The 138,891-nt window shown below is 43.2% G+C and overlaps 5 protein-coding genes and 1 long non-coding RNA gene across 10 annotated transcripts in view; 2 read left to right on the forward strand and 4 right to left on the reverse strand.

The window, feature by feature from the left end:
- The window catches only part of LOC110489040 (LRRN4 C-terminal-like protein), a 3,976-nt gene extending 777 nt beyond the window's left edge, over positions 1–3,199 (reverse strand). The window contains exons 1-2 of the mRNA XM_021561590.3: positions 2,846–3,199; positions 1–2,229 (exon numbers count right to left, since the gene is read on the reverse strand). The exon at positions 1–2,229 is cut by the window's left edge and continues 777 nt beyond it. Of these exons, the coding sequence (XP_021417265.2) occupies positions 1,424–2,227 (804 nt within the window). The 5' untranslated portion in view covers positions 2,228–2,229; positions 2,846–3,199 and the 3' untranslated portion in view covers positions 1–1,423. The remainder of the gene's footprint in view (positions 2,230–2,845) is intronic.
- A 9,192-nt stretch (positions 3,200–12,391) lies between these two features.
- On the forward strand, positions 12,392–41,945 carry LOC110489039 (monocarboxylate transporter 8). Of its 2 annotated transcripts, none has more exons than XM_021561589.3 (8): positions 12,392–13,512; positions 31,413–31,557; positions 33,521–33,758; positions 33,899–34,153; positions 37,285–37,428; positions 37,914–38,142; positions 40,268–40,534; positions 40,710–41,945. In XM_021561589.3, exons 1-7 carry the CDS (start codon positions 13,005–13,007, stop codon positions 40,516–40,518), a joined length of 1,770 nt encoding a protein of 589 aa, XP_021417264.3. In that variant the 5' UTR covers positions 12,392–13,004; the 3' UTR covers positions 40,519–40,534; positions 40,710–41,945. The 2 variants fall into 2 exon arrangements, with proteins under 2 accessions (XP_021417264.3, XP_036799130.2); XM_036943235.2 differs by having other exon boundaries at positions 12,448–13,512; positions 40,319–40,534.
- Positions 41,946–45,675: 3,730 nt separating this feature from the next.
- LOC149978338 (uncharacterized) lies at positions 45,676–49,467 on the reverse strand. Its single transcript, XR_016486360.1, has 2 exons — positions 46,390–49,467; positions 45,676–46,265 (listed from the first exon to the last, which is right to left on the reverse strand). It is a non-coding gene; the product is annotated as an uncharacterized LOC149978338 (long non-coding RNA).
- Positions 49,468–54,795: 5,328 nt separating this feature from the next.
- LOC110489038 (coagulation factor V) lies at positions 54,796–80,366 on the reverse strand. The gene is made up of 26 exons (XM_036943236.2): positions 79,959–80,366; positions 79,671–79,771; positions 79,435–79,557; positions 78,251–78,463; positions 75,806–75,982; positions 75,579–75,682; positions 75,045–75,165; positions 74,567–74,828; positions 73,755–73,920; positions 71,935–72,022; positions 70,852–71,069; positions 70,455–70,605; positions 70,104–70,313; positions 68,372–69,881; positions 67,671–67,836; positions 67,106–67,354; positions 66,685–66,913; positions 66,336–66,518; positions 66,004–66,120; positions 65,448–65,519; positions 64,989–65,074; positions 64,621–64,782; positions 60,681–60,825; positions 60,240–60,388; positions 55,677–55,859; positions 54,796–55,421 (listed from the first exon to the last, which is right to left on the reverse strand). Exons 1-26 carry the CDS (start codon positions 80,108–80,110, stop codon positions 55,266–55,268), a joined length of 5,493 nt encoding a protein of 1,830 aa, XP_036799131.2. The 5' UTR covers positions 80,111–80,366; the 3' UTR covers positions 54,796–55,265.
- Positions 80,367–82,169: 1,803 nt separating this feature from the next.
- LOC110489034 (MORC family CW-type zinc finger protein 3) lies at positions 82,170–107,952 on the reverse strand. 3 transcript variants are annotated; one of them, XM_090198675.1, is made up of 16 exons: positions 107,593–107,952; positions 107,369–107,441; positions 100,447–100,579; positions 99,887–100,108; positions 99,521–99,667; positions 98,800–98,962; positions 98,216–98,344; positions 97,888–98,007; positions 97,545–97,648; positions 97,269–97,412; positions 97,003–97,119; positions 93,750–93,827; positions 91,186–91,497; positions 85,032–85,554; positions 84,643–84,812; positions 82,170–84,527 (listed from the first exon to the last, which is right to left on the reverse strand). In XM_090198675.1, the coding sequence occupies exons 1-16, from the start codon at positions 107,668–107,670 to the stop codon at positions 84,368–84,370; spliced, it is 2,673 nt and encodes an 890-aa protein (XP_090054801.1). In that variant the 5' UTR covers positions 107,671–107,952; the 3' UTR covers positions 82,170–84,367. The 3 variants fall into 3 exon arrangements, with proteins under 3 accessions (XP_090054801.1, XP_090054800.1, XP_090054802.1); XM_090198674.1 differs by having other exon boundaries at positions 85,032–85,557; XM_090198676.1 differs by lacking the exons at positions 82,170–84,527; positions 84,643–84,812; positions 85,032–85,554; positions 91,186–91,497; positions 93,750–93,827 and adding an exon at positions 95,549–96,413.
- syce3 (synaptonemal complex central element protein 3) lies at positions 106,085–119,242 on the forward strand. Of its 2 annotated transcripts, none has more exons than XM_021561585.3 (3): positions 106,085–107,275; positions 117,866–117,974; positions 118,196–119,242. In XM_021561585.3, the coding sequence occupies exons 1-3, from the start codon at positions 107,180–107,182 to the stop codon at positions 118,366–118,368; spliced, it is 378 nt and encodes a 125-aa protein (XP_021417260.1). In that variant the 5' UTR covers positions 106,085–107,179; the 3' UTR covers positions 118,369–119,242. The 2 variants fall into 2 exon arrangements, with proteins under 2 accessions (XP_021417260.1, XP_021417261.1); XM_021561586.3 differs by lacking the exon at positions 106,085–107,275 and adding an exon at positions 117,021–117,349.
- The last annotated feature ends 19,649 nt before the right edge of the window (positions 119,243–138,891 follow it).

Here is a 138,891-nt window from a genome sequence, read left to right on the forward strand (position 1 = left end):
ATTCAACATTGGCCATGCTGTCAATGAAATCTGGGATTAAGGAGCTCTTTTCCAAGTTTAAAATGATAAACATTCAACATTGGCTATGCTGTCAATGAAGAATAATTTGTGCCGCGTTCAAAATGTCTGTTAACTTGGAACTGCGAAAACTTGACTTCAGTAAAATCAAGACAACTGGGAAGTCGGGAATAAACAAGCTCTGACTGGGAAAATACATTTTGAACGGTCATCCAACTCGGAATTGTAAATCCGTCATCTTTCATGGTGATGATGATTTTTTTCAGTGTTCCCAGTTGTTTTGAAAGCACCATAAATCCAGAGAATGCCAGACTTTGATAGCCAAATTTGCCCACGAAGGACCGCCGCGCCACCTTCCTGTTCAGTTGAGCACAGCATACAAAAATGTATTGTATGCTGCTGCATAAATTATGTAATATGCCAAGGAGATATGTATACTGTAGCTAAGAAAGTAATACTAAGTGTATGTTGTGTAGTAAGATGTTAGTAGCCCATGTGCCTCATCCTAATAATTTGGTCTATTTACACCTCTTAATTTCGCCTACTGCTCTGGTGATGCACATGTAGCCTATAACCTATTTTAGAGAAATGTAATCATTGAATATTGTAAGAGCTTTCACTGTCTGCTTATATGCCCCCTTTATTTATCCTATGGTTCTGACTTGGTGTACAGGGAGAACACTGTAAGAATGGCCAATGTTCTGAATTCTGTAACTGTACATTTCAAAAGTGCTAAACAAAGAGTTATATTAACTATGTCCGTCCTAGCTTGCTCATTAATGTCTTAATCGAAATTACGGATAGCCTCTTATCCTCTTGTCATCCCCTTGTGCCATAGTTTGCACATCTCAATTGTCATTAGAAACCGCATTTGTTTAAGCAAGTCAGCTATATCAGCTATGTTTTTTTTAAAGTCAGTAAATGAGGCTGAATTAACTGTTTCACTGCCAGACAAGGCTCTGCTGATAGCCAGGTGTAGCAGTGGTGAGACGTTGGGACTGCTGTTGGGACAGCTTTATGTAGGCCCTAACAGATTATGGGCACAGTTTGTCACCGTTATAGTGCAATTAATGTATTGTTTATTGTTGTGTAGTGTAATGGCTTTGCTGGCATGCACATCCCATTTTTTTGCCCCACCAAGATTGACATGTTAAAATCACCACTGTACACAAGTTAATTTGCCAGCAAACAACCTGCAGTCTCTTTAGTCACAAAGCTTCTTAAGCTTTTGTTAGGGTTATTTAGTCCACAAAAGTCAAAAGTTATTATTAATTTCCATATTCCTAAGTGCAGGATTCTGAACAACCTGAGCACTGTGCTGGTGAGTCACTGGTGAGGGAAGCCATTTTGTCTCTGTCCCATCCCAGTTACTTTACTCTTACATTCTCTGCTACACAGAATTGTATCACAGCGTTCCCTCCGTGCTGTAGGAGGGGTTCCCCAGCCCCTCGGCAGAGTTTTCCCCTGTTTTACACGTCTGTCGCCTCCAGAGGACCAGGGCGACCAAGGAGAGGAGCAGGAGAAATCCCAGCCCCCCTCCGATGACCCCCACCCTTAGGGCCAGGTTGGTGGCCTCAGGGGGGTCGTAGCGCAGGCAGGAGAGCTCAGAGGGGGCGCTGGTTCCCGCTATGTTCACTGCCTCCACGCACACCTTGACACCTGCCTCTAGTTCCCCCAGCACCCCGCTCCGAGAATCACCCCTGAACTGGAGAGGCGCTCCCTTTCGATCTTCGATCAGGACCCTGTATCCAGATACCACAGAGGCTGGAGCGCACCACCGTATCTCTGCCCCTCCATCAGTGCCTGGCACTAGCTTCTGGAGGTGTGGCGCGTGAGGGGGCTCGTCTACCCCACTTAGCCCAGGGCAGAGGCACCCGGTCTGGGCAGAGAGCTGGGAGCAGGGCATCTGGTTGTCCTGGCAGGGGTGGTAGTCACAGGGCTTGGGCTGCATCGGAATCAGAGTAGAAGCTGATGAGGTTTTGCTGTAATTGGGAGGGGAATGGGAAGCGTTCTCTTCAGTGTAGTCATCTTCATCGTAGTCAAAGCCCACACCGGTAACATATTGGATCTTGGGGTGTGTGACAGTCGGGGAGGTGGGGATGGCGTGTGTGAGGAGGGGTCGGGTGTTGATGAGGTGGGTGGGAAGCAGGTCAGGGGTCAGTACTAGTAGAAGGAGCAGAGGTGCCCAATTCCAGCAGAATGACATCATCTCTGTGGGACAGAAATGGAAAGATTATAACCACAAGTAGGAATTAACTACCACATTATTACCGTGTGAACCCGTACAGGAGCAGACACAGGATACAACAGACAGAAAGATACAGAACAATAATTTACTGTAGGACAATTGGTTCACAGAGAGATAATGTACTGTAGGACAATCGGTCCACAGAGAGATAATGATAATGTACTGTAGGACAACCGGTTCACAGAGACATAATGTACTGTAGGACAACCGGTTCACAGAGAGATAAACTAATAAGGCTGATTCTCAAGGAGTAAAAAAAAAGTATCCACCAGCTAGTGCTTTCTTCTCAGTTGGCAGGGTGCCAGAAAAATCTGTGGGAACCCAAATTGTACTCAACATATGCTAGTCCTCCTTTTAGCTTCCCACATACTTTCATCCATAGAATAACACATCATCAATCTAAATGATTAAAGTTGTTGGATGGCTTTATCTGAGTTGATGTTGACTATGTTAATCAATTGTTATGTTAATCAATTGTTGTGAGAAAGATTAGAACAGTCATGCTCTCAAATGTATCACCATAGCAACCAATTGAAAGAACTAAAACAAACCAATGCCAGTAGTGATCTTTTACTATACCTGAATTGAAGAATAATAAGATATCGAATGTCTCTTTCTGCTCTTCACTCTTCTTTGTGCTTTTCTCTCACATTCTCGCTCTCTTTCTCTCCACATCAGCGTCTTCTTTTATTCTCACCAAACTTTCCCCTCCTTTTTAACACACCCTAATTTTCTCCCCTCTGTGCCCCTTTCTCTCTCTCTCTCTCTCTCTCTCTCTCTCTCTCTCTCTCTCTCTCTCTCTCTCTCGCTTTCTCTCTCTTTCGCTCTCTCTCTCTAGGTCTCCTTAACTCTTTCAGGAGGGGGGAGGGTGTACTGTTTGTTTGTGTCACTCCTTGCATACCAATTTACTCTTCAGTAGCAGTAGGTAAGCTTGAAGGGGCTTGTTAGTGTGTGTGTTTTTGTAGGCATATTGTGTGTTGGCTGTTCATGACATCATTGTATGACAAAGTGCCCATGTATTTCTATGTGTAATGTATGTGAATAGAACATGAGTTTGGCATCAGATCATATTAAAGCATGTGACCCACATACTCACATTCAGGTGTGTACGAGAGTGTGTCAGCGTGTGTGAGGGTGAATGCTTGCGTGCGTGAGTGAGAGAGAGACAGGGAGTGAATGTTTGAGCATGCATGTTTATTGTCACAATCCCCATGGTGTGCATTGTTGTGGACCTGAAGGAGAGGAGGAGGAGGACAGAGATTTGACTCCAGTCCTTATATGGAGGAGAGCTGGCAAGGTGGACAAGCTGGGACATGATAGAAGTAATAGCATCTGATTGAGAAAGACAGAGAGCGAGACAGGAAACCAGAATCAGAGCAGGAATCACCTAGCTTCCCCTTTGTCTTGTCCTACACGCCAAAACACAATACTTCCCCTTTGTCTTGTCCTACACCCCAAAACACAATACTTCCCCTTTGTCTTGTCCTACACGCCAAAACACAATACCTGCCGTTTGTCTTGTCCTACACGCCAAAACACAATACCTGCCGTTTGTCTTGTCCTACACGCCAAAACACAATACCGGCCCTTTGTCTTGTCCTACACGCCAAAACACAATACCTGCCCTTTGTCTTGTCCTACACCCCAAAACACAATACTTCCCCTTTGTCTTGTCCTACACGCCAAAACACAATACCTGCCCTTTGTCTTGTCCTACACGCCAAAACACAATACCTCCCCTTTGTCTTGTCCTACACCCCAAAACACAATACCTGCCGTTTGTCTTGTCCTACACCCCAAAACACAATACTTCCCCTTTGTCTTGTACTACACCCCAAATACTACTGCTACACAACACCTCCCATACCCTGAAGTGCTATTGTTATCTAGTACTACTACAATCCACAACATGACACTTCATCTTGACTATAAGTTGTAGTTACCTAATACTACCCCAACATGTTACCTTAAGCCCAAAATATTACAAGTTGTAACTTTATTAGTGGGCGTTATGCAGGGGCTTATCTGAAGTTCAAGTAAATAATTGATGTATGAAGAAATGGAATGTATCAGTGGACGCTCCTCCTCAGAGGAAAGGGAGGAACACCCTCCTCAGTTCATTTCATAAAAATGTAAATCTTAAAACATTAAAAAAGTTATACTTTTTAGATAATAAACGATACTAAATATAATCACGTCACCAAAGAAGGTCTACAGTAGCCTGTACAGCACTCTGTAGGGTAGCACCATGGTGTAGCTGAAGGACTGCTAGCTTCAGTCCTCCTCTGGGTACATTGACTTCAATACAAAACCTAGGAGGCTCATGGTTCTCACCCCCTTCCAAAGACATACAAAGTAATTATGACAACTTCCGGAGGACGTCCTCCATCATAGCTCTTGCAGCATGAACTGACATGTTGTCCACCCAATCAAAGGATCAGAGAAGGAATTTAGTACTGAAAGCAAAAGCTACAGCTAGCTAGCACTGCAGTGTATAAAATGTGGTGAGTAGGTGACTCAAAGAGAGAGAAAGACAATAGTTGAACAGTTTTGAACAAATTAATTTCTTCCAAAATGAAGGAGAAGCAAGAAAGAAAGAGAGAAAGAGAGAAATGTTGTCTTTTTTTTCCACTTTCAGTTTCACTTGCTTAGCTAGCAAATGCAGCTATCTAGTTTAGCCTACTGAAACACCCCGCTCAAACAGAGGGATGCTATGTTAGCTAGCTGGCTTTGATTTTCCAAAACAGCACTGGAACTCTTCCAAGTCAAGGTAAGCTTTTGGTATTTCTCACTTATTGCCACCGGGGCCCGCTGGTGTAACTGCTTACTGACTGTACACTAATGTTACTGCATGATTATAGCGAGTTTAACTAACGCGTTAGTTCTATTAGCTATGCTGACTATGACGTTAAGCTAATATGGTGACAACGATGTAGGCTGTGTGTAGCGGTTTGGCTTGGTCACATACAGCTGATGTGTTGTGCATTGAAGTCCACAAGTGAAGGGAAGAGAAGGAATACAGCGTGGCTGTTATGAGAGTGAACTGTTTTTACGAGTGATCAGGGCTGTATTCATTCTCTGATTCTGTTGAAAAACGTTTCTTAAACGAAAGCAAATGGAACAAAATGGGGATAAACATACCTGAATTTGTCCAATAGAAACTCTTGTTTGCAACTATTGGACTGATGATTACACCCCTTATCAGCTAGATGCAGGCAAGAGTGGCGGTATTGAATGTCATTGTCTGTCACCTCAAATTTGTCTCTCAACCTGTATGCACCTATTTTGTAAACTTTCATTCATAGGCTAGGTTATAGCAATCTCACGATGGGTATAGGGAAAATTGGAGTATCATGTAGTAGTTTAAACCTATCAATGTTACATTGAACTGGGATAATGGAATATGAATGAGTCATCCAATATGCTGTAATAGAAATAAGGTCATACTTATGAAAAAAAAATCTTAAACAGCACTGATCGCCACTGGAATGTATGTATCATGAAGTGAGACTATAGGTACTAACATGACATCACATAAATCATGCTAACATGGCATCACATAAATCATGCTAACATGACATCACATAAATGATGCTAACATGACATCACATAAATGATGCTAACATGACATCTCTCACTGACAAGAATGGAAGAACACTGACAACATACACAAACATACTTTACCTTCAGCATTTCCTCATGTTTGTTTTGTTGTTAACTTCTACCTGAGTCTGGTTCTAACCAGAAGAAACAGGGGGTCAGATGGAAACAGGGACCCAGATGGAAACAGAGAACCAGATGGAAACAGGAGAGCAGATGGAAACATGGGACCAGATGGAAACAGGGTCAAAGATGGAAACAGGCGAACAGATGGAAACAGAGGACCAGATGGAAACAGGAGCAGATGGAAACATGGGACCAGATGGAAACAGAGAGCAGATGGAAACAGAGAGCAGATGGAAACATGGGACTAGATGGAAACAGGAGAGCAGATGGACATGGGACCAGATGGAAACGGGCCCAGATGGAAACAGGGACCCAGATGGAAACAGGAGGCAGATGTAAACACGGGTCGCAGACAGAAACGTGGCACATGTCAGACAATATCTACCAGCAGGGATCACTGGATATGTGCGTGTTGGTACTGCTAATGTAGCAGGCCTTGAACACTTCCTTAAAAATATAAACACCTATTCAGTCCATTTGTTTTCACATTGATGAATAGCCAACAAGTACTTTTAAGTTGATAATTTATTATGTACATTTCCATGAGTCTAGACTGTCAGGGACAGTCATTGCTAGATGCTGTCTGGTCACGTACCCTGAGATAAAACCATGCATGTCCCTTCAGGAGACTGTCTAGCACAGTGTGTCACACAAAATATTGTTTTGTCTGAAAGTATTTTCCCCACTGCGTCACCGTGTGCCAATGACTACAGGTATGAGGGTGAGGGTGTCACCTTTCGATAGAAGAAGTTTGCTTCCAATGCAAACCACACCAGGATCACAAACATCAGCTATGGAATACAGACAGGGACTCTTGATTTGTTTTTGTTCCACTGACAGGCACAAACCAGTGAATTGAATTACATAGAACAAACTGTAACTTTCAGAACCCTGAGGGAAAAGAATGTGATGTGAGTCACAGCAGTGTGATAATGGGTCTGCCAGCACCACCTCACCCCCCGCTGGCTGCTGCATGTTCAGGCATGCTGAACACTACTTACATTACCTCTCTCATCCTCTCTCTCTCTCTCTCTCTCTCTCTCACACACTCACTCAACCTCTCTTTCTTACCCTCCCTCTCTCCCACTCACCCTCTCTCTCTTTCCCACTCACCCACCCTCTCACCCTCTATCTCCTACTCACCCCCTCTCTCTGCCAGTTACCCCCTCTGTCACCCACTCACCCTCCCCCACCCTTTCTCAATCAGTTCCAGTCTGAACCAGACAGCATGCATCATTCAGCGCTGCTGACGTCTCCGTCTTTTCTTTGCTGGGAGACCACCCGACCCCAGCCTCCACCTCTCAGGGAAATTAAAGACCTTTGATCCATTACATGTGTGAACTGCCGGAAAGTTCTAGAAACAGAACTCCTCAATCATCTATTTATAGGCCTCATTAAGGAGTGGGATGATGCTACCACAGAGACAAATCCTATAATATAGGCATCTATGATTATAAAACAAAGCCATCAGTGCATCGAGCCAGAGGGACTGTAAGATCAGGAGAGACAAAGGACACTTATCTATAGCCATACACTGAAATAGGTCAACTGTTGCATGTTGGCCCCATCCAATGGTGAAAGTTAGCTATTGCGTCACAGCTGTGGCCTATGATTATGGCCAGTTGTTTTTTTGTTTTTTTACTGTTATTTTCAGCATTGTCCACTAGGTTTGCTGCAGGTAGAAAATCCTAGGAAATTATTTGTAATTGACACAAGCTGTCTTCAATCAATCAATCAATCAATGTCTGGTTGTGTGAGCATTTGGTGGGGAGATGTAGCTCTAATAATGTTAATTGCACAAAGCCTATTATTTGGTAGGGAATACCATTTGTAGATCACTGATTCTACACCTCTCTTTGCTCAAGCTGATCTTCTCCAATGCACTTGGAAGTTGTAGTTAAAAATGTGTCAAATAGGGGAAGTTTAGAGCCGCAATGAGCAGTAGAAACAATAACAAAGCGCACTCCCCTCACCTGTTTCAGTAAAAAGCTGAGGGATGGGGCTGGAGAAATGTAACCACTCTCAAATTCATAGATAGCTATGGACGCAAGGACGGACCATCCATGATTTCAAAATTATAGTTTACTTTTAACCATGTTTTGAGGCTGTATAATGTTTGTTTACATTTACTTTGAAAAAACAAGCTTATTTTGGATTCTGATGGTGTATGACGTTTGAACTAAGCTCATGAGACATTTCTAAATTATATTCTTGAAGAATTTTGGGTACTTATCATTCATTTATTAGTCCAAAAATGGATATAGCAACTGCTAATTGCCCACTTAAAGGGAAGAGTCAATGAAACCAACAATGGAAGTAGACAGGGGCTACCTCTTTAAATGCAGTCATAGAAGAAGCCTGCTTTACAAGCCTCCATTTCCGTCACTAGACGTAAATCGCACGTTTTAACAGCATTTTATTCTGGTCAAAAATGCAAATGTATGGGATGTGATGGATGCTGTGCTTATTTTCCCTTAACACAGAGGCTGCATAGGGTTGTGTGCTTAATCCCCTCCTGTACTCCCTGTTCACCACGACTGTGTGACCACGCACGACTCCAACACCATTATCAAGTTCGCTGACAACACAATGGTGATAGGCCTGATCACCGCCTGATCATCACTCATCGCCAACGATGAGTCAGTCTACAGGGAGGAGGTCAGTGACCTGACAGTGTGGTGCCGGAGCATCAACCTCTCCCTCAACGTCAGTAAGACCAAGGAGCTGATCATGAACTACAGGAAACAGGAGGGCGAGCACGCCTCCATCTACATCGACGGGGCGGCAGTGGAGCAGGTAGACAGCTTCAAGTTCCTCAGTGTCCAAATCCCTAAAGACTTAAAATGATTAAAACACACACGCACAGTCGTGAAGAAGGCGCGGCTGTGCCTCTTCCCCCTCGGGAGATTGAAAAACTCAGTCATGGGCCCGTAAATTTTGTTGTGATGGCGCCGGAGGGGAAGGCTGCCGTCTTATCGGCTCTTAACCAACCATGCTATTTTGTTAGTTTTTTCACTTTGTTCGTAACTTGTTTTGTACATAATGTTGCTGCTACCATCTCTTTTGACTGAAAAGAGCTTCTGGACATCAGGTCTGCGATTTCTCTCCTCAAACTGGACGAAGAGTTCTTCTTCAATGAGTCGGACGGGAGGGATATAATACAGACACCCGACCAGGCACTCAGTGAGCTGTATACCGCCATAAGCCATCCTAGTGTCTGGGAACTTTAATGCAGGGAAGCTTACATAATTTCTATCAGCATGTCAGGGGAAAAAAATTCTAGAACACCATTACTCCACACGCAGAAACGGGTACAAAGCTTTCCTTCGCCCTCCATTTGGAAAATCTGATCATAATTATATCCTCCTGATTCCTGCTTACAAGCTAAAAATTAAAGCAGGAAGCACCAGTGACTCGGTCTATAAAATCGTGGTCAGATGAAGCAGATGCTGAACTACAGGACTGTTTGGTTAGCACAGACTGGAATATGTTCCGGGATTCTTCTGCCGATGTCACTGAAACATGCATGAGAGCAGCAGCTGTTCCGGGCGACTGTGTGATCACACTCTCCGCAGCCGATGTAAGACCTTTAAACAGGCCAACATTCACAAGGCCGCAGAGCCAGACGGATTACCAGGACGTGTACTCCGAGCATGCGCTGACCAACTGGCAAGTGTCTTCAGTGACATTTTCAACCTGTCCCTGAGTCTGAAATACCAACATGTATCAAGCAGACCACCACAGTCCCTGTGCCCAAGAACACTAAGGTAATCTGTGTAAATGACTACCGACCCGCAGCACTCATGTCTGTAGCCATGAAATGCTTTGAAAGGCAGGTCATGGCTCACATTAACATCATTATTCCAGAAACCCTAGACCCACTCCAATTTGCATACCGCACCAACAGATCCACAGGTGATGCAATCTCTATTGCACTCCACACTGCTGTTTCACACCTGGACAAAAGGAACACCTATGTGAGAATGCTATTCATTGACTACAGCTCAGCGTTCAACACCAATAGTACCCTCAAAGCTCATCACTAAGCTAAGGACACGGGGACTAAACTCCTCCCTCTGCACCTTGATCCTGGACTACCTTATGGGCTGCCACCCAGGTGGTAAGAGTAGGTAACAACACATCCACTACGCTGATCCTCAACACAGGGGCCCCTAAGCGTTGCGTGCTCAGTCCCCTCCTGTACTCCCTGTTCACTCATGACTGCACGGCCAGGCACGACTCCAACACCATCATTAAGTTTGCTGATGACACAACAATGGTAGGCCTGATCACCGACAACTATGAGACAGCCTATAGGGAGGAGGCCTGACCATGTGGTGCAAGGACTACAACCTCTCCCTCAACGTGATCAAGACAAAGGAAATTATTGTGGACTATAGGAAAAGGAGGACCAAGCACACCCCCATTCTCATCGACTGGGCTGTAGTGGAGCAGGCTGAGAGCTTCAAATTCCTTGGCGTCCACATCACCAACAAACTAACATGGTCCAAGAACACCTAGATGGTCGTGAAGAGGGCACAACAAAACCTATTCCCCCTCAGGAGACTGAAAAGATGTGGCATGAGTCCGCAGATCCTCAAAAGGTTTTACAGCTGCACCATCGAGAGCATCCTGACGGGTTGCATTGCTGCCTGGTATGGCAACTGCTCAGCCTCCAACTGCAAGACACTACAGAGGGTAGTGCGTACGGCCCAGTACATCACCGGGGCCAAGCTTCCTGCCATCCAGGACCTCTATACCAGGTGGTGTCAGAGGAAGGCCCTAAAAATAGTCAAAGACTCCAGCCACCCTAGTCATTGACTGTTCTCTCTGCTACCTCAAGGCAAGCGGTACCGGAGCACCAAGTCTAGTTCCAAGAGGCTCCTAAATAGCTTCTACCCCCAAGCCATAAGACTCCTGAACAGCCAATCAAATGGCTACCCAGACTATTTGCATTGCCCCCCCCCCCCCCCCCCCCCGAACGCTGCTACTCCTCTCTGTTATTATCTATGCATAGTCACTTTAATGGCTCTACCTACCTGTACATATTGCCTCAACTACCTCAACACCGGCACATTGACTCTGTACCGGTACCCCCTGTATATGGCCCCGCTATTGTTATTTACTGCTGCTCTTTAACCATTTGTTATTCTTATCTCTTACTCTTTTTTTAGGTGTTTTCTTAAAACTGCATTGTTGGTTAAGGTCTTGTAAGTAAGCATTTGACTTGTATGTGGCCAATAAAATTTGATTAGATTAGATTTGAAATCCTGAAAAGGTCACACAGCTGTAACATTGAGAGCATTTAGACTATTTGCATCACTGCTTGGTATGGCAATAGCACCGCCCTCGACTGCATGGTGCTACAGAGGAATTGTGCCAACAGCGCAGTACATTACTGGGGCCGAGCTCCCTGCATCCAGGACCTCTATATCAGGCTGTGTGAAAAGAAGAGCCGGAAAATCGTCAAAGACCCCAACCACCCAAGCCATAGACTATTTTCTCTGATGCGGCATGGCAAGAAGTACTGGTGCATCAAGTCTGACACCAACAGGCTCTTGTACAGTTTCTATCCTCAAGCAATACGACTGATAAATAGCTAACAAAATAGCTACATGGACCGAGTTACCTTGTATCTTTATTGACCTTTTATTTCAGTATTTGCACTGTCTCTATGTGTAGGCCCTATGCACACTCATAGGGGCCTACACACTCACACACATTGTCACTCCAACACACACACACACACACACACACACACAAACACTCACTCCATCATTTGCTCACTCACACATAATATGCACATACATTTATACTGACTCTACACACCTGCGCACTTGCACACCCACTCACTTATATCCTATGGCCTAGTCTCCTTACCCCTCCCTATACATATCTACCTCCGTCACCCCAGTATCCCTGCACATGTAAATATGGTATTGGAACTGACTTATTAAATATTTTATGTATATAGAATGCTTGCTTACTTACTTACTATTGTGTATTTCATATTTCTTATTCTTATTTCTCGTTTTTTTCTAGTAATACAATGCTATTGTTTTGCATTTTGGGGCTTTGAGTTTGCAAGAAAAGCATTTCATTGTACTTGTGCGTGTGACATTAAAACTTGAAACTTGATAAAATAGGCTGTATCATGGCTGAGTGAAGTTAATTCAGTTGCGATACACCCGATACAAAATTGCGCCGAGAAATTGTTACATTGACACTTTTTTCGCGAGAAACTGTATCCTTCGACAATTGCAACATTGTATCAATAGACCAACGTTGCTATATTTTGATGGAGAATGCTGGCCCATTCCATCAACATCATTCATTCAGTTGCGGCTGCGCCTTCCAATGTAGTTCATGTAGTGTATGGCAGAGACAGCAGAAGGGGTGGGGCGACATTCGAGTCTTTCCGTAATCTCGTACTGCAGGAATTTTTAATCCATCCCTGAGCTCGGTCATTGGTGACGGAGGTAGTGGAGGCGGGGGCAATTGTTGAATGAAGGTTATTTTCTGTGTTTGCACAGAAAACCCCGGTTCGAGAGATTCACATATTCCAATGTAACATTAAATCCACGAAAGAGGAGGAGCCGACACTCATTTGTTTACAGATTAGGCTACAAGATGTGGACAGCGGTGACTCTGCAGCGCGAGGACGAGATTGAGTTGAGGTTGGCGAGCAGCAGACGTTTTCACAGGTTGATTTACATTTTTCACGGAGCAGGAAAGCAAAAGTAAAATATTTTCCGGCGTCATCATATCCCCTGTAAATAGGCTTCGTGGACACCTGCTTTAAATCATGATAAATAAATAAGACGTGCCTGTCCTTTCACTATACAACCGATTTTATAGCAGCACTTCAGCACTTCGGATACTGAACTTGGTGCTGTGACTTGACTTTGCCTACAATTACTGGAAGAACAGAGCAGAAAGAATCCTACTTTTTATTTTCTATAGACCGACCTTGTCAATCAATAGGCTACTGTCGCTGTCTGATGCATGAGCGATGCACCCAGAACACAACAGTAACCCCTCTACTGGACAGGATAAAATGGGGGTCAACGGGAAAGGAGAAAATCGGACGGAGGAGGAAATATCGAGCGGCGAGCCGCCGACAGAAAACTGTGATGAGGCTACTGCTGACTCTGAAATTGAGCAGAACGGTGGTTCTCCCCAAGACCGAGAGAACCAGCAAGCACAGAATAACCAGGGACAGGACCTGGGAGATAGCGAATGCAAGATTCCACATGAGGACAGTACTATCCAGCTCATCGAGGCTGGATGTCTCGATTGTAAACCCGGTGTGTCCCCGGATTCTCAGTCCCCTGCACCGATGCCAGGGCAGTGCCCCGGGTTCGTCCCACCCGAGGGCGGGTTCGGCTGGTTAGTTGTTTTCGCTGCTACCTGGTGTAATGGATCCATCTTCGGGATACAGAACTCCTTCGGTATCCTCCACATGATGCTGGTGAAAGACCACGCAGACCCCAATGACAATACGTCGCAGTTTAAAGTAGGTGAGTCTGTCCTGTAACTGTTGCACCTGTTAATAAAGTTAGCCTACTGATGGTGACTTACTGTTGAAGGTAAGCGAGAAGGGTCAAATGAACCCAGAACTATACTGAACAAAAATATAAATGCAACAATTTCAGCAATTTTACTGAGTTACAGTTCCAATAAGGAAATCAGTCGGTTGAAATAAATGTATTAGGCCCTAATCTTTGGATTTCGCATGACTGGGCCGGGCGCAGCCAAGGGTGGGCCAGGGAGGGCATAGGCTCACCCACTTGGAAGCCAGGCCCACCCACTGGGGAGCCAGGCCCAGCTAATCAGAATGAGTTTTTCCACACTAAAGGGCTTTATTACAGACACATACTCCTCAGTTTCATCAGCTGTCTGGTCTCAGATGATCCCACTGGTGAAGAAGCCGAATGTGGAGGTCCTGTGCTGGTGTGGTTTCGGGGCTGGTTGGACATACTGCCAAATTCTCAGAAATTACTTTGCAGGCGGCTTATGGTAGAGAAATTAACATTAAATTATCTGGCAACAGCTCTGGTGGACATTCCTGCCATCAGCATGCCAATTGCATGCTCGCTCAAAATTTGAGACATCTGTGGCATTGTGTTGTGTGACAAAACTGCACATTTTAGAGTGGCGTTTTATTGTCCCTAGCACAGCACAGCTTCTTGATATGCTACACCTGTCAGGTGGATGGATTATTTTAGCGAAGGAGAAATGCTTACTAACAGGGATGTAAACAAATTTGTGCTCAATTAGAGATACATTTTGTGCATATGGAACATTTCTTGGATCTTTTATTTCAGCTCATGGAACATGGGGCCAACACTGTACATGTTGTGTTTATATTTTTGCTCAGTATAGAAGAATGCCCAGCATTGTCTCAAGAAGATATTAAAGTTAAACATGAATGAGATTTTTGATTATTGATCATATCCGTCTTTGCTCTTCAGATGTGTCAGAGAATTTAGGCTACTACTTCAGTCTCAGCATCATGTGTCTGAAGACTCTTCAGGCTACTTCAAGTTAATGTATAGACTATACCCAGGCCATATAGCACCAGAGTTGCCTTACATTAACTTTCTGGTCACGGCTCTAATTCATTCATACTGCTGGATAACATGCGTCCTTATGTTCTCCGCTCATGTTGTTAATTTATTTTCCATGTGACAAAGGCACTAGTGTGTGCCACTATATTGTGGCCTCAATCTTCACCCCCAATCTGTTTAGGATTACTATCAGGCTTTTCTTTTATAACACACACACACACACACACACACACACACACACCGCTCTTTTGCCTCACTACATCAAGGCCGTCACAAAGCGTGTCAGAGTAGGAGTGCTGATCTAGGATCAGGTCCCATCCTGTTCATGTGATCTAATTCATGATGATCTTTAAGGGAAAACTGAGGTTGTTAGTGTATACAGGCCCTGATGTAGGCCATTTACGTGCGGTTAGTTTGCACTACTATAAATGTTTCACAATGGGTGAGGAGGGATGAGGGACAGGCATTGTGAGGCTATAGTCTGTCCACGGCTCAGTTATCATTGAGCTGCAGCTCATCGTGAGACCTTGAGTTTAGAGGTCGACTGATTTTGATTTTTCAACGCCGATACCGATTATTGGGGGACCAAAAAAGCCGATACCGATTAATCGGCCGATTAAAAAAAAAATAAAAAAAAAATAAATAAAAAAATGTATTTTACTTTTATTTGTAATAATGACAATTACAACGATACTGAATGAACACTTATTTTAACTTAATATAATACATCAATAAAATAAATTTAGCCTCAGATAAATAATGAAACATGTTCAATTTGGTTTAAATAATGCAAAAACAAAGTGTTGGAGAAGAAAGTAAAAGTGCAATTTGTGCCATGTAAGAAAGCTAACGTTTAAGTTCCTTGCTCAGAACATGAGAACATATGAAAGCTGCTGGTTCCTTTTAACATGAGTCTTCAATATTCCCAGGTAAGAAGTTTTAGGTTGTAGTTATTATAGGACTATTTCCCTCTTTACCATTTGTATTTCATGAACCTTTGACTATTGGATGTTCTTATAGGCACTTTAGTATTACCAGTGTAACAGTATAGCTTCCGTCCCTCTCCTCGCTACTCCCTGGGCTCGAACCAGCAACACAACGACAACAGCCACCCTCGAAGCAGCGTTACCCATGCAGAGCAAGGGAAACAACCACTCCAAGGCTCAGAGCGAGTGACGTTTGAAACGCTATTAGCGCGTGCTAACTAGCTAGCCATTTCACTTCGGTTACACCAGCCTCATCCCGGGAGTTGATAGGCTTGAAGTCATAAACAGTGCAATGCTTGAAGCACAACGAAGAGCTGCTGGCAAAACGCAAAGAAAGTGCTGTTTGAATGAATGTTTATGCGCCTGCTTCTGCCTACCACCACTCGCTTAGATACTTGTATGCTTTTATGCTCAGTCAGATTATATGCAACGCAGGACACGCTAGATAATATCTAGTAATATCATCAACCATGTGTAGTTAACTAGTGATTATGATTGATTGATTGTTTTTATAAGATAAGTTTAATGCTAGCTAGCAACTTACCTTGGCTTACTGCATTCGCGTAACAGGCAGTCTCCTTGTGGAGTGCAACGAGAGAGATGCAGTTGGACTAGTTAACTGTAAAGTTGCAAGATTGGATCCCCCGAGCTTACAAGGTGAAAATCTGTCGTTAACCCACCATTCCTAGGCCGTCATTGAAAATAAGAATGTGTTCTTAACTGACTTGCCTATTTAAATAAAGATTAAATAAAGGTGTAAAAAAAAAAATGCCCAAAAATACCGATTTCCGATTATGAAAACTTGATATTGGTCCTAATTAATAGGCAATTCCGATTTAATCGGTCAAACTCTACTTGAGTTGTCTCAACCACTTATATTGTTATGATTTAACGTTTGTGGCTTTAGGGTGGAACATGTTTGTGGTTTTAGGGTGGAACATGTTTGTGGCTTTAGGGTGGAACATGTTTGTGGCTTTAGGGTGGAACATGTTTGTGGCTTTAGGGTGGAACGTGTTTGTGGCTTTAGGGTGGAACATGTTTGTGGCTTTAGGGTGAAACATGTTTGTGGCTTTAGGGTGAAACATGTTTGTGGCTTTAGGGTGAAACATGTTTGTGGCTTTAGGGTGGAACACGTTTGTGGCTTTAGGGTGGAACATGTTTGTGGCTTTAGGGTGAAACACGTTTGTGGCTTTAGGGTGGAACATGTTTGTGGCTAAAAATAAATCCAATTGTCTTTTCTCTAACGCTCTCTCAATTCTCAGAAAGGGTCTGACGATGGCCTAGGTTCATTTTTAGGACGAGATATGTTTACCTCTGTGTACATTCTTGCTATGGAAGTGTACACGTTCTCTGGTTTTCAACTGAAACTTTTAGGCCATCATCCAGGGGAGAGGTCTTTCCTCCCTCCCAAAACAACGACCCCAGTTTAATTGGATGACGAGTGTCAAGACATCTCCCTCTCTTATTTTCCATTCGTTAAGACTTTTTAAATGATTGGGTCCAGTCAGTAACCTGATTTCTAATCTTGAAAAAGGCGTCCACTGTTCTCATATCAAAAGGAATTAGACTAGTGAGCTGTAGTCAGATCCCCCAGCTCCACTAGCTCGCCCCGGGAAAGAGTACGGTGCAGAAGGGGCTTCTGAGGGGAGGACGGCTCATAATAATGTCTGGAACGGAGCAAATGGAATGGCATCAAACACAAAGAAACCATGTGTTTGATGTTGTTGATACCATTCCACCTATTTTACTCCAGCCATTAACACATGCCCGTCCTCCCCAATTAAGGTGCCACCAACCTCCTGTGGGGCTTATTGACTGCCTGGCACAGAATCACATCTCTCAGCTGAGCCCACCCTGAGTGCAGTGCCCAGTACCCACTCCAAATACTTCTCTAGAGTGAGACATGAAGGAGAATTTGCATTGATGTGAACTCTGTGAAATCCGTGCCCATTGCCCTGTTAGATCCCAGGCCCAGTTAAAAAATATATCTACAAAACAGGCGTCATGTTTAGATTATTACTATATAATTACACAGGTACAAATAATGGCCTGAGATTATCTGGGGGTATCAACAACAGTAGGTTAAGTGTGTAGAAGGATCCACATGTCATGATGGAAATGATGGAAGAAATCCTTTCAACAAAACAATAGTTTCATGATCTGAACCAGGTGGGTGAGAGGGGAATCAACAAAGGAGTGCCTGAGGCGGCGAGTTATGGAGGTACCACGGTGAAGCGAAGGAAGGAAGGGAGTGAGAGAGGGACATGTAAGAAAAGAGAACGAGGGGTGGAAGGAGTGAGGGAACATCCAGTTCCTTGAAGTTAACACCGTTTGCGTCCCAAATGCAGGTTAGCATTTATTGTCATGAATCTTACCCTGGAGGCAGCTCTGAAGAGTGTTCACTAGCTGGCACAGCCACAAAGTCATAAAATCTGATTTTAAACCAAACCCTACCCACATAGCTAACCCTAACCTCAAATTAAGACCAAAAAGCACATTTTTGGTTTAATTAATTTTTACCATATATCACATTTTGAATTTGCAGCTGGACCATCTAGCAGAAATGGCAAAAATCTGCCTCCAGGGCAAGATTAATGCCAATTTATATCAATATGCATCCCAAATGGCACCATATTACCTTTGTGATACACTACTTTAGACCAGGGCTAATAGGGCTCAAGTCAAATGTAGGGCACTGAATAGGGAATAGTGTTTCATTTGGGACGTACCCACTGTAAATCTGAGAGCGTTGTCTTGGTGAATGCAGAATGGTGTAAACTTTGCTTTCACTTATCAAATCGCAAACTGACCAGTGATTAATTACCTGAAGGGGAGAAGGAAGGGTTAGGAGAGAAGCAAGGAAAGGGGAGTGAGGGGAGGAAAGAGATTGAGAGGGTGATGGACATACAGTATGGGGTATGTGATCCCAGGTCAGGGAGTTGCTAAAAGAGATACAGACTTGTGACTCACAAGGCTTGGAATGGCTATGGGTTCCAGTAGAGAGTCAGGGATTTATTGAGGGGTTGTGTGTCCTGTTATTGTAGCTTTCTGGATTCTATAAGTACTGTTATGGCCATGCTCATAAGGGTTGTTTACTGTTAGCAAGTTATGTCTTTATTCAACCACCGGAAATGCATTTTATGTTGGCTGTATTTGGGGAGTTGATGCCCTCGAGATGTCCTACGGCCTGAAACATGAATAGAGCGCAAACATGACAGTCTGGCGCCATTCATTTACAGAAAAACAAACAAGAATCCTCTTACTCCATCTGTCCGGACCTGCTGGCTCAGCGCATTTTACTACAATTTATTTGCCATGAAAAAGAAATAGCACATCTGGCTTACAGACTGAGGGAAACTTTTAAAATGCCTCAGATATCTTGCGCATGTTGACCAAGATTTAAACACTTAATGCTTAAAATATCGACACTAGTTTGTACATAACATTCCTGCGTACAGTACACTACAGCAGTGGTTCCCAACCAGGGGTATTAGGACCCCTGGGGGTACTTGGCCTACCCACAGGGGGTACTTGAAAAGACTCCTGAGTCCATAGGGTTAGTGGTAAAATGCACATAAGGGGTTACTTCAGGGGTACTCAGGGAGCTTCAGGGAGCAAAATTCAGTTGATGGTTCAGTAACCAAAAAAGGTTGTGAACCACTGCACTACAGTACAGTATTATGGTCAGTTAAATAGGACTAGAATACAGTTGTATCCAGTAGTGGAACTATCCCTAAAATTGGCAGTTGGTCCATAATGTCAAAACTATATCTATTCAACGGCCATCTGAATGCGGTCTCTCTCTAATCCTTCTAGGCCGTAGAAATGTTCCACTCGAGGCCCCTTTTGAACCCGTTTGAAGGTTCTGTTTATGATTTTTTGTTCATTGGGACCTGACAAACATGTTCCACTTAAAGGAAATTCGATTTCAGATTTAATCTCCATTTTTCATGTATAGTTATCATTTGTTTCCATTATTGAACAAGATACTGTTATTACAGTACTGTTCAATAGACTAGCAGGACGCTAGGGGGTTTAGCTATACATCAAGCTGCCTCATGCTAGCAAAATAAAATAAAAAAATAAAAAGGCCTTGAGGCCCGTTCTGGCTCGGTCAAGACTACTCACTTTGTAAGACAATACATTATCATTACCATGCCTGATCATTTACCCATGAGTAATTAGCGTGTTCCAATACTTTACCCTCTCTGTAGTCTCTCTAGACTAGAGCAGCGACCAGCTACATTATAAATCCTAACCTGCAGCTTAAGGAATAATGTAGTGTGTTTGGCATTCCAGAAGGCTGTGGAATAGAATAGATCTCAATCGGATCAGGGCCCTTTGTCCAGTCCAATCCCTCCACTTCCTACACATTTTAGACCCAATCAAATACTTGTTGTGTCTGTGCTTTAGGCCTCTTAATTGTGCACAGAAGCTGCAAGGTAGTTTCACTCCTCATAGTGTATTTAGGCCCATTGAACAACGTGTTTCTGTGTTCACTATACTGTAACTGTCCTTATACTCCTGTTTTTTTTGTGTTGAAGCTAAGCTAAGCAACAGATTAGACCCATTGAGCAATTTGTTTAAAACGCACACTTCAGTGTGCAGCTGTGCATATAGCCTACTCATGCACACAGAAAATAGTGTATACCCAGCAAACCAAAATTGGTTCTGTGAACATTCCCAGAACATTCATTAGGTTGTCCAAAAAGTTATAAAACACAAAAGCTGTCCAGTTATGCTGAAGATTATACCATTTTTGTATAAAGCATTTGTCTGATGTTGCAAGAATATTCCCAGAAAACATTCTGTTATTACATTACCTGGAAATCTAATAAGAACCTTAGGAGAATGTTCTGTGGTGGTTGTGCACAACATTTTAGTAAATGTTAGGAGAACATTCCAATGATATTTCATTAAAAAACTAAAATGTTTTTGGGATGTTATCCAGGGGTTAGAACCGGTTCAGGGAACAGAACTAGTTCCAGAAACAGAACTGAAAACTGGAAAATAACGTCAATTTTCAAGGAACAGAATTGGAACCGGGACCGAAAGTGATCCATACTGTTCCAGAACAGAACCATTATTTTAAAAGCATGGCAACAGGTTAATAACATAATTTTATATTCCAGGCATATTTTTCTAGTCCCACAAAATAACACAACAAAGCACCTATGCAAAGCCCTCACTCCGTCATTCAGAAACGTATTCCAGTGTCTGCCTGCAAGCTGAAAATCTTTGCCTGTGTGTTTAGGCTCCTCCCCCTTCCGAAGATACAGTAGGCTACTGTACTGACGTTACAAGCTTGATTCAGAAAATGGGGAGAGAGATTTTTAATTAGCTAGAGAAGAATGGATAAACTTTTTCAATGCTAGTTAAGGGTACTATAGGCCTAGTGATCACGTTTCACGTTGGATTTATTAACTACAAAAAGGTTTGACGTTTTTAATTCTCTGCCTGCTCTATCCACACTGATTGGTGAAGTAATTTTAATGAGCTTAATGTAAAAAATTTAAATAAAAACTTGATTTCAAAGGTTAAAAAAGGAACAGAAGTTAACAACAATATAAACATATGTTTTTTTGTTTCCAACTGGCTCAGACCTTTCTTTAGCTGGTCAGAACAGTGGGATGGAATGTAAAAAATAGGGGTTCTGTTAAGAACAAACGATTGGAAAATACACTACATGACCAAAAGTATGTGGACACATGCTCATTGAACATTTCATTCCAAAATCATGGGCATTAATATGGAGTTGGTCCCCCTTTTGCTGCTATAACAGCCTCCACTCTTCTGGGATGGCTTTCCACTAGATGTTGGTTCATTGCTGCTGGGACTTGCTTCCATTGAGCCACAAGAGCATTAGTGAGGTTGGGCACTGATGTTGGGCGCTTAGGGCTGGCTCGCAGTCGTTGTTTCAATTCATCCCAAAGGTGTTTGATGGTGTTGAGGTCAGGGCTCTGTGCAAGCCAGTCAAGTTCTTCCACACCGATCTCTACAGACCTTTTCTATATGGACCTCACTTTGTGCATGTGGGCATTGTCATGCTGGAACAGGAATGGGCCTTCCCCAAACTGTTGCCACAGTTGGAAGCACAGAATCGTCTACAATGACAATGTTTTTGATTTAGAGTTAAGATTTCCCTTCATTGGAACTAAGGGACCGAGTTCGAATCATGAAAAACAGCAACAGACCATTATTCCTCCTCCACAAAACTTTACAGTTGGCACTATGCATTGGGGCAGGTAGCGTTCTCCTGGCATCCGCCAAATCCAGATTTAGTCCGTCGGACTGGCAGATGGTGAAGTGTGATTCACCACTCCAGAGAACGCTTTTCCACTGCTCCAGAGTCCAATGGTGGCAAGCATTACACTACTCCAGCCGATGCTTGGCATTGCGCATGGTGATCTTAGGCTTGTGTGTGGCTGCTCGGCCATGGAAACCCATTTCATAAAGCTCCCGACTAACAGTTATTGTGCTGATGTTGTGTCCAGAGGCAGTTTGGAACTCGATAGTGAGTGTTGCAACCGAGGACAGATTTTTACGTGCTACGTGCTTCAGCACTCGGCAGTCCTGTTCTGTGAGCTTGTGTGGCCTACCACTTTGTGGCTGAGCCGTTGTTGCTCCTAGACGTTTCCACTTCACAATAAAACCACATACAGTTGACCGGGTCAGCTCTAGCAGGGCAGAAATTTGACAAACTGACTTGTTGGAAAGGTGGCATCCTATGACGGTGCCACGCTGAAAGCCACGGAGCACTTCAGTAAGGCCATTCTACTGACAATGTTTGTCTATGGAGATTGCGTGGCTGTGTGCTTGATCATATACACCTGTCAGCAACGGGTGTGGCTGAAAGCCGAATCCACTAAATTGAAGGGGTATCCACATGCTTTTGATGATGTAGTGTAATTTTGGTTCCAACTCTTGATGTTATCATCCTAATGTTGGATAAAACCCTTAACTATAACTTATTGGGAATGTTAGCTAATGTCCTGGGAATGTTCCCGGTTTGCTGGGACCAGTTAATGCCTTGAGCAGAAGCTGTAAGGTAGCTTACATCCTCACATTGCATTAAGGCCAATTGAACAACACATTGAACAACCTGTTTACACTATATTGCAACTGTGCTAAGCCTAGTAGGACTGCTTTTTCAGCGAGGGGGAGAGAACAGTGTTGCACAAAGGATAAGAAGAAAGTGGACTCTTTGTTTTCAGTTTAGCCGAGCAGCAATACTCTGATCATTTAAATTCAACAATTGCGAATGGTATTATTTACATCACAGTTGTAATAATGGATATGATATCATGAGATGTTCATTATTTAGTAGTTAGTTATAGGATTCTAATAGAATAACAATGTATTGCTGTTTGCTGCTCCACTTTCATTCCTTTCATCATTGTTTTCTCTTGTCTTTTGTGTGTCCAGATACCCATGATGCATACCAAAAGTAGTGCACTAAATGGGGAATACGGTGTCATTTGGAGCACATGCGTTGTGATTCTCTTAATGAGGCCTCATAAACAATGTTGTCATCACCGACTTATCTCACACAATTAGTGTCTTCCGTGGGGTCACTGTCTCTTTAAATAGCTAACAGCCTCCCCCCTGGCATCTGAGGAACAATCATGCAGTCAGGGGCCTGAGAGGAGGGAAGAGAGAGAGAAGGAGAGAAAGAGAGCCTGTCACTATGTGTCTGTCACTGCTACTGGATCATGCTACTAGAAAGTGTTTCTCTCTCCCTCTGTGTATTTCCTCTCCCTCTGTGTGTTTCTCTCTCATCTGTGTGTTTCTCTCTCCCTCTGTGTGTTTCCTCTCCCTCTGTGTGTTTCTCTCTCCCTCTGTGTGTTTCTCTCTCCTCTGTGTGTTTCCTCTCCCTCTGTGTGTTTCCCTCTCCCTCTGTGTGTTTCCTCTCCCTCTGTGTGTTTCCTCTCCCCCTCTCTCACTCTCTTTCGTTCTTGTTTTGAAGCGTTCATACCTAATTCTTTATGAGTGCACTCTGGCTGTTTTATTATTAAGACCCTGAGCTGCTGTGAGAGAGGGAGAGAAGTGGGGGATGAGGGGAGAGAGGTGGAGGGATGGGGTGATGAGATGGAGGGGTGGAAGGTGGGCGAGTGAAGATGTTGAGAAGATTATAGGGCTCAGGGGCTGGATGGAATGAAGGGCTGTGGAGTTGGTCAAGCAACAAGGGTTTCTACTATATGCTTTCTGTGCCTGCCTCTGAAATGGCACCCTATTCCCTTGGCACCCTATTCCCAGGGCCTTGGTCAAAAGTAGTACACTATATAGTGATTAGGGTGCATCTTCAGATGCAGTCTGTCTTTATTCCTCCACTGGTCCGTTCTGCATGGTTGGCTTCCTTTTGGCTGATGTGAGTTACAGTTAGCCCTTTGTCTTAAAACAAACACTAACTAACTGGAAGTTTTATTGTAAAACAGCATGTAGTATGGAAAACATGTTGGATGAATAACAGTCTCTTTCTTCTCATGTTCTATCATCAGTAACCCCAGAGAGGTCTAACCTTATATTTTTATCAACTGTACATTCTCCAAGTCTCCTACATTGTAAAAAGTTAAATGATCTATATTTTACTTTAACCTGGGTCGCGGTCCAGTGTCACCTGTCATATCGGCAAATATCCAGCTGTCATGTTTGCTTACTGCTTTGGCCGGGGAAGAAGAAACATTGAATGGCTGCCAAGGGCAATATGTAGTCTGCTCAGATTTCACATCATCCCGACTGTCCGTTCTAATGTGTAACCAGTGGGCATGTTCAGTGACCCAGGACACGTCCCAAGTAGCACCCTATTCCTTATATGGTGGACTACTTCTGACCAGAGTCCAATGGGCCCTGGTCAAAAGTAGTGTACTATATAGGGAATAGGGTGCCTTTTGGGATGCAGTCCCTTTCTGTTGGACCCAGAACAGACTGGAGATATTAAATCTACCTTTGGCCCTTAAGACCCAGGGATGGTTTGCCCTGGAGGGTAAAGCATGTCTCTGCACAGTAGTCTGAACACATTAACCCCACTGGGCACAGTAGTACATACTCATCTCATTTGTACATACTGTACCCGATACCATCTACTGTATCTTGCCTATGCTGCTCTGTACCATCACTCATTCATATATCCTTATGTACATATTCTTTATCCCCTTACACTGTGTACAAGACAGTAGTTTTGGAATTGTTAGTTAGATTACTTGTTATTACTGCATTGTCGGAACTAGAAGCACAAGCATTTCGCTACACTCGCATTAACATCTGCTAACCATGTGTATGTGACAAATAAAATTTGATTTGATTTGATTTTGATTTTAGTCAATTATCATTGACCAATTGTTATTTTCTAAGTGAAATAAGGAGGGTGGAGTACAACATGTTTGTATTCAGGTCAGGTTAACCCTACTGGGTACAGTAGTACAGCATGGACCTGGATCTCTATCCATGGCTGAGTTTGCTGTCTTAGCTAATAATAATAATGGATTTTATTTTATGTAGTGCTTTTCATTACAAACAGAATCTCAAAGTTGCTTTATAAAACATGGTTATTATTAGAGCTGGGACAATAAACCGAAAATTATCCACACCGATCACTTATTGCAGGCATTTTGCTGATATTGTTCATTAAGATAAGTAGCCTATACAAGACAAATATCTAGTTTCAATTGAAATAAGTTTGCTAATATGGGAGATTGTCAGTGGTGGAAAAAGTATCCTATTGTCATACTTGAGTAAAAGTAAAGATACGTTAATAAAAAATGACTCAAGTAAAAGTCACCCAGTAAAATACTACTTGAGTAAAAGACAAAAGGTATTTCATTTGAAATATACTCAAGTATCAAAAGTAAATGTAATTGCTCAAATATACTTAGGTATCAAAAGAAAGTATAAATCATAAAAAAAATCCTTACATAAAGCAAACCAGACGGCACCATTTTCTTGTTTGTTTATTTATTTACTGATAGCCGAGGGCACACTCCAACACTCCGATATCATTTACGAATGAAGCATGTTATTTTCTTAAGGAATGTAGTGAAGTAAAATTTGTACAAAATATAAATAGTAAAGTAAACTACAGATACACAAAAAACTACTTAAGTAATATTTTAAAGTCATTTTACACAAGTACTTTACACCACTGGTGATTTTTAATAGGACAATTGATGGCCACAACACTTTAATATAATAGTAGTTGTTTAAAGGAGAATTTAAAAAAACTGGTGCACTTCATTCTATTTATCTTTATTGCATCAATTCAGGCAATTTATCACGATATGGCTCAGCTCTAGTTGGTATACAGTACAGGCTACATAAGGTGGGATACAACATGTTTCTATTCAGGTCAGGTTAACCATACTGGCAAAGTTAGAGTTTTATATATTTTTACAGGGACAGTACACATTAATCAACGTTTCAGTAAAAGTGCTGGTTTTAGCCAGCCAGCTAATTTTCAACCGCAGTCCCTGGGCAGGTTATTAAAAACAATTACAATACAGACAATCAATGAGCAATGAGCATACGCAGAGCAACATAGGACAAGCAAGACGTAGCATACAGACGGAGCAACATAGGACAAGCAAGACGTAGCATACAGACGGAGCAACATAGGACAAGCAAGACGTAGCATACAGACGGAGCAACATAGGACAAGCAAGACGTAGCATACAGACGGAGCAACATAGGACAAGCAAGACGTAGCATACAGACGGAGCAACATAGGACAAGCAAGACGTAGCATACAGACGGAGCAACATAGGACAAGCAAGACGTAGCATACAGACGGAGCAACATAGGACAAGCAAGACGTAGCATACAGACGGAGCAACATAGGACAAGCAAGACGTAGCATACAGACGGAGCAACATGGCACAAAAAGCAACAAGAAAAAATCCATAAAAGCGACAGTGTTTCCACACCTCACAAGCTACAGACAACATGGAAAGCGGCAATACACAGCTAGGGATTATGTTCACAAATCTGATTGACCTTTAGCCATGTCTTCATGTTTTTTGTGAAAGTGTGATAGGTGGTGCAGTTATGTGTGTCTGATGGCAGTGTATTCCAGACATGGGAAACTCTCACAGAGAAAACAGATTTACTAAAGGTGCTTTTCCTTAAGGGAACTATACAGTCACCTCTCATGGCAGACCTTGTGGATCTGCTGCCATATGTTTGGGTTTTCTGTTTAACAAAAATACTGAGTGGAGGGGGAGCCAGGCCATTTAGGATCTTGAATACAAGACATGCGTCGGTATATTGCACAAGACTTTCCCAACTCAGGAGCTCATGCTTTCTGAGGATGTAACAGTGATGATGGCTATTGGGCTTCCTATCAAGCACTTTGAGAGCCTGTTTGTAGACAGACTGAATAGGTCTTAATGTTGTACAGCAAGCTTGGGCCCAACTAGTCAAGCAGTATGTTAAGTGGGGGAGTATCATAGATTTGAAGTACTGTTTTGCTACCTCTGTAGTCAAACAATTTCGTATAAATCAGAAATTAGCTAGGTTGAATTTGGTTATTTGAATGACCTTTTTCACATGCTTTTTAAAAGAGAGGTTGGAATCATGTATGATGCCAAGGTACTTAAAATCAGATACCACCTGGAGCTTCTCCCCTGACATATAGACATCTGGCTCAGTAGCATCAGTTGTCCTCTTTGTGAAGAACATGCAGACAGTTTTTTTCACATTGAGATGCAAACATGAGTCACTGAGCCACTTTGTAACCTGGACCATTACAGTAGTGAGTTATTGTGCAGCTTGTTGTTTGACCTTTCCATGCACATATATCACTGTATCATCTGCATACATTTGAACTTCAGACCCAGTACAGACAGAAGGCAGATCATGAATGTACAGGCTGAACAGGAGGGGCACCCAGTATTGACCCTTGGGGCACGCCCACATCATAGCTAAGAGTGGGCGACAGCTCACTGTTCACTCTGACACACTGAGTTCTGCCTTCAAGGTATGATTTCATCCATCTCAAGGCATCGGGGGAAAAGTTGAACTTGGACAATTTTGTGATGAGAATCTCATGGTTAACAGTATCAAAAGCCTTCCTTAGGTCCAGAAACACTGCCCCAACAACGCCCCCTTTGTCCATCTTGGACTTCACATTTTCCAGAAGACAGCAGTTGGCTGTTTCTGTGGAGTGTTTCGCTCTGAAGCCAAACTGCATGGAGTGTAATGTGAAGGGGCTGTTGCTGAGTTGCTCTGCTACACACTTTTCAACAACCTTCGACACCACAGGTAGTATACTAATGGGCCTGTAGTTATTCACGTCAGCAGGGTCACCCGATTTAAAGATGGCCGTTATTATGTCGGACTTCCATACCCTTGGAAACACCCCCAGACCAATAAGATGTGTTGGTAGTACAGCATGTTATTTTATTATTATCCCAGATCAGTGGTTATTAAACAGGTTACATAAGGTGGGTACAGCATGGTATTTTATTATTATCCCAGATCAGTGGTTATTAAACAGGTTACATAAGGTGGGTACAGCATGGTATTTTATTATTATCCCAGATCAGTGGTTATTAAACAGGTTACATAAGGTGGGTACAGCATGTTATTTTATATTATCCCAGATCAGTGGTTATTAAACAGGTTACATAAGGTGGGTACAGCATGTTTCTACATGCAGAGTCAAGTCATATTGAGAAGCCTACTGCATGTTTTATACAGGTCAACTAAGGATTCTGCATGTTTCTATGCAGTGCAGGTTAACCCTACTCTGCACAAATGTACAGCAGGATATTATTATAGATCAATTGTTATTCTATAGGTTGTATAATGAGGGTACAGCATGATATTATTATAGATCAATGATTATTCTATAGGTTGTATAATGAGGGTACAGCATGATATTATTATAGATCAATGGTTATTCTATAGGTTGTATAATGAGGGTACAGCATTTTTCTACATGCAGATGAGCCCTATTGAGAAGCCTACTGCATGTTTTATACATGATATCAGTTACAGCATGTGTATAAATAGGTGAACCTTACTGCTGTGGTTATGAGCACCATTTAGAAATGAACAGGTTAGATCGTGCCAACGTGTTCTTCTGCAGGACACGTGGGCTTCTGGAGGTTGTCAACGGGTTCCTTGTGAAAGTTTGAGGTTGTACACAGGTTGTAAATATGTCGCGGACAGGGCATAGACGGGTAACAGACATGTTGTACTTTAGATAGGTTGTCCAGACATCACAGACCTTCAGAAAGTATTCAGACCCCTTGACCTTTCCCACATTTTGTTATGTTACAGCCTTATTCTAAAATAGATTAGATGTGTCTTCCCCTCATCAATCTACACACAATACCCCATAATGACAAAGCAAAAAACATTTTTTATTAATTTTTGAAAATGAATTAAAAAAAACTGTATTCAGACCCTTTACTGAGTACTTTGTTGAAGAACCTTGGCAGGGATTACAGCATTGAGACTTCTTGGGTATGACGCTACAAGCTGGGGAGTTTCTCCCATTCTTCTCTGCAGATCCTCTCAAGCTCTGTCAGGTTGGATGGGGATCGTTGCTGCACAGCTATTTTCAGGTCTCTCCAGAGATGTTCGATCAGATTCTGGCTCAGCCACTCAAGGACATTCAGAGACTTGTCCCGAAGCCTTCTCCTGCGTTGTCTTGGCTGTGTGCTTAGGGTTGTTGTCCTATTGGAAGCTGAACCTTCACCCCAGTCTGAGGTCCTGAGCACTCTGGAGCAGGTTTCATCAAGGATCTCTCTGTACTTTGCTTTGTTAATCTTTCGCTTGATCCCGACTAGTCTCCCAGTCCCTGCTGCTGAAAAACATCTCCACAGCATGATGCTACCACCACCATTAATTTTTTTATTTCACCTTTATTTAGCCAGGAAGGCCAGCTGAGAACAAGTTCTCCTTTACAACTGCGACCTGGCCAAGATAAAGCAAAGCAGTGCGACAAAAAACAACAACACAGTGTTACACATGGGATAAACAAAAGTACAGTCAATAACACAATAGAAAAATCTATATACAGTGTGTGCAAATGGAGTAAGGAGGTAAGGCAATAAATAGGCCATAGTAGCAAAGTATTTACAATTTAGCAAATTAACACTGGAGTGATAGATGTGCAGATGATGTGCAAGTAGAAATACTGGTGTGCAAAAAAGTAAATAAAAATAATATGGGGATGAGGTAGGTAGATGGGCTATTTACAGATGGGCTGTGTACAGCTGCAGCGATCGGTAAGCTGCTCAGATAGCTGATGCTTAAAGTTACCGAGGCAGATGTAAGTCTCCAACTTCAGCGATTTTTGCAATTCGTCCCAGTCATTGGCAGCAAAGAACTTGAAGGAAAGGCGGCCAAAGGAAGTGTTCACTTTGGGGATGACCAGTGAGATATACCTGCTGGAGCACATGCTACGGGTGGATGTTATTATGGTGACCAGTGAGCTTAGATAAGGCGGAGCTTTACCTAGCATAGACTTATAGATGACCTGGAGCCAGTGAGGGCCAGCCGACGAGGGCCAGCCGACGAGAACATACAGGTCGCAGTGGTGGGTAGTATATGTGGCTTTGGTGACAAAACGGATGGCACTGTGATAGACTGCATCCAGTTTGCTGAGTAGAGTGTTGGAGGCTATTTTGTAGATGACATCGCCGAAGTCTAGGATTGGTTGGATAGTCAGTTTTACGAGGGCATGTTTGGCAGCGTGAGTGAAGGAGGCTTTGTTGCGAAATAGGAAGCCGATTCTAGATTTAATTTTGGATTGGAGATGCTTAATATGAGTCTGGAAGGAGAGTTTACAGTCTAACCAGACACCTAGGTATTTATAGTTGTCCACATATCCTAAGTCAGAACCGTCCAGAGTAGTGATGCTAGACGGGTGGTCAGGTGCGGGCAGCGATCGGTTGAAGAGCATGCATTTAGTTTTACTCACATTTAAGAGCAGATGGAGGCCACGGAAGGAGTGTTGTATGGCATTGAATCTCGTTTGGAGGTTAGTTAACAGTGTCCAAAGAAGGGCCAGAAGTATACAAAATGGTGTCGTCTGCGTAGAGGTGGATCAAGGAATAACCCTCAGCAAGAGCGACATCATTGATGTATACAGAGAAAAGAGTCGGACCAAGAATTGAACCCTGTGGCACCCCCATCGAGACTGCCAGAGGTCCGGACAAGAGGCCCTCAGATTTGACACACCGTACTCTGTCTGAGAAGTAGTTGGTGAACCAGGCGAGGCAGTCATTTGAGAAACCAAGGCTGTTGAGTCTGCCGATAAGAATGCGGGGATTGACAGAGTCGAAAGCCTTGGGCAGGTCGATGAAGACGGCTGCACGGTACTGTCTTTTATCGATGGTGGTTATGATATCTTTTAGTACCTTTAGCGTGGCTGAGGTGCACCCGTGACCAGCTCGGAAGCCAGATTGTACAGCGGAGAAGGTACTTTTGGGATTCGAAATGGTCAGTGATCTGTTTATTAACTTGGCTTTGAAGACTTTAGATAGGCAGGGCAGGATGGATATAGGTCTGTAACAGTTTGGGTCTAGGGTGTCACCCCCTTTGAAGAGGGGGATGAACACGGCAGCTTTCCAATCTTTAGAAATAATTGGAAAAAGTCAAGGGGTCTGAATACTTTCCGAATGCACCTTTTGAGCGTGTCAATATTGAAAATTACCATGTATTCATGTGTGGATTATATTAACCATTTTCTCTGTCCCCATCCCCTCTCCACCTGCCCTCATTTTTTTCTTACCTGTCCCATCTCACACAACCTTCAATCTCCCTCCCTCCCTCCTTCCCTCCCTCCCTGCCACCCTACCTCCACCCCTACCTCTTCCCGACCTGTCTCTACCTCCCTCAACCTCTCCTACCTCCCTCCAGCCTGGGTGGGGGCCCTGGCGATGGGCATGATCTTTTTCTGTTCCCCGGTGGTCTCCATGTTCACCGATCACTTTGGCTGCAGGAAGACAGCTGTGGGCGGGGCCACCGTGGCCTTCATCGGACTCCTCAGCACTTCCTTCGCAAAGTAAGAGAACCTTCTGTTCTAGAGCCCTTCTGGAACCCTCCAAACTTTCTAGAATCATTAGAACACTCCACACCTTCTATAACTATTATAACCCATCTCCTCTAGAGCCCTTCTAGAACCCTTCAATCTTTAGAACTCTCATTGAATGTTTTGCCAATCCTTTTGCCTCTCATATCATTTACATGTCCTGCCCTCAGTGACCTGAGAATTACACATTCATGTTAAGGTGTCACAGGCTCTGTTCCATATTGACACTAACTTACTGCTTATAAGAAAGGGATTTATTTGATATATATTCTAGGTGCTATGTTATGCTAGTGTGGGTAGTGTGGAACATCGCACAGTACTGAGAATGCTACCTCTTCACCCATTTATAATTAAAACCAGTTTTGCATTGTTTACTTACAGTTCAAGTCGGAAGTTTACATACACTTAGGTTGGAGTCATTAAAACTTGTTTTTCAACCACTCCACAAATTTCTTGTTAACAAACTATAGTTTTGACAAGTTGGTTAGGACATATACTTTGTGCATGACACAAGTCATTTTTCCAACAATTGTTTACAGACAGATTATTTCACTTATAATTCACTGTATCACAATTCCAGTGGGTCAGAAGTTTACATACACTAAGTTGACTGTGCCTTTAAACAGCTTGGAAAATTCCAGAAAATGATGTCATGGCTTTAGAACTTCTAATAGGCTAATTGACATCATTTGAGTCAATTGGAGGTGTACCTGTGGATGGATTTCAAGGCCTACCTTCAAACGCAGTGCCTCTTTGCTTGACATCATGGGAAAATCAAAAGAAATCAGCCAAGACCTCAGAAAACAAATTGTAGACCTCCACAAGTCTGGTTCATCCTTGGGAGCAATTTCCAAATGCCTGAAGGTACCACGTCCATCTGTACAAACAATAGTGCACAAGTATAAACACCATGGGACCACACAGCCATCATACCGCTCAGGAAGGTGACGAGTTCTGTCTCCTAGAGATAATCATACTTTGGTGCGAAAAGTGCAAATAATTCCCAGAACAACAGCAAAGGACCCTGTGAAGATGCTGGAGGAAACAGGTACAAAAGTATCTATATCCACAGTAAAAAAAAGCCAGACTACGCTTTGCAACTGCACATGGGGACAAAGATCATACTTTTTGGAGAAATGTGGTCTGGTCTGGTCTGATGAAACAAAAATAGAACTGTTTGGCCATAATGACCATTTGTTATGTTTGGTGGATAAAGGGGGATGTTTGCAAGCCGAAGAACACCATCCCAACTGTGAAGCACGGGGGTGGCAACATCATGTTGTGGTGGTGCTTTGCTGCAGGAGGGACTGGTGCATTTCACAAAATAGATGGCATCATGAGGAAGGAAAACTATGTGGATATATTGAAGCAACATTTCAAGATTTGAGTCAGGAAGTTAAAGCTTGGTCAGGTGTTGGGTGGATGGACAATGGGCAATGATGGACATTCTTCCAAAGTTGTGGCAAAATGGCTTAAGGACAACAATGTCAAGGTATTGGAGTGGCCGTCACAAAATTTGTGGGCCAAAAAAGTTTGTGCGAGCAAGGAGGCCTACAAACCTGACTCAGTTACACCAGCTCTGTCAGGAGGAATGGGACAAAATTTACCCAACTTATTGTGGGAAGCTTGTGGAAGGCTACCTAAAACGTTTGACCCAAGTTAAACAATTTAAAGGCAATGCTACCAAATACTAATTGAGTGTATGTAAACTTCTGACCCACTGGGAATGTGATGAAAGAAATTAAAGCTGAAATAAATCATTCTCTCTACTATTTTTCACATTCTCAAAATAAAGTGGTGATCCTAACTGACCTAAGACAGGGATTTTTTACTAGGAATAAATGTCAGGAATTGTGAAAACCTGAGTTCAAATGTATTTGGCTAAGGTGTATGTAAACTTCCGACTTCAACTGTACCTCTACCCCTGCCCGCCCAGGTCCCTCAGCTTGCGGTATTTCACCTATGGGATCCTGTTTGGATGTGGCTCGTCCTTTGCCTTCCAGCCCTCCCTGGTGATCCTGGGCCACTACTTCCGGCGGCGGCTTGGCCTGGCCAACGGCGTGGTGACGGCTGGCAGCAGCCTGTTCTCCATGGGCCTCCCAGTGCTGCTCACCAAGGTGGCAGAGCCACTGGGCCTCAGAAGAACCTTCCAGATCCTCAGCCTCTTCATGCTGGTACTGTTGTGATGTGATCATCCATGACACTGCCTTTTTGTTTACATCTTACAGATTTTTTTGAATGATGTGACTCGTTGAAGTAAAGGTTAAATTCGACTTTGAACAAGTGTTCATTTTCAATCTCATCAACAAAACAGGTCCAGGCCCTGCTGGCCCTGACCTTCAGACCCCTGCTGCCCCAGAGAGCTCCAATGGGACCACCAGGACCAGGGGGCCCTGTCGGGTCAACGCCTCAGCAAGCAGCCACTGCCCGGGGCAGCCGCTGGAGCAGGGCGCTGATCCAGGTCAGGAAGGCCTTTAACCTGAAGGTGTTCCACATCGTCACCTACCGGGTGTGGGCGTTCGGGGTTGCTACGGCTGTGCTGGGTTACTTTGTGCCCTACATCCACTTGGTAAGGGCTCAGGGGCCATCAATATAATTTCTTGAAGATTTTACCATGTTCTTTACCATGTTCACATCTCATTGTGTTGTATTTAGGGCACCGTTTTCAGAGACGCCTGTGCTGTGAGTGACATTATAATGATAGAATTATAGTAGCTAGTGACATTGTTGCATGGTGATGTGAGGAGTATCAAGGAGACACCTTGTCACAGCAGTATGTTTATGAAAACTCCTGGAGGGATGAGGAAGGAGGACAGAAGGAAAAAAGGAGGGAGGGAAGGAGTAGAAAAAAGGGAGAGAGATGGGGGGGGGAGGGAGGGAGAGAAGAGAAGGGGGCGGTAGATGTCTTGTGTGACGTTCCGCTACATCTTAGATGTTTAGGCAGCCTCCCCACTGCCTGTCCTGTTTTCTCAGGCCCCAGAGCCAGTCCCAGATGTAAACAAAGCCACCGGCTTTTGTTGTGTGAGCGCCCATGCTGCTAAACTGACTCAGGAAGCTCTTTGCTGTAGGTCAGCCCTAAACATGGGTATCCTATGGCCCTTGATGTTATTCTGGTGCCATGTAGTGCAGTATCAAAGCAGAGGAAACATTTCACATGAACTTGATAGGGGAGAGAAGCTTCTGGTCAGGAAAGGACTTCAGAGGGTTTTGTGTTTTGGATCAGATTCAGGTGTTGGGTGGAGAGGAGAGGAGAGAAGGGAAATTATTCACCTATAGCTCCGCCCCTTCCTGCTTCACTGTTTACGGGTCTTCTGAGAGGAGGACGTGGATGAAAACATTTGTTATTCCAAAGAATGGTTATGGAAGTTTGGAATGTTATAAGGAGAACAAATTCCAGTTTCTAACACGACTCGGGATGAGACCCAAATGCAGACACAGGAGGCAGACCGTTTGAATCTCAGATGTTTATTACAAAACAGGGGGCAGACAAACGGAAGGTCCAGGGCAGGCAGAGGTCATTAATCCAAGGCAGCATCAATCGGGGACAGAACGGCAGGCAGGCTCAGGGTCAGGGCAGGCAGAATGGTCAGAAACGGGAGGACTAGAAAACAGACACTAGAGATACGGGAAAGCACGCTGGTAAGATTTGACAAGACCAGATGAACTGGCAACAGACCAACAGAAAAAGGTATAAGTACACAGGATAATGGGGGTAAATGGGAGACATCTGGTGGGGGGTGGAGACGAGCACACTACGGATCAAACAGTTAAGGGTGTAACAGTTTCTCCATTGAAATCCCTTCACCAAGATTGAAATCAATGTCCTCGATGTAAGGATATTTCAACATGGGAATAACACACATGAAAGAATCCATGATCACATGCAAGAAATGACTACGCCTTTGAGGCGTAATTCAGTGTTTTTTTTTTTTTGCTGTTTTGTTTGGCTGCTTCCAACCCCTCAGTGTTTGCATGTTTCCAGGGGGCTTGGTTTGAAAGCAACAAGACACCTTTCCGTCATCTTGAATTTAAGCCTACTAGAAAGTGTGTGCCCTCTGGCCTGGAGGGAAGCAAAAGTAATTAATCTACCTCAGAATAGTAAAGCCCCTTTAACTGGCTCAAATAGCCAACCAATCAGTTACCAACCCTTAGTAAACTTTTGTTGAAAAAAATGTGTTTAACCAGATACATTACTTTTTATCAGTAAACAAATTTCTAACAGACTTTCAGCACGCTTATTGGGAAGGACATTCAACAAGCACAGCACTTACACAAATGACTGATTGGCTGAGATAAATTGATGGTAAAAAGATTGTGGGGGCTGTTTTGTTAGACTTCAGTGTGGGTTTTGACATCATCGATCATAGTCTATTGCTATAAAAACATATGTGTTATGGCTTTACACACCCTTCTATATTGTGGATAAAGAGTTACTTGTCTAACAGAACACAGATGGTGTTCTTTAATGGAAGCCTCTCCAACAAAATCCAGGTAGAATCAGGAATTCCCCAAGGTAGCTGTCTAGGCCCCTTACTTTTTTCAATCTTTACTAATGACATGCCACTGGCTTTGAGTAAAGCCAGTGTGTCTATGTATGCGGATGACTCAACACTATATACTCAGCTACCACAGTGACTGAAATGACAGCAACACTTAACAAAGAGCTGCAGTTAGTTTCAGAATGGGTGGCAAGGAATAAGTTAGTCCTAAATATTTAAAAATCTTAAAGTATTGTATTTGGGACAAATCATTCACTAAACCTTAAACCTCAGCTTAATCTTGTAATGAATAATGTGGAAATTGAGCAAGTTGAGGAGATTTAATTACCTGTAACCCTGGATTGTAAACTGTCATGATCAGAACATATTGATACAACAGTAGCTAAGATCGGGAGAGGTCTGTCGATAATAAAGTGCTGCTCTACCTTAACAGCACTATCGATAGGCCCTAGTTTTGTCACACCTGGACTACTGTTCAGTCGTGCCAGGTGCCACAAAGAGGGACTTAGGGAAAGTGCAATTAACTCAGAACAGGGCAGCACGGCTGGCCCTTGAATGTTCATATAGATCTAACATTAATAATATGTATGTCAATCTCTCCTGGCTCAAAGTGGAGGAGAGATTGACTTCATCACTACTTGTATTTATGGGAGATATTGACATGTTGAATGCACTGAGCTGTCTGTCTAAACTACTGGCACACAGCTCAGACACCCATGCATACCCCACAAGACAGGCCACCGGAGATCTCTTCACAGTCCCCAAGTCCAGAACAGACTATGGGAGGGGCACAGTACAACATAGATCCATGACTACATGAAACTCTATTCCACATCAAGTAACTGATGCAGGAAGTAGAATCAGATTTTAAAAAACAGCTAAAAATACACCTTATGGAACAGTGGGGACTGTGAAGCAACACAGACACATGCATACACACACACGATAACATACGCACTATACACACATGTACACATGTATGTTCTCTTATAGATATGTGCTAATAGAGTAGAGGCCTGAGGGCACACATTTAATATGTTGTGAAATCTGTTATGAATGTGTTGTAATGTTTTTTAAATGGTATAAACTGCCTTCATTCTGCTGGACCGTAGGAAGAGTAGCTGCTGCCTTGGCATCAGATAATGGGGATCCATAATAAATACATGGACATGAAAGTATTCCGCTTGTTCTTTTCCACCAGATGAACTTTGTGAAAGAGCAGTTCAAGGAGACCCAGAAAGAGTGGATCTTGTTGGTGTGTATAGGAGCCTCATCTGGCGTGGGGCGCCTCCTCTTCGGGAAAGTAGGAGACCTCATTCCCGGAGCCAAGAAGATCTGGATGCAGGTGAGGTAACCCTCTTCAGTATCTCATTGTCAGCTTAATTTGAACAAATTCTGATTTTAAATATGGGTTAGCACATCAGCCACATCCCCTTAGTTTTTTCCATGAATGGTGATGGCTACTAAAAACTTCAAATCTATTACTATTTCTGGTCAAATCCGTTGGTCAAATACTTGTTGCGCTTCATTTAGTTTACCCGGTAAAATGGAACTAATAGAATTGGTTGAACGTTTTTGATATGGATTTGACCCGTTGGTTGCCATATTGCCATCTTGGTTGGTTACTTTGCAGTTTCTGTATGAAGTGGAATAGTGTATAAGGGACAAGGTATTAGTCAGGAGAGATGTATTGGACAACATTAACCTAAGACTCCTAAGACTCTCTGACACGTTACACAATGACGGTGAGTTACTTTGGATAAAATTGTCTTCTAAATGGCATTCATTATTATGTGTTTATTATATTGTCTCTGCTCTTCTCTCCCCCAGTCGGTGTCGTTCATGGTGCTGGGGCTGATGTCCATGATGATCCCCCAGTGCACTGTGTTCGAGGGGCTGATTGTGGTGTGTGTGTTCCTGGGGCTGTGTGACGGCTGCTTCATCACCATCATGGCTCCCATAGCCTTCGAGCTAGTGGGCCCCATGCAGGCCTCCCAGGCTATAGGATACCTACTGGGACTCATGGCCCTGCCCATGACTGCAGGACCACCCATCGCTGGTGAGTACTATCGGTTTCTTGGGTTACTAAACACTGACATCAAAGATTGTAAATGGCAGGTGATAAAGAGATGGTTAACTGCTATCTGACAGGCAATCGCTACTGAGCATCACCTCAACACTTTGGAGTGGAAGCCAAGGTGATAAAGAGATGGTTAACTGCTATCTGACAGGCAATCGCTACTGAGCATCACCTCAACACTTTGGAGTGGAAGCCAAGGTGATAAAGAGATGGTTAACTGCTATCTGACAGGCAATCGCTACTGAGCATCACCTCAACACTTTGGAGTGGAAGCCAAGGTGATAAAGAGATGGTTGCTTTCTCTTCAACAGGAACCTATTCCTTCCAGTCGAGAAAAGTCAATTCTGTAGCCAGCATAGTGTTTCCATATAAGTCCTTTGAGGATACCCACATTCCATAGGGATTTCTAAACAGGGTAGGATTAGGATCATGTATTTTGTGTTTATCATGCCGTTGAGCTGACATGTCTCAGCCATATACATACGTATATTCACTGTGTTTATGTACATCATTGGTCTTGGCTCTGAATGTAGCTGGTCTACAGAGTAAATAGAATGAGGGTGCATCCCAAATGGAACCCTATTCCCTATTCAGTGCACTCTTTTTCACAAGGGCCCATAGAGCTCTGGTCAAAAGTAGTGCACTATGTAGGGAATAGGGTGAAATTTGAGATGCACACTGAGTAAAGTGGCAGAGTTCCAGTTCCAGGGCTGGTGATTTGTTACAGAGGGAATAAGATACAGTTGGAGTAGTAGTCTCGGATAGCGGATAGTTTAGCGATGGGTTGTTGACACTATGGCTGCATTTTCTGGGACTCTGCCACTCTCCACTGCCCCCCTTCAGGCTCCACCGCCACTCCCCACATTCCTGTTCAGACCACCAGGGTGCTGTTCAGAGTGATGCAATGATTCTGATAGAAATGTATTACGTAGAACAAATATCATCAGTCATGTTGAATAGGAGTCATTTCATACATTATATTTCTATGTGCAACATTGAGAATAGTTTCCTCTGGCTGAATACACTCCAGAGGTCACAGTGAGGAGGAGGAATCCTGCCCCATCAGCCTACAGCAGGAGCACCCAGACTGGACATAAGTCTGTCTGCTCGCCTCCCTACAGACCTGGGTTCGAATAGTATTCGATAAAAAAATAAAAAATACTTTTGAGCTTTGCTTGAGTCTGCCCTGAGTGACAGATGTGCGGAGTTTGCATGCTGCACTTTAGTGAACTATTCCTTTGGTTAAATCACGCCAAGCAAGCTCAATCAAGCACGGATAAAGTATTTGAAAGATTTTTTATAATATTTGAACCCAGGTCTGTCTCCCGGCTCGTCCTCCTTCTCAGAGCCTCAGTGTTCTGTATTGACATTACGTCCTGTGAGGCCTGGCTGAATCTCTCTCTCTGCTTAGTGCCAGATGTTGGATGAGTTATCTATCTCGTTTCCAGCTCTTGTTTATGGCAGGGCCACTTAGCTAGCTCCTTACTGAGTATTTTGGCCAGTGTTGCCCATCACCCTGGACACACATTAGATACACTTTACTGAGGGTTTTCTTTTACAAAATGTTCCCCAATCTAGTGGTACTGGTTTCTATGGTTACCCTATAATAATAAAGCGTCTGACTGGAACTTCTTAGTCCACATTCACTCTTCACAGATACAGAGCAACATTTAGGACTGCACTGTATTGTTTCTTGGAAGAACAGGCAAACCACTAAACCGACTTGAACAACCTCTCACACTTATTAGAGATGCTGATGATGCCATCTGACAGCCCTCGAGACTAATAAACCATGACTTATCTTCTTAGAGATGTTTATGACCGCTAATTATTAGTTCTGAGCTAGTTCCTGGAAGAAGAAAAGACAAACAGGTAAAACAACTTGAATCACCAAGATAGTGGGTGAATCTCATGGTACATTGGAGCTAAAGATCTAAAGCGCCTCCCTCAGATCTTCTCCACCAATGAATTTTGAGAAAGATGTATTGAGAGTGGACACAAGGAATCAAGGAAATACAATTGATTCGCTCCGTGATTCTCTCTTGAATAACGAGTAGTGGTTCCATACACTACATCTGAAACCTCTCCCTCCCTTGTCCCCCAGGACTCCTGCATGACTACTGTGGTGATTACAATGTGGCCTTCTACCTGGCAGGGGGCCCTCCCATCGTGGGGGGCATGGTGCTGTTCTTTGTGCCCCTGATACACCGACGGCAGCAGAGAGCCCTTGAGGGCCAGGGTGGGGGGCCGGAGGACCCCAGCACAGATCACATGCTGCCCCCGGCAGGAGGCCCCAAGGGCTGCTCTAACGGAGAAATGCTGCCTGGATACACCGACGTGGAGACACACATTTGAGTAGCACTACACTAAGGTATGAGAAGGGAGGTGTGTGTGTGTGTGTGTGTGTGTGTGTGTGTGTGTGTGTGTGTGTGTACATAGGCATGCATAAACACACACACACACACAAACACACACACACATACACACAAAGATCCTAGATTGAAATTATGGTCATCTTCTAATGTTGTCCTTCTTCCTTCTCTCAGGAATTCTATTCACCAGCACCTGAGATCTGACCGTCCCTGCACCTCCTCCCTTCCCCCGGTCCCTGACCCCTGGCCCCTAACCACGGACTACCTGCTGATGTACCTCTCAACCTCTGGCACAGTTTCTATAGGAACCCTCCTCCTGTCTATAGGAAGCCCCCTCCTCTCTGAATGCCATTAGTTCCTTATAGGGATCCCTGTGGTCTAAGGAAGAAGGTTTTTTGCCCTCTGAAGCAAAGGAGGAACACATCGCTGACCAACCTTGAACGAAGAGACAATTGGCATTATCATAGGATCTGGGCGTCACACAATCCAAAACAGTGTTCTCTTTCCCTGTGGCTTTAAGCTCATCTAAAATGGGAATGCACACAATAGGTGTGTACCATTCAGAGCCGGGCACCAGGAAGAAATCATTTTTTAAATCCTATAGCGTCTGGAGTCAGAGTATGTCAATTATTTAATATGCTTCAGTAGGTTTTTAAATGACAGATTATTCAGAAAGATAAATAGTAGTAGAGTAATTGAATGGAGTACTTTGTTCTACTCTGTCTAGACCACAAGCATCTCACACTTTATTTCATATGTTCCTTCTGTCTCTAGGTGTTTCATTAGATAGGTCTAGGGCATAATATAGGACATAGGAAAGATTTCAGTTATTATGACGACTTATTGCAGTTACATTTCACAAGTCTCAGTTTATTTTGTTTATGATAGACCAAGGAAGAACACATATCTGTTTCAGTTGTGTATTATACGATAGGTCTCCATGGTGATTCCCCCTTGGAAAAGCCACTAAAACAGTCACCTCAACCACATACGTACTTATGCAGTTTTTCCATATGTAACCGTGCCACGATGGAGCTACAGATGGAGAGCGCCAGAACAGACAGAACAGATCATTTACCGGCTTCACACTTTGTAGTCTTAAATCTATTTTTTTAACAGTTATATTTCTAAGACTTTAAGTCAATCAAATTTGAATTGAAACTAAATACACCTCTCTGAGATGTTTTGCCAAATTTGTATTTACTCTGCAGATTTGTTTTTATTGTTTAAAGTTTCTACTGTTTTTCATTCGTTTTTACTGTCTGTTTCTTACAATGGCATTGTGATCTTGTTATTCAGATGGGGGTGAATCCTGACTTCCACTTTGAGACTCCCATTGACGTCAATGTATGACTATGTGAAAATTCTACTTAAGTGAAAGTTTTACTTAATAAATTAAAGTTAGGATTCTCCCCATTGTCAGTCAAGAATTGAGCCATAGATCTCGAAAAATAACCTTTAGTCTGCCAGATTTTTTGGGAACAATCAAAACCTTTTGCTTAATTTTGAATTGAAAGGCCATCGTTTTTGCTGTGTGTGTGTGTTAGTTAGGGCATTGGGCCACAGACCACAGAATGATTGCATACTTGCATATTGGCTATATCCTTTTTTCAGCCACATCAAACATCTTTGTTTTTTTTTTATTTAAAAAAATATATTTTTTGACCCCTTTTTCATGGTATCCAATTGTTATAGTAGTCACTATCTTGTCTCATTGCTACAACTCCCGTACGGGCTCGGGAGAGACGAAGGTTGAATGTCATGCGTCCTCCGATACACAACCCAACCAGCCACACTGCTTCATTAACACAGCGCGCATCCAACCCAATGTGTCGGAGGCTACACCGTGCACCTGGCAACCTTGGTTAGCGCGCACTGCGCCCGGCCTGCCACAGGAGTGCGATGAGACAAGGACATCCCTACCGACAAAGCCCTCCCTAACCCGGGCGACGCTAGGCCAATTGTGCGTCCCGGTCGCGGCCGGTTACGACAGAGCCTGGGCGCGAACCCAGGGACTCTGATGGCACAGCTGGCGCTGCAGTACAGCGCCCTTAACCACTGCGCCACCCGGGAGGCCCTCAAACATCTTTGTTGATGAGTTTGCTGCTTCCTATCTTCAGATGACAGCATACTGTTTGTTGGGTTCATACGTCGTCACGGTAATAACCAGATACTGCCTCATGGAGATTCTCACTCTAGTAGAGAAATTCATTAAATTGCAGTTGATGTTATGTTTTTTAAATGTTAAACGGACCACTTACCTCCTTGAGATTACATTTTCCGCATGACAGAATGGTTGAATAGGCGTGTCCCAAATGGCACCCTTTCCCCTATATAGTGCTCTATGGTCACTGGTCAAAAGTACTGCACTATTAAGGGAGTAGAATGCCATTTGGGACACAGTCTAGGCCTAATGGAGGACAGAGAGGGAAACCGAGAGAGGACAAAGACGTCAATACCTCAGTAATCTAGTTAAATATGTTGGCATTCTTCAAATCATGACATCATACTTCCAAGTGAAATGAAAAGGTTGCTATTTTATTTTACTACAGCTGTTAGCTTCAGCGCCACGGAGCTGAACATACTGCCAAAAACCCTGTTCTCAAACTACAATGCTTCACTCCACCTGTGTGTGTGTGTGTGTGTCTGTCTGTGCGTTCACTGTGTGTGTGTCTATGTGTGTGTGCCTTCCCTCTCCCACATTTGGCTGTGATCCATACTTTTTAAACTCTTAATTTTTCCTTCCTGCTGCTCTAAATGACATTCCCTCTGACAGTTCAGTCCCTGCCATATAATATAGATATGATCATTATGGTCCTTGCCTCCTTTAAGGCTGCAGACTGAGTGGACTACTCTGACTGTTACCTCATTAAGTTCCTCCATCTCTTCTCTCTTCTGTTGATCTCACCTCCATCCTGCTCCTATATCTCCTACAGCTGTTCTGAGAGCCCGCTAGCTCACCATGCATTATCATCCTTAGGCTATAGATGGAAAGAGGAAACCTTGTTTGATCAAGCAAGCTGTAATACAAAATGTACTTTTTGATAATTCATTTTGATCGTTCTCCTATAGTTGGTCAGAGAGCTTGCTGGCTCTAGCCTGGTTAAACCAGATTCAACCATTGTGAGTGCAGCATTCAGTCTGGTCTACCAGGCTCCTGTCTCACCAAGCATCCTTATACTGTAGAGATGCAGAGTAAACTGTTCTGTTTGCTCGTTGTAAGCAAACACTACAAGATGTACTTTTGATCATTCTCTTGTTTAGTTTGGCACGTGTCATTGTTCTGTTTGTGTTTTGATGAGATGGGGTATTGAGATATTTGATTTTTAACTACTGAGATAGAAACACATTTGGACAGGAGTGGTTAATGACTGACAGTGAAACATGTAGCCTTCATGGTGTTGTTTGCTTAACCAATGTTTGGCTATTCAAAGTCCTGTTGTCTCTGCAGCCTTGGTGGCCCAGCGGGGACAGTGTTTTCTGAGTGGGCACTAGTGCAGATTGTACCAGTTCAAGGAACGGTCACAGATAGGGTCACATAGGCTTACATGTACACTATGAGAGTAGAATCTCATTATAAATCTACACATTTACACAGCTTCAATAACTACGTTTTTTAATTTATGTTTCCTAATATTGTTGATATTCTAATTGTATCTCACCCTATCGCAGCCATAGCATTCTGAACCCGAGTGATCTTTTGGGAGTTTTCTTCCATTTTCCTTTGTCAAGATGTCATTTTTTTGTCCAATCCAGCCCAGTGTGTGTTAGACAGGGCTGTCAGATAAGGTCAGATGCAGTCCTCTTTTTATTACATCATTGGGCTGGTGTACACCATGTGTCTGTCCCAAATGGAGCCCTATTCCCTATATAGCAGACTACATTTGACCAGAGCCCTATAGACCTTGGTATTTTTTTTATACACACTATATAGGGAATAGGGTGCCATTTTGGACGTATCCCTTGTCTTTATACTTCTGACCCCACTTATCTACCCAACCTACAGTCTCTTCTTCTATAGCTTTTGCTGTATCACCCATAGACTGTACACCACCCTGACTGTATCGCTCGTAGACTGGTCATCACCCTGACTGTATCACGTGTAGACTGCACATCACCCTGACTGTATCACCCATAGACTGTACATCACCCTGATTGTATCACCTGTAGACTGCACATCACCCTGACTGTATCACCCATAGACTGTACATCACCCTGATTGTATCACCTGTAGACTGTACATCACTCTGACTGTATCACCCTTAGAATGAGCATCACCCTAGCTGCATCACCTGTACAGTTGAAGTCGGAAGTTTACATACACCTTGGCCAAATACATTTAAACTCCGTTTTTCACAATTCCTGACATTTAATCCTAGTAAAAATTCCCTGTCTTAGGTCAGTTAGGATCACCATTTATTTTGAGAATGTGAAATGTCAGAATAATAGTAGCGAGAATTATTTATTTCAGCTTTAATTTCTTTCATCACATTCCCAGTGGGACAGAAGTTTACATGCACTCAATTAGTATTTGGTAGCATTGCCTTTAAATTGTTTCACTTGGGTCAAACTTTTTGGGTAGCCTTCCACAAGGCCCATTCCTCCTGACAGAGCTGGTGTAACTGAGTCAGGTTTGTAGGCCTCCTTGCTCACACATGCTTTTTCAGTTCTGCCCACACATTTTCTATGGGATTGAGGTCAGGCCTTTGTGATGGCCACTCAAATACCTTGACTTTGTTGTCCTTAAGACATTTTGCCACAACTTGGGAAGTATGCTTGGGGTCATTGTCCATTTGGAAAACCCATTTGCGACCAAGCTTTAACTTCCCGACTGATGTCTTGAGATGTTGCTTCAATATATCCACATAGTTTTCCTGCCTCATGATGCCATATATTTTGTGAAGTACACCAGTCCCTCCTGCAGCAAAGCACCCCCACAACATGATGCTGCCACCCCCGTGCTTCACAGTTGGGATGGTGTTCTTCGGCTTGCAAGCGTCCCCCTTTTTTCTCCAAACATAACGATGGTCATTATGGCCAAACAGTTCTATTTTTGTTTTATCAGACCAGAGGACATTTCTCCAAAAAGTATGATCTTTGTCCCCATGTGTAGTTGCAAACCGTAGTCTGGCTTTTTTATGGCGGTTTTGGAGCAGTGGCTTCTTCCTTGCTGAGCGGCCTTTCAGGTTATGTCGATATAGGACTTGTTTTACTGTGGATATAGATACTTTTGTACCTGTTTCCTCAAGCATCTTCACAAGGTTGTTCTGGGATTGATCTTTTCACACCAAAGTACGTTAATCTCTAACCGACTTGCCAAAACAATAGTTTGTTAGTAAGAAATGTATGGAGTGGTTGAAAAACAAGTTTTAATGACTCCAACCTAAGTGTATGTAAACTTCCAACTTCAACTGTACATCACTCTGGCTGTATCACCCGTAGACTGCATCACCCGTAGACTGTACATCACCCTGGCTGTATCACCCGTAGACTGTACATCACCCTGGCTGTATCACCCATAGACTACATCCCCATGACTGTATCACCTGTAGACTACATCACCCTGACTGTATCACCTGTAGACTACATCACCCTGACTGTATCACCTGTAGACTGTACATCACCCTGACTGTATCACCTGTAGACTACATCACCCTGACTGTATCACCTGTAGGCTGTACATCCCCCTGACTGTATCACCCGTAGACTACATCCCCCTGACTGTATCACCTGTAGACTACATCACCCTGACTGCATCCCCTGTAGACTGGACATCCCTCTGACTGTATCACCCGTAGACTACATCAGCCTGACTGTATCACCTGTAGACTGTACATCACTCTGACTGTATCACCTGTAGACTGTACATCACCCTGACTGTATCACCTGTAGACTGTACATCACTCTGACTGTATCACCTGTAGACTGTACATCACCCTGACTGTATCACCTGTAGACTGTACATCACTCTGACTGTATCACCTGTAGACTACATCACCCTGACTGTATCACCCGTAGACTACATCACTCTGACTGTATCACCTGTAGACTGTACATCACTCTGACTGTATCACCTGTAGACTACATCACCCTGACTGTATCACCTGTAGACTGTACATCACTCTGACTGTATCACCTGTAGACTGTACATCACCCTGACTGTATCACCTGTAGACTGTACATCACCCTGACTGTATCACCTGTAGACTGTACATAACTCTGACTGTATCACCTGTAGACTACATCACCCTGACTGTATCACCTGTAGACTGTACATCACTCTGACTGTATCACCTGTAGACTGTACATCACTCTGACTGTATCACTTGTAGACTGTACATCACTCTGACTGTATCACCTGTAGACTACATCACCCTGACTGTATCACCTGTAGACTACATCACCCTGACTGTATCTACATCACCCTGACTGTATCACCTGTAGACTGTACATCACTCTGACTGTATCACCTGTAGACTGTACATCACTCTGACTGTATCACCTGTAGACTGTACATCACTCTGACTGTATCACCTGTAGACTGTACATCACTCTGACTGTATCACCTGTAGACTACATCACCCTGACTGTATCACCCGTAGACTACATCACTCTGACTGTATCACCTGTAGACTGTACATCACTCTGACTGTATCACCTGTAGACTACATCACCCTGACTGTATCACCGGGTAACTACATCACTCTGACTGTATCACCTGTAGACTACATCACCCTGACTGTATCACCTGTAGACTGTACATCACCCTGACTGTATCACCTGTAGGCTGTAGGCTGTACATCACCCTGACTGTATCACCCGTAGACTACATCACCCTGACTGTATCACCTGTAGACTGTACATCACCCTGACTGTATCACCTGTAGGCTACATCACCCTGACTGTATCACCTGTAGGCTACATCACCCTGACTGTATCACCTGTAGACTGTACATCACCCTGACTGTATCACCTGTAGACTGTACATCTCCCTGACTGTATCACCTGTAGACTACATCACCCTGACTGTATCACCTGTAGACTGTACATCACTCTGACTGTATCACCTGTAGACTGTACATCACTCTGACTGTATCACCTGTAGACTGTACATCACCCTGACTGTATCACCTGTAGACTGTACATCACCCTGACTGTATCACCTGTAGACTGTACATCACCCTGACTGTATCACCTGTAGACTACATCACCCTGACTGTATCACCTGTAGACTGTACATCACCCTGACTGTATCACCTGTAGACTGTACATCACCCTGACTGTATCACCTGTAGACTACATCACCCTGACTGTATCACCTGTAGACTGTACATCACTCTGACTGTATCACCTGTAGACTGTACATCACTCTGACTGTATCACCTGTAGACTACATCACCCTGACTGTATCACCTGTAGACTGTACATCACCCTGACTGTATCACCTGTAGACTGTACATCACCCTGACTGTATCACCTGTAGACTGTACATCACTCTGACTGTATCACCTGTAGACTGTACATCACTCTGACTGTATCACCTGTAGACTGTACATCACTCTGACTGTATCACCCGTAGACTGTACATCACTCTGACTGTATCACCTGTAGACTGTACATCACCCTGACTGTATCACCTGTAGACTGTACATCACTCTGACTGTATCACCTGTAGACTGTACATCACTCTGACTTTATCACCTGTAGACTGTACATCACTCTGACTGTATCACCTGTAGACTACATCACCCTGACTGTATCACCTGTAGACTACATCACCCTGACTGTATCACCTGTAGACTGTACATCACTCTGACTGTATCACCTGTAGACTGTACATCACTCTGACTGTATCACCCGTAGACTACATCACCCTGACTGTATCACCTGTAGACTGTACATCACTCTGACTGTATCACCTGTAGACTGTACATCACTCTGACTGTATCACCTGTAGACTGTACATCACTCTGACTGTATCACCTGTAGACTACATCACCCTGACTGTATCACCTGTAGACTGTACATCACTCTGACTGTATCACCTGTAGACTGTACATCACTCTGACTGTATCACCTGTAGACTGTACATCACTCTGACTGTATCACCCGTAGACTGTACATCACTCTGACTGTATCACCCGTAGACTGTACATCACTCTGACTGTATCACCCGTAGACTGTACATCACTCTGACTGTATCACCCGTAGACTGTACATCACTCTGACTGTATCACCTGTAGACTGTACATCACTCTGACTGTATCACCTGTAGACTACATCACCCTGACTGTATCACCTGTAGACTGTACATCACCCTGACTGTATCACCTGTAGACTGTACATCACTCTGACTGTATCACCTGTAGACTGTACATCACTCTGACTGTATCACCTGTAGACTGTACATCACTCTGACTGTATCACCTGTAGACTGTACATCACTCTGACTGTATCACCTGTAGACTGTACATCACTCTGACTGTATCACCTGTAGACTGTACATCACTCTGACTGTATCACCTGTAGACTACATCACTCTGACTGTATCACCTGTAGACTGTACATCACTCTGACTGTATCACCCGTAGACTGTACATCACCCTGACTTCTGCTCTTGTTTAATCTTTTAACTAATCTCTCCCTCTGTTATCTTTTGCACATGTTTCTGCCTAAATTTCCATCACAACTCTCACCTCAGATTCTCTACCAACTGTCAGCAATCTGTTCCTGAACCTCAACTTTCAGATATATATTTTTAGTTGTATTTTTTCAAGAAATGTTATAACAATAGGAATCACAAGGTTTGAAATTAAGACTTATGCTGCTAGATAAACGTAATTTTTTTTGTTGAAGTTATTTTGGATCTGTAGTAAAACACAATTTGTTATTGTTTTGTATTAAACCAACAATAAATGTTTAATATGATGAGAACTGCATGAGTTTTCTTTGGCCAGCTGAGTAAAGCCATCCACTGCATTATACTGTATGCCTCTGGATATAACATACTGCCTGTTACACGTGTGTATGTGTGTGGGACTCATTGCGAAATTCACTGAGGCTGAGCATCATGGTGTATTTTAGCCACCCCCTGACTAATTGCCGTGTTGGCATAAAGTATGTGATATTGCGTTCGCTCTGACTAATTGCCGTGTCGGCATAAAGGATGTGATATTGCGTTCGCTCTGACTAACTGCCGTGTCGGCATAAAGGATGTGATATTGCGTTCGCTCTGACTAATTGCCGTGTCGGCATAAAGGATGTGATATTGCGTTCGCTTTGACTAACTGCCGTGTCGGCATAAAGGATGTGATATTGCGTTTGCTCTGACTAACTGGGAAACAGTGTATATGCCAGCCCTGGGACTAACTGGGAAACAGTGTATATGCCAGCCCTGTGACTATCTGGGAAACAGTGTATATGCCAGCCCTGTGACTAACTGGGAAACAGTGTATATGCCAGCCCTGTGACTATCTGGGAAACAGTGTATATGCCAGCCCTGGGACTAACTGCCATATTCTCATATTCACATGGTTTAGTTAGGTCCGACAGTAGCTATTACCATAAATGTGTTATGTGATGTTGTTTTAGCTTGTTCTCAGTATGACTCGGGAAATGAAATGATTGCCATATATTTCCATATGAACACGGCTCAGTGCAGCCAGGCGTCAAGCTGTTGTGTATGGCCCAAATGGCACCCTATTCCTTTATAGTGCACTACTTTTGGCCAGGACCCATAGGGTGCCCTATATAGGGAGTAGGGTGACATTTGGATTGCAATGTTCTCTCCCTCTGCTCCCCGCTCTCCCATTTGACCCACTTTACTCACTCAGCAGCCAATCGGCCAATCAAACATGAGTTAGCGAGCACGTTCCATTGAATGCCCCAGAAAAGAACCACCAGAATTCTGTTCAGTTCTTAGAACTACCGGCAGCCAGGCATGTTGTACTACCCTGCTGCACCCATCTCTGGTGGCTTACAATCAGGCAAAGCAGGTCTGAGCCTGGCCTGTACTGGGATGGATAGATGGATGAATAGCTTGAGTGAATGGGTTTTAAGTAGAACAGTGGTGGGGAGCAGGGGACTGTGTGAATAGACACCGGGGTTGTTGCCAAAATGCTGCACAAATGTTTTTTTATGACTTTCTGTTGCTTTCTCCTGTGTGTGTGAATGGGGTTATATATATATATATTACACAGAACAAAAATATAAATGCAATAATTTCAATGAATGTACTGAGTTACAGTTCATATAAGGAAATCAGTCAATTGAAATAAATTAATTAGGCCCTAATCTATGGATTTCACATGCCTGGGCAGGGGTGCAGCCATGGGTGGGCCTGGGAGGGCATAGGCCCACCCACTGGGGAGCCAATCAGAATGAGTTTTTCCCCACAAAAGGGCTTTATTACATTCAGAAATACTCCTTTCTGGGTGGCTGGTCTCTGACGATCCCACATGTGAAGAAGCATGATGTGGAGGTCCTGCGCTGGTGGGGTTTTAAAAAGTACAACCGGCCTCACAACTGCAGACCACGTGTAAACGGTCTGCAGTTGTGAGGCCGGTTGTACTTTTTAAAATGACTTTGGAGGTGGTTTATGGTAGATAATTGAACATCAAATTGTCTGGCAACAGCACTGGTGGACATTCCTGCAGTCATCATGCCAATTGCACTCTGCAATTGCACTGGCTCAAAACTTTGTGTTGTTTGACAAAACTGCACATTTTGGTGGCCTTTTATTGTCCACCGCACAAGGTGCACCTGTGTAATGATCATGCTGTTTAATCAGTTTCTTGATATGCCACACCTGTCAGGTGGATGGATTATCTTGGCAAATGAGAAATGCTCACTAACAGGGATGTAAAACAAATTTGTGCACAAAATTTATTTGAAAAAAATTTGCTTTTTGTGAGTAAGGAACATTTCTGGGATCTTTTATTTCAGCTCATAAAACATGGGACCAACAATTTTTACATGTTGCGTTTATATTTTTGTTCAGTATAGATGGCTCTTGTTGGAAGAATAGGTTGGTTGGCCAGTAGGGACCCAGCAGTAGCTAACTGATGCACCAGCACAGCGTCTCCAGATGAGGGAGCCGTCTCCGCTTCAGAACACAGTAGTCCTACTGAACACAAAAACGGCTAAACTTGACACATGTCATGTTCACTATGTAATGGAGCATGGATAAATAACATAAAAACCCACTATGCCTTAGTACAGTATTACCACACACAGATCAACTGAACCATCTCATTGCATAACCATACATTTTTTGCCACATTGTGAAATCTACCTTCAGGGATTTGGCTCATTTTACATACTGTGGAAACTACTACCAGACTACACAGAATAATCAGTTACGTGGAAATCCCATTACTTCCTTTACCATAAAGACCATCTGTAAATACTTAAATTACCAAAAGTAGTAACTTGTGTGTGCGCTTCAGGGTCCTTAGAGTTATTGTTGTGTGGACATGGGGTCTGTGGTTCCAGGAGGAAGAGATGTAAGAGAAATGATAAGAGTGTGGCCATAGTAGTCCCCAGTGGTATGAGTCACACCTACTTATTTCCTTCCTATTCTGAAACTTCTCTCATACCAATCTGACACTAGAGGACCTGGAGCTCCTTTGATGGTGTCACATGATCTATATTGTTGTTACAAACTAACTTACACACCCATAGGAAGGAGGGTTTGCCAAGTAATAACAGTCATCATTACTTACATGACTAAGTAAAGTAATTAAGCCTTGTCTGAACCACAACGGCCCATACGGGCAAGTTAGGGCCTATGTCCTGTTGCTGTAGCATGAGGAAGCTTGATGTACAAGTACACCCCCTGGACAGGACGTTAGTATGATTAAGACCTATTAAGGTTTTATTGGAGCAAAAACCCATTGTTCCCATTGTGATAGGGATTGTGTTCTGTTATTGTTTGGTCAGGGATAAAGTGTGACATGTTGTGCTACTGTCTGTCTGTTATCCCACCAGGCACAGACGTCAGCTCAACGTCTAGTTTTGATTTATATTTGGTTGACTTGTCAAGGAACAATAATTCTATGTGAAATCAACAAAAAATGTCACCATGTCATTGGATTTAGGTTCAAAGTGAGGTGAAAAAATAGGAAATGCCGTTACGTTCAAATCCAATCAGTTTTCCACGTTGATTCAACGTCATCACATTATATTTTTGGGGTTGAAAGGACGTGGAAACCATGTTAATTAAACCAGTTTGTGGCCAGTGGTATGTTTTTGCCAACATTTGTCCAGCAGTGTTGTCTGTCTGTTCTCACCATCCAAACCAAACAACACGGCTTTGTGGTCAACTTCCTCAGTGAGGCGTTGATAACGAGAGGATTTATGTGCCCAGTGTCCACAAACACACTGCTCACGGTTCTCCCTTTCTCAGACACACTGCGGTCTCTCTCTTTCTCTACATCTTCCTCTCTCACACTGCTGTATTTCTCTCCCTGTTTTCTACTACACTGAACAAATATATAAACGCAACAATTTCTAAGATTTTACTGAGCTACAGTTCATATAAGAAAATCAGTTAATTTAAATGAATTAATTAGGCCCTGATCAATGGATTTCACTTGACTGGGAATACAGATAAGCTGATGGTCACAGACACCTTAAAAAGAAGGTAGGGTCGTGGATCAGAAAACCAGTCAGTATCTGGGGTGACCATTTGTCTCATGCAGCGTGACACATCTTCTCATAGAGTTGATCAGGCTGTTGATTGTTGTCCTGTGGAATGTTGTCCCACTCCTCTTCAATTGCTGTGCAACGTTGCTGGATATTGGTGGGAACTGGAACATGCTGTAATAACATCAATCCAGAGCATCCCAAACATGCTCAATGGATGACATGTCTGGTGAGTATACAGGCCATGGAAGAACTGGGACATTTTCAGCTTCCAGGAATTGTGTACAGATCCTTTTGGACATGTTGAAACATGGTGATGGCAGCGGATGAATGGCACAACAATGGATCTCTTCACGGTATCTCTGTGCATTCAAATTGCCATCGATAAAATGCAATTGTGTTTGTTGTCGGTAGTTTATGCCTGCCCATACCCTTACCGCCCACCACCATGGTGCACTCTGTTCACAATGTTGACATCCACAAACCGCTCGCCCACACGACACCATACACGCTGTCTGCCATCTGCCCGGTACAGTTGAAACCGGGATTCATCCGTGAAGAGCACACTTCTCCAGTGGCCATGGAAGGTGAGCATTTGTCCACTGAAGTCCGTTATGATGCCGAACTGCAGTCACGTCAAGACCCTGGTGATGACGATGAGCACACAGATGAGCTTCCCTGAGATGGTTTCTGATAGTTTGTGCAGAAAACCTTTGGTTGTGCAAACCCACAGTTTCATCAGCTGTCTGGGTGGCTGGTCTCAGACGAATGTGGAGGTCCTGGGCTGGTGTGGTTACAAGTGGTCTGCGGTTGTGAAGCCGGTTGGACATACTGTAAAATTCTCTAAAATTACATTGGAGGCGGTTTATGGTAGATAAATTATCATTCAATTCTCTGACAACAGCTCTGGTGGACATTCCTACACTCCCTAAAAACTTAAGATATCTGTGGCATTGTGTGACAAAACTGCACATTTTAGAGTGGTCTTTTATTGTTCCCAGAACAAGGTGTACCTTTAATGATAATGCTGTTTAATTAGCTTCTTGATATGCCACACCTGTCGGATGGATTATCTTGGAAGAGGGGAAATGCTCACTAACAGGGATGTAAACTAATTTTGAGTACAACATTTGAAAGAAATAAAATTGTGCGCGTATGGAACATTTCTAGGATCTTATTTCAGCTCATGGATTATGGGACCAACACTTTCCATCTTGCGTTTATATTTTTGTTCAGTATAGATGAGATTTCTGAAGAACCTTATTGTCATCTTTATATCGCTACTCTTCATTTTCTTTACGAGTGGAACAATGGCCATATCAATCACTCTTGCCAAATGGCTTGAGAGACTGTGACAAGTGGATAAGACTGAATAACAGTCTGGAGAGACGGGAATGAAGTAAAGGAAGGTGAAAACACCCTCCCTAATCATAGAGAAACACAGAGCCACTGCCAGTATCCCCCTGGGCTGGAGCAAAGGAACTAAACAAAAACAAATAGAGAACTGTTTGCTGTCATAGAGATGGTGAACAGGACAGGAAGAAAAATAATGGGAGAATGGATGGATGTGTGTGTGCGTGCGTGCGTGCCGCAACACTGACCTCTGAAACCAGGCAACAGTGACCTCTTTATTTAACAATATAAACTCAATCCCCTCTCCCCTCAGTGCATATGATATATTGCATGTACAGTACTATATAGTATACTGTGCATACATCCATCCAGACAGAAAATAATAATTATATTGTACTATTTACATGTGGTTGATCACAGCTGGAATGACAGAAGTCATAGTGTTAGTAGCAGTATACATTGTAAATGACATGAACAAACTGTTCTCAGCTGAAGCTCATCAATAGACAGTTACAACAGTATATCATAAATAATATCATATATGACCGTGAACCTAGCTAAACAAACTTTTTACCTAGATTCCCTTACTCTGTTCATCCATCAATGACATGACTATTTCATGATCATTACATCACTGATATGCTCATTAAATATTCTCTAGGGAAGAGATGACGATGAGGTGGGCCTGAGTGTGGAGCTGCACAGTGGGGTCCCCTGCTCTGTCTCTGTTTCTCAGAGACGCTGCTGGGTGTCACAGCCCACGAACTCCAAGCGCAGGGCTATGTCGTTGACCCAGCCTCTGGGGTGGATCCGTATGAAGCGGGCAAACAGAGGAGGATCAAAGAGGTTCAGCATCTCCTCATCTGGCTCACTGTTCCCCAAGAACATCTGGGAGGAAGGAGGAGCCAGAGTCAAACAGAGCTGGCTCGCATAAATCACAGTTCGGAAACTCAAAGTTAAACATGTTACAGCTTTGTCACTCTTTACAACATCAGGTTTTGTAAATCTGTCTGGTAGCATTTTGCCTTTAATAATCTTAACTTCTCTGAGGTTTCAGATCACATTTGACCCTGCCTGCTAAGGAAGGTGTGTGTACTGAAACGTAGCCTGGGATAAATCTGAAGATAATGAGATGTGTGATACCTTCTCTCTTTGCGATTCCTCGTCAACCACATTGGACCAGGAGTGACCTTCATCGCTAATGGTTACGGAGAACTCTGTCACCATCATTTGAGTCAGAATAGACCACGCCCCCTGAGTCACAACCCCTGTGATGCGTTTCATAACCAGCAAGTCCACCTGCAGCCACTCATGGGGGTTATTGACCTGGAGGAGAGAGGGAGGTAGGGGGGTGGGTTATAACAGGTGCAAAACGTTAAGAGATACACTGTGCACAGCAGTGAGTCTAGGTCCAGATGCTGGTTTTGGCAGGAACAAGTATTAAAAACAAGATTTAAAACAAAGGACGGAAGAAAATAGAGACTGACACAGAAAAAAAACGAATTTACAACACTTCTACCACAGCATGTGACCATTACAAACAATTGTATCTCTTGATTGATTCCTAGAGTGTCTTCTAGGGAAAGAACATCAAGCTCATAAAAGATCACTCTTGCAATAGATATTGGTCACTGATTCTACATTATTTCTCCACCTATCCTTGACTATTCAGTTTCGGAGAACACTTGGCACAGTTGACTTGGCACTATCTACCAATTACAAGTGTTGCTCACATACCAGCCCTTAAAAGTAACACCAGTCTTGTTGGAAAATCACCATTGTCCAGTGTTTTCAGAGGAAGGCTGTAAATGTGATTAGCTAAAGACGGAGAGAGCTAAAGAAGGAGAGAGACAATACATTTTTTTATTTAACCTTTATTTAACTAGGCAAGTCAGTTAAGAACAAATTATTATTTTCAAAGACGGCCTAGGAACAGTGGGTTAACTGCCTTGTTCAGGGGCAGAATGACAGATTTTTACCTTGTCAGCTCAGGGATCCGACCTTGCAACCTTTCGGTTACTAGTCCAACGCTCTAACCACTAGGCTACCTGCCGCCCCAACAATGGAGAGGGGCCACGAGAAAGAGGGAGAGAGAACACCTACCTGGAGGTGACCGCATTCCCTCCCCAATACGCCTCCCTAGACACAACTATGACAAAACAACCTACAAAAATGGGTCACAGCTCTTGCAGCTCCGTCGCCCGCTGGGTCTGTACATAGTCAATGGTAGGCTTCAAGGAGACTCCTATGGTAGGTACACCTACAGGTCATCCCTTAGTTTATCACAGACCTCAACCCAGAGTCTCTCAAAGCGTTCAGTCAGCTCACTGACATCCCTATCCGATCACAGCAAAATCACACTTTATTTGAAGAGAGAAATACTCAATCACGTGGCATCAAAGCCAAAGGAACTGCATAATAGTAAGAAATGCTATAGATGGAAGGAAAGTAGTGTAGAAACCTACCAAAAAACTATTAGGCAACAACAAATTCAATCCCTTTTAGACAACTTCCTGGACAAAATGTTTCACTGTAATAGTGAAGGTGTAAACTTGTCCGTAGAAAACCTAAACAGTATATTTTACCTTTCAGCCTCTGTCAAGCAGAGAAGCTAAGAAAATGAACAACAATCGCAAATAGTTTGATTAAGAATGCAAAACCCTGAGAAAGGAATTAAGGAACCTGTCCAACCAAAAACACAGAGACCCAGAAAACCTGAGCCTACACCTTAACTATGGTGAAACACTAAAACAATACAGAAATACCCTCAGAAATCAGCTCAATGTAATTCAAGAATCCATAGAATCAAACCCCTTCTAGGAAAATTGGAACACACAAAGAGCTATCTATCCGAAACGGAGATGTATGGATAAAGTACATATTTTCTTCTCAATAACAAAGAGCAAACAGGAAAAACATATACAGTAGCAAGAAAAAGTATGTGAACCCTTGTATTTCTGCATATATTAGTCATACAATTTGATCTCATCTTCATCAAAGTCACAACAATAGACAAACAGTGTGCTTAAACTAATAACACACAAATGATTGTATTTTTCTTGTCTATATTGAATACATCATTTAAAACATTCACAGTGTAGGTTAGAAAAGTACAGTATGTGAACCCCTAGGCTAATGACTTCTCCAAAAGCTAATTGGAGTCAGGAGTCAGCTAACCTGGAGTCCAATCAATGAGACAAGATTGGAGATGTTGGTTAGAGCTGCCGTGCCCTATAAAAAAACACTCACAAAATTTGAGTTTGCTATTCTCAAGAAGCATTGCCTGATGTGAACCATGCCTCGAACAAAAGAGATCTCAGAAGACCTAAGATTAAGAATGGTTGACTTGCATAAAGCTGGAAAGGGTTACAAAAGTATCTCTAAAAGCTGTCGCATGCTCTTGCGACTCTCCCTAGGTGTGGCTGTCCTGCAAAGATGACTGCAAGAGCACAGCGCAGAATGCTCAATGAGGTTAAGAAGAATCCTAGAGTGTCAGCTAAAGATTTACAGAAATCTCTGGAACATGCTAACATCTCTATTACATAAAACACTAAACAAGAACGGTGTTCATGGGAGGACACTACAGAAGAAGCCACTGCTGTCCAAAAAAACATTGCTGCACGTCTGAAGTCTGCGAAAGTGCACCTGGATGTTCCACAGCAGTACTGGCAAAATATTCTGCTATACAAATTGATGGAAAGCGGCGTTCGGGCAAAAACATTTGACATTATAAAATCCATGTACACAAACAAAAGTGTGCATTTAAAATTGGCAAAAAACACACAGATTTATTTACAAAGGGCTATGGGGTGAGACAGGGATGCAGCTTGTAAATACAACCAATATGTCTATTTATCTTCCCATACTATTTGTACTACAACTATTTGCACATTGCTAAAACATTGATATGATATGGACTTTCTACTAGTCTTTTGAAGAAAGTAATATAGCTAATATAACTTATATCTGGTATTTAACTGATAATATAATACAGTAAAACAGTAACAGAGGGAGGGGATGGCAGGAAAGTGTACAGTGCCTTGCGAAAGTATTCGGCCCCCTTGAACTTTGCGACCTTTTGCCACATTTCAGGCTTCAGACATAAAGATATAAAACTGTATTTTTTTTGTGAAGAATCAACAACAAGTGGGACACAATCATGATGTGGAATGACATTTATTGGATATTTCAAACTTTTTTAACAAATCAAAAACTGAAAAATTGGGCGTGCAAAATTATTCAGCCCCCTTAAGTTAATACTTTGTAGCGCCACCTTTTGCTGCGATTACAGCTGTAAGTTGCTTGGGGTATGTCTCTATCAGTTTTGCACATCGAGAGACTGAATTTTTTTCCCATTCCTCCTTGCAAAACAGCTCGAGCTCAGTGAGGTTGGATGGAGAGCATTTGTGAACAGCAGTTTTCAGTTCTTTCCACAGATTCTCGATTGGATTCAGGTCTGGACTTTGACTTGGCCATTCTAACATCTGGATATGTTTATTTTTGAACCATTCCATTGTAGATTTTGCTTTATGTTTTGGATCATTGTCTTGTTGGAAGACAAATCTCCGTCCCAGTCTCAGGTCTTTTGCAGACTCCATCAGGTTTTATTCCAGAATGGTCCTGTATTTGGCTCCATCCATCTTCCCATCAATTTTAACCATCTTCCCTGTCCCTGCTGAAGAAAAGCAGGCCCAAACCATGATGCTGCCACCACCATGTTTGACAGTGGGGATGGTGTGTTCAGCTGTGTTGCTTTTACGCCAAACATAACGTTTTGCATTGTTGCCAAAAAGTTCAATTTTGGTTTCATCTGACCAGAGCACCTTCTTCCACATGTTTGGTGTGTCTCCCAGGTGGCTTGTGGCAAACTTTAAACGACACTTTTTATGGATATCTTTAAGAAATGGCTTTCTTCTTGCCACTCTTCCATAAAGGCCAGATTTGTGCAATATACGACTGATTGTTGTCCTATGGACAGAGTCTCCCACCTCAGCTGTAGATCTCTGCAGTTCATCCAGAGTGATCATGGGCCTCTTGGCTGCATCTCTGATCAGTCTTCTCCTTGTATGAGCTGAAAGTTTAGAGGGACGGCCAGGTCTTGGTAGATTTGCAGTGGTCTGATACTCTTTCCATTTCAATATTATCGCTTGCACAGTGCTCCTTGGGATGTTTAAAGCTTGGGAAATCTTTTTGTATCCAAATCCGGCTTTAAACTTCTTCACAACAGTATCTCGGACCTGCCTGGTGTGTTCCTTGTTCTTCATGATGCTCTCTGCGCTTTTAACGGACCTCTGAGACTATCACAGTGCAGGTGCATTTATACGGAGACTTGATTACACACAGGTGGATTGTATTTATCATCATTAGTCATTTAGGTAAACATTGGATCATTCAGAGATCCTCACTGAACTTCTGGAGAGAGTTTGCTGCACTGAAAGTAAAGGGGCTGAATAATTTTGCACGCCCAATTTTTCAGTTTTTGATTTGTTAAAAAAGTTTGAAATATCCAATAAATGTCGTTCCACTTCATGATTGTGTCCCACTTGTTGTTGATTCTTCACAAAAAAATACAGTTTTATATCTTTATGTTTGAAGCCTGAAATGTTGCAAAAGGTCGCAAAGTTCAAGGGGGCCGAATACTTTCGCAAGGCACTTTATGTGGTTTGACTGTGTGTGTATGTGTGTGCGTGTTGTGAATGTGTGTACCTTGGGGCGCCATGCGTTGGCGCTGCCGTCCTGGCGGAGGCGTGCGAGGGCGGGGCTCCAAGAGAGCCTCCAGGTCTGCAGGAAGGAGGAGGCTCGGAAGCTGCTGTCTGGGACCAACCTCCTCTGGAGACCCAGGGGGAAGGAGCAGCCTGACACACACACACACACACACACACACACACACACACACACACACACACACACACACACACACACGATTGAAATTGCAGGCATCTTCTTATGTTTTCCTTCTACCTTCTCTCAGGAATTCTATTCACCAGCACCTGAGATCTGACCGTCCCTGCACCTCCTCCCTTCCCCTGGTCCCTGACCCCTGGCCCCTAACCACGGACTACCTGCTGATGTACCTCTCAACATACACCACCACTAAACGTAATCTAAGCTGTTACAAAGGTGTTCCTAACTGACACAGGGACTCACTGTTGAGGTCACAGCCCAGTAGCTCCATGCGAAGAGCAGGGTTCCTCTGGATGGTGACAGGCTGCAGTCTGATGTAGCGCCCGAGGATTGGGGGAAACATATGGTTCTCCTTCACCTTTGAGCCATCCAGGTTACCGTTAAATATCTGAAATAAACAGAAGTCAATAGTAAGTACAAGAGGTAGCATTGTAGTATTTGTGATGTTCATGTTAAATTAGTGTGTGCCCCTTTAAGAGCGCTAACAGGAGGGAGAAACAGAACATACAATTTAAGAGTACAGGACAAAATGTAAATAAAGGGTTCACATATTCCTCACACTGGATTCCCCTATTATTACTAAGCCATCAGAGTCTAAGCCCCATCTGAGCCGGAGGAGGGGTTCTACTTAAGCAATAAGGCACGAAGGGATGTAGTATATGGCCAATATACCACGGCTAAGGTCTGTTCTTACGCATGAAGCATCGCAGATTTTTGGCATTAAACAATCTTTAAAAAAAACTGGTACCTGGGGACATTCAGACGAGTCTTATGAGGCCTGTGGGCATCCTAGAGCAGAACAACCAACATTTACATGTTCGTGAGAGTCTCATCTTTCCACAGAGAGGCATCACCTTTGCACACATATTAGTGTGTAGCCCAAATGGTTCGGACGCTACAGACAGAAGTTGGTAGTTTGACTGTACCAACTTCAGACGAGTGGAGTTCGTAGAGCAATAACACCGTGTTCGTGAGATTCTCATCTTTCCATAGAGGGGTCATAATAGTTTGCAGGCCAAACCGTTCGGATGCTACAGATGATTGTGCGAGAAGACTGATTTCCGGGATGTCTCATGGTCTGACAAACACCGCTATAGCTCTGTCACCTTTCACCGCAGATACGGAAGTGACGGCATTTTATTTATAATTTTTTTTAATGGCCAGCTGAGAACAAGTCCTCATTTATAGCTGTGACCTGGCCAAGAAAAAGCAAAGCAGTGCGACACAAACAACAACACAGAGTTACACATGGAATAAACGAACATACAGTCAATAACACAATAGAAAAGTATATATACAGTGTGTGCAAATTAAGTAAGATTAGGGAGGTAAGGCAATAAATAGGCCATAGTGGCAAAATAATTACAATTTAGCAATTAAACACTGGAGTGATAGATGTGCAGAAGATGAATGTGCAAGTAGAGATACTGGGGTGCAAAGGAGCAAAAAATAATAATAATAACAATATGGGGATGAGGTAGTTGGGTGGGCTATTTACAGATGGGCTATGTACAGGTGCAATGATCTGTAAGCTGCTCTGACAGATGATGCTTAAAGTTAGTGAGGGAGATATAAGTCTCCAGCTTCAGTGATTTTTGCAGTTCGTTTCAGTCATTGGCAGCAGAGAACTGGAAGGAAAGGCGCCCAAAGGAAGAATTGGGAGTGACCAGTGAAATATACCAGCTGGAGCGCTTGCTATGGGTGGGTGCTGCTATGGTGACCAGTGAGCTGAGATAAGGCGGGGCTTTACCTAGTAAAGACTTGGAGATGACCTGGAGCCAGTGGGTTTGGCGACGAGTATGAAGCGAGGGCCAACCAACGAGAGCATACAGGTTGCAGTGGTGTGTAGTATATGGGGCTTTGGTGACAAAACGGATGGCACTGTGATAGACTGTATCCAATTTGCTGAGTAGAGTGTTGGAGGCTATTTTGTAGATGACATCACCGAAGTCAAGGATCAATAGGATAGTCAGTTTTACGAGGGTATGTTTGGCAGCATGAGTGAAGGAGGCTTTGTTGCGAAATAGGAAGCTGATGCTAGATTTAATTTTGGATTGCAGATGCTTAATGTGAGTCTGGAAGGAGAGTTTACAGTTTAACCAGACACCTAGGTATTTGTAGTTGTCCACATATCCTAAGTCAGAACCGTCCAGAGTAGTGATGCTCGACAGGCGGCCAGGTGCGGGCAGCGATCGGTTGAAGAGCATGCATTTAGTTTTACTTGCATTTAAGAGCAGTTGGGGGCCACGGAAGAAGTGTTGTATGGCATTGAAGCTCGTCTGTGTGAAGCTCGTTGAAGCTCGTCACAGTGTCCAAAGAAGGGCCAGAAGTATACAAAATGGTGTCGTCTGCGTAGAGGTGGATCAGAGAATCACCAGCAGCAAGAGCGACATCATTGATGTATACAGAGAAAAGAGTCGGCCTGAGAATTTAACCCTATGGTACCCCCATTGAGACTGCCAGAGGTCCGGACAGGCCCTCCGATTTGACACACTGAACTCTGTCTGAGAAGTAGTTGGTGAACCAGGCGAGGCAGTCATTTGAGAAACCAAGGCTGTTGAGTCTGCCAATAATAATGCGATGATTGACAGAGTCGAAAGCCTTGACCAGGTCGATGAATACGGCTGCACAGTATTGTCTTTTATCGATTGAGGTCATAATGTCGTTTAGGACCTTGAGCGTGGCTGAGGTGCACCCGTGACCAGTTCGGAAACCAGATTGCATAGCGGAGAAGGTACGGTGGGATTGGAAATGGTCGATGATCTGTTTGTTAACTTGGCTGCCTTAGAAAGGCAGGGTAGGATAGATATAGGTCTGTAACAGTTTGGGTCTAGGGTGTCTCCCCCTTTGAAGAGTGGGATGACTGCGGCAGCTTTCCAATCTTTGGGAATCTCAGACGATATGAAAGAGAGGTTCAACAGGCTAGTAATAGGGGTTGCAACAATTGTGGCGGATAATTTTATAAAGAGAGGGTCCAGATTGTCTTGCCCAGCTGATTTGTAGGGGTCCAGATTTTGCAGCTCTTTCCGAGCATCATCTATCTGGATTTGGGTGAAGGAGAAATGGGGGAGGCTTCGGCAAGTTGCTGTGGGGGGTGCAGAGCTGTTGACCGGGGTAGGGGTAGCCATAGAGAAATGCTTATTGAAATGATTGATTATCGTAGCTTCATCGGTGGTGACAGTGTTTCCTAGCCTCAGTGCAGTGGTCAGCTGAGAGGAGGTGCTCTTATTCTCCATGGACTTTAACTTTTTGGAGTTTGTGCTACAGGATGCAAATTTCTGTTTGAAAAAACTAGCCTTTGCTTTCCCTAACTGTCTGTGTATATTGGTTCCTAACTTCCCTGAAATGTTGCATATCGCGGGGGCTATTCGATGCTAATGCAGAACGCCACATTATGTTTTTGTGCTGGTCAAGGGCAGTCAGGTCTGGAGTGAACCAAGGGCTATATCTGTTCCTGGTTCTACATTTTCTGAATGGGGTATGCTTATTTAAGATTGTGAGGAAAGCACTTTTAAAGAGCAATCAGGCATCCTCTACTGATGGGATGAGGTCAATATCCTTCTAGGATACCCGGGCCAGGTTGATTAGAAAGGCCTGCTCGCTGAAGTGTTTTAAGGAGCGTTTGACAGTGATGAGGGGTGGTCGTTTGACCGTGGACCCATTACGGACGCAGGCAATGAGACAGTCATCGCTGAGATCCTGGTTGAAGACAGCAGAGGTGTATTTCGAGACATAGGCGGATGTGATGTATTGAGACGATCCAATGCAAAAAAAACAGCTCTTTTTATGGGGATTTTTGTCTTATGCTAATTGAATATTTTTGCGGGGGCAGACATCAACTTTAGGGGCTAAGAACAGCTACACCACAGTAATGCATAGAGTTACTCAGAAATATTTTAAGCATTGATGACATTTACAGTAACAAAAGGATACATGCACCTGCTCTCACTACCTGCTCTCACTACCTGCTCTCACTATCTGCTCTCACTACCTGCTCTCACTACCTGCTATCACTACCTGCTATCACCAGCTGCTCTCACTACCTGCTCTCACTATCTGCTCTCACTACCTGCTCTCACTGACTTCTGGTTTGTATGGTACACAATTAAGCTCATGCTTTGTGGGTACAGTACTAGCCAGTAGGTACTGGTACAGAATGTTAAGGTACATGTAAGGTACTGACGTAAGATGGCGTGGTGCTGTTCCCCCTGTAGTTAGTCCAGGTCTCCTGGTCTAGGCTGTAGGAGAGGGTGAAGTGCACGATGAAGTAGTCCTTCAGGCCCAGAGAGGCTCTGGCACCCTGGGTCTGAATCCCATGGAGCAGAGTGGGTCTCTGGAGGTCCACCTACATAGGAGACACAACAGGAGACCAGAGTTGGGGCCAGGTCCATTTCAATTCAGTCAATTCAGGAAGTGAACTGAGGAAAACATAGATCTACTGAATTGAAATGGAATGGACCCCAACCATGCAAAAGACAGGGGCAGCTAAACCAGATGGCCTTTCAATCTACAAGGATCTTTCATAGAAGAACAGGAAGTTTAGTGTTGAACCTGGATCCATGATTTCTGATTCGTGCCCATCCAGGCGTTGACAGAACCAGATAGCTCCAGCCTCGCCAGCCTGGCCTCCCAGTTACCTGGCAACACATATATGCATTCAATCCCACTGGCTAACTGTATGCAGGCCTAACACAGAGTAGAGTATACTGTGTTTTCATAAACAGTATGTCACTGATTCATCATGGTAACATTTCTCCATTCTAGAGGCTTACTTATGCATATACTGTGTATGAGCCTACTTCCTGACATCAAATAAATGAATAATAATAATTTATTGGATTTTTATAACACTTTTCAAGTGTTCAAATTGCTTTTACATAGCAAGGAGCAACTCACCTCTTCCACCACCAATGTGAAGCAGCCTTTTTTCTGTCAAAACGCTCACCACACATCAGCTATCATGATGGAGAGGTGCGTAGTAACATTCTTGCATTGCTGAAACTTGCTTACCTATGTGGTCTGATGCCGTGATCTGGGAATCGTCTATTCTTCCTGACCTCAACCCCAAAGGCTGGATGCATCCTGCCAGGTAATCACAGAAAATTACATTCTATTATTTGTATTGTCCACATTTCACAAAAAATAACCAACAATGTCATTCTAAGACATTCCAAATAACATATTTCACACTTCTGTCTCAGTCTACTGAGTAAAGCTGTTGTGAGGTAACTATGTGTGGTACCTACATGGGTTGTGAGGTGTGGTACCTACATGGGTTGTGAGGTGTGGTACCTACATGTGTGGTACCTACATGGGTTGGGAGGTGTGGTACCTACATGGGTTGGGAGGTGTGGTACCTACCTGGGTTGGGAGGTGTGGTACCTACATGGGTTGGGAGGTGTGGTACCTACATGGGTTGGGAGGTGTGGTACCTACATGGGTTGGGAGGTGTGGTACCTACATGGGTTGGGAGGTGTGGTACCTACATGGGTTGGGAGGTGTGGTACCTACATGGGTTGGGAGGTGTGGTACCTACATGGGTTGGGAGGTGTGGTAGGCTACTTACGTGGGTTGTAGACTAGTAGTTTAGCCCTCATGCCGGCTAGCTGGTGCTCTCCTACTGTACACTCCACCATCCAGGTCCCCACTGTGGCCGGCCTCATCTCCACTGTGCCAAACACACCTGGAGAGGGGGACAGAGACCAAGGTGGGATACATGACATTCTTGATTGATTCATTATGATTGACTATTATTTTATTGTGTGGGCATGTATATATGTGTGTGTGTGTACAGTATGTGTGTGTGTGTGTGTGTGCATTTGCGTGGTTGTGTGTGTGTGTGTGTGGTAACTGTGGTTGTGTTTGCATGTGTGTGAGTTTTTTAGTGTATGTATTTACCAGGATAGAGGTTGTACACCCCCATGCGATGCTCCTGCTCCTTGTGAATGCTGAAGGGCAGACCGTGGAAGTGGGCGGTGTGATACTCCCCGTCGCCCCCGACGTTCAGCAGGTGCCACCTGACTTGCTGGTGCTGGGCAACCATCAGACCAGGAAGTGTCTCTGCCACGTAGCCGTTTATCGCTACGGTAACAAGGAAAGATTTTCCAGAGAAGTGAATCTCAAACCCAAACAATCGATCAGATATGAGTATGAACCTAAACAAACAGAGAAATTCACTAGAAATCTATTTAAATGTATTTATTATGAAACTAGTATTGATATTAGGAGGGAGTCTGAGTAACTCTACCTGCAAACTTGTTGCTGAGCTGAAACCAGGGGTCATCTCTCCGGGCCTGGCAGGGCGGGATGCAGTACTGACGGATGTTCTCGTCCAGGTACCAGCTCTTGGTCTCGTCGAAGGTGTGGAAGAGGAGGGCGTACTCCTGTAGGTTGGGCTGTAGGTTCAGTTGGGGGTGGAGGGTGCCTGGTTTACAGATTACTAAGGGGCCAATCAGACCGGAGTGGAGGTCCTTCACCTGTTGAGGGGTGAGAACAGAACACAAAGCCACACAGTCAAATACACATGCCAGAACAACAAAGTGCATGCAGGGAAAATCATGTCAAAACATTGATAAGCTGTCTATTGAAAATAAAAGACACTTATGAGGCCTAACTATGAGCTAGCTTTTTAATATACAGGTAGAGGAAATGTTGACAGTGCCACCTGCCTTATTCTGTGTAGAGTAGTAGGCCCCTGCCTTACAGTCAAACTCTGCAGCGGTGGGCCCCTGCTTCCTGGTGATCCTCCAGGTGTAGACCCTGACCTCCCCAGGCTGGACCGCCTCCCCAGGGACCCCCGCCACCCCAGCCCTGGAGGACCCCCACTGGGTCTGGGTCCATCCATCCCCCTGGGTCTTATCATACACTCCATGGAGGTGCAGGGAGTACGGCCTGGACGCCATGTTCTTGAAGGTCACCTGTCGAGGTCAAGATCAAGATCAGCATCGAGACAATAAAAACGGGTCAAGGTTAAGATCAAGTGAATGTTTAACAGCATTACATACAGAATCTGATATCTGAGAATATGCCATGAAAATAATATTGCAGTGAATTCAGGGGGTAATGCAACCTGGATTCAAACCATGGTTCCCGAAACTGTCCAACACCTTAGCCATAACACCAAGAACTCCGAAACACCTTGACGAGGTTACTAGTAGTTGAGCTAAGGCCACCAAAATATGAATTGATTTGAACATCAGTGAATTAATAAGATGATCATTGATCTCCACTCACGGTAAGGAGGTCGTTGATCTCAGCTTTAATGATAGGACCCATGAGTCCAAGATGTTCCTGCAGCTCTCCTCTGGTGACGGGGATCTGGAAGTCTCTCTCACTGTAGGCCCTGAACACCACCTTCTTATATTCCGTCAGGAACTTCCTCATTCCCCTACGCCTCTCTCTGGGGAGGGAACAGTTGGGAGTTGATGAGCTGATCAATAGCCTGATAAAAGACAGCTTGCCGTTGATCAATAGCCTGATAAAGGGGGTGGCAGGGTAGCCTAGTGGTTAGAGCATTGGACTAGTAACCAGAAGGTTGCAAGTTCAAACCCCCAAACTGTCAAGGTTCTGTCGTTCTGGCCCTGAACAGGCAGTTAGGCCGTCATTGAAAATAAGAATTTGTTCTTAACTGACTTGCCTAGACAGCTTGTCATTGGTTGGTAAATAATGAATTGCATTGGATCAGCTTTTCCTTTTCTTTTAGGGGTCTAGATCCCTCCATCCAACTGAGCTGATCAATCAGAAACAGGATTTCTTTCATGTATGTTCATGTTTCATTTCTTTTCATGTATAGTCAAACAGATGGGGCCAGACACAGATTAAGTCTAGTTCTAGACTAAAAAGCATATTCAATTGAGATTCTCAATTGAAAGTGCTGCTCAAAGACTAAACATAAGTGTCCAAGAAACCAGATACTTACAAAAACCAAACACTACCTTGTTTTTATGAGCTGATGTGGTTTCCTGATCCCATAGTCCCATGTGATCTCCTGTGCAGCGATGTAGTAGCTGCGGTAATGTCCATCTGTGGTCCTCAGGTCCAGGTTGTCCTCTGTCCCCATGTAGGTTGTCCCAGTGTCCTTCTCACTATAGTCATCATACTCCAGAGACACTGCGTTCCTGGGAGCCGTCTCATTGTCATTGGAGACATTGGAGAAGTCTAGATCCAACAAATTCAGTAGAGGGGTGTCTGGATCTGTGTGAGGGTTGTTGTTTAGGGGATGCACCTCCCCAGCTTTCTGCTCCTCCCTCTGTTGCTGCACCTTCAGCTGATCCGGGAGCGCTTTCAAAGTGTTTTTCAGGGGGTCTAGATCCCTCCATCCATCTAACTCCAAGAGTAGAGGGTCCTTATCTGTGTGATATGTGCTTAGAGGATGTGAATCTCGATCCAACTCCCCCTTTTGTCCCTGCTCCTCCTGCTGATCCAACACCTCCACCTTCTGCTCTTCTCTCTGCTCCTGCTCCAGCGCCTCCCCATATACCCGACCCTTCCACTCCTTCAGCACCTTTTCCTCACAGTTCTCCGCTAGCTTGTTGCTCTCTCCACCCTCCAAACTGGCCTGGTGTCTCTGTCTTCCATTCCCCCCCTGCTCCCTGCCCAGACCTCCCTCCTCTACCTCCTCCCCATCCTCTCCTCCTTCTACCCTGGCCTGGCGTCTTTGTCTCTTCCCCCCCTGCTCCCTGCCCAGACCTCCCTCCTCTACCTCCTCCCCATCCTCTCCTCCTTCTACCCTGGCCTGGCGTCTTTGTCTCTTCCCCCCCTGCTCCCTGCCCAGACCTCCCTCCTCTACCTCCTCCCCATCATCTCCTCCTTCTACCCTGGCCTGGCGTCTTTGTCTCTTCCCCCCCTGCTCCCTGCCCAGACCTCCCTCCTCTACCTCCTCCCCATCCTCTCCTCCTTCTACCCTGGCCTGGCGTCTTTGTCTCTTCCCCCCCTGCTCCCCACCCAGACCCCCTCCCTCCTGGGTCTCTGAAGCTTTCCACTCTCCGTCCTTCTCCAGTTGCTTCAGAACGTCTGTGGGGATCCCTCCCTGGGAGAGCAGGTTGCCCTCCTCGTCAGCAGACAACACGGTCACATACCTGACCTCACAGATTGACCTCTGGTCCCCTGCCTTAAATGTAACATTGTTATCAGACCCGTGGTCCCCAGATTCTCCGATGGCGACTTCGTTATCTGTGTAATTTCTTGTTTTCGGTCTTGTTGTGTTCTGGTTTAAACTGGGTTGCTTCTTGCAGACTCTGATGGCTACGGTCCTGTTCTGTAGCCGGGGGCGGAGGGATCTCGGTTTGAAAAACTGGTCTACGTAATCAGGCAGGACGTCCTCCAGGCCGTACTCTAGGTCCTCGTTGTCCACAAGCAGATCAATGTTACAAGACAGGACAGAGTAGCGAGCGCTCATGCCACGGCTCTTCAGGCTACTATCGAAAGCACTGATCTCCCACTCACCTGAGGATGAAATAAACATCAGCTCACAACACTTCAGAAAAAAATCTCTCAGGTCAGGGTCAGGTTTTAGTAGGGCGCACCATAGTGAAACCTGTGTTCTTAATGGACCTGTAGCACCTCTCTGTTTCAAAAATGTTCTTCCAATTTATGCCTACTGAACACAAATGTAGCAGCATCAAAAACAGCAATGGCTGACAAACAAACATTGTCATTTGACCTTACCAATTAGCTCGGTCTCCATGGTAACAGTCTCCCCAGACATTGGGAAGAGTGTGAGAACGGACTCATACACGTTGTCCCTCATGAAGGGGTTTCCTGTGAAGTAGACGGACAGGAAGTCGCTCTGTGTCCCCACGTTGGCCAGGTGCCAGAAGGTCACGTCATCCTTACACAGCTGGATCATCTGCCCGTTGAACATTATCCCGTTCACATCTGTAAACAAAAAGGAGATCCAGATCAAAATCTAAAACATAGGAGGGGTGACAGAGCAGACATGAAGGAGGTATCACCACCTTCATCAAGAAATAAGGGAAGCTAGCCTACAAGATAACCAGGCAGGAAAACCCCACTTACTGTAGATGACATTGGAGTTGTAGAAGTCAGGGTCTGTAGGGTTGACCATGGAGGGGTCTCTGCTGTACTTCTGAATGTTGTCATTGATGTTCCAACTCTTGTTTTCATCAAACACAGCGAACATCAACTGCTTCACTTTATCTGGGCCCACCTGCAAATTGGACATCTCAGATTAGGATAACCGCAACATCTCACATACTCTCACACTGCTACAAACAGCAAGATCCAAGTTATCAGTGTATGACTTGGGCAAACTGCAGGAGAGATAATGCATTGATATGTCATATTGGGCCAGATTCCCGGACACATCTCTATTCTCCATTGGACGTTATTCTTAATCTGTGTCCGAAAAAACAACCTGTGTGTCTTTATGGACATATGAAGTGGCGATTCTCACCAGCCGCCCCCTGGTATCCATGGAGTCCTTCTTGCAGATGAGGAGGGGTCCTACGAGGCCAGTGGCCACATCTCTCTCAGGGTTGATGGTACTCTGGTACAGACGGGTCAGACACTGTGGGTCTCTCTCCAGGGGCCCGTCCTCTGCTGTTAGTTTCCACATGTACCCATATGTCCCATTGGGGGGTACAGCCAGTGAGCGAAGGTCCTTTTCACCCTCTACACAATCACACATAGACACCATGGGGGGAACAGGAATGACTAAGAGACTAAGAGATTATATTAGTGTAATAGAATGACTATTAGACTAAGAGATTATATTAGTGTAATAGAATGACTAAGAGACTAATAGATTATATTAGTGTAATAGAATGACTAAGAGACTAAGAGATTATATTAGTGTAATAGAATGACTATTAGACTAAGAGATTATATTAGTGTAATAGAATGACTATTAGACTAAGAGATTATATTAGTGTAATAGAATGACTATTAGACTAAGAGATTATATTAGTGTAATAGAATGACTAAGAGACTAAGAGATTATATTAGTGTAATAGAATGACTAAGAGACTAAGAGATTATATTAGTGTAATAGAATGACTATTAGACTAAGAGATTATATTAGTGTAATAGAATGACTAAGAGACTAAGAGATTATATTAGTGTAATAGAATGACTATTAGACTAAGAGATTATATTAGTGTAATAGAATGACTATTAGACTAAGAGATTATATTAGTGTAATAGAATGACTAAGAGACTAAGAGATTATATTAGTGTAATAGAATGACTAAGAGACTAAGAGATTATATTAGTGTAATAGAATGACTAAGAGACTAAGAGATTATATTAGTGTAATAGAATGACTAAGAGACTAAGAGATTATATTAGTGTAATAGAATGACTATTAGACTAATAAAATTACTATAAAATCCCTTTTTATGAGATTCTCCAGACCCCATCATATAAACACACCACATATGATGACCATATTCCACGAAGGACTTAGTTATGATTTTAAACCTAAATGCATAGTCAGTAATATTATCTTATCATAATGCCACATTTTTGTTTATCTTACCGTTCCCTGTTTTCCTCAGTGGAGAAATCGTGGTGAGGCCGTTTGGATACATGTTGAAAGGACGACTTGCCAGGTTCTTGAACACTATCTGAAGAAACAATGAGAATGATCTTTACTTTCTTTACAACAGTGCCTTGCGAAAGTATTCGGCCCCCTTGAACTTTGCGACCTTTTGCCACATTTCAGGCTTCAAACATAAAGATATAAAACTGTATTTTTTTGTGAAGAATCAACAACAAGTGGGACACAATCATGAAGTGGAACGACATTTATTGGATATTTCAAACCTTTTTAACAAATCAAAAACTGAAAAATTGGGCGTGCAAAATTATTCATCCCCTTTACTTTCAGTGCAGCAAACTCTCTCCAGAAGTTCAGTGAGGATCTCTGAATGATCCAATGTTGACCTAAATGACTAATGATGATAAATACAATCCACCTGTGTGTAATCAAGTCTCTGTATGAATGCACCTGCACTGTGATAGTCTCAGAGGTCCGTTAAAAGCGCAGAGAGCATCATGAAGAACAAGGAACACACCAGGCAGGTCCGAGATACTGTTGTGAAGAAGTTTAAAGCTGGATTTGGATACAAAAAGATTTCCCAAGCTTTAAACATCCCAAGGAGCACTGTGCAAGCGATAATATTGAAATGGAAGGAGTATCAGACCACTGCAAATCTACCAAGACCTGGCCGTCCCTCTAAACTTTCAGCTCATACAAGGAGAAGACTGATCAGAGATGCAGCCAAGAGGCCCATGATCACTCTGGATGAACTGCAGAGATCTACAGCTGAGGTGGGAGACTCTGTCCATAGGACAACAATCAGTCGTATATTGCACAAATCTGGCCTTTATGGAAGAGTGGCAAGAAGAAAGCCATTTCTTAAAGATATCCATAAAAAGTGTTGTTTAAAGTTTGCCACAAGCCACCTGGGAGACACACCAAACATGTGGAAGAAGGTGCTCTGGTCAGATGAAACCAAAATTGAACTTTTTGGCAACAATGCAAAACGTTATGTTTGGCGTAAAAGCAACACAGCTGAACACACCATCCCCACTGTCAAACATGGTGGTGGCAGCATCATGGTTTGGGCCTGCTTTTCTTCAGCAGGGACAGGGAAGATGGTTAAACTTGATGGGAAGATGGATGGAGCCAAATACAGGACCATTCTGGAAGAAAACCTGATGGAGTCTGCAAAAGACCTGAGACTGGGACGGAGATTTGTCTTCCAACAAGACAATGATCCAAAACATAAAGCAAAATCTACAATGTTCAAAAATAAACATATCCAGATGTTAGAATGGCCAAGTCAAAGTCCAGACCTGAATCCAATCGAGAATCTGTGGAAAGAACTGAAAACTGCTGTTCACAAATGCTCTCCATCCAACCTCACTGAGCTCGAGCTGTTTTGCAAGGAGGAATGGGAAAAAATTTCAGTCTCTCGATGTGTAAAACTGATAGAGACATACCCCAAGCGACTTACAGCTGTAATCGCAGCAAAAGGTGGCGCTACAAAGTATTAACTTAAGGGGGCTGAATAATTTTGCACGCCCAATTTTTCAGTTTTTGATTTGTTAAAAAAGTTTGAAATATCCAATAAATGTCGTTCCACTTCATGATTGTGTCCCACTTGTTGTTGATTCTTCACAAAAAAAATACAGTTTTATATCTTTATGTTTGAAGCCTGAAATGTGGCAAAAGGTCGCAAAGTTCAAGGGGGCCGAATACTTTCGCAAGGCACTGTATCTATTCAGATACATCTTTTTTGTTTACATGCTTTGTTGATTGTTTGTTTGTTTTGTTGATTGTGGTACACACACCTGGAAGTGTTCGTCCACCTGTCCTCTGAGCAGTGGTCCCAGCAGTCTTTTAACAGGTGATTTCCTCTTGGTGAAGGTCTGGTCAGTGTATTCTACATACACCACCTTCTTATATTCATGACCCAGCTGATGAGGCCCCCTGGGAAAGTATTCCGATAACAGTTGACTGGAACACAGAGACAATGGAGGGAGGGTAGTATCAGCATCGTTAGTATCATGAACTCTGAGCAATGCTATCTCTCCCTTTCCTGTCCTAGTCTTTTTCTGGCTATCTCCTTTTCTCGGTCCTCCGACCCATCTGAACTCTTACTATACACAGTCTCTCTGATCCTCTCCCTTTCTCGGTCCTCCGTCCCATCTGAACTCTTACTATACACAGTCTCTCTGACCCTCTCCCTTTCTCGGTCCTCCGTCCCATCTGAACTCTTACTATACACAGTCTCTCTGACACTCTCACTTTCTTGGTCCTCCCTCCCTCCCTCCCTTCCTCCCTCTCTCTTCCTTTCCATTTCCTTTTCAATCCCATTCTCCCACCTTTGCCACCCATTCCTTCACCTATTCCTTCTTTCCTCCCTGTATCGCCCTCCCTCCCTCCCTCCCTCCCTCCCTCCCTCCCTCCCTCCTACCTGTCTCCCTGTCTGAGGTGGGGTTTCGTACCTGTCTCCCTGGCTGAGGTGGGGTTTAGTACCTGTCTCCCTGGCTGAGGTGGGGTTTCCTACCTGTCTCCCTGACTGAGGTGTGGTTTCCTACCTGTCTCCCTGGCTGAGGTGGGGTTTCCTACCTGTCTCCCTGGCTGAGGTGGGGTTTCCTACCTGTCTCCCTGGCTGAGGTGGGGTGCATAATCCCAGATGATCTCCTCAGCAGCGATGTAATGGACCCAGATTTTGATCTTCCCCCCTCGGGAGCGCCCCACAGCCTGATCTTTCCCAGGCTTAAACACAAAGGTCTCAAACATGTCATCTCCATATTCATAGTCCTCCTTATCCTCAGACTGCTGGACCTGACGCACGTCAGGACCGGGCACCGTCACAGGCTCTGGGCAGTCCTCTACCTTAAAGAATGCACTCATACCCGCTGGAACAAAAACATACAGAGACCTTATAGCAACTCACAAGACACTATGCAATATGAACACCTTATAGAACATTCTCAACCACATAATAATTCATGCTACTCTGGCTCAAATGTACAAATGTACTCTGTTACCTCACACAGGAGTGTCAAATCAAATTGGGAACTTTGAAATTGATCAAAACTTTATTTCACAACTTTGAGAGAACATACTCTTACCGTGGCGGTGTTCTTGGATCTGACAGCTGATGAGGAACTTCCCCTGAGTGCTGGGCTTCATCTCCGCCGTGGTAAAGGTCATAGGGGTCATCTCCACAGTAACCTTACGGTGGTCCATCACCTGGAATGACAAGGGTAGAGTTAGGCTCAGACTGAAATGCTGCTGAACTGGTTACACATTCTCACAAACAACTTATTTTTTATTTAGCCAGGCAAGTCAGTTAAGAACAAATTCTTATTTTACAATGACAATGACGGCTTAATCTTGGTTGATTGTCAGTGGGTTAAATGCCTTGTTCAGGTGCAGAACGATTTTTACCTTGTCAGTTCAGGGATTCGAACTGTCATTTTCAGTTACTGGCAAAAACACTCTAACCCCTAGGCTACCTGCCACCCCTACATGCCGACTTATAACAACTGAACTGGCAAAATTATCAAAGGAAAATCTTGGTTGATTGTCACATATGACCATTAATTATGATTGGTTGACAACTTTAAGTGAACCCTGATTTAAACTTGAATTATCTGATGTACCTGCAGAGTGTGATCCTGAAACTGTATGGAGTGGATCTCTGGAGACGTTTCCATTCCAATGAGATGCCAGAACACATGATCTCGTCCCTGGCACATCGTCAGACCTACTCATATACCAAACAACCAACCCACACAAAAACATATTTTTGAGTCTTCTACTAAAACAGTTGACAACAGGACTCTGTTCTGTTGACTCTATACAGTAACATGTTAAACTAGCACCTGACCTGGTAAAGTTGAGTTGACGTATCCATTGATAGTGTGGTACTGTTTTCTTGCACTGGCCTTCTTAAATCTTTCCCGGAAACTCCCCACCTCTCCGTACCAGCTCTTACTCTCATCGAAAACAGCAAAGAGCAGAATAAACTCTCTGCTTTTCCGAACTCCATTATCTGTAAATGCAGCTGTGAGAACCCAAGGGAAGCAGAGAATACAGGTAACGCATTAGTTGATAACTCTGAATATCCCAGGGTACATTTGGTGAATTTACGCATTTAGTGAATTGAGGCATTTGGTGAAATTACTGATGTGGTGAAATTACTTGTTTGGTCCAATTGCTCATTTGTTTAATAATCAGGTGATGTGGCAGTCTGGGTGTTAAGCTTCATCATGTGCAGTAAACTATTGACAAACCCTACTTAGTAAGGTGATTATGTGATTCAGACCTCCTTCTATTCACAAAACCTTCCATTAGGTAGGACATGATCACTGTATGACTGAGAGCAGAGCACATTATAAGTCCCAGTCAGCTATAAGTCCAGCAGCCACATTATTTTCCTCCTTTACCAGGCAAATATATGTCACAGTGGGTCTGACTGTACTGTAAGGGAAGTGTGATACGTAGAGAGAAAGTTGTGGAGGGTGTGTGGGAGTAACATAGCAGGAATAAAGTTGTGGAGTATCTGACTGTAAGGTGTGTGGGAGTAACATAGCAGGAATAAAGTTGTGGAGTATCTGACTGTAAGGTGTGTGGGAGTAACATAGCAGGAATAAAGTTGTGGAGTATCTGACTGTAAGGTGTGTGGGAGTAACATAGCAGGGATAAAGTTGTGGAGTATCTGACTGTAAGGTGTGTGGGAGTAACATAGCAGGAATAAAGTTGTGGAGTATCTGACTGTAAGGTGTGTGGGAGTAACATAGCAGGAATAAAGTTGTGGAGTATCTGACTGTAAGGTGTGTGGGAGTAACATAGCAGGAATAAAGTTGTGGAGTATCTGACTGTAAGGTGTGTGGGAGTAACATAGCAGGAATAAAGTTGTGGAGTATCTGACTGTAAGGTGTGTGGGAGTAACATAGCAGGAATAAAGTTGTGGAGTATCTGACTGTAAGGTGTGTGGGAGTAACATAGCAGGAATAAAGTTGTGGAGTATCTGACTGTAAGGTGTGTGGGAGTAACATAGCAGGAATAAAGTTGTGGAGTATCTGACTGTAAGGTGTGTGGGAGTAACATAGCAGGAATAAAGTTGTGGAGTATCTGACTGTAAGGTGTGTGGGAGTAACATAGCAGGAATAAAGTTGTGGAGTATCTGACTGTAAGGTGTGTGGGAGTAACATAGCAGGAATAAAGTTGTGGAGTATCTGACTGTAAGGTGTGTGGGAGTAACATAGCAGGAATAAAGTTGTGGAGTATCTGACTGTAAGGTGTGTGGGAGTAACATAGCAGGAATAAAGTTGTGGAGTATCTGACTGTAAGGTGTGTGGAAGTAACATAGCAGGAATAAAGTTGTGGAGTATCTGACTGTAAGGTGTGTGGGAGTAACATAGCAGGAATAAAGTTGTGGAGTATCTGACTGTAAGGTGTGTGGGAGTAACATAGCAGGAATAAAGTTGTGGAGTATCTGACTGTAAGGTGTGTGGGAGTAACATAGCAGGGATAAAGTTGTGGAGTATCTGACTGTAAGGTGTGTGGGAGTAACATAGCAGGAATAAAGTTGTGGAGTATCTGACTGTAAGGTGTGTGGGAGTAACATAGCAGGAATAAAGTTGTGGAATATCTGACTGTAAGGTGTGTGGGAGTAACATAGCAGGAATAAAGTTGTGGAGTATCTGACTGTAAGGTGTGTGGGAGTAACATAGCAGGGATAAAGTTGTGGAGTATCTGACTGTAAGGTGTGTGGAAGTAACATAGCAGGGATAAAGTTGTGGAGTATCTGACTGTAAGGTGTGTGGGAGTAACATAGCAGGAATAAAGTTGTGGAGTATCTGACTGTAAGGTGTGTGGGAGTAACATAGCAGGAATAAAGTTGTGGAGTATCTGACTGTAAGGTGTGTGGGAGTAACATAGCAGGAATAAAGTTGTGGAATATCTGACTGTAAGGTGTGTGGGAGTAACATAGCAGGAATAAAGTTGTGGAGTATCTGACTGTAAGGTGTGTGGAAGTAACATAGCAGGAATAAAGTTGTGGAGTATCTGACTGTAAGGTGTGTGGGAGTAACATAGCAGGAATAAAGTTGTGGAGAATCTGACTGTAAGGTGTGTGGGAGTAACATAGCAGGAATAAAGTTGTGGAGTATCTGACTGTAAGGTGTGTGGGAGTAACATAGCAGGGATAAAGTTGTGGAGTATCTGACTGTAAGGTGTGTGGGAGTAACATAGCAGGGATAAAGTTGTGGAGTATCTGACTGTAAGGTGTGTGGGAGTAACATAGCAGGAATAAAGTTGTGTCTCTAACTTGATTTGCAGATGAGCAGAGCCCCGATGAGCCCAGAGTTGAAGTCCTGTACAGTGTCCACCTGGGAGGAGTAAGAGTAGGTGAGGCATTCTGGGTCTCCCAAGGTCGGACCGTCATTAGGATTGATGTCCCAGATGTACTTGTAGTATCCTCCTGGAGCAACAGCATCATCCTCCTTCTCCTGGCTAGACGTGGCGTCATCGTATCCGGCCCCTAAAGGGAAAGAGATATATTGCAAGGAATATACGTATGTACACACAGAGGCTGACATAGCAGATGCACGCACACACACACACACACACACACACACACACACACACACACACACACACTTGTTCACGTAATTCAAGACAGTAAATAGTGGGTAAGCCCTTTATTGGATTCAGTCTACTTTATAACACCAGTGCTAGGATGTGACAGTGGCTTACAGTTTACGGTAAGTTAGTAGGTAGACATGCAGATTTAGTGTTTACGGTAAGTTGGTAAGTTAGTAGGTAGACGTGCAGATTTAGTGTTTACGGTAAGTTGGTAAGTGGGTAGGTAGACATGCAGATTTAGTGTTTACGGTAAGTTGGTAAGTTAGTAGGTAGACATGCAGATTTAGTGTTTACGGTAAGTTGGTAAGTTAGTAGGTAGACATGCAGATTTAGTGTTTACGGTAAGTTGGTAAGTTAGTAGGTAGACATGCAGATTTAGTGTTTACGGTAAGTTGGTAAGTTAGTAGGTAGACATGCAGATTGAGTGTTTACGGTAAGTTGGTAAGTTAATAGGTAGATATGCAGATTTAGTGTTTACGGTAAGTTGGTAAGTTAATAGGTAGACATAAAGACATTACCCTTAGACTGTTTCCAGTAGTAATTTAGTAGGTAGCATAAAGACATTACCCTCAGACTGTTTCCAGTAGTAATTTAGTAGGTAGACATAAAGACATTACCCTCAGACTGTTTCCAGTAGTAAGTTAGTAGGTAGACATAAAGACATTACCCTCCGACTGTTTCCAGTAGTAAGCTAGTAGGTAGGCATAAAGACATTACCCTCAGACTGTTTCCAGTAGTAAGTTAGTAGGTAGACATAAAGACATTACCCTCAGACTGTTTCCAGTAGTAAGTTAGTAGGTAGACATAAAGACATTACCCTCAGACTGTTTCCAGTAGTAAGTTAGTAGGTAGACATAAAGACATTACCCTCAGACTGTTTCCAGTAGCTGACCCCCACAGGGCTGATGCTGTAGGGCTGGGACGCCAGGTTCTTAAAGTGCACCACCACCCTGTCACTGGCCTGGGCATGGATCACCGGACCCTGGATACCTGCAACACAAAGCACTCTGTTCAGCTCTCTCTCTGTGTGAGTGTGGTAGCATATCATTCTAAAGATATACTTAAAGTAATTAATAATGAATGAATGAAGTTAGTACACATACCTGCCCATGTTGGTGTAGGCTTGGGGACTGAATATGTGGAATCAGTGTATTCTCTATAAACAGCTTTTATGTATTTCTGAGGGGGTTCCTTGGTCCTCCTCCTACAAATTCATAATCAACATGGATATTTAAAAAAAGGCTTAAAAATCCATGATTAAAACATGAAAACAAATAAAATAGGCTACATGGTGATATACATTTGAAACTGTTAGTTGAATAGAAAAGCCTACAGCAAAATTGACGCAAAAAAGGGGATAGATATTAGGTAATGACTGGAGAGAACTTCACCTTTGTTCTGATACGGGGTCAGCGCTGCCCCAGTAGAGATAGTCCCAACCAATCTCAACCGCGGCGATATAGAACTCTCTCGTGGAAGGTACGGCCAAGGTCTCCTCCACCCCGCTGAGGACGCAGAGGAGGGATATCAACAGCGTTCTCATCGCAAGGTACGCGCACCTGTCTGACTGAACGCCAATTCACTGGTGGTCGAGAAGTCAGATACCCGGACCGTAGCAGGCAACTTACTACCGTTATTTTCCGTTAGGGGGGATATTTAAAGGGAAAGTTCCAAACCAGAGAGATAGTCACAGGTAGAGAAAGACAGAGTGTGTATAAATGTGAGGGGGGAGTGAGAGAGATAAAGGGAGAGAGAGTGTGTGTATGTGTGGGATCTGTACAGCGGCGACCAGTCATTCCGGGCAGGTGGGGCAGAGCCCCACATTCTTTGCAAAATAAATAAATACATGAAACTGAAAATGATTTTTTTGTGGGGGTTGCCTGTTTTTGCATGTTATTTTGGCATTAATACGTGTCAAATATAAATTTGCAAACAATGTTTTATATATATATCATTGAGTTAATAAAGCCGCATACAAACATAGTCTTTTTTTTGTTTTCTTGAGTAAGGCAGCTCCAAAATGCAGGTGTTTCAGCCTAGCTCAGTGCTTTCTGTGGTGGTGGGGCAAGCCAGCAGAAAATATGGAGCATTGCGCCGTGATTGGCTCTGTGTTCTGTCACTCATGGGGACACTACGTCACCCCCAAGTCTAAGGGTAGATCTAGAAAATTCAAGCCTGTTGGGTGCTGCCATATAGTTATTTATGGTTACTTACATTATAGTGCCCATCCAAGGTCACTGGCCACAGATACAATTATGTAAAATCATGTTATATCTTGGACATCATACTTTCAAAATATTAGCTAGTAGACATCATGAATCAAGTCGACAATCGATTGGCAAATTGTTTTTAATCCTTATCGTATGAAGAGAAATTATAGATAAAACGTATCAATGCTCATCGGCCAATGGACATAAACATTACACAAGTTGGAAATTGCAAATTCAGTGGTTTGGACGGAATCAGTGGCTAACTGCAAGCATTGCAAAGCAATCATTAGCATGCTATTCAGTGGAGTGGCTGTGTTGTCCCAAGTCTAAGATTAAGGATCTCTTTTCCAAGTTTAAAATTCAAGTGAGCACAGCACAACAAGGCGAGTCCAAAAAGGTATTGTATGCTGCTGTATAACGGATGCCAGGGAGATGTGTATACTGTAGCTAAGAAAGTAATACTAAGTGTATGTTGTGCAGTAAACTGTTAGTAGCCCATGTGCCTCACCCTAATAATTTGGACTAGTTTCACCTCTTAATTTCACCTACTGTTCCGACTTGGTGGTGCACATGTAGCATTTAACCTGTTTTTGAGAAATGTAATAATCAAATATTGTAATAGTTTCATTGTCTGCTTATATGCCCCCTTTATTAATCCTACTGTTCTGACTTGGTGTACAGGGAGAACACTAAGAACGGCCCATGTTCTGAATTCTGTCGCTGTTCATATCAAAAGTGCTGAACAATTAGTTATGACTACGTCAGTCCTAGCTCGCTCATTAATGTTTTAATCGAAATTATGGATTGCCTCTTATCCGCTTGTCGTCCCCTTATGTCATAGCTTGTACATCTCAATTGCCAGTAGAAACCATATTTGTTTAAGCAAGTCAGTCATATCAGCTGTTTTTTTAAAAGGCAGTAAATGAGGCTGAATGAACTGCTTCATTTGCCAGACAAGACAGTGGTCAGGTGTTGGGACTACTGTTGGGATTCTGCTGTTAGGGCCTACGTAAAACTGTCCTAACAGTTTGAGGGCCTCACCGTCACCGTTATAGTGCAATTAATGTATTGTTTAGTGGCATTCCTGGCATGCATTCCACTTGGTTTATTTTGCCTCAACAAGATTTACATTCTAAAATCGCGGGAATGGTGAAGTTAAACATGTCTGTTTCAGAGCTCCTCACAGTAAAAGAGAGTAAAAATGATGGCCACTCTGCCTCCCTGTGGTCAATATTGTCTACTGCAGAATTTGATGAACTTTCGTGAGCTACTTTTCATTGATTGAATTCAAACACACTTGACAACTTGCTTCAGACAAGAGGGTTAAGGTGTTTAGAACAAAAATGTTGCATGTTCCACTCAAGTCAGACAAAAGATCACACAATTCTGATATCTGATTGATTTTCTTTAAACAAGATATCCAAGCAAAGAAACAGTAACCATTGTAACGACAGGGCTGGTTAAGTTCAGGCTTACAGTATTTTGAATTTTTCATGGCACATTCAGATATTAAAATGACAAAATAATTAAACGTATTAAAAACAACATCAATGATGAAACACAAACAGTAACATGCTTCTCTCACACAAGCCATGGTCTCTGAATGACACAAGGATAATTGAAGCAGAGACCGCTGGTTACCAATATGGATCCTTCCCATATGGTGAAGGTAAAACTTACAGCATAGCAAGCTGATCGGAGGACAGTATTACAACTTTTCAACAACATCTTACACTCAGTGAGTACAGTATAACACATCTGAACTGTGGCAGGGTCAATTGGAGATAAAGTATTTACAATGTGACAGTCAGTAGGGCTATTGGAGGGTCATCCGTTACAATGTAAGTCAGTGTGTGGATAATGTGCTGTGGACATTGCACCATAGACAGGGGTTCCAGGTTGGTATGAGCAAAGAAACAACATGTTCCCTACAGTACAGTCCGTGGCCAAAAGTTTTGAGAATTACAAATATTAATTCAAAGTCTGCTGCCTCAGTGTCTTTAGATATTTTTGTCAGATGTTACTATGGAATACTGAAGTATAATTACAAACGTAAGTCTCATAAGTGTCAAATACTTTTATTGACAATTACATGAATTTGATGCAAAGAGTCAATATTTGCAGTGTTGACCCTTCTTTTTCAAGACCTCTGCAATCTGCCCTGGCATGCTGTCAATTAACTTCTGGGCCACATCCTGACTGATGGCAGCCCATTCTTGCATAATCAATGCATAATCACCCGCCTCTTGAGGATTGACCACAAGTTCTCAATGGGATTAAGTTCTGGGGAGTTTCCTGGCCACGGACCAAAAATATCTATGTTTTGCTCCCCGAGCCACTTAGTTATCACTTTTGCCTTATGGCAAGGTGCTCCATCATGCTGGAAAAGGCATTGTTCATCACCAAACTGTTCTTGGATGGTTGGGAGAAGTTGCTCTCGGGGGGTGTGTTGGTACCATTCTTTATTCATGGCTGTGTTCTTAGGCAAAATTGTGGTAACACTTGGCTGAGATGCAACCCCACACATGAATGTCTCAGGATGCTTTATTGTTGGCATGACACAGGACTGATGGTAGCGCTCACCTTGTCTTCTCCAGACAAGCTTTTTTTCTGGATGCCCCAAACAATCGGAAAAGGGATTCATCAGAGAAAATGACTTTACCCCAGTCTTCAGCAGTCAAATCCCTGTACCTTTTGCAGAATATCAGTCTGTCCCTGATGTTTTTCCTGAAGAGAAGTGGCTTCTTTGCTGCCCTTCTTGATACCAGGCCATCCTCCAAAAGTCTTTGCCTCACTGTGCGTACAGATGCACTCACACCTGCCTGCTGCCATTCCTGAGCAAGCTCTGTCCTGGTGGTGCCCCGATCCCGCAGCTGAATCAACTTTAGGAGACGGACCTGGTGCTTGCTGGACTTTCTTGGGCGCCCTTCACAACAATTGAACCGCTCTCCTTGAAGTTCTTGATGATCAGATAAATGGTTGATTTAGGTGCAATCTTACTGGCAGCAATATCCTTGCCTGTGAAGCCCTTTTTGTGCAAAGAAATTATGACGGCATGTGTTTCCTTGCAGGTTACCATGGTTGACAGAGGAAGAACAACTCACACCTGTGTTAACAAGAGAGTCACTGACATGATGTCAGCTGGTCCTTTTCTGGCAGGGCTGAAATGCAGTGGAAATGTTTTGGGGGGGGATTCAGTTCATTTGCATGTCAAAGAAAGACTTTGCAATTAATTGCAATTCATCTGATCACTCTTCATAACATTCTGGAGTATATGCAAATTGCCATCATACAAACTGATGCAGCAGACTTTGTGAAAATAAATATGTGTGTCATTCTCAACTTTTGGCCACAACTGTAGACTGGTGAGAATAAGTACTAATGCAGAGTGAGTTTCTAGCGGTCAGAGAGTGAGTTTCTAGAGGTCAGAGAGTGAGATTCTAGAGGTCAGAGAGTGAGATTCTAGAGGTCAGAGAGTGAGATTCTAGAGGTCAGAGAGTGAGTTTCTAGAGCACTGAGAGTGGGTTCTAGAGCACTGAGAGTGGGTTCTAGAGCACTGAGAGTGGGTTCTAGAGCACTGAGAGTGGGTTCTAGAGTGGAGACAGTGAGTTGGCATCTATGATCTGCTGCAGGATGCTGTCTACGTCTGGCGTGTCCAGGCTGATGCCCTGCAGGTCCAGGTGGGGCAGGATGGCTGACAGCAGAGCCACCACGTTCCCTCGGATTTTGTGGAGATTCTCCAGCACAATGCTGGGGAATACAGAGAGTAGAAAGTTAAAGAGAATACAAAGCTAGAGAGCCGATGGATTGTGTGTGTATTTCTGTCTTTCTGTGTGTGTTTCTGTCTCTATGTGGGTAAACACACCGGGAGCTCTGGTCCCTGGTTACTGGGCTGTCAGTCTGTCTCAGCCTGCTCTGGGGGTCAGCCTTCTCCCTCCTCAGTCTGCCCAGCTCAGGCTGTTCTCTCTGGGGCTGGATGCCATCCACAACCAGCCCTGGAACCCCAGGGCCACTGGGGGACGCGGAGCTCTCACACTGTAGAGAAACGAGAGGGAATGGGATAGAGTTCTCTATAAAAGTTTAAATTCAGAAAAATGTACAGCTAGAATACAAGTTTAAACCAATAAGAAGGCTTGGAAATAACAATTTTTATAATGTTCTTCATGTATCCTAATGGGGAGAGTACGTCTTTTGATTTCCCTAATCTTGTAAAACAATCAGACCTTTAGGAAATTCACAGTTAAACCTACTTACCTCCATTTGGTCCAGTTTGGTTACCATGGCCACCGGTGTCTCCACCCCCACCCCAGCAGCTGCCTTATCCCCAGAGGGAGCCTCTGTCATCACCACGTTGTCTGGCGTCGCTGGGAGTGCAGTGGACCCCAGTATCCTCCTCAGCCTCTGAGCCTCCTTCTCCAGTCCAGCCAGTCTCTGGACCAGGGCTCCCCTGTCTGACCCAGCCCCCTCAAGGGTCAGAGCCCGTGGCCAGGGGCCCTCCGGACGACTTAGGGGGGACACCACCACCGTCTGGGCTGAGGGGAGGGAGGGAGGCCAGGCAAGGCTGGAGCTGGGCTGGGAAGGGCCTACTCTGGTGGCCCCCAGTAGTGCCTTCTCCCCCTTGGTCTTCTCTGTCTGCCCAGTCAGTGTCTGTGGTTCATTGACGTCTTTCCCAGGCTTTTGCACCTCTTGGACCTCGTCAGCGAATGGGTGTGGCTCCGCCCATGGTTGCGGTCTCTTGTCCATGTCCCTGGGCGGCCATATTGACTTACGCTTGTTTCTGCTGAGAGAAAGAGAGACTGAGTGTGTGTTTGTATCTATCTATATTTGTTGTGTATGTGTGTGTGTGTGTGTGTATGTATTTGTACAGGTAACTGCCAAAATAAAGGAGACACTTCAATAAATTAGTGATACAATTTATATTGAAAGCAAGTGCTTCCACAAATGTATGTTTCCTGTGTTAATTAAGCAATTAACATCCCATCATGCTTAGGGTCATGTATAAAAATGCCCAGTTGCCCATTATGTTGACTACCACGGCTAGAAGAGATCTCAGTGACTTTGAAAGAGGAGTCTCAACGGAGCATAGGCCGTTTAAAGGAAGTGTGTGTGTTTTTCAGTCACCAGATCTCAACCCAAATGAACACATATGGAAGATTCTGGAGTAGCTGTTACGGTGCGTGAATGAGGACCCAAAAGCGAATGAACTTAAACAGAGCTTCTTTAATAACCAAACATAGGTAGGCTCAGATGGACCGGCAGATTCCGACAGGACAGGACAAGGTTACAGCAAACATGACGATAGTCTGGTTCAGGCATGAAACACAACAAACAAGAATCCGACAAAGACAGGAGCAGAAACAGAGAGAGATATAGGGACCTAATCAGAGGGAAAAAGGGAACAGGTGGGAAAAGGGGTGAATGAGGTAGTCAGAGAAGACAAGGAACAGCTGGGGGAAAGAGGGACAGAAACGGTAACCTAGTACGACCAGCAGAGGGAGACAGGGTGAAGAGAAACAGGAACAGGACACAACATGACAATACATGACAGTACCCCCCCACTCACCGAGCGCCTCCTGGCGCACTCGAGGAGGAAACCTGGCGGCAACGGAGGAAATCCTCGATCAGCGCACGGTCCAGCACGTCCCGAGAGGGAACCCAACTCCTCTCCTCAGGACCGTACCCCTCCCAATCTACGAGGTACTGGTGACCACGGCCCCGAGGACGCATGTCCAAAATCCTACGGACCCTGTAGATGGGTGCGCCCTCGACAAGGATGGGGGGGGGGGGGGGGAGGGAAGACGAGCGGGGGCGCGAAGAACGGGCTTGATACAGGAGACATGGAAGACCGGGTGGACGCGACGAAGGTATCGCGGAAGAAGAAGTCGAACTGCGACAGGATTAATGACCCGAGAAATACGGAACGGACCAATGAACCGCGGGGTCAACTTGCGAGAAGCCGTCTTAAGGGGAAGGTTCTGAGTGGAGAGCCAAACTCTCTGACCGCGACAATATCTAGGACTCTTAGTTCTACGCTTATTAGCAGCCCTCACAGTCTGCGTCCTATAACGGCAAAGTGCAGACCTGACCCTCTTCCAGGTGCGCTCGCAACGTTGGACAAAAGCCTGAGCGGAGGGGACGCTGGACTCGGCGAACTGAGATGAGAACAGCGGAGGCTGGTACCCGAGGCTACTCTGAAAAGGAGATAGCCCGGTCGCAGACGAAGGAAGCGAGTTGTGGGCGTATTCTGCCCAGGGGAGCTGTTCTGACCAAGACGCAAGGTTGCGAAAAGAAAGACTGCGTAAGATGCGACCAATAGTCTGATTGGCCCGTTCTGCTTGACCGTTAGACTGGGGGTGAAAGCCGGAAGAGAGACTGACGGAAGCCCCAATCAAACGGCAAAACTCCCTCCAAAATTGAGACGTGAATTGCGGACCTCTGTCCGAAACGACGTCTGACGGAAGGCCATGAATTCTGAAAACATTCTCGATGATGATTTGTGCCGTCTCTTTAGCAGAAGGAAGCTTAGCAAGGGGAATGAAATGAGCCGCCTTAGAGAACCTATCGACAACCGTAAGAATAACAGTCTTCCCCGCTGACGAAGGCAGTCCGGTGACAAAATCTAAGGCGATGTGAGACCACGGTCGAGAGGGAATGGGAAGCGGCCTGAGACGGCCGGCAGGAGGGGAGTTACCGGACTTAGTCTGCGCGCAGACCGAACAAGCAGCCACGAAACGACGCGTGTCATGCTCCCGGGTGGGCCACCAAAAACGCTGGCGAATGGAAGCAAGCGTACCCCGAACGCCAGGGTGGCCGGCTAACTTGGCAGAGTGAGCCCACTGAAGAACGGCCAGACGAGTAGGAACGGGAACGAAAAGAAGGTTCCTAGGACAAGCGCGCGGCGACGGAGTGTGAGTGAGCGCTTGCTTTACCTGCCTCTCAATTCCCCAGACAGTCAACCCGACAACACGCCCCTCAGGGAGAATCCCCTCGGGGTCAGTGGAGGCTACTGAAGAACTGAAGAGACGAGATAAAGCATCAGGCTTGGTGTTCTTAGAGCCCGGACGATAAGAAATCACGAACTCGAAACGAGCGAAAAACAGCGCCCAACGCGCCTGACGCGCATTAAGTCGTTTGGCAGAACGGATGTACTCAAGGTTCCTATGGTCAGTCCAAACGACAAAAGGAACGGTCGCCCCCTCCAACCACTGTCGCCATTCGCCTAGGGCTAACCGGATGGCGAGCAGTTCGCGGTTTCCCACATCATAGTTACGTTCCGACGGCGACAGGCGATGAGAAAAATACGCGCATGGGTGGACCTTGTCGTCAGAGAGGGAGCGCTGAGAAAGAATGGCTCCCACGCCCACCTCTGACGCGTCAACCTCGACAACGAACTGTCTAGAGACGTCAGGTGTAACAAGGATAGGAGCGGATGTAAAACGATTCTTTAGGAGATCAAAAGCTCCCTGGGCGGAAACGGACCACTTAAAGCACGTCTTGACAGAAGTAAGGGCTGTGAGAGGAGCTGCCACCTGACCGAAATTACGGATGAAACGACGATAGAAGTTCGCGAAGCCGAGAAAGCGCTGCAGCTCGACGCGTGACTTAGGGACGGGCCAATCAATGACAGCTTGGACCTTAGCGGGATCCATCTTAATGCCTTCAGCGGAAATAACAGAACCGAGAAATGTGACGGAGGAGGCATGAAAAGTGCACTTCTCAGCCTTCACAAAAAGACAATTCTCTAAAAGGCGCTGGAGGACACGTCGAACGTGCTGAACATGAATCTGGAGTGACGGTGAAAAAATCAGGATATCGTCAAGGTAAACGAAAACAAAGATGTTCAGCATGTCTCTCAGGACATCATTGACTAATGCCTGAAAGACAGCTGGAGCGTTAGCGAGGCCGAAAGGAAGAACCCGGTATTCAAAGTGCCCTAACGGAGTGTTAAACGCCGTCTTCCACTCGTCCCCCTCCCTGATGCGCACGAGATGGTAAGCGTTACGAAGGTCCAACTTAGTGAAAAACCTGGCTCCCTGCAGGATCTCGAAGGCTGAAGACATAAGAGGGAGCGGATAACGATTCTTCACTGTTATGTCATTCAGCCCTCGATAATCTATGCAGGGGCGCAGAGACCCGTCCTTCTTCTTGACAAAAAAAAACCCCGCTCCGGCGGGAGAGGAGGAGGGGACTATGGTACCGGCGTCAAGAGCTACAGACAAATAATCTTCGAGAGCCTTACGTTCGGGAGCCGACAGAGAGTATAGTCTACCCCGGGGGGGAGTGGTTCCCGGAAGGAGATCAATACTACAATCATACGACCGGTGTGGAGGAAGAGAGGTGGCCCTGGACCGACTGAACACCGTGCGCAGATCGTGATATTCCTCCGGCACCCCTGTCAAATCACCAGGCTCCTCCTGTGAAGAAGAGACAGAGGAAACAGGAGGGATAGCAGACATTAAACATTTCACATGACAAGAGACGTTCCAGGAGAGGATAGAATTACTAGACCAATTAATGGAAGGATTATGACAAACTAGCCAGGGATGGCCCAAAACAACAGGTGTAAAAGGTGAACGAAAAATTAAAAAAGAAATGGTTTCGCTATGATTACCAGAAACAGTCAGGGTTAAAGGTAGCGTCTCACGCTGAATCCTGGGGAGAGGACTACCATCCAGGGCGAACAAGGCCGTGGGCTCCCTTAACTGTCTGAGAGGAATGTTATGTTCCCGAGCCCAGGTCTCGTCCATAAAACAGCCCTCCGCCCCAGAGTCTATTAAGGCACTGCAGGAAGCTGACGAACCGGTCCAGCGTAGATGGACCGACAAGGTAGTGCAGGATCTTGAAGGAGAGACAGGAGTAGTAGCGCTCACCAGTAGCCCTCCGCTTACTGATGAGCTCTGGCTTTTACTGGACATGAAGTGACAAAATGACCAGCAGAACCGCAATAGAGACAGAGGCGGTTGGTGATTCTCCGTTCCCTCTCCTTAGTCGAGATGCGGATACCTCCCAGCTGCATAGGCTCAGCACCCGAGCCGGCAGAGGAAGATGGTAGTGATGCGGAGAGGGGGGCAACGGAGAACGCGAGCTCCTTTCCACGAGCTCGGTGACGAAGATCAACCCGTCGCTCAATGCGAATAGCGAGTTCAATCAAGGAATCCACGCTGGAAGGAACCTCCCGGGAGAGAATCTCATCCTTTACCTCTGCGCGGAGACCCTCCAGAAAACGAGCGAGCAAAGCCGGCTCGTTCCAGCCACTGGAGGCAGCAAGAGTGCGAAACTCAATAGAGTAGTCTGTTATGGATCGATTACCTTGACATAGGGAAGACAGGACCCTGGAAGCCTCCTCCCCAAAAACAGATCGATCAAAAACCCGTATCATCTCCTCCTTAAAGTCCTGATACTGGTTAGTACACTCAGCCCTTGCCTCCCAGATTGCCGTGCCCCACTCACGAGCCCGTCCAATAAGGAGAGATATGACGTAGGCGACACGAGCAGTGCTCCTGGAGTAAGTGTTGGGCTGGAGAGAAAACACAATATCACACTGGGTGAGGAACGAGCGGCATTCAGTGGGCTCCCCAGAGTAACACGGCGGGTTATTGATTCTGGGCTCCGGAGATTCGAAAGCCCTGGAAGTGGCCGGTGGATCGAGGCGGAGATGGTGAACCTGTTCTGTGAGGTTGGAGACTTGGGTGGCCAGGGTCTCAACGGCATGTCGAGCAGCAGACAATTCCTGCTCGTGTCTGCCTAGCATCGCTCCCTGGATCTCGACGGCTGAGTAGAGAGGATCCGAAGTCGCTGGGTCCATTCTTGGTCGGATTCTTCTGTTACGGTGCGTGAATGAGGACCCAAAAGCGAATGAACTTAAACAGAGCTTCTTTAATAACCAAACATAGGTAGGCTCAGATGGACCGGCAGATTCCGACAGGACAGGACAAGGTTACAGCAAACATGACGATAGTCTGGTTCAGGCATGAAACACAACAAACAAGAATCCGACAAAGACAGGAGCAGAAACAGAGAGAGATATAGGGACCTAATCAGAGGGAAAAAGGGAACAAGTGGGAAAAGGGGTGAATGAGGTAGTCAGAGAAGACAAGGAACAGCTGGGGGAAAGAGGGACAGAAACGGTAACCTAGTACGACCAGCAGAGGGAGACAGGGTGAAGAGAAACAGGAACAGGACACAACATGACAATACATGACAGTAGCGACTGAGATGTTTTTCACCACCATCAACCAAACACCAAATAATGGAACTTCTTGTGGAAGAATGACATCACATCCCTCCAATAGAGTTCCAGATACTAGTAGAATCTATGCCACGGTGCATTGAAGGTGTTCTGGCTTGTGGTGGTCCAACACCCTATTAAGACACTTTATTTTGGTATTTCCATTATTTTGGCAGTTACCTGTATGTGCGTTTGCATGCGCGTGTGGGTGCGCATGTGTCTGACCCAGACATGGACTGTGCCATGTTGTCCTCCTCATCCTCCAAAGTGGCCACCAGTGTATCCACTGTCTTATTCAGCTCACTGTCCTCAGTCTCCTCTGTGAGCAGAGAAAGGGGGGCATCAGGGGGTAGGGGGCGGAGGAGGACCGGCTCAGATAGAGGGAGGGGTGTATCAGGGGGTAGGGGGCGGAGGAGGACCGGTTCAGACAGGCCTTGGGGGAGGACATGGTGCTTCCGCGGACGGCCTCGTTTTCTGACCAGGCCTTGGTCCCTTTTTAGACACAGAGTGGAAACAGAAGTGAATGGAACAACCAATCTACAGGGCTGAGTACAGTATAGATAAGCATAGTAGAGTAGGCCTAAAGTCTGTTATAAATATAAGGAAAAAATTCAACTGAAGGAGGAAGTCAGGTCTGCTCTGACACTGTGGTTTTGACCACACCGGATCTCTCACACTTATGCTGAGAATAACAATGTAAAACTCAGACGGCAAACCACAAACTGACATGCACACAGAGTGCAAATACATGACATTGAATGCACACATGCGTAGCCACTAGCCACACACACAAGCACACCCATACATCAAACAAAGTGTCAGTGCAGACGTTAACTGGCTGTGCATCTGGAGTTGAAGGATGGAGTGAAGAGGAGGGTGGAAAGAGAGAGGAGGGTGGAAAGAGAGAGGAGGGTGGAAAGAGAGAGGAGGGTGGAAAGAGAGAGGAGGGTGGAAAGAGAGAGGGTGGAAAAGAGAGTAGGGTGGAAGAGAGAGTAAGGTGGAAAAGAGAGTAGGGTGGGGCTGGGCGATAATGGCCAAAATAAGGCCAAAGTATGACGGTATTTTATGTTTTGATTAATAAAAGTTCTACATTTGCTTTATGAGTAGTGCGTGACCCTAGGGTGGCAACACATATATTCAGAATTATTTCAATGGGTCTTTCTCCTTTCTGATTGGTTTATACTGTTCAATTCAACATCAACCTAATTGTTATTATTTCCTGCATTTCCATCAATTTCAGCATTTCCTGCACTCATTTGGGATAATTTCCACACTGCCACGATATGGGCAAAAATACTAGGCCTTATTTTTAACCAAATGTTGCAATTGCAATTTAGATCAAAACACTTGGGTGAACTTTTGGAATCATGGAAATAGAATGATTTTTATAATTCTATAGTTCGAATATAAATAATAGTGGGCACTTTGAATCCAGTGTAGTTTGACATGACTACGAATGAAAATGGCATGGACGAGTTATTGTGACAGGGTAGGAACCAAGGTGATGTTCAGTGTTTCCTAGGGGACCCTATAATCTTTGGCTACCTTAAATCTTTTTTCATATAGCCAACATATTCATGCTTCGCCTATTCCTCTTTGATTTAGAAGATACTTTTGCACAAACAACATGCTGATTTAAGCCTCCACCAGTACTGGTATCAGGCTGTATTAGCTAGCTACGTTTGCTCTGACTCAGAACTTTTATTTGCTAGTTAGCTAGCCAGCTAACTAGAAGATTAGCATTAGTGGCGAACACAATTCAGCTTAACTTGTTAAGAAAATACAAACTACCTGTTTGCAGATGTAAGAAACACAAACTAATATTGTATTATAGAACGCTTGTGGATTTCTATTAAGATCAAAGTGGAAACAACATCGTTGTCATCAACATTGTTGCATGTGCTGTATTGACCATGCAGACTGAACGAAAATGTCTCGTGGTCAAGCAACAACAAATGCGCTCCTTGAGTGACAGGGGGAGGCACTAGGTCTGTGTGGAAAGCGGCATGAAGAGAGGGAGGGAGAGGGATGACTAAAGTAGCAGAGTAAACTATAAAAATGGACGTTACACACCGCGTATCACATTTAACAAACCAAACATTAAAATGAGAGTAGAGGAAAGAGTAGAGGTGAGAGTAAGGTAGGGTAGAGGAGAGAGTAGGGGCGGGTGGACATGAGAGTAGGGTGAAGGAGAGAGTAGGGTGAAGGAGAGAGTAGGTTAGACATGAGAGTAGGGTGAAGGAGGGAGTCGGGGCGGGTGGACATGAGAGTAGGGTGAAGGAGAGAGTAGGGACGGGTGGACTTGAGTAGGGTGAAGGAGAGTAGGTTAGACATGAGAGTAGGGTGAAGGAGAGAGTAGGGGCGGGTGGACATGAGAGTAGGGTGAAGGAGAGAGTAGGGTAGGGTGGACATGAGAGTAGGGTGAAGGAGAGAGTAGGTTAGGGTGGACATGAGAGTAGGGTGAAGGAAAGAGTAGGGTGAAGGAGAGAGTAGGTTAGGGTGGACATGAGAGTAGGGTGAAGGAGAGAGTAGGTTAGGGTGGACATGAGAGTAGGGTGAAGGAAAGAGTAGGTTAGGGTGGACATGAGAGTAGGGTGAAGGAAAGAGTAGGGTGAAGGAGAGAGTAGGTTAGGGTGGACATGAGAGTAGGGTGAAGGAGAGAGTAGGTTAGGATGGACATGAGAGTAGGGTGAAGGAAAGAGTAGGGTAAAGGAGAGAGTAGGGGCGGGTGGTGGAATATTTACTTCTTGTAGGTCTTCTTCAGGTAGCTTGGCGTTAACTCTGCTTCACTCTGCTCGGCTTCCTCTGGCAAAGAGCAGCTCCTGAAATACACACCACAGGTCAGGTAACGAAGTACAGTTGATGAGAACAAAGACCACCTCACATGCAAACACACTCATGAAAACTTGAACGCATGCACACTCATTGACTCCATTTCTCTGTCTCTCTGTCTCTCACCCCATCTCCCTCCCTCTCACCCCTGTCTCAGTCTGTGTCAATTCAATTAAATGTTTTTTTTTTGGCATGGGAAACATACAGTGTAGAGGTCAACCGATTAATCGGAATGGCCGATTAATTAGGGCCTATTTGAAGTTTTCACAACAATCGGAAATCTGTATTTTTGGGCGCCGATTTGCTGATCTTTTTTTTTTTATGGTTGATTTTTTTTTTAATATATCTTTATTTAACTAGGCAAGTCAGTTAAGAACACATTCTTATTTTCAATGACGGCCTAGGAACGGTGGGTTAACTGCCTTGTTCTGGGGCAGAACGACAGATTTTCACCTTGTCAGCTCGGGGGACCCAATCTTGCAACTTTACAATTAACTAGACAAACGCAATAACGACCTGCCTCTCTCTCGTTGCACTCCACAAGGAGACTGCCTGTTATGCGAATGCAGTAAGCCAAGGTAAGTTTCTAAGTAGCATTAAATTTATCTTATAACAAATCAATCATAATCACTAGTTAACTACACATGGTTGATGATATTACTAGATATTATCTATCGTGTCCTGCGTTGCATATAATCTGACTGAGCATACAAGTATCTGACTGAGCAGGGGTAGGCAGAAGCAGGCGCGTAAACATTCATTCAAACAGCACTTTCGTGCGTTTTGCCAGCAGCTCTTCGTTGTGCATCAAGCATTGCGCTGTTTATGACTTCAAGCCTATCAACTCCCGAGATGAGGCTGGTGTAACCGAAGTGAAATGGCTAGCTAGTTAGCGCACGCTAACTAGAGGGACGGAAGCTATACTGTTACACTGGCAATAAAGTGCATATAAGAACATCCAATAGTCAAAGGTTAATGAAATACAAATGGTAAAGAGGGAAATAGTCCTATAATTCCTATAATAAATACAACCTAAAACTTCTTACCTGGGAATATTGAAGACTCATGTTAAAAGGAACCAGCAGCTTTCATACGTTCTCATGTTCTGAGCAAGGAACTTAAACGTTAGCTTTCTTACATGGCACATATTGCACTTTTACGTTCTTCTCCAACACCTTGTTTTTGCATTATTTAAACCAAATTGAACATGTTTCATTATTTATTTGAGGCTAAATTGATTTTATTGATGTATTATATTAATAAGTGTTCATTCAGTATTGTTGTAATTGTCATTATTACAAAATCAATTATTATTATATTTTTTTTTTTTAAATAGGCCGATTAATCGATATCGGCTTTTTTGGTCCTCCAATAATCGGTATCGGCGTTGAAAAATCATAATCGGTCGACCTCTAATACAGTGCATTTGGAAAGTATTCAGACCCCTTGATTTTTCCCACATTGTTACATTACAGCCTTATTCTAATGGGTAAAATAAATAGAAATCCTCATCAATCTACACACAATACCCAAAATGACAAAGAGAAAAAGGTTTTCAAAAATGTTTGCTAATTTATTAACAATAATAATAAAAAATGATATATCACACTTAATAAGTATTCAGACCCTTTACTCAGGACTGTGTTGAAGCACCTTTGGCAGCGATTACAGTATTGAGTCTCCTTGGGTATGATACTACAAGCTTGCGCACCTGTATTTGGGGAGTTTCTCCCACTCTGCTCTGCAGATCCTCTCAAGCTCTGTCAGGTTGGATTGGGAGCGTTGCTGCACAGCTATTTTCAGGTCACTCCAGAGATGTTCAATCGGGTTCAAGTCCGGGCTTTGGCTGGGCCACTCAAGGACATTCAGATACTTGATTCCTGTGTTGTCTTGGCTGTGTGCTTAGGGTCATTGTCCTGTTGGAAGGTGAACCTTCACCCCAGTCTGTGGTCGTGAGCACTCTGTAGCAGGTTTTCATCAAGGATTGCTCTGTACCTTGCTCTGTTCATCTTTGCCTCGATCCTGACTAGTCTCCCAATCCCTGCTGCTGAAAAACATCCCCACAGCATGATACTGCCACCACCATACTTCACTGTAGGGATGGTGCCAGGTTTCCTTCAGACGTGACGCTTGGCATTCAGGCTGAAGAGTTCAATCTTGGTTTCATCAGACCAGAGAATCTTGTTTCTCATGGTCAGAGTCTTTTTGGAAAAAAAACAAGCGGGCTGTGTGCCTTTGTGCCTTTTACTGAGGAGTGGCGTCCGTCTGGCAAAGGGTCTGAATACTTATGGAAATAAGGAATTCAATCAAAAAAAAGTTCAAACATTTCTAAAAACCTGTTTAAAAAAAGAAAATAATAATAATAATAATATGTATTTGTCAAATGCGCAGAATACAACAAGTCATTATGAGGTATTGTCTGTAGATTGCTGAGGGATTACATTTTTTAAATCCATTTTAGAATAAGGCTGTAATGTAACAAAATGTGGAAAAAGTCAAGGGGTCTGAATACTTTCCGAAGACACTATGTTCAAGAGGGTGGGGCTCAAGCTCCATCCCTGTCTCACCCCCTGGCTCTGTGGAAAGAAATGTGTTTTTTTTTTGCAAATTTTAACCACTTACTTGTTGTAAGTAACACCATCAATTTGTATAGCAGACCCCCATGGCAAATTTAGTCAAAAGCTTTTTTGAAATCAACAGAAGACTTTGCCTTTGTTTTTTGTCAATTAGGGTATAGAGGGTGTAAACATGGTCTGTCCTATGGTAATTTGTTTCAAAAACTATTTGACATTTGCTCAGTACATTGTTTTCACTGAGGAAATGTTCAAGTCTGCTGTTAATGATAATGCAGAGTATTTTCCCAAGGTTGCTGTTGAAGCATATCCCACGGTAGTCATTGGGGTCAAATTTGTCTCCACTTTTGTGGATTGGGGTGATCAGTCCTTGGTTCCAAATACTGGGGATGGTGCTAGAGATGAGGATGATGTTAAAGAGTTTAAGTATAGCCAATTTGAATTTGTGGTCTGTTTATTTTATCATTTCATTTAGGATACCATCAACCATCAGCCTTTTTGGGTTGGAGGGTTTGTATTTTGTCCTGTAGTTCATTCAATGTAATTGGAGAATGCAGTGGGTTCTGTCTGTCCGTCCGTCCGTCTGTCGTACCTGAGCATGGTGTTGGGGTTCTGGCTGCAGTTCCAGTGTTCAGGGGTAGAGCTGTAGTGGCCTTCTGGGACACGCCTCCACTTCAGACAGTCCTCACACTGCAGCCACACTGGACTCCTACACACATGTACAAACACGGCACATTTTGTTATAGGCACACAAGTTAAAACACACACTTTTAATTTCCTCTTTCTTAACCACACGCCACCCATGTTAGCCCTGTACTTGCACTGTGATGTCCAAGACATGTTGACCTAAAAACTCACTCCTCCCCCTCATCCTCCTCCTCATCTGAATCTTCCTCTTCATTCCTCTTTTCTGCTGCCAGGAACTCTCGTTCTCTCGCCTTTTTCTCCATCATCTCATTCCAGTAGTCGTTGAGCTTCAGCCCCAGGGACGACAGGGTCAGCCTGTTTCAAACCACACAAATACAGTGAGGAGGTTCCCATCCAGAACTTAAAATAGCATGTCAATCTGACAATCAGCTCTTCTGATTCATGATAATACTGACTAATTTATGTGTATGAGTATGTGCATTTTACCTGTACTCTTTGGTGTATTCAAAGTCTTGCTTGTTGTGAGCCGGCTTCAGGAAGTTGCACTCAATGACACCAATAACCCCGACCCCTGCCCTCTGACCTGATGACTGAAGGATAGAGGGAGGGAAAAAAGACGAGCGAAATATAGGTCAAGGAAAAGTAGAGGGAGAGGTGGGGAGAAAGTGCGGTAAATATAGACGGAGTGAGATGTAGAAAGAGGGAGAGAGGGAAGATAGGAGCACACTATTGTCTATAACTATTAAATCAAACCCTCATGCAATCTCTCACATATCTTGTTCGTTATTGACAGATAAACTCAACATTACAGTCTTTAATTCATCTGTACCTTGATCTGGTAGCCAACCTTCTCATATGACTTGATGAGGCGGTTCTTGTGGTACATCATGATGCCATAGTGGTCTTTGTTTTTGCGGTTGAACCCAAAGGTGACCTTAACCCGGTCTTTCTGATAGAAACGGTTAAGGTTAAGTTTAATGGGCGTACGCCAAGACTGAAGCCTGTACAAGTGACCACAGTACTTTGCATCGTTAATATTTAAGCTAATTAAGTTAGGTTAAATTAAGTTATATTACTTACAGGAGACTGATAAACACAATAATTGTTTTTGGATAGAAATGAATGGACAAACAGATTCTAGTTCTACAGAAGGATACATTGAATTGGGGTTTATAAACGTCATTCTCGATCTGTGACAGGCTCTTGGCAACCAGCTTGGTCTGAACCTTCTTCTGTCGCAGGATGATCTGAGTCCGAGGCTTCAGGTACAAGATGCTGAGGTAGGCCTGTGAGAGTGATAGAGGCACTGCATCTCAGTGCTAGAGGCGTCACTACAGACCCTGGTTTGATTCCAGGCTGTATCACAACCGGCCATGATTGGGAGTCCCATAGGGCGACGCACAATTGGCCCAGAGTCGTATGGGTTAGGGTTTGGCCGGATTAGGCCGTCATTGTAAATAAGAATTTGTTCTTAACTGACTTGCCAAGTTAAATAAAAGGCCAAAAAAAAGTATAGACATTTTTGAGGAGGGGACTTCCTGTTCAGAATCCTATTCAAATCATCAAACCTTTATCACTCTGTATGGCTATGCTGCATTCAAGGTCACAATCCTCTGGTGAATAGAGTTCAGCAAAGTGACTGAAAAGTTGACAGTGACCATCCTAACTGATCTCTCATCACTCATCACTTATTCTCATTGTAACACATCACTTCATCTTTTATTTTCTTTCTAACACTCACCCTCAGGGAGTAGTCCATCTCTGGGATGGTGTGGTCAGTCCTCTGCGGTCCAGGAAAGCTCTTCTTCCTGCCTCTAGTCTTGGTCTCCTCTGAGTGGATCTCTGGAATCCGGATGTCAAACTCATCGATCTCGAAATCCAGCTCTGGCTTACCATCTTTGTTCCTGTACGTAATATTGTAGAACTCATTACTCGTGTCAGCTTCCTTCTTCATATAATTATTTTACCTTTATTTAACTAGGCAAGTCAGTTAAGAACAAATTCTTATTTTCAATTACGGCCTAGGGATTACTGCCTGTTCAGGACAGATTTGTACCTTGTCAGCTCGGAGATTTGAACTTGCAACCTTCCGGTTACTAGTCCAACGCTCTAACCACTAGGCTACCCTGCCGCCCCAGTTATCAAATACTTATCTGTAATTAATCTGTAATCCTTTCTGCTTTCTGAGATGATACCCAATACGGTTTCATTACTAACAAGTGTGTGTAAGATTTGCTTCCATCCCTCTCCTCGACCCAACCTGGGCTTGAAGCAGGGACTCTCTGAATACATCGACAGCAGTCACCCTCAAAGAATCATTACTCATCGCACCATAAAAGAGGCAAGGGAAACAACTACTTCAAGGTCTCTCAGCAAGTGACGTCACAGATGGAAAAGCTACTAGGGCGCACCGTTAACTGCTAGCCATTTCACACTGGTTACATATGGGTGTGCATCTTGACCTGCGTATGTTCCAGATGAGGATCTTGGTGCCCTTCTTGGACAGGATGGAGTCAAAGTGCTGCAGCAGCTCCTGCTGGGTGTGGATCAGAGAGTGGGTCAGGATGGCATTCAGACTGGCCTCAGAGTCCTCAGTCACTACCAGCATCTGTAAAACATAGTTAAGGAGAGCAACCAGGATACACACACACACAGGCAAGCACACAGATGCAGACAAACACTTTTTATTTCACTCTTTATAATACACACACATGCATATACTCTCTCTTCCTCTCAACTTCAATTGCTTTATTGGCATGACAAACATTTTGGAAACATTTCCAAAGCATCAATGGTACTGCATTGGGTCCTCTCTTTGTGTAAGGATATTGGTCTGTTGGTTGAAGGGCACTATGGGGACGATGACAGCCTGTGCCTTTATAGCCTGTAAGTAGCTCTGGGACAGCATGCCGACGGTCAGACAGCCTCCGTTCTTAGTGAAGATCAGAGCGTCACGACCCAGACGCATGGAGCCAGACTTAAAGCCGTTTCCATAGACACCGATGGCCTGGTGGCTTCCCTTACCAGAACCTTTCTCTGTGAAACCAAAACTGAACAGACAAAGAGAAGAGGTGGGGTGAGATTGCATCGTTAGTTGGAGAGGTGTGTCTGTATTGGTGGGTAGAGAGAAAGTGTGTGTGTGTAGGACGTGTTTATGTGAGAGAGAGGCAGAGTGAGCGTGAGAAAAGAATGGTGTGAATGAAAGAAAAGGGACTGTTATGTAAAAGTAACTCATGTTGTTTATGTATGGTTAATTACAGTATAACAGTTCACATAGCAGTGTGTGTGTGTGTGTGTGTGTGTGTATAGAGGCTGCAACATGGACGATCAAACAGCAGTGTGTGTGTGTGTGTGTGTATAGATAACCGTACGCATGTGTGTTTCTCACCTGAGCATCTTGTGCAGTTTGTTGGGGGTCATGCCGCTGCCATTGTCAGTGAAGGACAGACAGAGCTGCTGTTGCTCCTCCACCACATCTATCCAGATCTGCCTGGCTGTCACTCCCGGGTCTGATGCATTATCTACACAGCACAAAATCAGTCAATCAATCATTAAATGCATCTATAAAGCCATTTCTACATGAAAAACTGTTGTAGAACAAGTTGTAAACTTCACACAGTGCTTCACAGGGGTGTACTGTAATTAGTAAAATCAGCTGACCAAGTTATCCTGAAGCAGGTGTGTACTGTAATTATTAAAATCAGCTGACCAAGTTATCCTGAGGCAGGTGTGTACTGTAATTATTAAAATCAGCTGACCAAGTTATCCTGAGGCAGGTGTGTACTGTAATTATTAAAATCAGTTGACCAAGTTATCCTGAGGCAGGTGTGTACTGTAATTATTAAAATCAGCTGACCAAGTTATCCTGAAGCAGGGGTGTACTGTAATTATTAAAATCAGTTGACCAAGTTATCCTGAAGCAGGTGTGTACTGTAATTATTAAAATCAGCTGACCAAGTTATCCTGAAGCAGGGGTGTACTGTAATTATTAAAATCAGTTGACCAAGTTATCCTGAAGCAGGTGTGTACTGTAATTATTAAAATCAGCTGACCAAGTTATCCTGAAGCAGGGGTGTACTGTAATTATTTCCCAGTTTGGGAAACCCTGCTATAGCTTAACCAGAAGGTGTGAAGTAGGTGAACTGCTATCTATTATATTCTTAAAAGGCCTTGTGCAGTCCAAATTATATTTTCCTGTGATTTATATCATATTGTGCAACAGCTGATGAAACAAACACTGTAAAAGTGTTAACAAATGTGATCAGTGTTATTTCCTGATAGTTACTGGTTGAAAATAAAATCTACACAGGAACTTCTTGTCAGCAAGGGCAGGAGTTTTGGCTTTCCATGGTGACATATAGGAATAAGCTGGAATCATATTACACAGGCTCCGCCACCTGCGGCAAGGGCTACAGTCCATTACAGATTACAAAGGAAGACTCAAACGTGATCTGCCTGACGCTGCCTCTATACAAGACGAACTCAATGCATTTTATTGGGTGATCTCGTTCTCTGAGGCCGACGTGAGAAAGGTTTTTAAATCAGGTCAACACCCACAAGGCCCGACAATATTCCAGGGCGCGTTGTCAGAGCATGCACAGAACAGCTGGCAGGCATATTCACGGTCATTTTCAACCACTCCTTGTCCCAGTCTGTAATCCCCACATGTTTTAAGATGACCACCATCATTGTGCTTAGTTCCTTCCTGTATTTGCGGTTACCCAAGACTGCGTGGCCACGCACAACTCCAACACCTCATCAAGTTTGCTGACGGCATGAGTCAGCCTACAGGGAGGACAGTGACCTGGCAGTGTGGTGCCAGAACAATAACCTCTCCCTCAACATCAGTAAGACCAAGGAGCTGATTGTGGACTACAGGAAACAGGCATGTCAAAAGCTTCAAAGTCCTCGGTGTCCAAATCATTAAAGACTTAAAATTATGCAAACACACGTGCAGTCGTGAAGAAGGTGCGACAGCGCCTCTTCCCCCTCAGGAGGTTGAAAAATGTCTTTGATCGCATGGCGCTACAGAGGGTGGTGTGGACAGCCCAGTACATCACTGGGGCCGAGCTCCCTGCCATCCAAGACATCTATATCAAGCGGTGTGGTTGGAAAATCATTAAAGACACCAACCATCCGAGCCACACACTATTCTCTCTGCTTCTGCATGGCAAGAGGTACCGGTGCATCAAGTCTGGCACCAACAGACTCTTCAACAGCTTCTATCCCCAAGCAATAAGATTGATAAATAGCTACACAGACCGAGTTAACCTTGAATCTTTATTGATCTTTTGTTTTTGACGCAGTCACAGAGCCCTACACAACCACACACACTCAATTTTGACATACATTTATACTGACTAGAGGTCGACCGATTAATTAGGGCCAATTTCAATCTGTATTTTTGGGCGCCGATTTAATATATATATTTTTTTACACCTTTATTTACCTAGGCAAGTCTGTTATGAACACATTCTTATTTTCAATGACGGCCTAGGAACGGTGGGTTAAATGCCTCGTTCAGGAGCAGAAAGACAGATTTGACATTGTCAGCTCGGGGGATCCAATCTTGCAACCTTACAGTTAACTAGTCCAACGCAATAACGACCTGCCTCTCTCTCGTTGCACCCCACAAGGAGACTGCCTGTTACGCAAATGCAGTAAGCCAAGGTAAGTTGCTAGCTAGCATTAAACTTATCTTTTAAAAAACATTCAATCATAATCACTAGTTAACTACACATGGTTGATGATATTACTAGATATTATCTAGCGTGTCCTGTGTTGCATATCTAGTGTGTCCTGTGTTGCATATATGACTGAGCATACAAGTATCTGACTGAGCGGTGGTAGGCAAAAGCAGGCGCGTAAACATTCATTCAAACAGCACTTTCGTGCGTTTTGCCAGCAGCTCTTCGTTGTGTGTCAAGCATTGCGCTGTTTATGACTTCAAACCTATCAACTCTCGAGATGAGGCTGGTGTGACCGAAGTGAAATGGCTGGCTAGTTAGCGCGCGCTAATAGCGTTTCAAACTTCACTCGCTCTGAGCCTTGGGGTGGTTGTTTCCCTTGCTCTGCATGGGTAACGCTTCGATGTGGTGGCTGTTGTTGTTGTGTTGCTGGTTCGAGCCCAGGGAGTAGCGAGGAGAGGGACGGAAGCTATACTGTTACACTGGCAATAGTAAAGTGCCTATAAGAACATCCAATAGTCAAAGGTTCATGAAATACAAATGGTAAAGAGGGAAATAGTCCTATAATTCCTATAATAAATACAACCTAAAACTTCTTACCTGGGAATATTGAAGACTCATGTTTAAAGGAACCAGCAGCTTTCATACGTTCTCATGTTCTGAGCAAGGAACTGAAACGTTAGCTGTCTTACATGGCACATATTGCACTTTTACTTTCTTCTCCAACACTTTGTTTTGGCATTATTTAAACCAAATTGAACATGTTTCATTATCTACTTGAGGCTAAATTGATTTTATTGATGTATTATATTAAGTTAAAATAAGTGTTAATTCAGTATTGTTGTAATTGTCATTATTACAAATACTTAAAAAAAAATATATATAAAAAAATATATATATAAAAAAAATCTGCCAATTAATCGGGATCGGCTTTATTGGTCCTCCAATAATCGGGATCGGCGTTGAAAAATCATAATCGGTCGACCTCTAATACTGACTCTCCACAAAACGCAGACACATACAAGCTGCTGCTACTCTGTTTACAGTTGAAGACAGAGGTTTACATACACTTAGGTTGGAGTCATTAAAACTAGTTTTTCAACCACTCACAAATGTTTTGTTAACAAACTATAGTTTTGGCAAGTCATTTAGGACATCTACTTTGTGCAAGTAATTTTCCAACAATTGTTTACAGACAGATTATTTCACTTATAATTCATTGTATCACAATACCAGTGGGTCAGAAGTTTACATACACTAAGTTGACTGTGCCTTTAAACAGCTTGGAAAATTCCAGAAAATTATGTCATGGCTTTAGAAGCTTCTGATAGGCTAATTGACATCATTTGAGTCAATTGGAGGTGTACCTGTGGATGGATTTCAAGGCCTACCTTCAAACTCAGAGCCCCTTTGCTTGACATCATGGGAAAATCAAAAGAAATCAAAGAAGACCTCAGAAAAACAAGTCTGATTCATCCTTGGGAGCAATTCCAAATGCCTGAAGGTACCACGTTCATCTGTGCAAACAATAGTACACAAGTATAAACACCATGGGACCACGCAGTTGTCATACTGCTCAGGAAGGAGATGTGTTCTGTCTCCTAGCAATGAACATACTTTGGTGCGAAAAGTGCAAATCAATCCCAGAACAACAGCAAAGGACCTTGTGAAGATGCTGGAGGAAACAGGTACAAAAGTATATATTACCACAGTAAAACAAGTTCTATATCGACATAACCTGTAAGGCCGCTCAGCAAGGAAGAAGACACTGCTCCAAAACCGCCATAAAAAGCCAGACTACGGTTTGCAACTGCACATGAGGACAGAGATCATACTTTTTGGAGAAATGTCCTCTGGTCTGATTAAACAAAAATATAACTGTTTGGCCATAATGACCATTGTTATGTTTGGAGGAAAAAGGGGGAGGCTTGCAAGCCAAATAACACCATCCCAACTGTGAAGCACAGGGGTGGCAGCATCATGTTGTGGGGGTGCTTTGCTGCAGGAGGGACTGGTGCACTTCACAAAATAGATGGCATCATGAGGATGGAAAATTATGTGGATATATTGAAGCGACATCAGTCAGAAAGTTAAAGCTTTGGTTGCAAATGGGTCTTCCAACTGGACAATGACCCAAAGCATACTCCAAAGATGTGGCAAAATGGCTTAAGGACAACAAAGTCAAGGTATTGGAGTGGCAATAACAAAGCCCTGACCTTGTGGGCAGAACTGAAAAAATGTGAGCGAGCAAGGAGGCCCACAAACCTGACTCAGTTACACCAGCTCTGTCAGGAGGAATGGGCCAAAATGCACCCAACTTATTGTGGGAAGCTTGTGGAAGGCTACCCGAAATGTTTGACCCAAGCTAAACAATTTAAACAATGCTACCAAATACTAATTGAGTGTATGTAAACTTCTGACCCACTGGGAATGTGATGAAAGAAATAAAAGCTGAAATAAATCATTATTCTATTATTCTGACATTTCACATTCTCAAAATAAATGGTGATCCTAACTGAGCTAAGACAGGGAATTTTTACTAGGATTCAATGTCAAGAATTGTGAAAAACTGAGTTTAAATGTATTTGTTTAAATGTATTTGGCTAAGGTTGAACTTCTGACTTCAACTGTATCTTATATCCTGTTGCCTAGTCACGTTTACATTTGTCATTTAGCAGACGCTCTTGTCCAGAGCGACTTACAGGAGCGATTAGGGTTAAGTGTATTGCCCAAGGGCACAGACAGATTTTTCATATAGTTGGCTCGGGGATTCAAACCAGCAACCTTTCTGTTACTGGCCCAATGCTCTTAACCACTAGGATACTTGTCGCATAGTCACCTTACCCCTAGACATATCTACCTCCATCACTGCAGTATCCATGCACATTGTAAATATGGTATTGGAACTGGCCCTGTATATACTTACTTGTGATCTTCATATTTCTTATATTTATTTTCCTATTATTACATTGTTATTGAATTGCTGGGTTTTGAGTTTGTAAGAAATGCATTTCACTGTATTTGTGTATGTGACAAAACTTGAAACATCTCCAGGCGGTAAATTGGTTAATAGACAAATAACCAAGAGCATTCCAAACCTCTCTGCCAATAACTAGTTTTCAGTGTTCCCTCTCCACTCAGACCACTCCGACAGTCCTAACAAAAATCTTTTTTGAGAAATAGTTAACTATTTTTGCCTATTTTAATGGAAATCTATTACAGTAAGGCACTTAATTGTTACCCAGAAATTATTTCATATTGATATAAAAACAGCTGCATTGGGCCTTTAATCAAAGTCACAACACAATGGGCTTGTTTGAGTTGAGAAGTGAAGTTGGGGAGCCGAAAGTCGGACACGGATGTGGTTTTGCAACAGGAAGGCTCGGTGCACCATGTCAGTGTTGCCATGGTTTCTAAAAGATTATATGTAATGTCAAAATAAATACGTCACCAATCCCCATATCACACACTCAAAAACTTTAAATATAGGTGTACATTGTACTAACAATTGGTGAAAGAGAGACTCAAATATCATGTTCAACTATACATGAATCGCATCAAAGTTAGTTCCTGTTTAGTTACTTCTTTGGTCACGTTTGTGTGGGTCAAACAAAAACATCCTAATGATTAGTTGACAATTGCCTTCCACAATTCAGGTGATGGCTGCAGGATGAAGTTGAAGAGCAACTGTGGAAATTTGCAGGCGACTGCAGACAAACCTTCATGACCATTGATGATGTGGTTTTTGTAAAGTATAAGCAATCATCATGTAGGCAGACCATTTTTATCCCCATAACGCAACACACTTTGGAAGGTGGTGACCAACGACTTGACAAAAGTGATCTGCTCCAAAACAAGCCCAGTATGTATCTTCAGTGCTTGACTAAAGTAGGTGCCGGAACTGTTTATATTCAGGTGCAGGAGCTCCACAATACTTTGGAGCTAATATCCTAAGAGGAACAGCAGCTCAAGCAGTAGCAAATGTGAGGTGCTGGTACTCAGCTACGTGAGCTCCTGCCCAAGTCAAGCACAGCGTATTTTAACCAAATGCAAGTCTCCAGTATACACCTCACTTGGGGTTATTCCAAGCATGCAAATCGTAGGCTTTTACAAACCAACAGACAATGCACACGGCACCAACCAACGTGCCAATTCCAACCAATGATCATGCACAGAGTGGAGGTTTCTCAGCGCTGACTGGTTGAAACACATCTACAGATAAAAAAGGAACAGGAATAGAAAACATTCTACGCGCATTACAAGTGGTGTTACGGTGTTGATACTGCGTCGAGAAAAATATGTTCTGCATGCCTGGCAAGCGACGTCATGTCATAAAAGTTACTGTAGGCAGAACTTTTTCCTCCAAGTTATGGCACTTCATTTATTATACTTACATTTTATAACTAAAGTTAAGTATATGCGACACATATTGCGATGGGAAAAGAACAGGTGGATGATAGGCTGTCGATGAAGAGCGCGCACCACAGACATGGCGTCTATAGTATTTTTTACGCGGAAGCCATGTCACCAGTAAGTTTTTACGCACACACATTTGCAACGTTCCTACCTCCAGCAGAAGGGGAAATGAAAACACAAAGTATCCAAATTAAAGTTGTCTGTTACCTATTAGTTCTGCAACTGCGCTGAAAGGCCACGTATGACTTGTTGAATTACTATTCAGGAAGGACGGACTCATCTGCAAAAAAACAACAACTTCGATATTTAGTAATTTTCTTTATAATAAAAACAAAACGTCAACAACCAATATAGACTATAATAACGAATACAAATGCAATAGCTCATAACCCGTTTTTGTACAATAAATAACTGATTTAAAAAATACATACGGAACTGAGACGAATCCCATGCTCGCTAAGCCTCGCCATGTTTTTACAGTGAAAGCCAGTTGCAGGCAAACGACACATACGTCAAAGACAGTAGAGTTTAAACTCTGTGCCTACGTAGTGAGTAGCGACAGGCCACACGCGCAGGTCTGTCTTGCCGCGTTCACATTCTAACCGGAACTAGGAAACTCTGAAATGTACGACTTGCTATCCTAGTCATACCAGGGTCCTGTTCAACCAGATAGCACGTCGGAAATGTTAGAGTTTCATAGTTCCGAATAGTACATACACGCGGCATCTGTTCAGCCCACCGGGGGAGGTCTTCACTAGCTTCTAACACATAGTCATAAACCACGCCCATTTTGACAATTTGTTTAAAAAATGTTTTAAATAACCCTAACAGTAACCACACTGCTAATCCCCCGGGGAGTTGCAAGGTGGTGCACCTGCTTCCCCCCCCCCCCCCCCCCCCCCCGGTGTTTTAGACGTATGGTTTCAAAGTTCAGAAAAGCCTTCGCAGAATAGAATAACAACTTCTATCGACAATGAGAGTGCCAAAGTAGTAAGTGTTGGTGTGGTCTAAAACTAATAGTGTAGTAATGGAAACCCCACAATACGCCCCTAGTGCGCACAGAAGTAGTTTTTTAAATCTGCCTTTTTAAAATAAAGGTGAGTTTGGTTTGGACAAACAAAACCAGGGCTGTGTGTTCTAGTCTAGTGGACATTGAACCTTGACCTTACAGTTTTATCTCCTGGGTATTGAAACAGACCACAGAATGTTGCACCATTCAGCCATACAAACAACTTCCTCTAGTCCAGCGATTCACACAACAAAAGTGGGCGTATAGGACCCCCAGGGGCCTCAGATAACATTCAGGAGGTCCCTTAAAGCAGGGTCTCTGGATAAAATGATCACATTGAAAATAATAGCCGCAATGCCAAAATATCTCACATTTTAATGGAAAACTGTTTTACAGACATTAAAACATTGTCCAATTTCATATACAGTGCATTCAGAAAGTATTCAGACCACTTCCCTTTTTCCACATTTTGTTACATTACATCCTTATTCTAAAATAAAACATTTTCCTCATCAATCTACACACAATATCCCATAATGACAAAGCAAGATTTTTTTTCAAATGTATAAAAAATAAAAACAGAAATACCTTATTTACATAAGTATTCAGACCCTTTGCTATGAGACTCCAAATTGAGCTCAGGTGCATCCTGTTTCCATTGATCATCCTTGAGATGTTTCTACAACTTCCACCTGTGGTAAATTCAATTGATTGGACATGATTTGGAAAGGCACACACCTGTCTATATAAGGTCCCACAGTTGACAGTGTATGTCACAGCAAAAAAACAAACCATGAGGTTGAAGGAATTGTCTGTGGAGCGCCGAGATTTGATCGGGTTGAGGCACAGATCTGGGGAAGGGTACCAAAAAAATGTGTGCTGCATTGAGGGTACCCAAAAACACAGTGGCCTCCATCATTCTTAAATAGAAGAAGTTTGGAACCACCAAGACTCTTCCAAGAGCTGGCCGCCCTGCCAAACTGAGCAATCAGGGGAGAAGGGTCGAGGTCAGAGAGGTGACCAAGAACCCAATGGTCACTCTGACAGAACTCCAGAGTTCGTCCTTGGAGATGGGAGAACCTTTCAGAAGGACAACCATCTCTGCAGCACTCCACCAATCAGGCCTTTATGGTAGAATGGCAACGAAAGACTCTCAGACCATTAGAAACAAGATTCTCTGGTCTGATGAAACCAAGATTGAACTCTTTGGCCTAAGTGCCAAGAGGAAACCTGGCACCATCCCTACGGTGAAGCATGGTGGTGGCAGCATCATACTTTGGGGATGTTTTTTAGCGGCAGGGACTGGGAGACTAGTCGTGATTGAGGGAAAGATGAACCAAGCAAAGTACAGAGAGATCCTTGATGAAAACCTGCTCCAGAGTGCTCAGGACCTCAGACTGAGGTGAAGGTTCACCTTCCAACAGGACAATGGCTCTAAGCACACAGCCAAGACAATGCAGGAGTTGCTTCGGGACAAGTCTCTGAATGTTCTTGAGTGGCCCAGCCAGAGCCCGGACTTGAACCTGATCGAACATCTCTGGAGAGACCTGAAAATAGCTGTGCAGCGACAATCCCCGTCCAACCTGACAGAGCTTGAGAGGATCTGCAGAGAAGAATGGGATAATCCTCCAAATACAGGTGTGCCAAGCTTGTAACTTTATACCCAAGAATACTCAAGGCTGTAATCACTGCCAAAGGTGCTTCAACAAAGTACTGAGTAAACACTAATGTAAATGTAATATATACAGTGCCTTGCGAAAGTATTCGGCCCCCTTGAACTTTGCGACCTTTTGCCACATTTCAGGCTTCAAACATAAAGATATAAAACTGTATTTTTTTTGTGAATAATCAACAACAAGTGGGACACAATCATGAAGTGGAACGACATTTATTGGATATTTCAAACTTTTTTAACAAATCAAAAACTGAAAAATTGGGCGTGCAAAATTATTCAGCCCCCTTAAGTTAATACTTTGTAGCGCCACCTTTTGCTGCGATTACAGCTGTAAGTCGCTTGGGGTATGTCTCTATCAGTTTTGCACATTGAGAGACTGACATTTTTTCCCATTCCTCCTATCAAAACAGCTCGAGCTCAGTGAGGTTGGATGGAGAGCATTTGTGAACAGCAGTTTTCAGTTCTTTCCACAGATTCTCGATTGGATTCAGGTCTGGACTTTGACTTGGCCATTCTAACACCTGGATATGTTTATTTTTGAACCATTCCATTGTAGATTTTGCTTTATGTTTTGGATCATTGTCTTGTTGGAAGACAAATCTCCGTCCCAGTCTCAGGTCTTTTGCAGACTCCATCAGGTTCTTTCAGAATGGTCCTGTATTTGGCTCCATCCATCTTCCCATCAATTTGAACCATCTTCCCTGTCCCTGCTGAAGAAAAGCAGGCCCAAACCATGATGCTGCCACCACCATGTTTGACAGTGGGGATGGTGTGTTCAGCTGTGTTGCTTTTACGCCAAACATAACGTTTTGCATTGTTGCCAAAAAGTTCAATTTTGGTTTCATCTGACCAGAGCACCTTCTTCCACATGTTTGGTGTGTCTCCCAGGTGGCTTGTGGCAAACTTTAAACAACACTTTTTATGGATATCTTTAAGAAATGGCTTTCTTCTTGCCACTCTTCCATAAAGGCCAGATTTGTGCAATATACGACTGATTGTTGTCCTATGGACAGAGTCTCCCACCTCAGCTGTAGATCTCTGCAGTTCATCCAGAGTGATCATGGGCCTCTTGGCTGCATCTCTGATCAGTCTTCTCCTTGTATGAGCTGAAAGTTTAGAGGGACGGCCAGGTCTTGGTAGATTTGCAGTGGTCTGATACTCCTTCCATTTCAATATTATCGCTTGCACAGTGCTCCTTGGGATGTTTAAAGCTTGGGAAATATTTTTGTATCCAAATCCGGCTTTAAACTTCTTCACAACAGTATCTCGGACCTGCCTGGTGTGTTCCTTGTTCTTCATGATGCTCTCTGCGCTTTTAACGGACCTCTGAGACTATCACAGTGCAGGTGCATTTATACGGAGACTTGATTACACACAGGTGGATTGTATTTATCATCATTAGTCATTTAGGTCAACATTGGATCATTCAGAGATCCTCACTGAACTTCTGGAGAGAGTTTGCTGCACTGAAAGTAAAGGGGCTGAATAATTTTGCACGCCCAATTTTTCAGTTTTTGATTTGTTAAAAAAGTTTGAAATATTCAATAAATGTCGTTACACTTCATGATTGTGTCCCACTTGTTGTTGATTCTTCACAAAAAAATACAGTTTTATATCTTTATGTTTGAAGCCTGAAATGTGGCAAAAGGTCGCAAAGTTCAAGGGGGCCGAATACTTTCGCAAGGCACTGTATATATATATATATATATTTTTCTTTCTTAAAAAATGTCTAAAAACCTGTTTTTGCTTTGTCATTATGGGGTATTGTGTGTGGAATGATGTGGAAAAAATACATTTTACTCCATTTTAGAATAAGTCTGTAACGTAACAATATGTGGAATAAGTCAAACGGCGTGAATACTTTCTGAATGCTCTGTATGAGGTGTTCCATGTCATTTCAGCAAGCCGTGACACCCACCATCAGATTGTTCTGAAATTGTTTCTGTAGTTAGAAAGGCAAGATTGGCATTCCTGAAACATTATTTTCTTGAAATGTTATTAAGTCTCCAAGAAATTTGATTGCATCGAAATTGGCTATTTAAAATGTATGGGATTCAGATAATATTAAATAAATATAGTACCAACGTCCAATTTGGAACAAACTTCTTCCTACAAATGAGTATGACGAATCCCCCAAAAACAGCCTAAAGACACCCACGGACCCTGACACCCCATGCCAAACCAACCCCAACAAACAGTATACAGTATAATTTCTCTATGTTTGACAAATAGTATGAAGCTGTGGCTTGGAGTATTTCTTCTCCATACTATGTAATGTATTCCCTGTGAATCTAGTAATGTGTTTTTCAATAACTAATTGATGTCACTTGTTTATTTACCATAAAGTAGTGTGATAGGACCAGGTGTTGACCAGTAGATGCCGCTGTTCCTGCTATATATTGTGTTATTGACTGTACGTTTGTTTATCCCATGTTTAACTCTGTGTTGTTTGTGTCATACTGCTTTGCTTTATGTTGGCCAGGTCGCAGTTGTAAATGAGAACTTGTTCTCAACTGGCCTACCTGGTTAAATAAAGGTGAAATAAAATATTAAATAAAAAAATTCAATATCACCACACTTTTATCCATTTTGCTGGGCCTGGTTTCCTTAAAGCATCTTAAGGTTAAGGCTAAATTAATCTTAGAACAATGGGATCCTATTGTTCAACAATGCATTTAGCCTTAAAATGATGCTTTTGGGAAACCGGCCCTAGTCTCAGGTGTTTATTAAATACATCACAACACATTCCTTTGCAACTTTGGGTAGAACATCAAATCGTCCTCAAAATTCAAGCTTGTCCTCCATGAAAGCAATTCAGTTTGCCCCCCCTCCCCCTTTGTGTGTGGTTAGTCCCTTCAAAAAAGTCTGGATTAGGTACTGTTAGATTATTCTTGGTGAAGAAATTAACCACACATTCTTCCCAGTCAAAACAGTTTGAGCATATATTATGACGCTTTTGTTAATTTTGGTGTTCCACAGGGCTTTTTCCGCTGTTCGTGTACATACATCTTTTTCCTGGGGTAAGTCGAAGTTCGGTAGCTGAAGTGCACTACCTCAAGTGTTTGCTGTCATTCAATGAGAGACGACTAGTTTTCATGCACACTTTTTCACATGAGAAATACTGCACCAAACATCTTAGTTAGATGTAAAAATTATGTGATTAAGACCTCTGCATTAATTAAAGATTTCTTGATTATGAGGCAGTGTACTGTATACTGGCTATGTTGTTGCTACGGCATCTCAATAGGAACAAACAGTAATGTTGCTGTTTTTTTCTCATTTTTCAAGCGAAGGTCTTGTCAGGGAGTATGCGAGGCACAGACATTTTCTTTGCCTACCGAGTTCTTCTAGGAGCCAACAGAACCTAGTATGCTGGCAGCTTTAAGCTACAGTAGTTGTAATGGTTTCAATGTTATGGTGTCTAATGGTCTTCAATGGTAAAATTCCCAAACACACACGGTATAGTATTTTGTGCATGGTAAGGGTGCTGGGTTCTATTAAGGTTGTCACAATATTTTAGTCCCTAGCCCATTTTTCCATCAAAGTTTTGGGCTTGTAGGAAAAGTCTTTATGTGAGAATTGCACCATAGGGATTGCATTAGAGAGCGGCCACTTGTTGGACTATTCAAGTAGAGTTGGTTTGAAGAATTAGGTTGCTAAGAGATGGACAAACTGAATTGCTTTCATGGGGGACTGGCATGAACCGTGAGGATGACCACACAATCAGTAGCGGGTACAATCACTAGGGAAGACAGAAAAAGCCATTTTACAACCTATTTGTTGTGATAATTACATTGTTTGCTCTATAACCGGTTAGTTCATATGCCTTGCGACGGTGATATATAGGTCAAGACAATAAGAAGACACCGTAGCAGAATAAATACAACCACACCTTTGTTTCATCACAAAACTGGAGAGCAACCTCTGTCCGGTGAAGTCCACAAAGCATATTGCATGTAACTAACATTTACAGTGCATTCTGAAAGTATTCAGTCCCCTTGACTTTTTCCAAATGTTGTTACATTACAGCCTTATTCTAAAATGGATTAAATCAGTTTTTTTCTTCATCAATTTACACACGATACCCCATAATGATAAAGCAAAAACAGTTTTTTAGAAATGTTAGTAATTTATTCAAAGTAAAACAGGGGCCTCCCGAGTGGTGCAGCGGTATAAGGCACTCCAGCAGACCCGGGTTCCATCCCAGGCTGTGTCTTGCCCGGCCGCAACCGGGAGACCCATGAGGCAGTGCACAATTGTCCCAGCATCGTCCGGGTTAGGAGAGGATTTGGCTGGCTTGTCCTTGTCCCATCGTACTTTAGCGACTACTTGTGGTGGGCATGCGTGCTGACTTCGGTCGACGCATTGGTGTGGCTGGTTTCCGGGTTTAGCGAGGCGTTTGTCAAGAAGCAGTGCGGCTTTGCGGGATCGTGTGTCGGAGGACGCATGGCTCTCGACCTTTGCCTCTTCCGAGTCCATACGGAAGTTGCAGCGATGTAACAACCAATTGCATATTACGAAATTGGGTTTAAAAGGGGTAAAAAAAAAGTATTCAGATCCTTTACTCAGCACTGTGCTGAAGCACCTTTGGCAGCGATTACAGCCTAGAGTCTTCTTGGGTATAACATTACAAGCTTGGCACATCTGTATTTGGGGAGTTTATCCTATTCTTCTCTGCAGATCCTCTCAAGCTCTGTCAGGTTGGATGGGGAGCGTCGCTGCACAGCTATTTTCACATCTCTTCAGAGATGTTTGATTGGGTTCAAGTCCGGGCTCTGGCTGGACTACTCAAGGACATTCATAGCCACTCCTGCGTTTTCATGGCTGTGTGCTTAGGGTCGTTGTCTGTTGGAAGGTGACCCTTCACCCCAGTCTGAGGTCCTGAGCGCTTTCATCAAGGATCTCTCTGTACCTTGCTCCGTTCATCTTTCCCTCAATCCTGGCTAGTCTCCCAGTCCGTGCCGCTGATAAACATTCCCACAGCATGATGCTTCCAACACCATGCTTCACCGTAGGGATGGTGCCTGGTTTCCTCCAGACGTGACGCTTGGCATTCAGGCCAAATAGTTCAATCTTGGTTTTATTAGACCAGAGAATCTTGTTTCTCATGGTCTGCGAGTCTTTTAGGTGCCTTTTGGCAAACTCCAAGCGGGCTGTCATGTGCCTTTTCCTGAGGAGTGGCTTCCGTCTGCTGCAGAGATGGTTTACCACAGGACGACTCCAATCAAGTTGTTGAAACATTTTAAGGATGATCAATGGAAACAGGATGCACCTGAGCACAATTTCAAGTCTCACAGCAAAGGGTCTGAATACTTACTTAAATAAGGTATTTCTGTATTTGTTGTAATACATTTTGCGCTAATTTCTAGAAACCTGTTTTCGCTTTGTTATTATTAGAATAAAGCTGTAAAGTAACAAAATGTGGTAAAAGGGAAGGGGTCTGAATACATTCCGAATGCACTGTATATAAAAAAGTATGTGGACATCCCTTCAAATGAGTGGATTCAGCTATTTCAGCCTCCCCCGTTGCTGACAGGTGTATAAAACCTTGCACACAGCCATGCAATCTCCATTGGTAAACATTGGCAGAAGAATGGCCGGCCTTACTTAAGAGTTCAGTGACTTTCAACGTGGTACCGTCAAAGCCCTTTTCTGTGGTATACTGGCCATATACCACAAACTTCCAAGGTACCTTGTTGCTATTATATACTGGTTGCCAACCTAATTAGAGCAGTAAAAATAAATGTTTTGGCATACCCGTGGTATACGGACTGACATACCACGGCTGTCAGCCAATCAGCATTCAGGGCTCGAACCACCCAGTTTAAAATTACAAATAGTTTGTAGACTGCATATTGACTGCAAGAAGCCCAAACAGATGTGTTTGACTAAAACATATTTCTTAAATTAAAATCATTTGGAGCTCATTTCCTGGAGTTTTAAAATTAAATTAAGCAATTTAACCCGTGGGCCACCAGTTGGGGAACCCTGATCTAGTGGAAAGCCTTCCCAGAAGAGTGGAAGGTGTTATAGCAGCAAAGGGGGTACCAACTCTATATTCATGCCCATGATTTTGGAATGAAGTGTTTGACGAGTAGGCGTCCACATACTTTTGGTCATGTAGTGTATTTTCATAATGAGACAAATCTATCGGTTTTCTACCCAAAGTTGCAAAGGATCAGTGTCATCTAGTAGTCAAAACCTTGTATTTTCACCCTACTTTATGGTAAATATCAAATCAAATCAAATCAAATGTATTTATATAGCCCTTCGTACATCAGCTGATATCTCAACGTGCTGTACAGAAACCCAGCCTAAAACCCCAAACAGCAAGCAATGCAGGTGTAGAAGCACGGTGGTTAGGAAAAAATCCCTAGAAAGGCCAAAACCTAGGAAGAAACCTAGAGAGGAACCAGGCTATGTGGGGTGGCCAGTCCTCTTCTGGCTGTGCCAGGTGAAGAATATAACAGAACATGGCCAAGATGTTCAAATGTTCATAAATGACCAGCACGGTCAAATAATAATAATCACAGGCAGAACAGTTGAAACTGGAGCAGCATTCAACTTCAATTACTAATTTCTCTGAACAGGGGAAAAAAATACATCTCCAGATTCACATGGGCATACATTACATAGTATGGAGAAGCAATACTACAAGCCACAGCTTCATACTACTTGTCAAACATTGAGAGCCCACCGATACTGAATACTGGTTGTTGGGGTGGGATTGGTGTGAGGGTCCATGGCTGTTTTTCTTATATTTTGGGGGGATTCCTTCGTGTCTTACTCATTGGTAGGAAGATGTTTGGTCCAAATCAGACATTGGGTACTATATTCATTGAATATTATCTGAATCCTATAAATTAAAATGGTCAATTTGAGTGTAATCAATTAGCATAATTTCACATTTCAAATTATATTTAAACTAAATCAAGCTTCAGGAATGCTAATCCTATCTGTTACTAACTACAGAAATGATTTCCGAACAATCTGAGATTGCGGGGGTCGAAATCCTATTTTTTGTGTTTTTTTGAGGTGGAACAACCCGTGTATTATTGAATATAAGGAATTTTTGTTGGGCGATACACTATCAAGATGCTTATCAATTAATGGGCCATTGGCTCCAGCACATGACAGGTTGGGTTCGATTTGACCCTGGGAAATTCCATGGTAACAGAATTATGCTGAGACTCATTTATCACTTTGAATTGTATACCAAACAAAAACAATTGATTTGAAAGTTTAACAAACCACATAACTATGCACAAGGACTACTTTTAACAATTTCCACAGAATAAAATTCGAGGGAGATTTTATAGCAGATCTGTTACCAAAGTTTTAATATCTGCAGTTTTCCCAGTAAAATATGTTTTTACTAAGTAAATTGTTCGAAGTAATAATTTATTTATTGGCATGACGATCCGCAAATGTGTTCCTCAGTGCGCGCGCAATATTTGCTAACAAACAACCAAGACAAAAGGAAGAGTCTCCTAGCTAGAGCATTGTAAGTATTTTTTTTCTTGATTTTTAAATATTCATAACTAAGAAGATCCTTATTTTATTAAGGTACTCGAAATTGTGTTATTTAAACCAAACTTGATACAATCTCACAGACTGCTTCATTTGTTTGGATACATTTTAGCAACGGTTTGCAGTCAGCTAGCTAACGTTAGCTAGTGAATTTAGCTAGCTAACGACACGGACCTGTCAATCAAATGTCGCCAAAATAAAACGGATTTGAAAACGTATTAACTAGTTTATCCACGGCCATACCTTATACGTATTTACAATGCACGTGTTTTTAAGAATCCATGTTATGTACAACGTAATGCACTGAATTTGTAATTGTATTTGAATGTGAAATTAAAATAAAAATTATTAAAAAAATAAAACGTATTTATACCAATCATTTTGGTACGCTCATGAATCATTTACAGTGTGGTTACTTTTGGTTGCAACAATTACAGTAACATTATTAGTTAGTGTTTCTAATTTTAATGAGAATATACGGGGATTGTAGATGGCCGCTTCTCCTTCATCCTGCGACCATCAAGAGGACTGGGGCGAAGAGATGATGGAGTTGAACAAGGATTTAGAGAGAATGATTGAAGACGTGGAAAATATATCAGGTATGGTAACTAGCTTTATTAAGCATCTGTATGATGTACCTATTGTTATTCTGAGATAACTCTCCACCACCATTCAATTTACTACCCTTTTTTATTACATTTAGGAAAGGGAATTACACACATCCATTATCTAAATTCCGCCTTGTGTTTTAAATCATACTCTGTACGACCCAATACTGACACCAACTGCCCTATCCCTCATCTCCCCTGTGGTTTCCCAGTACAGCTGACGTGGATGGCCTATGACATGGTGGTGCAGCGAACCAGTCCTGATCTGGGGGACTCCATTCGTCGGCTGGAGGAAGAGTTTCTCCGCTGCAGGGCTGTCATCTGTGGCTCCCCTGGGGAACAAGAGCCGAACCAGGGGCAGGGAAATGACCAGGGGATGGGATAGGAACTGGGACATGGGTTGAACCAGGGGCAAGGAAATGACCAGGGGATGGGATAGGAACTGGGACAGGGGCAGGGAAAGGACCAGAGGATGGGATAGGAACTGGGACAGAGGCTGAACCAGGGGCAGGGAAAGGACCAGGGGATGGGATAGGAACTGGGACAGGGGATGAACCAGGGGCAGGGAAAGGACCAGGAGATGGGATAGGAACTGGGATGGGCTGAACCAGGAGCAGGGAAAGGACCAAGGGATGGGACAGGGTCAGGGAAAGGACCAGGGGATGGGATAGGAACTGGGACAGGGTCAGGGAAAGGACCAGGGGATGGGACAGGGTCAGGGAAAGGACCAGGGGATGGGATAGGAACTGGGACAGGGTCAGGGAAAGGACCAGGGGATGGGATAGGAACTGGGACAGGGGATGGGATAGGAACTGGGACAGGGGCTGAACCAGGGGCAGGGAAAGGACCAGGGGATGGGATAGGAACTGGGACAGGGGCTGAACCAAGTTATGTGGATGAAGTGTCCTAGACCTGTACATACCACCGCCATCCCACTGACAGATGTGATTGGCCGTGATTCACCAGGAATATCTGATGTTCTGAAATGGACCTGAATCCAAAGATAGTAGCCTGCGTCCTGTCCTGTATGCTTGTCTACAATGTTGTTGCAGTTATATGTAGACTAGTCTCATCTCTAGCAGCAACCACTGCCCCACACTGCATGCTGTCTAAGCTGAGCAGCAGGCTGTTGTATGGTGCTGTTGTATGTAGGTTATTGTTGTGTGTTATGTACCTTTGGACAGGGTGTTCAATTAGCTTTAGTGTTGTGTTCTGAATTTGTGGTTTGGTTAAGTAATAAGATAAATTTGAATAGCGAATATTGACTGTCAGCTTGTTTATTGGGATGCCAAAAGGAGTTGGTAAAATGTGCATACACGTGTTGACATTCTACATATTGATAGTCACATCCTAGTCGTACCACCAGCAGTCATGGTACTGTAGAGTTGTACATTTCTAAAGCCTTTATCTCATTCTTCATGTACGCTGAACAAAATTATATTAACACAACAATTTAATTACCTTTATTTAACTAGGCAAGTCAGTTAAGAACAAATTCTTGTTCAGGGGAAGAACGACAGATTTGTACCTTGTCAGCTCGGGGATTTGAACTTGCAACCTTCCGGTTACTAGTCCAACGCTCTAACCACTAGGCTATCCAGCTGCCCCAAGTTACAGTTCATATAAAGAGATCAGTCAATTTAAATAAATTCATTAGGCCCTAATCTATGGATTTCACATGACTGGGAATAAAATAAAATAAAGTAGAGCGTGGATTAGAAAACCAGTTTGTATCTGGTGTGACCACCATTTGCCACATGCAGCACAACACATCTCCTTCACATAGAGTTGATCAGGCTGTTGATTGTTGCCTGTGGCATGTTGTCCCACTCCTCTTCAATGAGTATGTTTACATGTACACTAATAATTTGATATTAAAACGGATTATGGCAGTAGGCATATTATGAAAAGATTAACAACGGCTGGACTCCACCTTAAATAAATTGAAACGGGTTGGTCCATAATCCAAAGACCAGAAATGGGACAGCAGCCCTCTAATTAAACTGACATTGACATACAGTATGAGCCCTTTTTCAGCGTGCAAGGCAATGGCAATCAATGTCTCAGCAACAAGACCTCACACAGAGAGGGCTGTGGGGGAAACATAACAATCTAATAAAGATACATAGACAATCAATACAATTACATTATGACGTCATTACCAAAGTGTTTGGCTTATTGACAACACTACAAACAACAAGAAAAATAACATTCCTCATTAAGGACAAGAGTGCATAAGTGGTTTATCCAATATGCCTCTCTTTAGAGAAGTAATTTATCCCCATCTCCTCACCTACCTGGCCTTCACAAATTCAATGCCCATATAACGTAGGCGGATTATGCAATAGTCATGTAAACACCTTACTCTGCTTATCTTAATCGGTGTAAGGTCAAAATTGAAGTAAGCATATGCCAATGGTTTTCTGAACAATCTTTTGAATTATTAGGACATGTGCACACATTTATCAGCGTTCCAGTGGTGTATTTGATCTGCGCATGTGCTAGCACCAGCCGAGAGCCTGCCTCTTTATTGCGAGTGAAGTGATTTCAGAATAACTGAATGTAGCGCAGTTGAAGTAGTTTTCACATACAAACGTTACATGTCCGAACTCAGAATATGCTTACCAAAAATAACATGTTTGCTGTGGTAGAACGTTTTTTTTGATTGCCGATTTTCTGCATTAATCAGAGTGCCATCAGGTAGGTAGCCTGATTTCAGATGTGTCCATGCAAACAGGATTATTAGGGGAATTGCTCTTCTTGCAAAGCATGTAAACGTTTTAATCAAACTTATCTGATTATCCACAATCACATTATTGTGTGCATGTAACTGTATTCAAAGGCTGTGCGAAGTTGTTGGATATTGGTGGGAACTGGAAAACGCTGTTGTACACATTGCTCCAAAGCACCCCAAACATGCTCTTTGGGTGACATGTCTGATGAGTATACAGGACATGGAAGAACTGGGACATTTTCAGCTTCCAGGCATTGTGTACAGATCCTTGCTACATGAGGCCGTGCATTATCATGCTGAAACATGAGGTGATGGCGGTGGATGAATGGCACGACAATGGATCTCATCCCGGTATCTGCAGTCAAATTGCCATTGATAAAATGCAATTGTGTTTTATGCCTGCACATACCATAACCCCACTGCCACTATGGGGCACTCTGTTCACTACATTGACATGAGCAAACCGCTCGCCCACACAACGCCATACACTCTGTCGGTCATCCTTGAAGATCACACTTCTGCAGCATGCCAGTGGCCATCACAGTTGAGCATTTGCCCACTCCTTTATCTACTAGTGTTTCTCAACCCTCTCCTTTATCTACTACAGTGTTTCTCAACCCTCTCCTTTATCTACTACAGTGTTTCTCAACCCTCTCCTTTATCTACTAGTGTTTCTCACCCCTCTCATTTATCTACTAGTGTTTCTCAACCCTCTCCTTTATCTACTACAGTGTTTCTCCACTCTCTCCTTTATCTACTAGTGTTTCTCAACCCTCTCCTTTATCTACTACAGTGTTTCTCAACCCTCTCCTTTATCTACTACAGTGTTTCTCAACCCTCTCCTTTATCTACTACAGTGTTTCTCACCCCTCTCCTTTATCTACTACAGTGTTTCTCAACCCTCTCCTTTATCTACTACAGTGTTTCTCAACCCTCTCCTTTATCTACTACAGTGTTTCTCAACCCTCTCCTTTATCTACTACATTGTTTCTCCACTCTCTCCTTTATCTACTTGTGTTTCTCAACCCTCTCCTTTATCTACTACAGTGTTTCTCAACCCTCTCCTTTATCTACTACAGTGTTTCTCAACCCTCTCCTTTATCTACTAGTGTTTCTCAACCCTCTCCTTTATCTACTACAGTGTTTCTCAACCCTCTCCTTTATCTACTACAGTGTTTCTCAACCCTCTCCTTTATCTACTACAGTGTTTCTCAACCCTCTCCTTTATCTACTACAGTGTTTCTCACCCCTCTCCTTTATCTACTACAGTGTTTCTCACCCCTCTCCTTTATCTACTACAGTGTTTCTCACCCCTCTCCTTTATCTACTACAGTGTTTCTCAACCCTCTCCTTTATCTACTACAGTGTTTCTCACCCCTCTCCTTTATCTGCTACAGTGTTTCTCAACCCTCTCCTTTATCTGCTACAGTGTTTCTCAACCTTCTCCTTTATCTACTACAGTGTTTCTCAACCCTCTCCTTTATCTACTAGTGTTTCTCAACCCTCTCCTTTATCTACTACAGTGTTTCTCAACCCTCTCCTTTATCGACTACAGTGTTTCTCAACCCTCTCCTTTATCTACTACAGTGTTTCTCAACCCTCTCCTTTATCTACTAGTGTTTCTCAACCCTCTCCTTTATCTACTACAGTGTTTCTCAACCCTCTCCTTTATCTACTACATTGTTTCTCCACTCTCTCCTTTATCTACTTGTGTTTCTCAACCATCCTCTTTATCTACTACAGTGTTTCTCAACCCTCTCCTTTATCTACTACAGTGTTTCTCAACCCTCTCCTTTATCTACTACAGTGTTTCTCAACCCTCTCCTTTATCTACTACAGTGTTTCTCAACCCTCTCCTTTATCTACTACAGTGTTTCTCAACCCTCTCCTTTATCTACTACAGTGTTTCTCCACTCTCTCCTTTATCTACTTGTGTTTCTCAACCATCCTCTTTATCTACTAGTGTTTCTCAACCCTCTCCTTTATCTACTACAGTGTTTCTCAACCCTCTCCTTTATCTACTACAGTGTTTCTCAACCCTCTCCTTTATCTACTAGTGTTTCTCAACCCTCTCCTTTATCTACTACAGTGTTTCTCAACCCTCTCCTTTATCGACTACAGTGTTTCTCAACCCTCTCCTTTATCTACTACAGTGTTTCTCAACCCTCTCCTTTATCTACTAGTGTTTCTCAACCCTCTCCTTTATCTACTACAGTGTTTCTCAACCCTCTCCTTTATCTACTACATTGTTTCTCCACTCTCTCCTTTATCTACTTGTGTTTCTCAACCATCCTCTTTATCTACTACAGTGTTTCTCAACCCTCTCCTTTATCTACTACAGTGTTTCTCAACCCTCTCCTTTATCTACTACAGTGTTTCTCACCCCTCTCCTTTATCTACTACAGTGTTTCTCCACTCTCCTTTATCTACTACAGTGTTTCTCACCCCTCTCCTTTATCTACTACAGTGTTTCTCCACTCTCCTTTATCTACTACAGTGTTTCTCAACCCTCTCCTTTATCTACTACAGTGTTTCTCACCCCTCTCCTTTATCTACTACAGTGTTTCTCAACCCTCTCCTTTATCTACTTGTGTTTCTCAACCCTCTCCTTTATCTACTACAGTGTTTCTCAACCCTCTCCTTTATCTACTACAGTGTTTCTCAACCCTCTCCTTTATCTACTACAGTGTTTCTCAACCCTCTCCTTTATCTACTACAGTGTTTCTCAACCCTCTCCTTTATCTACTTGTGTTTCTCAACCCTCTCCTTTATCTACTTGTGTTTCTCAACCCTCTCCTTTATCTACTACAGTGTTTCTCAACCCTCTCCTTTATCTACTACAGTGTTTCTCAACTCTCTCCTTTATCTACTACAGTGTTTCTCAACCCTCTCCTTTATCTGCTACAGTGTTTCTCACCCCTCTCCTTTATCTACTACAGTGTTTCTCAACTCTCTCCCTTATCTACTACAGTGTTTCTCAACCTTCTCCTTTATCTACTACAGTGTTTCTCACCCCTCTCCTTTATCTACTAGTGTTTCTCAACCCTCTCCTTTATCTACTACATTGTTTCTCCACTCTCTCCTTTATCTACTACAGTGTTTCTCAACCCTCTCCTTTATCTACCACTAGTGTTTCTCAACCCTCTCCTTTATCTACTACATTGTTTCTCCACTCTCTCCTTTATCTACTACAGTGTTTCTCAACCCTCTCCTTTATCTACTACAGTGTTTCTCAACTCTCTCCTTTATCTACTACAGTGTTTCTCAACCCTCTCCTTTATCTACTACAGTGTTTCTCAACCCTCTCCTTTATCTACTACTAGTGTTTCTCAACCCTCTCCTTTATCTACTACAGTGTTTCTCCACTCTCCTTTATCTACTACAGTGTTTCTCAACCCTCTCCTTTATCTACTACAGTGTTTCTCACCCCTCTCCTTTATCTACTAGTGTTTCTCATCCCTCTCATTTATCTACTACAGTGTTTCTCAACCCTCTCCTTTATCTACCACTAGTGTTTCTCCACTCTCTCCTTTATCTACTTGTGTTTCTCAACCCTCTCCTTTATCTACTAGTGTTTCTCACCCCTCTCCTTTATCTACTACAGTGTTTCTCACCCCTCTCCTTTATCTACTACAGTGTTTCTCAACCCTCTCCTTTATCTACTACAGTGTTTCTCAACCCTCTCCTTTATCTACTACAGTGTTTCTCACCCCTCTCCTTTATCTACTACAGTGTTTCTCAACCCTCTCCTTTATCTACTACAGTGTTTCTCAACCCTCTCCTTTATCTACTACAGTGTTTCTCAACCCTCTCCTTTATCGACTACAGTGTTTCTCAACCCTCTCCTTTATCTACTACAGTGTTTCTCAACACTCTCCTTTATCTACTAGTGTTTCTCAACCCTCTCCTTTATCTACTACAGTGTTTCTCAACCCTCTCCTTTATCTACTACAGTGTTTCTCAACCCTCAACTTTATCTACTACATTGTTTCTCCACTCTCTCCTTTATCTACTTGTGTTTCTCAACCCTCCTCTTTATCTACTACAGTGTTTCTCAACCCTCTAATTTATCTACTACAGTGTTTCTCAACCCTCTCCTTTATCTACTACAGTGTTTCTCAACCCTCTCCTTTATCTACTACAGTGTTTATCACCCCTCTCCTTTATCTACTACAGTGTTTCTCAACCCTCTCCTTTATCTACTACAGTGTTTCTCAACCCTCTCCTTTATCTACTACAGTGTTTATCACCCCTCTCCTTTATCTACTAGTGTTTCTCAACCCTCTCCTTTATCTACTACAGTGTTTCTCACCCCTCTCCTTTATCTACTACAGTGTTTCTCACCCCTCTCCTTTATCAACTACAGTGTTTCTCACCCCTCTCCTTTATCTACCACTAGTGTTTCTCAACCCTCTCCTTTATCTACTACAGTGTTTCTCAACCCTCTCCTTTATCTACTACAGTGTTTCTCAACCCTCTCCTTTATCTACTACAGTGTTTCTCCACTCTCCTTTATCTACTACAGTGTTTCTCAACCCTCTCCTTTATCTACTTGTGTTTCTCACCCCTCTCCTTTATCTACTACAGTGTTTCTCAACCCTCTCCTTTATCTACTAGTGTTTCTCAACCCTCTCCTTTATCTACTACAGTGTTTCTCAACCCTCTCCTTTTTCTACTACAGTGTTTCTCAATCCTCTCCCTTATCTACTACAGTGTTTCTCAACCCTCTCCTTTATCTACTACAGTGTTTCTCAACCCTCTCATTTATCTACTAGTGTTTCTCAACCATCTCCTTTATCTACTACAGTGTTTCTCAACCCTCTCCTTCACTACAGTGTTACTCAACTCACTCCTTTATCTAATACAGTGTTTCTCAACCCTCTCCTTTATCTACTACAGTGTTTCTCAACCCTCTCCTTTATCTACTACAGTGTTTCTCACCCCTCTCCTTTATCTACTACAGTGTTTCTCAACCCTCTCCTTTATCTACTACAGTGTTTCTCAACCCTCTCCTTTATCTACTACAGTGTTTCTCAACCCTCTCCTTTATCTACTACATTGTTTCTCCACTCTCTCCTTTATCTACTTGTGTTTCTCAACCCTCTCCTTTATCTACTACAGTGTTTCTCAACCCTCTCCTTTATCTACTACAGTGTTTCTCAACCCTCTCCTTTATCTACTAGTGTTTCTCAACCCTCTCCTTTATCTACTACAGTGTTTCTCAACCCTCTCCTTTATCTACTACAGTGTTTCTCAACCCTCTCCTTTATCTACTACAGTGTTTCTCACCCCTCTCCTTTATCTACTACAGTGTTTCTCACCCCTCTCCTTTATCTACTACAGTGTTTCTCACCCCTCTCCTTTATCTACTACAGTGTTTCTCACCCCTCTCCTTTATCTACTACAGTGTTTCTCAACCCTCTCCTTTATCTACTACAGTGTTTCTCACCCCTCTCCTTTATCTGCTACAGTGTTTCTCAACCCTCTCCTTTATCTGCTACAGTGTTTCTCAACCTTCTCCTTTATCTACTACAGTGTTTCTCAACCCTCTCCTTTATCTACTAGTGTTACTCAACCCTCTCCTTTATCTACTACAGTGTTTCTCAACCCTCTCCTTTATCGACTACAGTGTTTCTCAACCCTCTCCTTTATCTACTACAGTGTTTCTCAACCCTCTCCTTTATCTACTAGTGTTTCTCAACCCTCTCCTTTATCTACTACAGTGTTTCTCAACCCTCTCCTTTATCTACTACATTGTTTCTCCACTCTCTCCTTTATCTACTTGTGTTTCTCAACCATCCTCTTTATCTACTACAGTGTTTCTCAACCCTCTCCTTTATCTACTACAGTGTTTCTCAACCCTCTCCTTTATCTACTACAGTGTTTCTCAACCCTCTCCTTTATCTACTACAGTGTTTCTCAACCCTCTCCTTTATCTACTACAGTGTTTCTCAACCCTCTCCTTTATCTACTACAGTGTTTCTCCACTCTCTCCTTTATCTACTTGTGTTTCTCAACCATCCTCTTTATCTACTACAGTGTTTCTCAACCCTCTCCTTTATCTACTACAGTGTTTCTCAACCCTCTCCTTTATCTACTACAGTGTTTCTCAACCCTCTCCTTTATCTACTAGTGTTTCTCAACCCTCTCCTTTATCTACTACAGTGTTTCTCAACCCTCTCCTTTATCGACTACAGTGTTTCTCAACCCTCTCCTTTATCTACTACAGTGTTTCTCAACCCTCTCCTTTATCTACTAGTGTTTCTCAACCCTCTCCTTTATCTACTACAGTGTTTCTCAACCCTCTCCTTTATCTACTACATTGTTTCTCCACTCTCTCCTTTATCTACTTGTGTTTCTCAACCATCCTCTTTATCTACTACAGTGTTTCTCAACCCTCTCCTTTATCTACTACAGTGTTTCTCAACCCTCTCCTTTATCTACTACAGTGTTTCTCACCCCTCTCCTTTATCTACTACAGTGTTTCTCCACTCTCCTTTATCTACTACAGTGTTTCTCACCCCTCTCCTTTATCTACTACAGTGTTTCTCCACTCTCCTTTATCTACTACAGTGTTTCTCAACCCTCTCCTTTATCTACTACAGTGTTTCTCACCCCTCTCCTTTATCTACTACAGTGTTTCTCAACCCTCTCCTTTATCTACTTGTGTTTCTCAACCCTCTCCTTTATCTACTACAGTGTTTCTCAACCCTCTCCTTTATCTACTACAGTGTTTCTCAACCCTCTCCTTTATCTACTACAGTGTTTCTCAACCCTCTCCTTTATCTACTACAGTGTTTCTCAACCCTCTCCTTTATCTACTTGTGTTTCTCAACCCTCTCCTTTATCTACTTGTGTTTCTCAACCCTCTCCTTTATCTACTACAGTGTTTCTCAACCCTCTCCTTTATCTACTACAGTGTTTCTCAACTCTCTCCTTTATCTACTACAGTGTTTCTCAACCCTCTCCTTTATCTGCTACAGTGTTTCTCACCCCTCTCCTTTATCTACTACAGTGTTTCTCAACTCTCTCCCTTATCTACTACAGTGTTTCTCAACCTTCTCCTTTATCTACTACAGTGTTTCTCACCCCTCTCCTTTATCTACTAGTGTTTCTCAACCCTCTCCTTTATCTACTACATTGTTTCTCCACTCTCTCCTTTATCTACTACAGTGTTTCTCAACCCTCTCCTTTATCTACCACTAGTGTTTCTCAACCCTCTCCTTTATCTACTACATTGTTTCTCCACTCTCTCCTTTATCTACTACAGTGTTTCTCAACCCTCTCCTTTATCTACTACAGTGTTTCTCAACTCTCTCCTTTATCTACTACAGTGTTTCTCAACCCTCTCCTTTATCTACTACAGTGTTTCTCAACCCTCTCCTTTATCTACTACTAGTGTTTCTCAACCCTCTCCTTTATCTACTACAGTGTTTCTCCACTCTCCTTTATCTACTACAGTGTTTCTCAACCCTCTCCTTTATCTACTACAGTGTTTCTCACCCCTCTCCTTTATCTACTAGTGTTTCTCATCCCTCTCATTTATCTACTACAGTGTTTCTCAACCCTCTCCTTTATCTACCACTAGTGTTTCTCCACTCTCTCCTTTATCTACTTGTGTTTCTCAACCCTCTCCTTTATCTACTAGTGTTTCTCACCCCTCTCCTTTATCTACTACAGTGTTTCTCACCCCTCTCCTTTATCTACTACAGTGTTTCTCAACCCTCTCCTTTATCTACTACAGTGTTTCTCAACCCTCTCCTTTATCTACTACAGTGTTTCTCACCCCTCTCCTTTATCTACTACAGTGTTTCTCAACCCTCTCCTTTATCTACTACAGTGTTTCTCAACCCTCTCCTTTATCTACTACAGTGTTTCTCAACCCTCTCCTTTATCGACTACAGTGTTTCTCAACCCTCTCCTTTATCTACTACAGTGTTTCTCAACACTCTCCTTTATCTACTAGTGTTTCTCAACCCTCTCCTTTATCTACTACAGTGTTTCTCAACCCTCTCCTTTATCTACTACAGTGTTTCTCAACCCTCAACTTTATCTACTACATTGTTTCTCCACTCTCTCCTTTATCTACTTGTGTTTCTCAACCCTCCTCTTTATCTACTACAGTGTTTCTCAACCCTCTCCTTTATCTACTACAGTGTTTCTCACCCCTCTCCTTTATCAACTACAGTGTTTCTCACCCCTCTCCTTTATCTACCACTAGTGTTTCTCAACCCTCTCCTTTATCTACTACAGTGTTTCTCAACCCTCTCCTTTATCTACTACAGTGTTTCTCAACCCTCTCCTTTATCTACTACAGTGTTTCTCCACTCTCCTTTATCTACTACAGTGTTTCTCAACCCTCTCCTTTATCTACTTGTGTTTCTCACCCCTCTCCTTTATCTACTACAGTGTTTCTCAACCCTCTCCTTTATCTACTAGTGTTTCTCAACCCTCTCCTTTATCTACTACAGTGTTTCTCAACCCTCTCCTTTTTCTACTACAGTGTTTCTCAATCCTCTCCCTTATCTACTACAGTGTTTCTCAACCCTCTCCTTTATCTACTACAGTGTTTCTCAACCCTCTCATTTATCTACTAGTGTTTCTCAACCATCTCCTTTATCTACTACAGTGTTTCTCAACCCTCTCCTTCACTACAGTGTTACTCAACTCACTCCTTTATCTAATACAGTGTTTCTCAACCCTCTCCTTTATCTACTACAGTGTTTCTCAACCCTCTCCTTTATCTACTACAGTGTTTCTCACCCCTCTCCTTTATCTACTACAGTGTTTCTCAACCCTCTCCTTTATCTACTACAGTGTTTCTCAACCCTCTCCTTTATCTACTACAGTGTTTCTCAACCCTCTCCTTTATCTACTACATTGTTTCTCCACTCTCTCCTTTATCTACTTGTGTTTCTCAACCCTCTCCTTTATCTACTACAGTGTTTCTCAACCCTCTCCTTTATCTACTACAGTGTTTCTCAACCCTCTCCTTTATCTACTAGTGTTTCTCAACCCTCTCCTTTATCTACTACAGTGTTTCTCAACCCTCTCCTTTATCTACTACAGTGTTTCTCAACCCTCTCCTTTATCTACTACAGTGTTTCTCACCCCTCTCCTTTATCTACTACAGTGTTTCTCACCCCTCTCCTTTATCTACTACAGTGTTTCTCACCCCTCTCCTTTATCTACTACAGTGTTTCTCACCCCTCTCCTTTATCTACTACAGTGTTTCTCAACCCTCTCCTTTATCTACTACAGTGTTTCTCACCCCTCTCCTTTATCTGCTACAGTGTTTCTCAACCCTCTCCTTTATCTGCTACAGTGTTTCTCAACCTTCTCCTTTATCTACTACAGTGTTTCTCAACCCTCTCCTTTATCTACTAGTGTTTCTCAACCCTCTCCTTTATCTACTACAGTGTTTCTCAACCCTCTCCTTTATCGACTACAGTGTTTCTCAACCCTCTCCTTTATCTACTACAGTGTTTCTCAACCCTCTCCTTTATCTACTAGTGTTTCTCAACCCTCTCCTTTATCTACTACAGTGTTTCTCAACCCTCTCCTTTATCTACTACATTGTTTCTCCACTCTCTCCTTTATCTACTTGTGTTTCTCAACCATCCTCTTTATCTACTACAGTGTTTCTCAACCCTCTCCTTTATCTACTACAGTGTTTCTCAACCCTCTCCTTTATCTACTACAGTGTTTCTCAACCCTCTCCTTTATCTACTACAGTGTTTCTCAACCCTCTCCTTTATCTACTACAGTGTTTCTCAACCCTCTCCTTTATCTACTACAGTGTTTCTCCACTCTCTCCTTTATCTACTTGTGTTTCTCAACCATCCTCTTTATCTACTACAGTGTTTCTCAACCCTCTCCTTTATCTACTACAGTGTTTCTCAACCCTCTCCTTTATCTACTACAGTGTTTCTCAACCCTCTCCTTTATCTACTAGTGTTTCTCAACCCTCTCCTTTATCTACTACAGTGTTTCTCAACCCTCTCCTTTATCGACTACAGTGTTTCTCAACCCTCTCCTTTATCTACTACAGTGTTTCTCAACCCTCTCCTTTATCTACTAGTGTTTCTCAACCCTCTCCTTTATCTACTACAGTGTTTCTCAACCCTCTCCTTTATCTACTACATTGTTTCTCCACTCTCTCCTTTATCTACTTGTGTTTCTCAACCATCCTCTTTATCTACTACAGTGTTTCTCAACCCTCTCCTTTATCTACTACAGTGTTTCTCAACCCTCTCCTTTATCTACTACAGTGTTTCTCACCCCTCTCCTTTATCTACTACAGTGTTTCTCCACTCTCCTTTATCTACTACAGTGTTTCTCACCCCTCTCCTTTATCTACTACAGTGTTTCTCCACTCTCCTTTATCTACTACAGTGTTTCTCAACCCTCTCCTTTATCTACTACAGTGTTTCTCACCCCTCTCCTTTATCTACTACAGTGTTTCTCAACCCTCTCCTTTATCTACTTGTGTTTCTCAACCCTCTCCTTTATCTACTACAGTGTTTCTCAACCCTCTCCTTTATCTACTACAGTGTTTCTCAACCCTCTCCTTTATCTACTACAGTGTTTCTCAACCCTCTCCTTTATCTACTACAGTGTTTCTCAACCCTCTCCTTTATCTACTTGTGTTTCTCAACCCTCTCCTTTATCTACTTGTGTTTCTCAACCCTCTCCTTTATCTACTACAGTGTTTCTCAACCCTCTCCTTTATCTACTACAGTGTTTCTCAACTCTCTCCTTTATCTACTACAGTGTTTCTCAACCCTCTCCTTTATCTGCTACAGTGTTTCTCACCCCTCTCCTTTATCTACTACAGTGTTTCTCAACTCTCTCCCTTATCTACTACAGTGTTTCTCAACCTTCTCCTTTATCTACTACAGTGTTTCTCACCCCTCTCCTTTATCTACTAGTGTTTCTCAACCCTCTCCTTTATCTACTACATTGTTTCTCCACTCTCTCCTTTATCTACTACAGTGTTTCTCAACCCTCTCCTTTATCTACCACTAGTGTTTCTCAACCCTCTCCTTTATCTACTACATTGTTTCTCCACTCTCTCCTTTATCTACTACAGTGTTTCTCAACCCTCTCCTTTATCTACTACAGTGTTTCTCAACTCTCTCCTTTATCTACTACAGTGTTTCTCAACCCTCTCCTTTATCTACTACAGTGTTTCTCAACCCTCTCCTTTATCTACTACAGTGTTTCTCAACCCTCTCCTTTATCTACTACTAGTGTTTCTCAACCCTCTCCTTTATCTACTACAGTGTTTCTCCACTCTCCTTTATCTACTACAGTGTTTCTCAACCCTCTCCTTTATCTACTACAGTGTTTCTCACCCCTCTCCTTTATCTACTAGTGTTTCTCATCCCTCTCATTTATCTACTACAGTGTTTCTCAACCCTCTCCTTTATCTACCACTAGTGTTTCTCCACTCTCTCCTTTATCTACTTGTGTTTCTCAACCCTCTCCTTTATCTACTAGTGTTTCTCACCCCTCTCCTTTATCTACTACAGTGTTTCTCACCCCTCTCCTTTATCTACTACAGTGTTTCTCAACCCTCTCCTTTATCTACTACAGTGTTTCTCAACCCTCTCCTTTATCTACTACAGTGTTTCTCACCCCTCTCCTTTATCTACTACAGTGTTTCTCAACCCTCTCCTTTATCTACTACAGTGTTTCTCAACCCTCTCCTTTATCTACTACAGTGTTTCTCAACCCTCTCCTTTATCGACTACAGTGTTTCTCAACCCTCTCCTTTATCTACTACAGTGTTTCTCAACACTCTCCTTTATCTACTAGTGTTTCTCAACCCTCTCCTTTATCTACTACAGTGTTTCTCAACCCTCTCCTTTATCTACTACAGTGTTTCTCAACCCTCAACTTTATCTACTACATTGTTTCTCCACTCTCTCCTTTATCTACTTGTGTTTCTCAACCCTCCTCTTTATCTACTACAGTGTTTCTCAACCCTCTAATTTATCTACTACAGTGTTTCTCAACCCTCTCCTTTATCTACTACAGTGTTTCTCAACCCTCTCCTTTATCTACTACAGTGTTTATCACCCCTCTCCTTTATCTACTACAGTGTTTCTCAACCCTCTCCTTTATCTACTACAGTGTTTCTCAACCCTCTCCTTTATCTACTACAGTGTTTATCACCCCTCTCCTTTATCTACTAGTGTTTCTCAACCCTCTCCTTTATCTACTACAGTGTTTCTCACCCCTCTCCTTTATCTACTACAGTGTTTCTCACCCCTCTCCTTTATCAACTACAGTGTTTCTCACCCCTCTCCTTTATCTACCACTAGTGTTTCTCAACCCTCTCCTTTATCTACTACAGTGTTTCTCAACCCTCTCCTTTATCTACTACAGTGTTTCTCAACCCTCTCCTTTATCTACTACAGTGTTTCTCCACTCTCCTTTATCTACTACAGTGTTTCTCAACCCTCTCCTTTATCTACTTGTGTTTCTCACCCCTCTCCTTTATCTACTACAGTGTTTCTCAACCCTCTCCTTTATCTACTAGTGTTTCTCAACCCTCTCCTTTATCTACTACAGTGTTTCTCAACCCTCTCCTTTTTCTACTACAGTGTTTCTCAATCCTCTCCCTTATCTACTACAGTGTTTCTCAACCCTCTCCTTTATCTACTACAGTGTTTCTCAACCCTCTCATTTATCTACTAGTGTTTCTCAACCATCTCCTTTATCTACTACAGTGTTTCTCAACCCTCTCCTTCACTACAGTGTTACTCAACTCACTCCTTTATCTAATACAGTGTTTCTCAACCCTCTCCTTTATCTACTACAGTGTTTCTCAACCCTCTCCTTTATCTACTACAGTGTTTCTCAACCCTCTCCTTCACTACAGTGTTACTCAACTCACTCCTTTATCTAATACAGTGTTTCTCAACCCTCTCCTTTATCTACTACAGTGTTTCTCAACCCTCTCCTTTATCTACTACAGTGTTTCTCACCCCTCTCCTTTATCTACTACAGTGTTTCTCAACCCTCTCCTTTATCTACTTGTGTTTCTCAACCCTCTCCTTTATCAACTACAGTGTTTCTCACCCCTCTCCTTTATCTACTACAGTGTTTCTCAACCCTCTCCTTTATCTACTTGTGTTTCTCAACCCTCTCCTTTATCAACTACAGTGTTTCTCACCCCTCTCCTTTATCTACCACTAGTGTTTCTCAACCCTCTCCTTTATCTACTTGTGTTTCTCAACCCTCTCCTTTATCAACTACAGTGTTTCTCACCCCTCTCCTTTATCTACTACAGTGTTTCTCACCCCTCTCCTTTATCTACTACAGTGTTTCTCAACCCTCTCCTTTATCTACTTGTGTTTCTCAACCCTCTCCTTTATCAACTACAGTGTTTCTCACCCCTCTCCTTTATCAACTACAGTGTTTCTCACCCCTCTCCTTTATCTACTACAGTGTTTCTCACCCCTCTCCTTTATCTACTAGTGTTTCTCAACCCTCTCCTTTATCTACTACAGTGTTTCTCACCCCTCTCCTTTATCTACTACAGTGTTTCTCACCCCTCTCCTTTATCAACTACAGTGTTTCTCACCCCTCTCCTTTATCTACCACTAGTGTTTCTCAACCCTCTCCTTTATCTACTACAGTGTTTCTCACCCCTCTCCTTTATCAACTACAGTGTTTCTCAACCCTCTCCTTTATCTACTACAGTGTTTATCACCCCTCTCCTTTATCTACTAGTGTTTCTCAACCCTCTCCTTTATCTACTACAGTGTTTCTCACCCCTCTCCTTTATCTACTACAGTGTTTCTCACCCCTCTCCTTTATCAACTACAGTGTTTCTCACCCCTCTCCTTTATCTACCACTAGTGTTTCTCAACCCTCTCCTTTATCTACTACAGTGTTTCTCAACCCTCTCCTTTATCTACTACAGTGTTTCTCAACCCTCTCCTTTATCTACTACAGTGTTTCTCCACTCTCCTTTATCTACTACAGTGTTTCTCAACCCTCTCCTTTATCTACTTGTGTTTCTCACCCCTCTCCTTTATCTACTACAGTGTTTCTCAACCCTCTCCTTTATCTACTAGTGTTTCTCAACCCTCTCCTTTATCTACTACAGTGTTTCTCAACCCTCTCCTTTTTCTACTACAGTGTTTCTCAATCCTCTCCCTTATCTACTACAGTGTTTCTCAACCCTCTCCTTTATCTACTACAGTGTTTCTCAACCCTCTCATTTATCTACTAGTGTTTCTCAACCATCTCCTTTATCTACTACAGTGTTTCTCAACCCTCTCCTTCACTACAGTGTTACTCAACTCACTCCTTTATCTAATACAGTGTTTCTCAACCCTCTCCTTTATCTACTACAGTGTTTCTCAACCCTCTCCTTTATCTACTACAGTGTTTCTCAACCCTCTCCTTCACTACAGTGTTACTCAACTCACTCCTTTATCTAATACAGTGTTTCTCAACCCTCTCCTTTATCTACTACAGTGTTTCTCAACCCTCTCCTTTATCTACTACAGTGTTTCTCACCCCTCTCCTTTATCTACTACAGTGTTTCTCAACCCTCTCCTTTATCTACTTGTGTTTCTCAACCCTCTCCTTTATCAACTACAGTGTTTCTCACCCCTCTCCTTTATCTACTACAGTGTTTCTCAACCCTCTCCTTTATCTACTTGTGTTTCTCAACCCTCTCCTTTATCAACTACAGTGTTTCTCACCCCTCTCCTTTATCTACCACTAGTGTTTCTCAACCCTCTCCTTTATCTACTTGTGTTTCTCAACCCTCTCCTTTATCAACTACAGTGTTTCTCACCCCTCTCCTTTATCTACTACAGTGTTTCTCACCCCTCTCCTTTATCTACTACAGTGTTTCTCAACCCTCTCCTTTATCTACTTGTGTTTCTCAACCCTCTCCTTTATCAACTACAGTGTTTCTCACCCCTCTCCTTTATCAACTACAGTGTTTCTCACCCCTCTCCTTTATCTACTACAGTGTTTCTCACCCCTCTCCTTTATCTACTACAGTGTTTCTCAACCCTCTCCTTTATCTACTTGTGTTTCTCAACCCTCTCCTTTATCTACTACAGTGTTTCTCACCCCTCTCCTTTATCTACTACAGTGTTTCTCACCCCTCTCCTTTATCTACTACAGTGTTTCTCAACCCTCTCCTTTATCTACTACAGTGTTTCTCAACCCTCTCCTTTATCTACTACAGTGTTTCTCAACCCTCTCCTTTATCTACTACAGTGTTTCTCAACCCTCTCCTTTATCTACTACAGTGTTTCTCAACCCTCTCCTTTATCTACTACAGTGTTTCTCAACCCTCTCCTTTATCTACTACAGTGTTTATCACCCCTCTCCTTTATCTACTACAGTGTTTCTCAACCCTCTCCTTTATCTACTACAGTGTTTCTCAACCCTCTCCTTTATCTACTACAGTGTTTATCACCCCTCTCCTTTATCTACTAGTGTTTCTCAACCCTCTCCTTTATCTACTACAGTGTTTCTCACCCCTCTCCTTTATCTACTACAGTGTTTCTCACCCCTCTCCTTTATCAACTACAGTGTTTCTCACCCCTCTCCTTTATCTACCACTAGTGTTTCTCAACCCTCTCCTTTATCTACTACAGTGTTTCTCAACCCTCTCCTTTATCTACTACAGTGTTTCTCAACCCTCTCCTTTATCTACTACAGTGTTTCTCCACTCTCCTTTATCTACTACAGTGTTTCTCAACCCTCTCCTTTATCTACTTGTGTTTCTCACCCCTCTCCTTTATCTACTACAGTGTTTCTCAACCCTCTCCTTTATCTACTAGTGTTTCTCAACCCTCTCCTTTATCTACTACAGTGTTTCTCAACCCTCTCCTTTTTCTACTACAGTGTTTCTCAATCCTCTCCCTTATCTACTACAGTGTTTCTCAACCCTCTCCTTTATCTACTACAGTGTTTCTCAACCCTCTCATTTATCTACTAGTGTTTCTCAACCATCTCCTTTATCTACTACAGTGTTTCTCAACCCTCTCCTTCACTACAGTGTTACTCAACTCACTCCTTTATCTAATACAGTGTTTCTCAACCCTCTCCTTTATCTACTACAGTGTTTCTCAACCCTCTCCTTTATCTACTACAGTGTTTCTCAACCCTCTCCTTCACTACAGTGTTACTCAACTCACTCCTTTATCTAATACAGTGTTTCTCAACCCTCTCCTTTATCTACTACAGTGTTTCTCAACCCTCTCCTTTATCTACTACAGTGTTTCTCACCCCTCTCCTTTATCTACTACAGTGTTTCTCAACCCTCTCCTTTATCTACTTGTGTTTCTCAACCCTCTCCTTTATCAACTACAGTGTTTCTCACCCCTCTCCTTTATCTACTACAGTGTTTCTCAACCCTCTCCTTTATCTACTTGTGTTTCTCAACCCTCTCCTTTATCTACTACAGTGTTTCTCAACCCTCTCCTTTATCTACTACAGTGTTTCTCAACCCTCTCCTTTATCTACTACAGTGTTTCTCAACCCTCTCCTTTATCTACTACAGTGTTTCTCAACCCTCTCCTTTATCTACTAGTGTTTCTCAACCCTCTCCTTTATCTACTACAGTGTTTCTCAACCCTCTCCTTTTTCTACTACAGTGTTTCTCAATCCTCTCCCTTATCTACTACAGTGTTTCTCAACCCTCTCCTTTATCTACTACAGTGTTTCTCAACCCTCTCATTTATCTACTAGTGTTTCTCAACCATCTCCTTTATCTACTACAGTGTTTCTCAACCCTCTCCTTCACTACAGTGTTACTCAACTCACTCCTTTATCTAATACAGTGTTTCTCAACCCTCTCCTTTATCTACTACAGTGTTTCTCAACCCTCTCCTTTATCTACTACAGTGTTTCTCAACCCTCTCCTTTATCTACTACAGTGTTTCTCAACCCTCTCCTTTATCTACTACAGTGTTTCTTATCCCTCTCCCTTATCTACTACAGTGTTTCTCAACCTTCTCCTTTATCTACTACAGTGTTTCTCAACCCTCTCCTTTACTACAGTGTTACTCAACTCACTCCTTTATCTACTACAGTGTTTCTCATCCCTCTCCCTTATCTACTACAGTGTTTCTCAACCCTCTCCTTTATCTACTACAGTGTTTCTCAACTCTCTCCTTTATCTACTACAGTCTTCCCCAACCCTCTCCTTCGTCTACTACAGTGTTTCTCACTCCTCTCCTTTATCTACTACAGTGTTTCTCAACTCTCTCCTTTATCTACTAGTGTTTCTCAACCCTCTCCTTTATCTACTACAGTGTTTCTCACCCCTCTCCCTTATCTACTACAGTGTTTCTCAACCTTCTCCTTTATCTACTACAGTTTTTCTCAACCCTCTCCTTTATCTACTACAGTTTTTCTCAACCCTCTCCCTTATCTACTACAGTGTTTCTCAACTCTCATTTATCTACCACTAGTGTTTCTCACCCCTCTCCTTTATCTACTACAGTGTTTCTCACCCCTCTCCTTTATCTACTACAGTGTTTCTCACCCCACTCCTTTATCTACTACAGTGTTTCTCACCCCTCTCCTTTATCTACTACATTGTTTCTCACCCCTCTCCTTTATCTACTACATTGTTTCTCACCCCTCTCCTTTATCTACTACATTGTTTCTCACCCCTCTCCTTTATCTACTACAGTGTTTCTCAACTCTCTCATTTATCTACTACATGTTCTCAACCCTCTCCTACCTAGGGAACTGTCAGACAATCCACACTTCTCCTACCTAGGGAACTGTCAGACAATCCACACCCTCTCCTACCTAGGGATCTGTCAGACAATCCACACCCTCTCCTACCTAGGGATCTGTCAGACAATCCACACCCTCCCCTACCTAGGGAATTGTCAGACAATCCATGCTGTTCTAGCCCTACAATGCCACATGCAGTTCATCTAATCAACAAATCAACTGTTCTTAAATAAAAGCCCTACATTTTGGTAGACTCAGTCCTTTTGATTTAAACCTATTTTAAAAAAGTGCACAGAGCTAGGCCAGCTATGTCAAATAGACACGTTTATTTTACAGTGTGTTTAAAAAAAAAAAAAAATGTATTCTGTTCAGTGCGGGCACAGCTGAGACGGTGTGATCTGATCGTGTGACTTCAGCCACCCAGTCATGATGGCCTCTCTG

This window comes from Oncorhynchus mykiss, chromosome 14, assembly GCF_057628025.1.
Source record: "Oncorhynchus mykiss isolate SJ-2025 chromosome 14, ASM5762802v1, whole genome shotgun sequence".
In the NCBI taxonomy this organism is placed as follows: domain Eukaryota; kingdom Metazoa; phylum Chordata; class Actinopteri; order Salmoniformes; family Salmonidae; genus Oncorhynchus; species Oncorhynchus mykiss.

Excerpts from the sequence above, each read along its gene's own strand:
- LOC110489038 (XM_036943236.2), bottom strand. The coding sequence starts at position 80,110 with ATGAGAACGCTGTTGATATCCCTCCTCTGCGTCCTCAGCGGGGTGGAG. Across the intron at positions 79,772-79,958 it reads GACCCCGTATCAGAACAAAG|GAGGAGGACCAAGGAACCCC; the intron begins GTGAAGTTCTCT and ends ATGAATTTGTAG. Across the intron at positions 70,606-70,851 it reads TGGATACCAGGGGGCGGCTG|GTGGGCCCAGATAAAGTGAA; the intron begins GTGAGAATCGCC and ends TCCAATTTGCAG.
- syce3 (XM_021561585.3), top strand. The coding sequence starts at position 107,180 with ATGGGAAAAGAACAGGTGGATGATAGGCTGTCGATGAAGAGCGCGCAC. Across the intron at positions 107,276-117,865 it reads ACGCGGAAGCCATGTCACCA|ATGGCCGCTTCTCCTTCATC; the intron begins GTAAGTTTTTAC and ends CGGGGATTGTAG. Across the intron at positions 117,975-118,195 it reads AGACGTGGAAAATATATCAG|TACAGCTGACGTGGATGGCC; the intron begins GTATGGTAACTA and ends GTGGTTTCCCAG.
- LOC110489039 (XM_021561589.3), top strand. The coding sequence starts at position 13,005 with ATGCACCCAGAACACAACAGTAACCCCTCTACTGGACAGGATAAAATG. Across the intron at positions 34,154-37,284 it reads TTGTGCCCTACATCCACTTG|ATGAACTTTGTGAAAGAGCA; the intron begins GTAAGGGCTCAG and ends CTTTTCCACCAG. Across the intron at positions 38,143-40,267 it reads TGCAGGACCACCCATCGCTG|GACTCCTGCATGACTACTGT; the intron begins GTGAGTACTATC and ends CTTGTCCCCCAG.
- LOC110489034 (XM_090198674.1), bottom strand. The coding sequence starts at position 107,670 with ATGTGTCGTTTGCCTGCAACTGGCTTTCACTGTAAAAACATGGCGAGG. Across the intron at positions 107,442-107,592 it reads ATGGGATTCGTCTCAGTTCC|ATGAGTCCGTCCTTCCTGAA; the intron begins GTATGTATTTTT and ends GTTTTTTTGCAG. Across the intron at positions 97,649-97,887 it reads AGGTTGGCTACCAGATCAAG|TCATCAGGTCAGAGGGCAGG; the intron begins GTACAGATGAAT and ends TCTATCCTTCAG.